The sequence below is a fragment of the Camelus bactrianus genome, chromosome 2 (genome assembly GCF_048773025.1).
Source record: "Camelus bactrianus isolate YW-2024 breed Bactrian camel chromosome 2, ASM4877302v1, whole genome shotgun sequence".
In the NCBI taxonomy this organism is placed as follows: Eukaryota; Metazoa; Chordata; class Mammalia; order Artiodactyla; family Camelidae; genus Camelus; species Camelus bactrianus.
The window spans coordinates 81,724,072-81,851,499 of NC_133540.1; the positions used below are offsets into that span (position 1 = coordinate 81,724,072).

Sequence of the window (127,428 nt, forward strand, 5' to 3'; positions counted from 1 at the left end):
GCTATGAAAATAGTTGCCAGTGCATGGCAAATTCAAGTTTTGCTCTTTGGAAATTTCTGAATTTTTTTTTCTATTATTTTCTATCTGTAGTTGGTTGAATCCACAGATGTGGAATCTGTCAATACAGAGGGCCAACTATACTTAGAAATAGTTTTAACAAAATTATCCTATGAAGTAATTTTTAATGAAATGGAGTTAATTCAAATCATGTCTTCTGAGGATAAAAATGAACAGCAATAAACAAAAAAAAGTGGAAGAAAACAAATGTGACCTTGATGTTTCCTTGAAAAGTCCATAATCTCCACATCTGTTCCTTTTATCCTCTGATGATGTTAATCTTCTGTTTATTTTGCTATTGTAATTCTAAACACATGTAGTTTTCTCAGAGACAACCCTCTCAGAGTTGACCTATGCCTGTTCTTTCTTACCTCACAAAAAGAAAAAAAAAAAAGTGTGTGTGTGTGTGTGTGTTGGTGGTTTAAAATCGAGATGGGACTTCCTCTTTAAACAGTTGCCTTTTCCTCTTACACAAGGAAGATCTCATTTTGTTTGAGACTGGATAAAGTTAAACAAACCATATACCAACCAGAGGGTATGATGGCTAAGAAGCCCCCGAAACCAGCTCCTCGCAGGATCTTCCAAGAAAGATCAAAGATTACTGCTCTACCCTTGTACTTTGAAGGTTTTTTATTAGTCAAGCGGTCAGAATACCAGGTAAGTCCATAGATGACAATGTTGAACTAGAAGCTTCTGTCTTAATATAAAATTTATTTCATAGTGATATGATGTTACTAGGGCCTTCTTGTTTCTGCTGGGATTAAACCCTCTTCCTTGAGGGCAGAAACAGGTTTTCAGTTTTCATAATTTAAATACAATGTATGGCTTAAACACATTTGTGTATATATGTGTGTATTATGTATAATAATATAAGGTTCTAATGTTAAGCCACTAATGTAAAAAATCCTAAATTTCCAAGGAATTTATTTAAATATCACAAGAATTTAGCTTGTAAGATAAAATCTTTCCTATATATTTTTCTCTGCAGTTTACTACTGTGCTTCCACGATGACATGTACCATTAAGATAAAATACTATGATTGAAATTAAACCTTCTGCTACTATTGTCAGTTGATTAAAGTTTACATATGATGATCAGATTATTTTTTATGATAAACTTGAAAAAAATTATAGAAGTGATAAAATTGATACTGTTTAACATTATGTATAGTTATATGTTCTAAGACTGTTCAAGACAGTGATTTTAAAAGATAATACTTTGATTGCTCTATGCATAGTATATACACTAAACTACATAAGTATATTCACTAAGGAAACTCACAAGGCATTTTGTATTTTATAAACGTAAAAATGAAAACTTATACTTAGTTAAAAATCAGTGCTTTTGAAATACTAACTGTGGATAATTTGAAATTAATTGGAGAAACATGAAAGTGTTACTAAAGAAAAAAGAAATCATAAACTTAGGCCAAATTTTGTAAAATTTTAATATTAATTGAAACTAGAAAAATTTAAGTGTTTTGAGGAATGCCATAAGAAATGTTTAATAATGACAAAAACATTTTCTGAGGATTAATTAATGCTTAGAAAAAATTATGTAGGTAAAAATATCTATAATAACATATTCATATTTCTTGCATATATAATCAGATCATTTACTATTGGAGAGTAAAGACATGGTAATTTGTACTGTTATGTGTGTTAAACATAAAAATATATAACATAGTAATATTTGTCAGTTACACTGGAGTATTTTTTGATTGATCCTATGTGCTTTTTAAAATGAGTTCAATCTTGTTACCATGGGTTAGCTACATTATTACATTTTGCCAGGAAAGGGGAGTAGGGAGAAAGAAATTTCTAAATTATAATTTAAATTTGATTATTCATTGAATTTCTTCCCCAAAGTATTTACAATAACTGTTTCTGATACTGGGCTCCTCTTAGTGTTTAAAAAAGGCATTCCACTGGTACGGTTAGCAGAAAAAACAAAATTTCAGAGTGTCAATAAAATATGTCTTTACCTGATGGCTTGGCCATTTACAGACTGTGATCTTATACAAGTTACTCAATCTTCTTGAGGCACAATTTCCTCAACTGTAAAATGAAGAGAATATGACTTACCTCCAATGTATAATGCCTGGGATACAGTAGATGTTTAATGAATTTCTTCATTTAAGGAGTGTTATAATGTGCCTCTTGTGCACCAAGCATCACACTCAGTTCTGTAAAATATGAGTAAAACTCAAAGATCCTACCTTCATGAGGCTTGGCTTAGTAAGGAGTAATGACTCACCTGAATGCTACTCTAACTTTTCTTAGAAAGTATGCTTTGAAATGGAAGGAATAAACAATAGGTGTAAATATTTCTCATGAAATTAACTTGTGTTTCCACTTGAATTCATAGCAAAGTATCTTTTACTTATATGTCAGGGAAAAGAACAAGAGAACAACAGTAATGTCTACTAACAGGGTGGTTTCAAGGATTGAAGGGATAATATATGTAAAACACCCAGTTCACACTAAAGATTAGATTCATTCTCCTTCCATTTTATTATTTATTACATTTTTTATTATAATAAAATCAGTTTATAATGTATTAATTTCTGGTGTATAGCATAGTGATTTAGTTATACATATATATTCCTTTTCATATTCTTTTTCATTATAGCCTATTATAAGAAATTGAATATAGTTCCCTGTGCTATACAGTAGGACCTTGTTGTTTATCTATTTTATATATAGTAGTATCTGCAAATTCTGAACTCCTAATTTATTCCTCCATCCCTCTATTTCTATCACATTCTTATTAACATACAAAAATCAGTTTTGAATCCACAAGTAACACAGCTCAAAGGAGAGCTACAGTGATGAGTAGAGTGCTTGAAAGTAGAAGTGATGAGAAAAAGTGAAGGAAAATAGTGGGCCAGGGAATCTTTGAAATGGAGGTGAGCCGACGGTATAAAGAAGGTCACCTTTCCAGCTTATGGGCTAGAAGAAGCTGGGAGGCTCTGCAGAATTGTTCGGTGAGTTCTCTGCTGAAGGAATTCAGGACATTTAAGCTAGAAAAAATAAAACTGGGGAATAATCTGTTCTACAGGAAGATTACACGGTGAGAGGTATTTCTTAGCTGTTTTTGCGCACTTTTAAGAACTAAGGAGCTTTGCCCCCAGGAAAAAGAGCTAACATACACCATTTTACATGCAGAGCCAAAAAGTCCATGGATTCCAGGTCAAGAACTCATTAAAAGTACACAATCTTCATGGAAAAGATAATGTGCAAAGATTTACTTAAACCACAACACTAGAATTCTAGATTGATTGGGAAGGTTTATTCAATAATAAAAGCTATTAAATTCCACACTGGGATACCAATGGCATCACAGTTCTTCCAAATGGAGAAAATTCTCATTTTTTGTGGAACTATTTGAAAAGAAGAGAGTTTGGGCAACATCTCATAGTTTCTTCAATCTGTGATGTGCTAACATTAAAAACATTGTGTGTAATAAGTCCTCTTATTAGTCTGGACACAGAATACAGTCATCACAATAACACCAAAAGAACATTTCTCTGACTAGTCTTCTAATTGCCACTAATTCTATTTGAAACATTTCAGGGCTATTTCTATTGTGCTCTCAAACATAGTTCTCTATGCTAGTAATCTCCAATTTTTTAAAATAAGACACTCCTTTCAAGAAAACATTTTTGAGCACAGACCTCTAATACAAGAATATTAATTTATTTAGAAATTATATGTGAGTTTTTTATACTAATCCTCCAAACAAATTATTAACTATATGCAAAAAAGGAATTAAAAAGATGAAATAAATGAAATATAATGAGACATTCTAAAAGTTTCTTCCCCAATGGGATCACCTTGTATGCCTCTGGGGTTTATGTGCTCCACTTTGGAGACCACTATACAACATTCGTCCTTAAGCAAAGGCACTTTACTCACAAGAAAAAGAATGGGAGCTTTTTACTGGGGCAAGGAGACAGAAGTATCAGTCTTACTGCAGAACTTGGGCAATTCCTTCAAATCTTTTAATATGTTTCCTGTTTTGTAAAATGGATACACTTTTGAGTAACTGAAGGGGTTGCTGTAGTGATCAAATGGACTACATAAAAAGGGGTATATTTTCTTGAGGTGTTGACGTATGGAAGATACCATGCTAAGCTCTTAATGTCCTGTCACTCTGATCTCACAGTAACTCTTCCAGGTAGAAATTATTTTATACACTTCACAGATGAGTGAGTTGTTGCTCACAGAATTTATGTTCAAGATTTCTCATCATTAAAGAGTCTAGCTTGGATTTTATTGCAAAGACTTTGACATCATGCTGCCTTTCAAACTAAAGTCTAATTTCATTTTGATGGTCGGTTTCCAAACGTTAGGAATGTCTAGTCACTAGATTCTTTATCACATTGAGCTCAACAGTGAGCTCAGCAGACTTTGAAAAATTCTTGTTTAATTGAAGAAAAATGAGATTATGACCTTAAAGTCAAAATACAAAGTCATCTAATGATTACAAAGCTAGTGATAAATCCAAAAGTCCCGTTTCAGTGTTTTTCTTACTTCAGCAACTGAACACAAATGACTGCTTAAAAGTAAGAAACTTTATGTTAAATGTATTTCATTCAAAAATGTGTCCTTCAAAGTTAATTTTTAAAATATTTATGTATCTCTGTAGATATAAATATATACCTAGATGTTGATCATTGAGTTTGATATTTATAGATGACTCAGATTATACTGGTTTTCAGGAGCACTTATCAGAAACTAAATCAAGACTGTGACTGGCAGGTCTCTGCACACTGAACGTAAGTTTGATCTATTGTTAGGTTTGTGGCTGTGGTTGGCGTTCACAGGGCCTACTGATATTTTTAATCTTACTTTACTTCCACGCTGCCTTTTTCTCAGCTTAATGCCTTTCTTCTTGCTTCTTTCCCAATCTAATAAACCCTCCTTATTCTTTTCTATGAATCTATATATTTGTTTACCATAAAACTCCTTTTTGCCTCATTAATTCTACCCAATTCATAGAATTCTCTCATGACTGAACACCTCTATAATTTATCTCAAGAGTACAGATGCACGTCTGCATGTACACACAGAGGGAATGCAATAAACCTTGACTGCTATTAGTGATTTTAGTTTTTCTGTCTTATGGCAAGTTAATACTAGTGAGGCTATTTAAGAAGATGAACAGAGTGGTAGACTTTAACTGTAGAGCTTTCTCTTGCTTTCTTTTCCTTCAAGAATCATAGACTCTCAGGTTTGGACTTGATCTTGGATGTCATACTTCAGTAAAACCACAAAACCTGTGATTAAGTTCTCTAACCAATATGCCTACATTCCAATCTCCTTCCCACTCTCTCTCATCCCATCCTAGTTCCAAAATACAGTGTAGCCTTGACTTCCTCCTTGCATTCAGAGACTTACCTCTAGAGCAGGATGTGAAAGCCTGAAAGAGAGAGTCATGTTTTTTAAAAAGCTCCAAGATAAATTTGAATTATTTTATTATTTAATCTCAAGTCATTCTGAGAAAGTTCATGTATTTTTCAGAGTGACTAGACACTTTCATGGTTTTTCCAGAACACCTGCTTGTTCTGTAAACAAACAGTATAGGTTAACAACTTTTCAAGCCAACTTTCTCAATGCAGTTTTCAATATATTAAGACAATAATGAAAGGGTGATTTTATATAGAAGTGACAATGGATTTCACTATTCTGGTTTACAAAATATCTTCTCCTTCTTGTACATAATCTCACTGAAAGAGATCTGCTTTAGAGATTTTTAGATGCCACCATTGTCACATACACATACAAATCACCATGTGGAAAGAGTACTATTATATGGATAATAAAAAATGTGAAGCATCTGTCAATAATGTGAGTGATGAGGCCATGCTTTCCCCACCCTCCACTGGTCAACATTTATGGAACCCTTGCTATGTCACTGGTCCTATGTACTTTCCATACATGACTATTCAATTCAATCTTCAACAGCAACTCTATGAGGCAATAGCAGGAGGCTGGTTTCCCTACTTCTATTCTTGGTCCTTTAACATTGAACTTATTCTTACAATTCAGTGGCTTTTAATATATTCATAAAGTTGTGCAGCCATCACCACTATCTGGTTCTAGATCATTTCCATCATTCTAAAAAGAAACTCTATTAGCAGTTACACACATGTCCCCTGCCCTATACATTTTTATACCCATTTGTTGGGATTTTTCCTCTCCCTAGTTTGAAAGCAGGTGAAAATCAAGACATAGGAATCACACAAATGAAGATCAATTCATTACTTTTATTATTAATAAAATCTATCAATATATGGTTTAGATTTAAGGCCAAAACTGTGCTAATACTTTACCTCAGATTTAGGTAGCATTGAGTCACTTAGGTAGTACTTTGAATCACTGACTCAGTTTAAGAGCCACAGCCTGCCTCTCTTGGAGGTCCTTTGCCACATGGCAGGGAACAGAGCAGAATGCCCACTCTGTCCTGGTAGGCTGAATAGGACAGGAAGGGATTGATCTGAGCATACTGCCTTCTAAACTCACACATTTCTCAGCCCTACTCTCTGTGGAGGAGATAATTCCCTCGAGGAGTACTGTGTGGAATAAAGTGGGGTGAAAGAAAGCAGCGGAGAAACCAGGAAAAGGGCTATTTTAATGCTGTTAACACTATGCATTCCATATGAAAATAAAAGGGAAAAAAGACTTCTGATGGGGTTGAAATTAAGGTTTGTTCTCTTGCCTTATTAAACTGCTTGACTCCGAGAGGTGTCAGGTATATATTGGCATCTGGATTTCAGACAAGAGGAAGAAACTCTGCCCAGTTTTATAATTGCTTCTTTGGGGACCATCTATGTCCAATCCTTTAATCCTATGCCCTTTTAAATTGTCCTTTTCTTCGGTAATCTGTAATTGGTTCAGGAGGCATCAGCAGGTTCATTACATTACATTATCGCCAGCTCTCTGTTGGGAGGTAGGATGAAGTGGAACGACCACAGGGCTTGGACAGGGAAACCTTACCCCAAGTTCCAACTCTGTCCCTGAGGTAGATTGCTGCAGGACTACTATCAATTTGTTCAAGGCTTGCTGTATGCACTTGGAAATGTGACTTTTCTGCTCTTTCCATAAAGAAGTTGTGTCTATTGTTCTGCCCCTTGAATTTGGACTGGGTCATGCTTTGGCAAATGTGACAAAAGCAGAGGATTATACAGTGCTTGCACAGTGGGTTTTGCCCTGTTTTGCTCCTTGGCATCCTTCTGCCAGCACGTGAACAAGTCTAGGTCAGCTGACTGGAAGGTGAAACCACACGGAGTACGACTCCAGTTGTCTCACTGGGGTGTTTTCCATCAATTCTCTGATTCTCTGGACATCAACTGGGTATTCAACAATTCAGTTCAATTTTGATACTAACTACCTACCCAAATTTAGGGCAGACCCCACAGCTTAGTTAAGAGCTGAGTCCACAAGACTGCCCACTACTTCAGTCACTAGTCACAAGTCCCAGACCTCCTGTGCTTCTGACTGACTGGCGATAAATCAGGGGTTCCCATGACTCCCTCGTAAGATTTGATAATTTACTAGAATGGTTCACAGAACTCAGGAAGACACTTTGCTTACATCTACTGGTAAGGGGTACAATTGAACAGCCAGATGAAGAGGGCAAGGTCTGGAAGGGTCCCGAGCCCAGGTGTTTCTGTCTCTGTGGAGATGGGCTACACCACCCTTTTGGCATGTGGAAGCTCATCAAATCTTGCTGTTCAAGGTTTTTATAAAGCTTAATCTTCAGGCCCACTCCCTCCTTCTTCCTGAAGGTTGATGGGTGGGGCTGACAGTTCCAACCCTTTAATCATTTGTTCTTTTGGTGACCAGACCTATCCTGAAGCTATTTAGGGATCCCATCCTAAGTTACATCATTAGTATAAATTCAAGTATGATGTAACGGGGCTCATTGTGAATAATAAAGACACTCCTATCACTTAGAAAATTCTAAGTGTTTTAGGATCTCTATGCCAGGAACTTGGGGACTAAGACTAAATATACTTTTTATTATACTACACACACTCACTCTCCATTCCCAGCTGAAACCCCAGTCAAGTGAGTGAGGGCACCCTAGACCATTCAGCCACAGCCAAATATACCCAGATCCAGAGAATCATCAGCCAGCCACAGAATGATGAGAAATAGGTAATATTTGCTGTTTTACTCCACATGCTTTAGGGTGGCTTGTTACACCACAAAAACTAACTAATATAGCACCTTATCCACCATGAAAACAAAAGAAGGAAATAGTTCTATTAAGAACATGAGAAAGATGCTTGCTATAATTCAGAGTGAATTTAATCTTGGGCTTCATGAGAGCCAAGGAAAATAAAAGTAAGACGGGTTATAGAATTCCCATTATTTGAGAAAATAAATATATAAATTCTGAAGAGGTGACAAATATTTTGCTGGTCAAAAGAAGGATAAATGATATGACAGTATTAAAAAAACACAAAATATCATAATATATAAGTGTCTTCATATTTATAAGCAAAAGAAAAACATTTCTTATGATTTTCTTACATTAATCGTCAATGTAAGTCAAGACAATCCAACATGTTACGAAAATTCAGCTTATTAAACTCTAAAGGAAGGAATGATCAACATTTCTATGAAACTGACTGGAGGTTTTTAAAACATACTTTTGCAAAGAGCTGAGTATGATGGTAAGTCTTTATATGTGGAAGAATTTTCTTGTATTCTTAAAATCCGCTTACCCTTCTTTTGTAATACAGCCAATCTTCATAGAATGTAAGTTCTTATCTAGGTAGCCTTTCACTTGAGTGAGTGTCTGACTGGGTAATTTAAATATTTTAAACTTAAAAAATTGTATTTCTATAGAACTCATAATAATGTGAATGTATTAATAATGAAATGTTCACCACATGAATGAAATTTGAACTTCAAAGTTCAGTTTTGATTGTTATTTTTATCATTATCAATTGCTCATATTTCTTTGACCTATATAAATATATATTCTGTTTATTAAACCTAAACTATGAACCATGTACTGTGCTAAGTGATTTATGTGTATTTCACTCAGTCCTTTCAACTGTCTTGGAAGGAAGATACTAAATGCTTGTCTTAACCTGGCCCCTTATACAGGCCCCTCTTACAGGTGCAAGGTTCCACTGAAACTGCATAAAAAGTCAAGCATCTTAATGAGGAAAGTTTTGGAAAATGATCTACTTAAACACAGATCAAATTACAACCCCACATCACACCTCATACTAAAATACATTTGTGAAGGATTTAACCAAGAATTAAATGTTACATTAAGCCATAAAAAGTGGGTGATTTATCTTATAGTAAAAAGGAAACTTATACCACACAGCAATTAAGAAAGTTACAAAGGGAAGTATCAAGAGGAAAATAGTTGAATATACACTAAGGAAATAATGCTTATAATTTCTTTCCTGCAGGAGTATAAACATTATTGGACAGAGTTGAGAGGAACTACACTTTTCTTTTATACCGACAAAAAAAGTACAATAGTAAGTAGACATGTTCAGCTGATTTAATTTTTTCCCTATACACAACTTGTCGTATAGTTTATTATTCACTGTCTTCCAAGAGTAAAGATGTTCCAGTATACCAACTTAAGTAAGAAATTTGCCTCCCTCCCCCCAAAAGATTTTTTTAAAACTTTCAAAAATGTACAATGGGTAGATTTTTTTTTTTAAATTTGTATCTGTGAGGGATATCAATTCCAAGACCCATGGTAAAATCTCCTGGGTAACTCAGAAGAAGGCATTAATTCATGTTTTTAATTTTGCATTCTTCCCTTGCTGATCCTGTTAATAAAAACTTAGTTGAAAAGTGAAAACTTTAGCAGGACATCTGGATTCATATTGCCTAATACCAGGTGATAGCTTTAATTTTCCCTACTTTTAATCTTGCTGTAGCATGCAGTTATAATCTGAAGGGAACTAGATGATCCCCAAAGCTTATAACATACAATATGTCACAATTTAATTTTTCTAGAAAGATACAAACATACCCCATGAAACGACTTCTAAGAGCTCAAGCATGAGTGTAACAATAAAGAGATTGAGATAATTTATTTGTATTAATTTTAAAAAATTGATTTATATCTCAATTTGTCCAAAAAAATTGAAAACTATGTATTTCTTTTTTCTTTTGTACAAATAAAATGTAGCATTTTAGTAGCAAATGCATGCCTAGCTTGGAATGCTATGCTTTTAAGAGATTTTATGATTCAGTAACCTGTTGAAATATAAACACTTTAGACCATGGATGCAGTAGCCCACACATCTTAGGACATCTTTATTACTTGATCAGATCTAATGAAAGATACAGCAAAAGAGCCTGTATGATGTGTTCACCTGCAGGCATTTCAGCACCATTATTGGTAAACTAACCAGAAGTCATTTACGAAAACAAACAGAAAACAAAGTTAAAATGGTCATCTTTCATCAGAGTTCTGGATAGACAAGATTTATATAAAGGTGGTTTCAAATACCATAAGAAATTTTAACAAAATTAATTTCTTTGTTGTGCCTTCCAGCTTCCCACTGATGTCAGCGAAAATATAAAAGACCTTAGTCTAAACCTTGTAAAATACACACATGTGAGAGAGTTAATGGTAATTATTCACCCAGTACATGGCAAGAGGAGGTGCAGCTTAGTGACTGAGAGCCTGGTCTTTAGGCAGACTGTGAGTTCCATGTTGTTCAAGATGTTCCAGTATAGGCTGGATGACTGCATGAAGGGATACCCTGGGGGAGATTCAAGCAACAGAAGGCAGCTAGATTAGACAGATGACCTTTAAGGCTCTTTCAGCACTACAATTAAAAACACAAAGATATGACTTCCTTTCTTCTAATCAACAGATCAGCTTATGGCACCCTATCTAACTCCTCCACTTCTTCCTTTGTTGCTTCCTCCTTTATCTTAGAAAAATTCACTTAGCTTAACCTAGACAATTTATCAGAAAAAGATTCTTGTGTAATTTAAAATTTTGTCCCCTTTCCCTTATATCTCTCTTTCCATTTTTAATTGCTTTTTGTTATTGAAGAAATATTTTTAAAGAAAAAAATATTTAAAGGCAGGGAGAGTATTAAAAAAAAAGAAATAGGTCAACTCAAACTTACCCTCAGCCTCACCAATATAGGAATTGCTCTGGAAACAAAATTATTTACTTATTTTTTATGCCTTACCTTATTCAGAAAATAAAAGAATCATATTCACAAGAATAGAGTAAATAGGTTATATTGGGCATAATAGAGAGTAAAATGAAAGGAGATAAAAAGAAGTCAAGAAAGAGGCTGATTTAGCAAAAAATTACACCATAAAAACCCTACTACATTTACTAGAGATGGTCCTAATCTTTCTATACTACAGAGCAAGTCTGACCAGTTGCATACAGACCAATTCATATAGGCCAATTGCTCAAAAGAAATATTTTTATTATACTGGAATAATATAGGAATTTCTTAATAGGATCCTCATAACCCATGGCATATGGTAAACGATGAACAATGACTTTCTGAAAAAATGTATGAATATATACACATATATACATATTATTATATGTATATTATAATATTATTATAAATATTACTGATATAAAGAATGTATAGTATACAGTTTAAAAAATAAAATACACAATATTCTTTACTGTAATTTCCATGCAGGCAATTAATTCTTACAGAATACTTCTGCTGATTTTTCTAAACCTGTATCTGTAGCCAACTATGACTGCAATTCATCATGATTTGATAAATGGAGTTGTTTTCCAATCTGCTGTTTCCCTACTAACATTATTGTATTGTCATTAAACATATTTGACATGAAGTTTGGCCAATGGTTTTGTTTACATTAATGAAAGTAAAGCAACAATTATGTATGTCAGAATGTCACCTATTTGTAATGATATGAGCAACTTCTTCGCTAAATGAGATAATTTTTGAATTATGGAAGAATATTTTATCATTTTTATGTTCTGTTTACAATTAAAAAGCTTCAGACACAACAAACTTTAAAATTTCATCTGCATTATTAATATTTTCCTCTTTACTTCCTAGAGTCCAGACCGCAGGCCAGCAAAATGTAGCCCTTGGGCCAAATTTAGCCTGCCGCCTGATTTTATACAGTCTGTGAGCTCAGAATGTTTTTCTTTTACATTTTTAAAGTGTTGTTAAAGAAAAAAAGGAACAAGAATTTGCAACAAGACTGCATGTGGTCCTCAAAGCCTAACACATTTACTGTTTAGCCTTTGCAGAAAAGTTTGCTGGCCCCTTGGACACTTAACAAAACAATAAATCAAGCCCTAATTTGTAATTTGTAAGATTTGTCATTTTCCATGGTGTAAATACTCCCACCATGGCCAATTTCAACCTATCAATGTTACCTCACTGAACATGGGGTTGGAAAGACAGGTACAGAAGCACAGTATTCTAGTGTATAATATTTTCACAGAAATGAAGACATAAATAAACACAAGAGCTTAGAGAGTGCTATGCAGTAATATAACCAGAAAATGATGTTTTGAATTCTAATTACCTGTTGTTAATATAATTTATTTACTTGTATGTTTATTTAATTTAATTTTTAATAATGGCCATGTTTAACAAGCATCTTTCAAAACTGCTGAAAATTTAACAATTGGCTTTTGCAAACCTGTATGAGCTAATCAAACCCACCACCGCAAAATACATTTCCAAATGCCCTCTGGATTGGGAAGGGGTGTGATGCCCAGCTGCAAACCAGGGTATCACACCAGGTACAAGTAACTTGAAAGGAAGATATTACCAATTGTCCTTCCTGCTAGAACTAACGTATGTTACCCATGAAATAATTGAGATTTCCCTGTATCTTTGCAGTATGTTGACAAGTTAGACATAATAGACCTCACATGCCTTGCTGACCAGAATTCAACTGAAAAGAATTGTGCAAAATTCACCCTTGTTTTGCCAAAAGAGGAAGTGCACTTGAAGGTGAGTGAGAAGCAGAAATTAGTCTGAAACAAGTTCCGGTTATAAATAGCATTCACCTTTTCTAAACCTGGTGGCTGAGGTAAAGAGGAATTATAAGAGGAGCAGCCAAGGCTTATACTTTGTTAATATTTCCTGCCTTTGCCAAGAACTATAGTTTCCTAAACAGAGATTTGAAAAAGCATGTTCACTTGTTTAGTAGACAAGCACTTTGAAACCATATACTGCTGTCCTCTGAGAAAGTCAGAGATCCCACCTGGTGTTTTTAGAAAGTTGTTCTTGAATTGGCACTCAGGGACTTGGCATTCACTGAGTTCCCAGATGATTCTGAGACCTATCCAACATGATATATGTGTGGAACCATTGAATCAGACAAATTCACATTTCAACAAATTGAGAGACATTCTGCAAGGCAATTGGCCTAAGCTCTTCAAAAATACCAGTGTAACGAAAGCCAAAGAAAGACTGGACACCTGTTCCTATTTATGGAGATTATGGAGTCATGACAGCTAAATGCAGTGTGTGATCCTGGATTGGATACTGGATCAGAAAACAGAACAAAAGCTATAGAGAGCATTTCAAGACAATTAGAAAATTTGAATGAGAACTGCATATTAGGTGTACACAATTTGTGATATATGAAATAAATCTCATAAAACTCTAATCTCCAAATAGGCAGAGATCTGTTTGTTAAACTCACTGCTATATACTCAGCACCTACATAGAAAAAAAAATTTTTTTTGAATTGGCATTGAAAGTGAGCCATTTAAAGTCAACCCACAACTACAACAGAAAGAGAATAACTTGCCATTAAATAGGGTATAGTTGGAGTTGACCTTGAAAGCATTGGTCATTAAGCTTTCATCTACCAGGAATCTACTAAGGCCCCACTCCTAACCTGGGCCTCAGAATCTGCATTTTAGTCAAGCTCTCTAGATGATTCTGATGTGCTGGTTTAGAGCACAAGATTGGGGTCAGAGACCTAAGTTTGCGTGACTATTTTATTTGTTAGTGTATAATCATAGGCAACCTACTTAATCTCTTTATTGCCTTGGATTCTTCCCTCTGAAGTCTTAACTGAGATGTAACCCTCTGACTGAGGCCTACATGGACCACTTCATAAAAACTGCAATTCTTTTCCCCTCCCATGAGCCCGAATGGCATTCCTAATCTCTCTTAACCCTGCTCTATATTTTAATTTCTTTTATTTCCATCTGACACCGTAACATGTACTCACGGTTATGTTTATAATTTATTGTTCCTTGCTAGACTCTAACCCCTATGAGAATTAGGATTTTTGTTTTGTTCTCTAGTGTAAACCAGTACATGGAATAGTGACCAGCACATAAAGGCACTCAATAAGTATCTGTTAAATGAACACTGTAAAAATTCTTTTTAAAAAGTAACTTTTGTGTAGTTGCCATGAAGATTGAATCAGTTAATACGTATGAAATACTTAGAACAGTAGCTGCCACTTATAAGCACTTAATAAATGTTGGTTGTATTAGTAGTATTTAGAGCTATGAATTGAAAGCTTCTAAGGTAACTTACTAACTAATAAGGTAATTGGAAGTAACTGTATTGGTCCTACCTGGTTGCCCCAAACTTAAAGCCAGTCAGGGTTAAATACCAGTGGGGGAGTAACTATGAATTGAAATACTGCAGAAATAAGTGTGCTAACATTTAAATCTTTTTGAGTTAAGTAAATTTGTACAATAAGCAAATACACTAAAGCTATGTACTTCTGTCTTCTGATAAAAGAAAACAGTATTGAAATATTTCACAACAAATACACATTAATAATTCAAAGCCAAAAGGAAAATGAATTGTTTCTTCCTTTTAACTGATTTTAAGTGGTTTAAAAATACAACTGTTTTCTTAAAGCAATGTGCTTCAATAGAAGAACATGCATTTTGTCAATCTTGCTGGGTTTTGATGGCTTACGTATTTTGAGTTTTATAAAACAATCATATGAAATTCTGAAGTTATTTGAAGTCAATAAATGTATTAATGCTAACAGTCATTCATGACTTTTCTTTTCTTTTTTGTTTTTGTTTTTGTCTTCATCTTTAGACAGAGAACACAGAAAGTGGGGAAGAATGGAGAGGTTTCATTCTCACAGTAACAGAAGTAAGAAGGACATTATTTTTGATTAATTCACTTATTCAACAAATACTGACTGAGTAACTACTATGAACCATCCAGAGTGAAAGGGACTGAAGTTATAGTAATTGAAAAGGACAGATATAAACCCTTACACTTACTCATGAAATTTATATTTTTATTGGGTGAGTGGAAAGAGGAAAGAAAATAAACAAGAGAACAAACAAGATAGTTTAAAATTGTGATAACTGTTATGAAGAAAATCAACAGGAGAATGATTCTAGCTAGTAAATCACAGGTGGTCAGGGAGACCTTTTGATCTTATCCCTTTGACACAGTGGTCCTTTGTATATTATGATATTTGTAGCTTACATAGCATCTGCTAAAATACTTCCCAGTTCCTTTCTTATTCATATAATATATATGTATAAAATGCTAACTGAGATAGATTTTATGAATTACATAGACAATATAACAGGGAGAGACCATCAAAATGAAAAGTCATCTTTCAACATTTGTTTAGCGAGTCTTAAGAGAAAGGGATGCTTATCTGTTCAACTCTGTGGCATCTTATCTGAGACAAATAGTAAGATCTACTGCTTAGAGTTAACTGTTGGCAAAATAATTACCATTATTTTAAATAAAGCCACAGTAGCAACTGTCTAAGAAAGATGAGGTACTTTGATAACCAGCTCCCCAAAGAGCAACGTATTTTCTAATACTCTTAGGGGATATGAAAGCGTCCTATGTTTGTTAGGGTCAGTTAAATACAGACTTTATCCAAAGCTAGTTTCTAAGCAAAGCCTTTGCAGTCACAATAAAATAAGCACTGCACTTTACCAAGATGTTGGATGCTGGTCCTTTGTCTTAGACAAAAGCCAGTAAAAGTTGGAAGTTCAACTACCATGTAGGAAAGTCATAGGAAGCTAGAAGAGTGGACCAGTTAGGTATGTGAAAGATATATTGATTTGCGGGGAGAGAGAAACTCTTTGGGGAACTGTATTTCCTCCCTCTGTTGTGGAAAGGCATTGGTGTGTGGCCTCGCACTTCTTATACTGGGGTACAAGTATAGGTGTCAAGGAGTACACTAAAACCACTGGAAAAAACATGGGGTGCCTCTTCCTGGAACACTAATTATGCTTGACATTTTGGCCCCAAAATTTTGTTTTTAGTTTTTTTCCTTGAGGTAAGGTTAAAAGCACTATTTTTTTAAGTTAAAATGTACATAGGCATATTAAAGAATTAAAATAAAATTCACATGAATTTTCAAAAGATGACAAGTTACCTCAAATATTGTGCTCTATAAATGTTGTTTTTACTATGTTCCCAGGTCACTCTGTTATATACATTCATACCATGCTGTTGTTAGGAGAACTTTAGTAGAAGTCTGAGAAACACAGACTATAGTTGAAAGTGCAGAGAGGTTGCTTTTGAATTAATTAAATTGGAGTTTGAGTCCTGGTTCCACAACTTTCTAGCTATCTGACCCTGGACTAGTTATTTAATCTTTCTGAGTCTGTCATTTTCCTTTGTAAAGTAGGGATAACAATACCTATCTTGTAGCATTGCTGTGAGGATTTGCAATAGCTCAAAGCTTGGGACATAATAAGCAATTAATAAGGAATAGCAGTTTCACTAGTTTTTCCTCAGTCTATTATTTTTTCTGCATTAGTATAAAAGGGAATAGTCTTATTGATTATTAGTAGCTTAATTATCCAGAAGAATCTTCTCTAAATATTTTTGATTATGTACCCTTATTAATAAGTTTTTATTTCAAATTTCATATATATATTTGTATATATACACATATATGTTTAAAATATAATCAAAAATAGGAATTAACAACATTATATATAAATGGAAAATGAAGTTCTAGTATTTTCATCCCACACTCCAAAGGACTTTCTTACACACCCCCTGGAAGGCATGGACCCCACTCTAGAGATCAAGATGACAATCAGACATGGCTGGCTCAAAATATAGGCTAGGTATTGCCACATAAAGAAAAAATTCTACTATTCAGATTATAACTTCAAAGAGTACATAGCTGGTCATAATGAGGTCTCAATGAGAGGTATGAAAACCTAGGAGACTAAATCCAAGCACACTCTAGAAAAGACTTTCTAAAAAACCTAATGTGTGAGTGAAAATTCAAAATAGAAACACAAACATACCAAAATATAGACCATCTGTTGCTGACTCTCAGTCATCTAATAACTGGTTCCATCTCAACCCCATGTTGCCATATGGTTGGTGGAGCTCGTTCCAGGTTACCTGTGGGACAACTTGCAGGTGCGCTAGCACTTCCCTGACAGTGAGATCTTGTGAGCTCAGAGTGAAAAATGAGAGGTTTGTTGTTACTTGAATCAGCTTATGGTGCCAGGTGGGCATACTTTGCTTTGGGCCCAAAAGGAGAATTTCTTGGAAGATCAGGTATCCTGTGCAGGTTCTAATTGGTTAAGAAGCAACTTAATTCTAAGACACTAAGATTTTCTATTCATGATCCTATCCACCTATTTCTGTCAAGTAACTGAAGCTCCTTAGGACTAGAACAGGCTCATCGTTGCTAAAATCAGTTAGTTATTCTGCTGTCTTTCTTGTTTGCCTACTGCTTTAATTGGTTTCAGCTGTCAGTTCCCCTACATGTGTCACTCCTTCCTGGGCAAGTAATTAGACTGCATGAAGTCCTAGAGAGAGAAAAGAAAAGGAGGACTGAGACAGAACAGTTACCGTGTTCATCCCTGGAAAAAGAGAAGGAGCCAATTGAAGATTATGTGGATGTACTGAACCCTATGCCAGCGTAAGTGCACCACAAACTCCAGTTTACTTATTAGATTACTAAAATTATTTTCTAATTATCAAAGAGAGCTAGTCATTGGACTCATTAAAGCAAGGACAATAAGCTGCCTTGTGGACACACAGTGTATCTCTGCGTACATGCTATATTTCCTCTTCTAAGTCATATCAACAAAATGCAGATTTGAACCAAGCCTCTTACCACAAAGGAAATCCCCTTCCCCCCACACCTTTAGACTAAATAGATATTTTTTTCCAAAGAACAAACCTAAATAAAAACTTCTGTGCAGAAGGAAGGAAAAGGATGTTTTTTTCACCATGCAACTCTATGATTGACTGATTTTCTAACAGGAAATTATACAGAAGACTTAACATACCTGAAAGTTTTATTCAATTGATCAGTGAGTAGTTTTGAGCTTGTACTTTGAGGAAGTCACTGTGTCAAGTGTGTAAGGTGTTGGGAAAGAAGAGGCACAGAACATGCTGAAGTCAGTAACATCCTACATTTGTCTTTTAACCCTTATATTGCTGAAAAGTGTGGCTAAGAGTGTGAACCCTGGAATCTTGGTCTTCTTGTCAGTGAAACTTGTCCTGGTATCATTTTTGACATCAGGTTCTGATGCGTATTCTACCTGTACCACACTCACTGAAAACTGCCAATCATCTCTCTTAGCTGAAACTTGTGACAGCTGATGGACTGATAGGTTAAAATTCACACAGACTGCTTCTTTTTCTTTTTACTCAATAAGACAAACAATACATGTTTATTACAGTTAAATAAAAAGAAGATTAAAATCAGCCTTTGTCTCACCAGAGATATTCTCTTTCAACATCCTTGGTGTATTGCATATCCTGCCAAATTTTTTTTTCTGTTGAAAAAACAGGCTTTTCATTGACCACAATATTTACTATAGAAATAAGTTGAAAAAAATGAGAAGCACTTTAACAGTTTTACACATTAAAAATGCCACCAATGCCATTAGAAAGTCATATTATACCAAAAGGGGTGAATTCAGACATACCCTCAAATATAAATTATTTAAGACAGAGACCATACAAGAAGCATGTCTAGAGATTTTTTGTATTTCTGAAAAGAAACCACCAATAAATATTATTTATCCAAGAGCTTATTATAGACTGAGTCTGGGGATATATTGTTAATCCTTATCTTAGATTTTCAAGTGGTAATGGTAAATATATACTTTTCAGGTGATAACTTTTCAGGTCTTTCTTGTTTAAAGAGAAAGAGGCTTTGGAGGGATGAGGGAAAGAGGGCCTTAAGTATAAGCATACTCACTGTGGCACAGGCTTGTAATAATAGTAATTATATCACTGTCATTGTAATAATAAAGCTGGGAAATTTAAGAAAATTTAATAACTGCAGCTCTTAGAGTTATTTCAGTACCATTTTTTTCAGGTAATGATCTTCAGCAGTTAAAAAAAATCTGTTTTTTATCTCACCTCTGTAGATGTTTTTATGCAGTGTCCCGGAAGGAAGCAACTGAGATGCTTGAGAAGAATCCTTCCTTGGGAAATATGATCCTGAGGCCTGGTAGTGACAGTAGAAACTATTCCATCACCATCCGGCAGGAGATAGAGTACGTTTAATTAAAAAAAAAAAAAGCATGGATATTAAAAGCATGGTATCACTTTAGAAAGCAAAGTCACACAAGTCATATCAGCACCTGTTCTGTGTTTTGTTGGGGCTAAAAATGTGAATATAAGAATGAGGAGGGAATGTTATACAAACAGTGCTAAAGACAGGGTTAATATTTGTAGTAGGGAAGAAGAAAAATGAGCAAATTACTTTGGTTCTGGATATAGTTCTGTTGTTCATTCACTCATTTCAACAAATGTTTATTGAGCCAAGTAATATTTGAGGTAGATGTACATGAGCAAACAAAGTAATATCCCTGGTGTATAGTGTCTACATTCTTTAAAAAAATTTTTTTTGTTTGTTTGGGGAGGGGGATATTAATTTTTTATTATTTATTTATTTATTTATTCATTCATTCATTCATTCATTCATTCATTTATTCATTTATTTAATGGAAGTACTGGGAATCAGACCCAGGACCTTGTGCATGCTAAGCATGTACTCTACCATTGAGTTATACCTTCCCCCAAGAGTCTACATTTTTGTAGGGAGACATAGACCATAAAAAAATACATAACTAAAAATATGGATATGATAATAAGTTTTATGGAAGTAAAATAAAGCAGGATGGGAGAGAGGAGAACTCTCAGAGGTGATACAGAGAGAAAGTGTTTCTGGTTGCTGTTGTTGTTTTAATACAGGGTGGTCAAGGAAGGCCTACTTTATTAACCTACACTTAAGCAGAGACCTCAAGGAAGTTAGAGAATATAGCGTGTAAATATTTAGGATAAGAGCATTCCAGGCAAGAATCATAGATGCCTAGAGGTAGGAGAAGGCTTGGATTGTTCAAAAACAAGAAGATGCAGTGGACTGAGCAAGGAGAAAGAGGTAGATGAGATTCCAGAGGTGATGTAGGGGCTGATGGCTCTAAGCCATTCAGCTTATTGTGGAGAAAAGGGTTATGCTCTGAAGGACATGAGAGGCCCCTGGACTGTGATGAATAAAGAAGTGACATACTCTGACTTAACCATAAAAAGAATCACTTAGGAGTCTTTTGTCAAAGTTAAGAATTCCTTTCTAGTGAAATGGTTTACCTTTGATAAAGTCAGTAACATTTACATGCAAAAGTTGATTTTTCTGTATAGTAAGGGTCATTGTATTTTTTAAAGTCCATGCCAGCTCTCAGAGTCTATAAAAACTTGCATTTCAGTAGGGACTCTGCCTTACTTAACATTTTTACAACTGATAATATAATTAAAATATAGAGTTTTTGTCCTAAATGGAAATATTCAGTACATGATTATTTTTCATAAAAGAGCTTAAACAGAAGTTTGATTCTTGAATTTGCTATTCTTTCTTTCTTTCTTTCTGGGGATAATATTCTGGGGTTTTTTTTTATGGGTTTTTTTTGGCCATATCTATCAATGAATCTCTCTACTGATCCATATGTAAATATCAATAATTCTAAACATATTAAATATGAAGAAACTGACAAGTGAATAAAGACAGTAAAAAGAAAATAATCATTACAGGGCAAAATTAAAATTATGGCATATGGCTGCAATGCTAGTATAAGCCACAGCCCAATAAGCTTCATTCACTTGCCAACTACTTCATATAAACTAAGACTTGTCTTTATACACTAGCCATGTGCACTGAATAGATGGCAAGAATGTTAGATGGTAAATCAAATCCTGGTTCTGTGTATGAAGTAAGAGTATCTATGGGTGTGTGTGTGTGTATTTTTCCACAGTGAATATCTATGTCAACTATCTTGTGGTTTCATTATTTTCTGTTTATTATAGACTAATATTTGCTATATTGGATTTTCAACTAATACGGTAGAATATCATGGATTACTCACTTTTAACTTGAATTTTAATTTAACTGGCTATCTTGAAACAAATCCAAAAGAAATAAAAGTTATGACTGCCATTAAATATCAGTGAGCTTAGAAGAACTGGGAGAAAAGTGAATTTTTCTTTTTAGTATAGCCTGGTCAAGGAGCTTGTCTTTTTTCAGGGTTTAGGATACTGAATATCACTTAAAATATAAAATGCTTTTAACTGCTTACTTCCACCTTTAAAAATAAAAGTATGTAAAACTGAGTTAGAATTTATCTTGCAGATTTTTAAAAAGAAATCTAACTGCTTGAAAGTTAAATTAGATACACAAAAAAGTGATTAACTTTTTTCCTTCATACTGTTCTTTTCTTGGTTGGATTGAGCGATCTATTTGCATGTGAACTCTGTGCTTATTGTTCTGCATGAAACGAACAAATTCATGAGATCTAACAGCTCTTTTAAGACTAAATATACAGTCTTTATATATTTCCTGCACAATAGCAGCAAGATCTATTTTAACGTGTTCTAAATTAGTCCAACTTATGATTTGCATTTTCCGTACAAGTGAGCTATGATAAATAACCTTTTTTGCTGCAAATGTGAGTTGTGACCAAATGCAATGAGTGTCTATATTTAGAATATGAATTTAACATCATAGTTTTATTTGTATTGTGTTTAAGTTATATTTAATCTCATAAGAGTCTGGCAAAGGAGTTCATATCAAAGTTACATAATTCTAATTTTAGAAAACACATTTCCAGTTTAAATTCATAGAAATTCATGCTTTTGTACAGCTGATGGTCACAAAAATGCATAACACTTCATAAAACTGACCATTCCCCCCACCAAAAGTTTTTATTTAGGAAGCAATGAGTGACAGAATGGTCAAACTAGAGCATTCTAACACTGGAATATGTGCTTATTTAGGCTTGGGGGAATAATTTATACCTGAAAGTGGCTGAGAAAAATTTTAACTGGTTTTGCACAAATATTCCTTATGAGCCAGATATATCTATGATGTTACAGATTGTTATATATGTTCTTTAATGCCTCAACATAGGTCTTTTAGAATGCCTGAATTTAATATCCTCTATTTAACAGGTCACTTAATTTTGAAGAATAGGAATTGTAGAGAGCAGAGGAAATTAAGCTTGTTAGACTGTAGCACTTAATGTAAAGACTTTGGCAGAAATCTAGACTATCAGTGCTACCCACAAAACCAAGTCATTCTTTTCCAGGTTGTAGGAGAAATGTTCAGCCATGCAAGTTTAGACCAGTGTGTCTGGTAAAACACTAGCTGAAAAGGACAAGTTGGTTTACAAAGCAGTACTTGAAAGTAAAGTTATCTCCATCTGTTAACAAGTCAACTGTGGGAGGGAAGATCACAGTTTTCAGGAAGAGGCAAAAGTCATTCAATGTCAAATTATCAGGTAGCTCCTCTCATGATGCAAAATGTCATCCAACTTTACCCAGCCCAGTGGTGCATGAATTCATAAGACATAAAGCTATTCTTACAACAAACTTCATAATGTGGTTTTGCTTTCTTAAAATTGTTATGAGTACAGTGTAAGCTAGAAGAACAAACACTGTGGAAAGCCATTAGCCAAGAAAGCAATAGAAAATACTGACCCCAAATTCATTCCTCTGCAAAAATTGGGGTCAGAAGCTAAGAACAGTATTTATAACCACATTTAAGGCCACAGTTTTTTTTAAAAAGATAAGTTACTTCTTTTTTGAGGTCATAGTCAGGAAACCTCAATATAACAAATGTTATCAATCTAAGTTTTTATTCCCCTCTTCATTCCTTTGGAAAAACAAAATATGAAAGCAAAACACAGGTTTTTACAGAGAGTCAAAATTTAAGTGACTTCAATGGAATTTTTTTCTACCTTACTTTCTGCCTCAGAACTTAGTCCTGTTAATCAAAGTTCCAAGAGAGCCTGTTAACTTTTGCTGCTTTTCCTCCCACAGCTTTACCATGAATGATGATGATGATATGATGGCTGCTACTAACAACTCATTGTCCACACTTATGGGGTACATTTGTGTGCACTCTGTTGAGTGCCTGACAAACATTTCTTTCAGACACAATTAAAAACTAAAACAGTATTTTCCATGTTTTACAAGTGAAGAGGCTGAGGTTTACAGAAGCTACTAAGATAAAAACAATACATTTGAAAACTATTAAAAAGTAGTTATAAATTACTGAGGGTCTATATATGACAGACATTTTACTAAGGACTTTTCAAACATTAATTCACAATAGCCCTGTGAGAAAGGCTTTACCATCTCCATTTTATAGATGAAGACATGAATGCTCAGAGAGTTCAAATAACAGAATTAGAATTTGAACCTAGATCTTTCTGGTTATAGAGGCCATACCTTTCAAGCTTTCTATCAGTCTTCCAAGGAAAAATAATCACTTATTTCATAGAAGTATAAGAATTCTAATTGGAATTGGTGAGAATTTTCAAAGGTAACTGTATGATTATAAAGCTCTTTTCACATAGGGATAAAGATAAGCCAGAGCCAATCAACCCAGAAGAGGGTACTTGTAAGATCTCTTATGTCCCAAAGTTTCCTTCACCAGTCTGTGACTGATTCCTGAAGGCTTACAATTAAGGGGTACCTTTTTTCTCTTTTTTTTTTTTTTTTTAAAGAAAGGAAGAGAGTTGGTTAGGTTTTATCCTATGTTTTGAGAGTGAAGCTCTAGAATAAGAAAGCCATTGGAAAAAATTATTAGCTGTTTTCCAACATGCTGTCCTACTAAGAGATTTGGATATTACATTAGATAAGAGAGTCCTTAAACAGAATTGTAGTTCTGTCCTAGAGGAATGTAATCTGGAAATGGCAAGAGTGATGAAAAAGAACACGGGAAGCCCTGTAGACAAACTTTACCTCACAGACAATTTTGCTTAGGCAGCTTCTGTAAATTGGACAGATGTTGAATTAGTTTGTTTTTCAAGCAAATAAAAGCGTAATAAATGCCGTTAATTTTTCAACATTAGAAAGTCTTGGTCCTGATACTGTTGCTGTATGAATCAAGGAAATTTAAGGCAAACATACCAACTGCTCTCAGTATAAATTAGTTCTAGCAAATAGCACTGTGAGATGGGTTCCCAATATTCTGAAAGTTCAATTTCATAAATATTTATTGTGTGCCCAATGCTGGAGTACAAAAGTGAATAGAATATATTTTGTTCTAAAGCAGTTATAGTCAATAAAGTACTATGCATTTAGGATGGTAATACTTTAGAGTGCCATGTGACTACAGAAGAGGAATACATTAGGATTCATTTACTGTACTTACATTCTCACCTGTGTGTTCATTTAGTACCTAACACCTACCATTTTCCATATCTCTAAAGCATCCCTGAAGTTAGAAGATATCCAGGGTGGTATATGGCTAGCAGGAAGAACAGCCATTGAGGGCATTCTGATGGGAATATTGATGAGGTGAAGAAGAAAGTAATTTGCTTTCAGAATTTCTTTCTACTTCCCTTTTAATATAGAGAATATATATTTGATTTTTATATACCTACTTAGGATTTTATATTGTCTACTTTGTAAATTACTAGCATTTAAAAAATAGTTTCTGCCTGAAAGATTTTAGTTCTTGGTTTCTTTTTTCATCTGTTATTCTTCTCATTCATCTACTCAGTGACCCAGGTTTCCTATATCCCTAGTGTATAACCCTATAAAAAGAGACATAGGAAAAAAGTAAATAGTAAAACAAACAAAAAACGTGTGTGTGTGTGTGTGTTTGTGTGTGTGTTTTGCCAAACTGAAATCATGGGAGTATAGTTTTACTATACAGGTGATATTTTATAATCACTTTAGTTTGATTCACCCAATAGTATACTCAAATGGAGATGAACCTTTTTTTTTTCTTTTCATTTTAGCCTTCCAAGAATCAAGCACTACAAAGTGATGAGTGTAGGACAAAACTACACTATTGAATTGGAAAAACCTGTAAGTAGCTATTTCCTTATTGTTGATTAATTTTCTCCTGCTTCCTCCCAAAACTATCTTATAGAATACAAAGTAAGGTGGAAACGCATATTCCTTACCTAAGAAAATAGTGTTGGCAAAAACAGCCACGTTAGGAGGCCCCGAAGGTGGCAGACATACAGGGTGAGAAATGAGATGCGACAGCAGGTGAATGAGGCAGAGTAGAAGATAATTTGCTAACAATTCTTTCCACTTCTCTGAAAATCTTCATCAAACAGTTGCCTCAGAGAGAGAAAAATATTTCTGTTAAGTATCTGTTTTACATCCTCCAAGTAGAAGTAATATTTCAATGTGTTTATCTCTAATGGGAAAAAATCTTTGAATGCCTAGTCCTCTAATACAGCAGTTGTATTATGTATCACACTATGCAGTTGTTCAGAAATTCCCCTCTTAATAGTGACAAAATAGTGAAGAAAGAATTTCTTCCTCATCTTCAACCCCTTTCCTATCCCAACCAACTTATCATAGGGCTAATGATAAAATATCATAACCACTGCATACTGTTAGGCACAGAGCTAAATACTTTACACCATCTAATTTAATTTTTATCATTACCCTGAGGTAACACCTATTACACAGGTGGAAAAACTGGTATTTACAGTGGTCTGTATTCTAGGGAAAGGGAATATAGCTCTGTGATCTTAGGCTGCAGTGGTGGGAAGATAGGGCCAGGGAAGTGACACCATTTAAATGGAAGCAATGGATCTTGAAGATATTCATGGTATCTTCTCTAAAACTGAGCTCCTAGTGCCTCTGCCTCCCCAGGCCCACTGTGTTGGTCAGAGAAAGGGAGTGTAGTGTTGAATTTCTTATGTTCTGACTATAACCCTCAGAGTGCAGTGTGACCTTTGCCAAGAGCCAGACAGCTGCTACTTCATATACCCCACTTAGGTCTCTGCCATGTTTCCTAGAGCTTTTTAGTTCTCATGTCCATGCCTGAATGGGCTTTTCCATAAATTCTAATGAAGGAAACAGAATTAGAATGCAGAAGGATAATCCAAATAACCAAGTGACTGGAAGCAATGGTCAGGGAAGACTGTCTCTGCAGCTGGTGAACTGGGGCTCATTCATCTGTCATTAGCCCAACAGCCCCCAGTGTAAGGAAAGCTAACACCCTGGATTGCTCTTTTACCTTTCATACTCCCCAACCGGGTTGTCATTTTGTGAATTCTTTTTTCTCTTCAAGTTTACCAGGGATATTCAAGTTTAACCTGATTTTCCTTGCATAAAAATATTGGTTTACAGAGCAGCAAGACAATTCAGTTACTCCTAGCCAAGTAAATTATCCTGTTACAATGAGATATTAAAATGCTAAGTTTGCTGGCTTTAAAGGATTCTTCTGTTTCAAGCAGAAGAAACCAATTATGGCTAACTGAAGCAAAAAAAAAAAAAAGGACTTATTTTAGGAACACAGGAAGCACAAAGAATGACTGAAAGGCTTGAAAGCCTTCAGACACTAGGAAGTATTTACTGATACTAAGTATCATCTGATTAGGAGTCTGCTATCCTTTCTTGGTTCTCTATCAAGTTCAAATTTCTTGAAGGGTTTTTTTTTGTTTGTTTGTTTTTTGTTTTTTTGGCCTAACTTGAGTCACATTCTCATGTAATAACAGGAAAATAGCAGGGTATCTAATTATTGTCCATCAAAATGTATCCAATGCGAAAGGTGTAATTTCTCAACAGGGAATTAGATACGGCTATAAAGGAGAAATAAAATGCATGGGTAGGCAAAACCTTGGCCATTCAGTAACCCACTGAAGTGAGGAACTGACACAATTTTCTGGAGATCAGGAAATACACAGTAATCTCCATTAACTTTCAGTTTAGTTTTCTCTTACTCTGTCTTTACACAGGTGACACCGAGTCTTCTCTCACTCTCTTTATACAGGTAACACTCCCAAATCTTTTCAGTGTCATTGATTATTTTGTGAAGGAGACTCGAGGAAATTTACGACCATTTATATATTCAACTGATGAAACCCCTGGTATGTTCTTCATTTCACTGCTGTATTAAGAAAAGCAAAAGAAAACAAAACAAAATCGTATATGATTTGTAATACTAACCAGGTAGAACTATAGTTCAGATTTTAAATTTATCCATTTGGAAATCATTTTATCACTGATCTGTGAAATAAGGGAGTACCAATAAATTCTGATGGATAGAACATGGGCCCATTCTAGAGAAAAAACCCTGAGGCACGTTTATCAAACAAGTTCAGAGATAAGAAAACCACATTCATATAGAGTCATAGAAACCAAACAGGGAATTTAAAGGTATGGCCTGCCAGCAATGTCAGATGCTCTAGACAGATGAAAATGGATGAGGATTTCAGGGGAGACAATAGGAACTGGCCATTAGGCAACAGATGACTTGAGAGGTCTTATTTCACTGTAAAGGCAGAAGGCAGAGGGCAAGATAACAAGGTGAGGAACTACAACTAAAAGACTGTAGAGTTAGGATTGGCTACAAAATTTGTGGGGCCTCTTGTTCATAAATTAAGAATTTCAAAATAGTGGTAGTGAACCATTAAGCCAAGCATGGGACCCAGTGCAACTGCACAGTTCATATGACTATGAAACTGGCCCTGTTTGTAGTCCAGCTTTTGGCAAAGCAGGGCAGGCTGGATGTGACAGTTTCTCTCCATCCTTTGAAACAATCCCTGGTACACATGGTCACTTGACAAACTGTAAGTAGGAGAGAAAAAATACCTCCAGCTTGTTTGTTTTCAGTTATCAAAACAAGTCTCTGTTCCTACAAATTATGAGGGAAAACAACTTGTTTTGGCTACCTGCAGCACGGCATATCTGAAAAGTCTAATTCAAAGAACAGCAAGTTTAAAAGTCCAAGTTTTAAAACATGGCTATGAATCTCGTGATGACAAATAATTTTAAAAGACTCAGAGTCTGAAGGAACTTTAGAAAATTATCCAGTATATTGTCTCAGTTTGTATAGGAATCACCTGCATACTCAGTACAGAAAACATCTTTAAAATGTGACCATTCAGCTTGTTTGCAAATTCCTAATGATAGCTGCCTCACTGATTTTTGAGGCAGCATAATTCACTGTTAGTCAGCTTTCATATTAGAGAATTCTTCCTTACCATTGAGTCAGAAACATTCTTCCTTTATCTTATAAATAGTAATCCAATTTCTGGCTTTGAAACAACATGGGGTTTTAAAAAGCCCATCAAATATTTAAAAACAGCCACCATGTCCCCTCTTAGTCTCTCTCTTTGTCGTCTATAATTATTAGTGCCTTCAGCTTCTCCCTCTCATCGTTGAACTTCTCTGTCTTAAAATATAACCACAAAGGATGAACATGTTATTATAGATATTTCAGCACAATACATTACCTGGGCTTTATGCAGGAAAATACCACTTAATAGAAATCTCTGGGAATGTCCTATTAATATAAGCTTTTCTTTTCTTTTCCCTCAGAGACGAGAGGATTTCTTGTAACATCTCTCAAATGACTTTTTAAAAATGGGCGTGGGGAATCCAATATAATTTGGCTTCTCCATGGATGATAGTATACATTATCTAATGCTGTGTAACAAATCACCCCTAAAACATGGTGGTTAAATCAACCACCATTTTATTTGCTTACGATTCTGCACATCAGCAATTTGAATTGGATTCAGTTGTATAGTTCTTTTGCTAGTCTCACTTGGTATCACTTACAGGACTATAACCAGTTGGTGGCTTGACGAGCTGGATGGTCCAAGTTGGCCTCATTCACACATCTAGTGCTGCTGGTCAGCTAGGGCTGGCTGATCCACCTTCATGTGCTCTCTAATCCTCTGAAGTTAGCCCAAGCTCTTTCACGTTAAGGAGAGAAGGGTTGGTGCACATCCTTGGGCTACAAATTCTTAGTGTTGAGAATAAAGTATGGCCTTCTTGGAACTTTTAGTAAAGGAGAAACTGAATTGAATAAATAATTCCAAGTGTGATTTGTCTTATGTACAGGGGCTATTTTTTCTTTCTTTAAAAATTTTATTTAGTTTGCATACAATAAAATTTACTTTTTGGTGCATAGTTCTTTGAGTTTTGACAACCATCACCACAATCACGACATAGAAAGTTGTCACCTTAAAAACGCTGTAATGTTCTTTCTTTTCAGTCAACCCTCTTACATATAATCCCTGGCAACCACTGATCTATTTTCCACTCCTATAGTTTAGCATTTTCCAGAATGTCATATAAATGGAATTACAGTATGGAGTCTTTTGACATTGATTTCTTTCACTCATAATGTCTAGATTCACACAAGTGTTGTGCGTATTATATAGCTCACTTTTTTTTAAAAAATTACTGAATAGTAGTATTTCACTGTAGGGAGGTACCAGTTTGTTTATCCATTTACCAACTTAAACATATTAGGGTTGTTTCCAGTTTGGGGCAATTATTAAGTTATATGGACATTCATATACAGACCTTTGTGTGAATTTAAGTCTTCACCTCATTTTGGTAAAATATCTAGGAATGAGATTGCTGAGTCATATAATAAGTGTATATGTAACTTTATAAGAAACTGTCAAACTTCTCACAAGTGGTCCTACCTTTTTGCATGTCTACCATCAATGTCTGAGAATTTCTGTTGCATCCTTGCCAGCACTTTATATTGTCATTAAAGTTATTTTAGTAAGTGTATAGTGGTATCTCTAGTTTTAAAATGCATTTCCCTAATGATTAATGATGTTGAGTATCTTTTTATGGGCTATTTGCCATTCATATATCTAATTTGGCAAAATATAGGGTTAAATATTTTGCCCATATTTTTAATTGAGTTGTTTTCTTATGGTGGAGTTTTGACAGTTCTGTTCATATTCTGAATACAAGTCCTTTGTCAGATGCAAGATATAAAAATGTTTTTTTTTTTCCAATGGCATCTTTTGCAAAGCATAAATTTTAAATTTTGATGAAGTACAAATTGTCAATTTTTGCTTCTATGGATTGAACTTTTGGTGTTGTATCTGAGGACTCTCCCTAACAAGAGATCACAAAGATTTTTTTTACCTATGTTTTCTTCTAGAAGTGTTACAGTTTTCTATTTTACATTTAGGTCTATGATCCACTTGGAATATGTTTAAGGTAAGAGGGATGAGTCAAAATTCATTTTATTTGTATTTACATATGTAATTGTTTTAGCACCATTTATTTAAAAAGATCATCCTTTCTTCATTAAATAGCCTGTGCACCTTTGTAAAAAATCAGTTGAGTATATTTTTGTGTATCAATTTCCACGGATGTATGTTCCCACCCTTTTGCCAATAGCACACTATCTTGATTACTGGAGCTTTACAGTAATTCTTGAAATCAAGAGGTGTAAGTCCAACTTTGTTCTTTTCAAAATTTTTTGGATCAATCTAGTTTCTTTGCCTTTTAGTATAAGTTTTAGAATTATATCAATGTTATCACAGAAAAATATTCTTGGGTTTTGATTTGGATTTTGTTGAATCTATAAATCAACTCAGAAAAACTTGAGAATACTGAGTGTTCCAACTGAGAAAGACATATATCCCTCCATTTATTTAGGTTGTCTTTGATTTCTTTTATAGTGCTTTTTCAGTACACAGATCCCACACACGTTTTGTTAAATACCTATGTATTTAATTTTTGAGTGCTATTGTTAAAATAGTAGTTTTTGAAAGTTTGAATTCCAACTGTGCAATGGTAATATACAGAAATATAACTTTTGTATGTTGATCTTGTATTCCAATATTTTGCTGATATCACTTATTCATTTAAAAACTTTTTTTGGGTAGATTCCTTGGAATTTTCTATATAGAAACCCTGTTATCTGTGAATACAAGTAGTTTCAGTTCACATAATCCAACCTGGATACCTTTTAATTATTTTTCTTGTATTATTGCACTGGTTGGGATGTCTAGAACAATGATGAAATGTTAAGGGTGGACTTTCTTGCATTGCTCCCAGTTTTAAAGGAATAACATTCTGTCTTTCACTAAGTATGACATTGGCTGTAGTTTATTATTTTTAATGCCCTTTATCAGACTGAAAAAGTTCCCTTAATTCCTGGTTTGCTGAGAGGTGTTTTATTTTTTTTTTTAATGATGAAAGGATACTGAATTATGTCCAATTATTTTTCTGCACCTATTGAGATGATCATTTTTCCTTTTACTTAATATGGTGGATCAACTGATAGATTTTCCATTTTTGAACCAGCCTTGTGTGTATACCCACTTGATCATATGTATTATCTGTTTAAAATAATTATTTTGTCTAGTTTTGGTATTAATGTTATGCTGGAATCAAAAAAATGAGCTGAAAAGTATTGTTTTCTTTTATAGTCTGAAAATGTGTGTAGAATTGGTATTATTTCTTCCTTAAATACTTGGTGGAATTCACTATATGGGCTGGAAGATTACTTTGGTGGAAGGTTTTAAACTATGAATTCAATTTCTTTAATTGAATTTAGATGCAGGTAAATTCAGGTTATATTATTTTTTTCTTGAGAGAATTTTGGTAGTCTTTCAAGGAGTTGGTTCATTTTAGCCTTAATCTTTGAATTAATCTTCTGACCCAGGGTCTGGCACAGAGTGGATGATGTTGGTATAATAAATTGGTGAATCCCCAAGCATAGTATTGGAGGAGGAAGCAACATTCTCTGCTTCCTAGAGGAAAAATGTCACTCCCAGAAACACAAAAGGACCATCGCAAGTAACTATTCACCTACTACATTCTTGGCATTATGTGAAGTCCCAGGATTACATCATCTCATTTTATTGCTCCCAACAATCTTACAAGGAAGATACTATTATTTCTATTTTATGATCAAAAAAAGCAACACTTCAGTTTTCACACAAAGCTAGTAAATGAAGCTGAAACCCAAACCCATGTTTATTTTTGAACTTTTTAAAAAAAACCTTCTCAGTGGTTCTGCATCTCCAGTGATAGATATTCATATTCTCTCTCCCCTCACTTCATCCTTTCCTGTGTCTGTGGGTTAAGAGTCTGGGCCTGACTTAGTTGGGTCTTTCGCAAATTTGCAATCAAGGTGTTGGCTAGGCTGGGTTGTCACCTGAGACTTCAGCAAGAAGGATCTACTCACTCAGGTTGTTTGGAGAATTCACTTCCTTGCAGTTCTAGGATTCATAGCAGCTGGCTTCTTCAAAGATAGCAATGAAGTAGGTGGAGGTGGGCGTGAAGGAAGGAGGGACTACTAAGTAAATCTACTGGTAAGGAGGAGTCTTACATAATGTAACATAACCATGGTACTGACATCCCATCACTTTTGCATATTCTGTCAGTTACATGATTCTCATTTCCTGGTATTCATGCATTGTGTAAACCCTGTATCTTGAAGGTAGACTGACCTGTAACATGTTTCTAACCAATAGTGACTTGCAACCATATAGGTCCCTTTACTTCCGCCTCCTTGTTACAGCTGTCACATGTACTACATCTATATAACATTGAAAATTCCACCAAATGATCTAATTTTTGCTTTCAATTGCTATAAATGTATTAAAGAATTTGAGAAAAATAGTTTATTATTACCTAGATATCTCCTATTCCTGTTCTCTTTTTCCTGTGGAATCATTTCTCTTCAACTTGAAGAACTTCTGAATCCAACCAGTGGATCTTTTTTTTCAGATATTTTTTTCACTTTGAAAATTTCTGCTTGGTTTTTATAATCTTCTTTTCTTTGTTAAGAATATCTATCCTTCCATTTGTTTCAAGAGTGCTTATCACCACCTCATGGAGCATAGCTCTTTAACATCTTTGATAATTTCAACATCATGGTTATTTTAGTGTTGGCATCTGTTGTCTTTTCCCTTGAGAACTGGTCACATTTTTCTGACTCTGTCTACCAAGTAATGTGAATTGTAATCTTGGGTATTTTATTTTGAATACTATGTCATGGGCCTCTGGATCCTATTAAAACCCTCTGGGGCTCTTTTCTTTTTTTCTTTTTTTTTTAAGCAGGCAACCATCCTGACTAGATTGAACCAGTTCTGCCTTACTGTTTCTGTGGGAAGTGTTCCAGTTTCAAAGCCTTTGGTATTTTGCTTTGGGGCTGCCTCACACATGTATATCTCAGGAATTAGCCTGGGACTTTGACAGTGATTTATTTCTTAGTTTATTGTCAAAGTCTTCGCTATTACTATTTTCTGGTGGCTGAACTGATTTTTTGCTTTGTGATCAGGAACAAATTACTCAACCTTTTTGCATTTTAGATTCCCTTATTATATGGATTAGGGAATGATAGATGAACAGACAGAACTAGAAGGGAACATGAAGAGAGACTTCAAATAATCACACTATCTTCTGTAGAGTAATATATTTTCTTTCAAAAGCAGAAAGATGATGGAAAAGTAAACTGGAAGAGTAAATGAGAGTGGAAATAGGACTAAGAAATACTACAAAAAGGTCAAAACTGGTCTTGACAAATAGTGCTGAAATTTTAAGGAAACTTTGGGGGAAGCCTATAACTGTTTCAGGAGTGTGGACTCACAGCTGATTAGCTGAAAAGGGGCACAGTGGGAATGCCAGAGCCCTTATCTTTAATTTCGGAGTTGTAGAGCACCTAAAGGTTAATATCTGGAGACTTAAGAGAAAGTGAAGGTGTTTCCAATAAAATACTACCAAAGAAAGATTTTCTTTGAGCCTTGTTAAACCCATGTCAGCAATCAGCTTTCTCTTTGACACCAGAAGCAAGAGCACTGATGGAACCAATAGTCAAAGATATTTCCTCAATTTATTTTTCCCAACTTCAGAAATTATCAGTATAAACTAAAAGCAATGTCAAAATACGGTAGGATAGATAAATAACATTAAATTAGCTAGGAAGAAAAAAATGCTAGAGAAAAACTTATGAGGAAACAAGTTACAGGTCTAGGATAAAATACAAATTAAAAAGGCATCTGAATATTCAGTATTTAGTTACCTAACATTTATTAAACACACCAGCAATGCTTCATATACAAGCAGGAAAATCAACTGATGTTGAAAAGAATGAACTGTCCTGCTCTTCAATACTGGTTCTTTATTAAAATCAAGCTTTTCTACCCACAATTATCAGGCCAAGAATCCACCACAGAAGACAGAAGAGAGAGGTTGAAGAAAAATCTACATATTGCATGAAATAAAATGGAAAAACTACTTTCATGTATCTTGGTAATTTCTTATTTTCAGAAGGAAGATCATACTTTTAAAGAAAGCTATCTCTATCTTCCTGATTCTGACTACCAAGTTACTTACCTGGACATCAGAATTAAACACTGCAGCATACAATTTCATTATCATATCAGAATGAAAACAATTCACTAGGAAATCATAGTATATGGCTGGGAGGGTAACTTACAGATAATGCATTCCCATGCAATTATATAAGTTGAAAGCATGTGGTCCTTTCTAAATAGAGCTTTTATTTCCCTAGGATCCAATTAAATATATTTCCCTTTCCATAATCTCCACAGCAGATTCTCTAGTTCTAAATTCTAGCAATTCCAATGAAGCTTCAATAGATTTTGTTAAAATCTAATTTGACCAATTTATCAAACAGAAGTCTTTTTAATTATCTAGCTAAAAACCAGAGATATGAAATGTACTATAAGTCCTTTTCCAATGGAAATTTTCTACATTACATTTTTTTTGTTACTGGAAATAAGTGAAGTTTATCCATTTTTATGTTTCTCTTAAGTTGTCTTTTTGCTGGCTCAAACTTAACCCATACCTCCTTTTGTAAAAATACATTAACTTACAAGGATGGTAAAAGGCTATATATATCACCCATTTCACAAGTAAAACACAGTATGAGACTGATTATAATCACTCAGAATTCCTTAAAAATACTAATTCTTCAGTCCCACACTATATCCACTGAATCAAAACCTCAGGGACATTTCTTCATAATTTTTTTTCTTGAAAAGAGTTCTAAATTGATTTTGATGGTCTTTCAAATTGGGAATCACTTGTGCAATCAACCAAGAATCAAAAGATATAGCTATAGTCTACTCCTAGTTCTAATTATTTGGATGTTTGGTTCCTCATCTGAAAAAATGAAGACGTTAGAATATACTCCTAAGGTCTACTTATTTCCAACATCTTATAAAGATGTGTCTTTATAAGAGGAGAGAAGGACACACACACAGAGGAAAGACCATGTGAGACAGAGGGAGAAGACAACCATCAACAAAGCCAATGAGAAAGGCCTCAGAAGAAATCAGCTCTACTGACACATTGATCTTAGACTTACAGCTTCTGGAACTGTAAGAAATAAATTTCTGTTGTTTAAGCCACTAAGTCTATGCTATTTGTTATGGCAGTCCTAGCAAACAAATTCAATGAGTTATCTGGGATACCTGAATATATGCAGAATCCTAAGATGCCCTCAGACTTCCTGAATTAATTCTGGGGGCTGGTCCAGAAATCTGCTCTTTTAAAACACACCACAATAAAGTTTGTGAAATACTTCTTTAAAATCTACTGTAATACTAGTGTGTTAACTGATGTGTAGATTACAAAAGATCTATTCTCTTATTCCCAACGGCCTCACAATTAAGTTAGTCCAAATACAGATAAGCAACAAGAGACTTAAGAGTGCCAATTTGTTACCATCTCTAAATGTTAAAGGTGAATTCCTGCAATCTAAAAGAAATGCAGTTCTTAACACAGAACGTTTGGAAAAAAAAAAAAAAAAGGACTCCTAAAGATGGTGAGGCAATGTGGTTGATTGAAATAAAGTAAAAAGAAATGGACAAGGGAGACAGAGATCAAAGCCCAGGGCCTGTCCAAGGTGGAGAATCTAATAGAAGACCACCAACACATTTAGCTGGGAGAAACAACAGGAAAAGAGCCACAAAAACTGGAGAAACTGAAATTGGCAGACCATAAAATGGCCCTCACAATTTAAATAAAAGATGTTAGAAAATATCTGCAGAATATAGGGAACTATAAAAAGTCATCTAGCAGTTTTAAAAGAGAGAACCAAACAGAACTACTAAATATAGAACTACTGAAAAATATAACCAAAATTATAGAAGAAAGGGTAATAAACATAGAAGGCAGAGTAAGTCTACAATGCTTGATGAGAATCATCATAGAAGAGAATGGGTGAAGAGGCATAGCTGAAGGAGTAATAGACCTGAGACTTTCTCAGAACTAACAAAAGGTACAAATCTAGATTCAAAGAGTTGAACAAACCCTAAACAGGATTAATAAAAGAAATCCATACCCAGACACATAATAACTACACTGCATAAAATGAAAGCAGATAAATATATTTTTAAAAAGATGCAGTATTTAGTTGACAGCTGACTCAACAGCCACAGGGGAAGGTCATAAGAGAGTAAAAAATATCTCCAATATGTTGAAAGATAATAAAAGTCGGATTAGAATTTTACCATTGAGCAAAAATATCTCAGTGGAATGGGAGCGAAATTAAGGTATTTTCAGACAAAGAAATCATGAGCAAGTATACCACCAGTGGACTCTCACAAAATAAAATTCTAAAGGAAGTATTTCAGATAGAAAGAAATTCATTCCAGATGGTAAGCCTGACGCACAAAGGAGAATAAAGAGTAAAGAAACTGATATATGTGTGAGTAAAGAAGTGATATGTGTGTGTGCATAAATACAAACACTGACTATATAAACAAAATAAAGAAGTCTTAGAGAATTAAAAGACACTAAGGTATTTGACAACAAAATTAAAATACCTAAGAGAAATAAAATACATGATCAGAGTATGCAGGCTGGCAAAGAGAGTTGTTGCAGTCATTACGACTGTGTAACAAGTAACCCCAATACTTAGTTGCACAAACAATCCATACTCACAGGTTCTGTGGGGCAGGAACTTGGCAGGGCACAGCAGGGAGTGCTTGTCTCTGCTCCCTGAGGTCTAAGGTCTGGAATGGTCTGAGAGCTTGCTTACTCACATGTGTGACACTTGATAGTGACTGCAGTTGGGAGCCTCAGTTTCTCTCTTGGGGCTAAGTTAAGGCTTCCTCACAGCATGATGTCTGGGTTCCAGGGCTGAGCTTTCCATGAGGGAGAGCGAGCGAGCAAGAGCGAGAGAGCCAGCCAAGCAGAAGCCACACAGCCTGTTCTGGTTTAACCTCAGAAGTCATACAGAGTCACACATACTGCTTTCTGTTATATTAGTTGAGGCAGTCATAAATCCTTGTTTGAGTTCAAGGTATGTGAAAACATTTTGTCTCTAGATGGTGGTTGTAGGGTAACAAGCTTCCAAAAGAGCATGTCAGATTGCAAATATTGCTGTGGCCATCTTTGGAAATTATAATCTTTCAAAACGTAAAAATGATTAGCTTTAGTCTGACTTAGTCTGAACACACATGTTGTAATACACGGTAATCACCAAAAGATAAAAGCCACTAAACCAGTAAAGAAAAAAAATGTGTATAGCTCAGGAAAACAGAAACCATATCATTTATATTAAGAAAGAATTTAACATAAGGAATTGCTTAAACAGGTTGTGAGAGAACTGAAAATGCTGGCAAGGGTCCCAACTATTAAAGGAAAAAGGGTAGGATTATTAGAATCTGGAAGCCTAAAAGAGATCCTGCAGAGTGCCAGAGAAAAGGTAGAGCCTGGGAACCAGCCACAACTACTAGGAGAAAAGCCACTGCTGAGGTGATGCTGACAATCAGGAAGCAAATGGCAATGGTCAGTCTCTTCTCCCTCTCTCCAGCTTTCCAGTCTCCTTCTAGTGTCTTCTATTTGTGGAACCTAAGGGAAGCTAGATGGCGAAAGAGGTTAGTTTTCAAAGTTCCAGAATACAGAATTGAGTTAATAATTGGCATAAATGGAATAAAAAAAATGAAGTACAAATTTTAAAAGGTAAGAAAATAGAGAACAAGAATCATAGAACAGGCTAGACAACAAACCTCCATAAAATAAAATGGCAGAAATAAATCCTAGTAATTACATGAAATGTAAATGGTTTTAGTGTTCCAGTTAAAAGGCTAAGAATATCAAATTGGATTTAAAAAACCCTAAAATCAAAATTCTATGCTACAAATGAAGAAACACTCTCCTGAAAAACTCAAGAGTTAAAGAGGAACCACCCCTAATGGAAATGGAAAATATTTTAACTCAATATTATTATGTATCAAAATTTGTGGAATATGGCTACAACAGTAATTAGAATATAATGTAATTATACTACAGTAATATAGACATATTTATAACTTTTAAATGGTTATGTTGGAAGACAAGCTGAAAATGAATGAGGTAAGTATCCATCTCAAGTTAGAAACAAAAACAGTAAAAAAACTCCAAACAAAATAGAAAAAATAATATTGATAAAAGCAGAAATTAATGAAACAGAAAACAAACGTACAATAGAGGATTAAGAAAACCAAAATTCAGATCTTAGAAAAGACTAACACTGTCCCTATTTGAAGATTATGTAGAATATCCGAAACAATTTACAAATAACTTACAAGAATCATTAGAGGTAAGTTTTCCAGATACAGAAGCAATACAAAGATACCAATTACATTTTACACATAATCAAAAATTAGGAAATAAAGTGGGCTGAGTAATCTGGATTAACATTCTCACTTGAGAATATTTAGAAAAACTGCACAGAATATATTTGAAAAAGTGCTGGATGGCATCAGAAAGCTAAACTAATGAATAATTATTAGGCTAATATCTGGGAGAAAAATAGAAATTCATAAAGAAAATGAATTTTTCATTTGTGACCACTTGTACCCTGGAGCTTTTTTTGCAGATTTGTAAGAGGCCACAGAGAAGCTAAGCAGAGCTAAGGGACTAGATTCAAAGGTGGAGTGCAGTACCAGTCACGGGGTCAGGGCTCTGACTCTGGTAACCCCAACTCACACTTACCAAGTCTGAAGGGTTTTTGGAGTAAGGGTTAACAGGAAGTAAGGGCACTAGTTCAATCAGCTCAGCTCTGAGTCACATAGATGACTCAGAAAATTTCAGTCTCTGTAAGTGGGTCAAAATGATCCTGAATTACTAGTGCCCAAGTGCCTGGTAGAGCATATGAAAAAACTCTGTGGAAATGAAAATATCATGTTGGGCATCAAATTACAGTTGATCCCTGAACAACATGGGAATTAGGCCATCACTCTTCTGCACAGCTTAAAATCTGTATATGACTTTACAATTGGTCCTCGTATCCAAGGTTCCACATTCATGGATCATGTAATACTGTAGGATGTATTTAGTGAAAAAAATCCGCATATAAGCAAATCCATGCAGTTCAAACTTGTGTTGTTCAAGGGTCAACTATATTTCTATAATCAAGTTTTCAAATATAGTATTGGCATTTAATTAAAGATAACCACACATAACCACACACACAAGGATACAAGATAATGAGAATCAGCAGAAACCAAAATATAGAAAGAGACCCACAGGAGAGTTTCAGATATGGGAATTATTAAATACAGACTATAAAATAATAACACTTTTCATGTTCAGATAGATAAAAAATAAAATTTCAGCAGGACAACTAGAAACTGCAAAATGACAGATTTGCATATTTGAAATTAGAAATTTGAGAACTGAAAATACAAAGGGCTAAAAATAACCAAGACACTCTTACAAAACAGTAAATTGGGAGGACTTATTCTGCCAGATATCAAAAACAATGTATCAGCTATAGTGATGAAGACAGAATACTAGCATAGGGACAGAACAACAAGGAGGAACAAAAGTCCAGAAAGAGATGTATACATATACGGATATGACATACGACTTTGGCAGCACTGCAGAAAAATACAGAAAAAGTAAATGGTGGTGAGGCACTTTCTAGCATACATAAAATTTCTTGTGAATTATAAACTTTAAATGTGAAAGTCAAAACTAAAGCTTTAGAAGACAGCAAAGGAGAGTATATTCATGACTTTGTGGTTCGAGAGAATAACTTTTAACAATTTGCAAAAAACTCTAACCTTAAAACAAAAAATTGATACTTCTCAGTACTCAACCATTAGCAAATTCTTTTTATCAAAGAACATCATAAAGAGAGGGAAAGGCAAGTCAGAGTGGAAGAAAACATTTGCAACTATACAGCCAAGTAAGAACAGAATGTATAAAGATCTTTTATGAATCAATGAGGAAAAAAACCTCCCAACACAACAGACGAATGGGCAAAAGAACTGAAAAGACACATTGCAAAAAAGAAAGTCAGAGTGGCCAACAAACATATAAGGTGCTTAATTTCAAAGTAATGAGGGAAATGCAGAGTAAAACTTTAATGAGATATAACTGCACATCTACCAGATTGGCAAAATTTAAAAAAAAGGTCTGTTTACACCAGTGTTGAGCAAAGTGGAAAAACAGGACATCTCTACTGCTCAGGAAGAACTTTTGTTAGTATCGAATATAATTTAAGATGTGAATACCCTATGGCCAAGCACTTCCATTCCTAGGCATAAACTTTAGTTGTACTAGGAGATACATACAATGTTCCTTGTAGAACTGTGATTGCCCCAAACAAAAAACATCCCAAGTTGTCCACAGTCAATAGGCTGAATAAATAAATAGTGGTATATTAATGCAAAGGTAAATTATACATCAATGAAGATGAAGGAAGCATGGTTATAAGCAAACATGGATAAATACCATGCTGAAGGAAAGAAGCAGTCACCAAAGAGTACAGTATGATTCTATTTATATTAAGTTAAAAAACCATCAAAAGTAAACTGTAATGTTTAGGTATATACATAGGTGGTAACGCTATAAATAAAAACAAAGACACAGTTATCACTAAAGGGACAATGCTAGTTGCCAGAGGGTACATGTGGGGAAGCTGACTGTGACTGGGAAGGACTACCAAGGGAGTTTCTGGGCTGTTGTCAGTGTTCTATTGATTTGAGAGTTGTTTAAGTAGTTACTTTAAAATTATTTCTTAAGCTGTGTATTCATATTTTATGTACTCTCTTGAAAATATATATCTTAATTAAATAAATAAAGCTAAGACATGGCAAGAGAAAAATGAACAAATTACCTACTGAATACTTACTGTGACCCCCAAGACGGCAATTTCCTGGTTAAATTTTAAATTTGTTAAAAGTAAAATAGTTAAACCCATATCTAGTGATTGTATACTAAATGGTTATATATTCACAATCACAGTGAATTTTTGGTAATATTCATTACAGTTGAAAGGATTATTAGGTTAAGAGATTGTTTTCCCCTCAAGATCACAAGAAAACAAATTTTCTGTCTTCATTTTTCCAATTATAAGATAGTGGACTCTAAACATTCTTGACTTATTTTATGCCTTGCCATTGGCTCCACCAGGGAGTGCTATAATAGCCAAAAAATAAAAATAAAGATACATATCTACCAAAAAAAAAAAAAAGATACATATCTATTTCCAAGTTCTACCTTTGGGACAATTTAGAGGAACTTATAGATGAGCAACATAATGCTTTGAATTCTAAAAAAAGAATGGACTTCAGAAATCCCCAATCAACAGTGTAGGATTTACCAGATTTTCTAGGTTTTACAAGGTCACCACCATTCCCTTCAACTGTTTTAACAGAATTTCCAGGAGCCAAAAGCACTTCAAAGTAATGTCCCTCCATATCCAGTGAATGTTGTATCTCCATGATTGCAAACCTTGAAAACTAGGAAACACTAAGGCAACACTACTCATAAAATGAAGAGTAAAACTGGAATCTCTGGAGTCAGCTATGGAACAGGATTTACAAAGATACTGTCAAATTACTTAATCATTTTTAATAAGTAAAAAATCACTCAGTTGTACAGTCTAATCACTAATTTTTGCACCTGATATTTCAATCACCAACAGTGATCTCATGGTACAGAAATAAAACAGATAATGAAAAAAACTGTCATTAAATTCACACTGGCTTTCCAGCTGAGTAGAATTAAACAGAAGAGATTAATGGCAATAACCATTACCTACAGGAAAAAAAAAGACAAAATGGTTTCAAGTTTAATCATAAAATGAACTCAATCCTTGTTAATTTTGTTTGAATCTGCTAAAGTACTGATCTCTATAAATAAGAACTGATAGCATGGTGCTAAATTTAATTCTGAAGAGATGTGGAGATTTAGACCAAATATAAACAAGTGATTAGATCACAACTGAGAATTAGTGAATACTACTGGGAAAATACCAGTTCCTGTCATAGAGCACAAAACAAGTGAAAGTGGGAAACTGGCTTCTTAGAGACGTTCCAAGCCATAGAGCTTTGACATTCCTGGATTCAACTGTAAGCATACTAATTTTAAACATTATACTTGTAATATAAATGATGGGAGAGGGTAGGATATGGTGAATCAAAATTAAACTGCTTATTTCAAAGGTAGCCATTTCCTTTAAACTCATCATGTCCACTTATCCTCACCTCCAATGCACAGATCATCCTTTAATCATACAAATTCACCCTCCACTCCCAAATATATTTTCCCAGTTGGATGATACTTTTACAAAAGAATGAAACAATAGAGCTGGCTGACTTAAGTAATTTAAACTACTTGTAAGTAGAAAAAAATGGAGGTTAAGTACAGAGTATGAAAAGACACCAAACTGGAGTAATACTGACCTGAATCTAGTTTTTAATTTATCAAAGTACCTATTTATGGTCTGAACGGGAGAGCAGAAGGAAAGTAGCTAGAGAGAAATAACTTATTCTGTGTAAAATAATGCAAATTGCTTAAGAATGCATAATAGCCTAGGAAATGATAGAAGTATTTGCTGTTTTCACCGAATTCAGTGTTTACATCATTTTAATGAAACTATTTCTATGAACATTCGCAATAGTTCTTATCAGAAACAGAAAGTTTCTATCAGTAAAGACCTAAAAATGTAAATTTTTATCTTTGTCAATTCCTTTTCTGGGAATGTGGAATTAAATAATATATTTCCCTTTAAAATAAAACATTAAATTGTTTTTTTCTGTCCATTAGGTTGTTGGAAGAAAAAAAAAATCAAGACTCAACTAGTGATAATTTTTTAATTTCTACTTTTCATCTATTTCTAAGGACACTCTCTCTACAAAAACTTTTAGTCTTATATACTCTGACAATCAGGTTTAGAGTTTCAAATAAATAAAATAGCCACATTAGAAGGCATACTGAAGAATCAAATAACTAGCCATATTTATCTGTTCACATTCACGGATTCTATAAGAAGGACATCAGAGTCCATATAATATTGTTAACATTTATCCAGTTTAACACCTATCACTGGACACGCTCATAACTCACAACACTGATGCTATTAACAAAGATCCTGCTTTTGAGGGGACAGTGATAAAACAAACTCTGGTTAAACTAGCAGAGGTAATAGGACAGTAAACTGTACAATTTTAAATGTCTTTTCTTCAACCACTGTTATCATCCTTCCTCTTCCTACTGGTGTTAAATCCAAAATCTAGTCATGAGAGGTGCATAAAGCCAAATGCTATTTGTATAGAAAAATGGGCCTCAAATACTAAACAAAAAGAAATTCGTAAAATAGGATTAAACTTTTTGGATAGCTGCACTTGTCACTTTCAACTTCTTGATTTTTTTATCTCTTCTGGCCTTGGATATGCATTTTTCCTTCTTTTCATCCAGAGAGGTTAATACACAAATTTTTTGTAAGCATTAAAAAATGGCATTCCAGTTCAAAGTTGCTTGTGATCGCATCACATCCACACATGAAGCACTACACAAGTATATACTATGCTTCAAAATGCTTTATAAATCTTCAGTGTAGTTTTCCACTGATGTAAATTAAGGCTTCATCAAACAGAAATCCATAGCATTACGAGCTGATCTTTTTAGCTCCTGAATTGAATGCATTCCTTTCCAAAATCAAGTAGTCCTAGAGTAAATTTAAGACAAGTTCTGTCAGTCAGTGTCATGACTAAAGTAGTATCTTACTGGAGGTCCAGGTAAATCTTCATCTCCATCAGTATCTGGAGCAAATGACACAGTAAGATCCACGTATTTCTTTTCAGTAGAAGGTTTCACAAGTTTATGCATTCTAAGAAAAAAAGGCAAGGACAAATAATTTGGTAAATTCTGTAAAATGAAAGAGTGATTTGCTGATCAATGTTACCCAAAGAATCGGGGCTTGTTTAAATTTATTTTTAAATCTAGTAATTCACCTGCTTTCATATAACTGTCTTCTTTACTAAAAGCTCTAAAACCAAGACACTCATTTACCTAACAGTTAATCAATTTTTACCATTGATGGTATTGATAAAGAATACAGACCATTTATTAAAAGAAAAAAACCACCCTCAAAGAAACCCAAAAGGTAAGCAGTGTTTTAAAAAAACAAAAAACAAAAAACAACAACTCTTCTTTAAACTCCCTGTAAAGTTTGGAGGGTTACCAGACATCTGGTCCTGTCCAAAATATCCATACGGTTCATAAGATGTTTGGTACACCCCAAAAGTTCCTTGATATTTGCAGGACCATTTGGTCCTGTCTAAAACATTGTAAGACATCTGGGCCACACTAAAAAGTCCTTGACGTTTGGGATTGTCTATAACTACTTGGCAGGGATCCAATTTCAAGGAATTTTTGGTGTGGACCAAAATATTTTATGGATGTTTTGAACAGAACCAAATGTCCTGCAAGGAGTCTGGAAGCATAAATTCTTTTCAAGCATTTCTACCTAGGGAGTAAAAATCAAGCCAGATTTACTTCAAGTGCAAGCTACAAAAATCACCATAAAAGATATTCTTAAGTTTTTCCTTTCCTTCATATCCCATGTATATCCTGCTTACTAAAAAAAACTTCACTTTTGCTATTGTCACTGATATTATCATAAACCAAGTCATCATCTATATACCCCTCAGATTATTGCATTAGCTTTTAGCCAGCTCCCTCCAGTCTCTTTCCTACCTCCAATATATTCTGCTGCCAGAATTTTCTTAAAATGCAAATCTGACATTATTCTCCTGCCTAACAATGTTATCTATCATATATCATGTATCTATCTCATGCTAGGCTCTGAACTATGTACTGTATTTAGTCCTCAATAACAGGTATTTTCATTTTACAAAGATATTTTGCCCCATCTACAAATTTTCATTCTTCCCACAATTCATTCTTACCATCTCATCCTTAAGTCATTCCAGATAACTTTATTTCCCAAATAGATTATGTACACTCTTTATTAGCTGCATAATTTTGAACAAACTATTGCTTTTGCCTGATGTAATCCTTTTTCAAAGATAGCTCAAATGAAATTTACCCTAAGCTGAAGTTTGATACACTAGTGCCCATAGTGTTCTGTAAAAAACTTTATTATAATAATTATTCAGTTACATTTTAATTACTAACATGTCACTTTTCTTTAGTAGACTATAAACTCCTTGAGGGCAAGGGCTATTTGATAAAATGCAGATGAAAAAATATTCACAGAAGTAACATTTATGGGATACTTCTTACTTGCTGTAACACTGCTAGCCCTCACTATTATTTTAATGCTCAATAGCCTTGGGCACAATCATCCCTATATGTGGACACAAAACTAAGTTTGAAAAGTTCAGTAAGCTATTTAATGTGACAAAACAATTAAGGAGCTACACAAGGATGGGAACCCAGGTCTTTCTGAAGTCAAGTTTGTCTAGCCACTTACAGGTACTCAGTAAGTATTTGCTAAATGCATAATGTAATAAAATGAGAAGTATCATTCTCAAAACATATCATGCTGGAGGTTTCAAATATTGGCCAACTCTATAAAGCTTTTTTGTGAATTATCTGCAGTAAAATTTAAATTCCATTAATCAATACACTTCAGGACCACACATTCCACTCTCATCTAGGTAGTAAACAATAAATACTACTATCAGTTTATCCAAAAGATACTTAGGGATCTAAATGAAAAACAAGAAGGCAAATTAATGTCATAAATAATATAATAGTAATTTTATTTAAAAATAGATAATTAAACCCAGATTATAATAATTAAAATGTTATTAACCTTATTAATAATCAGTTAAACTGACAAGCATGTTGAGACACTCATCATGCAGAGGGTCATTTATTTGTGACAAATATTTTTATATGCTAATTTCATGTAAAAAGTTTTAGAATTTCTTATTAAGGTGTAATTGACATAACATTATATTAGTTTCAGGTGTGCAAGGTGATGATTTGATATTTGTATATACTGCAAAATGAACAACAAATATTTACTCATGCCTATTATGTGCCAGGCATTGGTCTAGGTGCTTGAGACACATCAATGTCCAGATCAAATATAGATTCCTGCCCTTGTGAATGAAGCTTAAGTTCTAGTGGGGGGGAGACAGATAGTAAGTAATATAATAGCAATAAGACAGTGATAAATGCTATGAAAGAGAGAAAAAGTAGAGCAGAGAAAAGGGCTAGATTAGGTATGCTAGGCTAATATTAAGTAGGGTTCAGAGAGGCCTCTTCAGGAAGTCCAGAGACCAGAGATGAAAGTTAGATGGCCATCTCAGAAAGAGTTGCAAACAGAAGGAACAACTAGAGCAAAAGTCTCATGCTGAAGACTGGAATGTTCAAGGGAAAGAAATAGAATCTTGTAGACAAGGGGACAGAAGTATGAAAGGAACTTAGAGAGGTAAGTGGGAACCAGATCACTTAGGGGCTTGCAGACCACTGCACAGACTGGCTGTTTTTGTTCCCTCTCTTCTTTTGGGTCTCTGCTCAAATGCCAGCTTATCTGGTGAAAATATGACAGGCAGAGGGAATACCTGACTACTCAATATACTGTACCAACTTAACACCTCCTATTCTGCTTTATTTCTCCATAGCACTTACCACCATCTGACATACATATCTAATGGTTGTGCAAACTCTTCAGGGAGGGCAGGAACTTTGCTTTGCTCATTGCTGTATCCCTAATGCTTACAAAAGCACCTGGCATATAGCAGCCATTCTTAAAAAAAAACCTGAATAAATGAATGAAAATAATAATTTGGCATTTTTAAAAATACTTCAGCCTCATAAGCCTAGTCTTTGTGTGTGTTTCCATATAAGAGGTGGATTTACTTTTACTTGGTCTATTGACCAAATCAGGTTTCTAAGCCTATTAGCTTAAAAGCTGACTCTGAACTACAATAAATTCACAAGAGCACTGTAATGCTATAAATCTCGCTTGATAGGTAGTCTGTGGAGCTTGGTAGATTCATGTCTTTACTACTGCCATTAGGTAGGAGTAAATCACATATTGTATCTGAACTTCATTAACCTCTATATTTAATTCTCTAGTGTACATTCAGCTTATGTTTCAGTTCTTGAGAATCTCTTGCATATAATGTTCGACACTTACGTTAACTTCAATCTTTTTGCATGGCCAGGCATTACAGGAACATAGAGCATTTTGACTCCCTGTACCACCATCGTTGGCTCAATTCCGTACTTCTCCTAAAAGTGCATACCCAAAAGAGAAATGATCAAAGCCTCATCCAAATATAAAATGCTGGGTGACAATGTTTTACAACCAGCAGAAAGAGAGCAAACAAACTCCTGCTATATAATATTTATAAAAACTGTTAATGAAATTATGCATAAAAACTAACAGACTCAAAGCAACTATAATGAATAATTGTCTCACTTTGACTGCGTTTATGAAATCCAAGAGGGTGAAATCTTCTTTGCCATGTATAGTCCATCTGTCCCAAATTGTAAATGATATTCCATTTCTGTTATAGAAAAATATTCAGAACAAAAACATTTATATTTTCTTCCCTTTAGTAATAACATAAAACCCCAGAAGTCCATTATTTGTGATTTAGTTAGACACTAATGTGGGAGAAAAAAGAAAAATATAACTTTAAAAATATTCCATTATCTTATTTCCCCATCACACCATACAGGTAACCACTTTTATCAGTACCCTGTTGATCCTCCCAGTGTCTCATTATAAAGTATGCCTTAGCAAGAGAGTTCTGTCTCTCTCTCTTAAAATAGCTGCATGGGTTTCACTGTGTGGATGTTCCAGTCTCCTATTAATGAACACCTGGATTGTTCCAATCTTTGGCAGTGATAAATAATGCCAGAATAAATATCCTGTACATAAATAATTTGAGCTGAGTGTAAATGTATCTGTAAATTTGAAATATAGTGCTATATTTGCTTTATTATGGGTTATATTATTTTATACACTCACCAGTGATGTATGAGAGTGCTTTCTTACATTCTTGCCAAGATAGCAGTTTTCAAATTTCTGATTGTTACCAATTTAAAAAGTGAAAAATGGAAGTCCAGGGGAATTGTTTTGCTTTGTCATATAGCTTTTGGAATTAGATTTTTAATCTCATTACCCATTAGTCAGACACTGGAGTGTCTTTTAATTCATCTGATGTAGATAGACATAGACGAAACCATAAGAAAGTACAATGCTAAACAGTATGACAGATTAAGTGTGAGAGTTCTATGGCAGTTTAGTCAGCAATGCTTCAAGTCACATGCAAAAGAATGAAACTGGACTTTTACACCATGCACAAAAATTACCTCAAAATGGATTAAAGACTTGAATGTAAGATCTGAAACCATAAAACTTACGGAAGAAAACTTAGGTGGTAAGCTCCCTGACACTAGTCTTGGTGATTCATTTTTTGGATTTCACATCAAAAGTAAAAAACAACAACAACAACAACAAAAAACAAGTGACACTACATCAAACTGAAAATCTTCTGCACAGCAAAGAAAACATCAACAAAATGAAAAGGCAACCTACCAACTGGGAGAAAATATTTGCAAATCATATCTCTGATAAGGGGTTAATATCCAAAATAAATATAAAGAACTCATACAACACAATAGTAAAAAGAACAAAAAACAAAAAACAATCCGATAACAAAATGGGCAAAGGATCAGAACAGACGTTTTTCCAAAGACATATGGATGGCATGTGAAAACATGTTCCATATCAAGTATGCGAAAAGATGCTCAATATCACTAATCATCAGAGGAATACAAATCAATGGCCACAATGAGATAACACCTCGCACCTGTTAGGGTGGCTATCATCAAAAAACAAAAGATAACAAGTGTTGGCAAGGATGTGAAGAAACTGGAACCTTTGTACATTCTTGGTGGGAATATAAAATGATACAGCAACTATGCAAAGCAATATGTTAACTTCCTTAAAAACTTAAAAATAGAACTACCATATGATCTAGCAATTCTACTCCTAGGTACTTATATAAAGAAAATGAAAAAATTAACTTGAAAAGATCTGTATCTCCATGTTCACTGCAGCATTATTTACAATGGCTAACATACGGAAACAATCTGTGTCCACAGGTGGATAAATGGATAAAGAAAATGTGGTATTATATCAATGGAGTATTATTCAGCCATAAGAATGAAATCCTGCTATTTACAACAACGTGGATGGACTTTGAGGACATTATGCTAAGTAAAATATGTCATACAGAGAAAGACAGATACTTTATGATCTCATGTACACGTGGAATCAAAGAGAAACAAACAAAACACCCAACCAACTGACCAAACAAAAACTAAAAAACCCTCAAGCTCATAGATAAAGAGAACACTGAAAGTGCCAGAAACGGGGTAGGCGTGTGGGCACAGTAAGTGAAGAGAATCAAAAGGTACAAGCTTCCAGTTGTAAAATGAGTAAGTCATGCGCATGTAATGCACAGCATAGTGACTATACTTAATAATATGTATTGCATATTTGAGAGTTGCTTAGAGAGTAAATCTTAAAAGTTCTCTTCAGAAGAAAAAAAAATTCTGCAACTATGTGTAACAATGGATGGTGACTGGACTTACTGTGGTGATCATTTCCCAACATATACAGGTGTTGAATCGTTATATTGTACACTTGAAACTAATTTAACGTTGAATGTCAATTATACTTCAGTTAAAAAAAAAGAGAAGAGAGAAATGCTACATGAAGAGGTAGCATTGTCCTGAAGTACTGGAAAGTGTTATATATACAGAAGAAAAGGAGAGATGAAACTATTACTTTTCTCTTTTAAAATGTAAAAAAAAGGTATGTCATTCTCATTATGCAAAAGCAAAAGACCTTCATACATACCTGATTTCAGTTTTTCTTACTTCAGATGTCTCTGTAAACACTATAATTGGAATGGCTAAGTTAAGGAAACAATTTTTGTAAGCTTCAAAAGGGTAGTCACCAGCTACTTTGATCATTTCCAGTGCAACCTAGGTAAAACAAGGTGATCTGATTATATAAACAGCCCAACACTATTCATGAATTTAACTGCATCTATAGAATTTTCTTGAATTCTTTTCAAGCATTTCTGTGTGAAGAATAAAAGCAAAATCAACTATACTTCAATAAAAAAATTAAAATTAAAAAAAGGAATAAAAGCAGCTTTTGGACTAGAGTAATATAAATTTCTTTTAAGTCTCTCCACTTAGCCTATTTCACACTTTCAAACTTTCAACCTGTTCTGCACATGTTAAACAAAGTTATCAAAAAAATTAATTAGACCATGTAATCTTCCTACTTTGAAAGCAAACAGCAGAGCTCAAGAAATATAGCAGTCCAAAATCATTTAATAGGAAAAATAATTACATAGCTTTTAAGAATAACACCATGGTACAGTAAAATAACTAGGGCTATTCTAAAGATTCTAAATCATTAAGAAAAAACTAAATTGAAAGAAATCCAAATCACTAACAGGAATTACATTTATTTTAAGGCAAAGAACTAAAATCCAATATAATCAAATAGCAAAGATTATGGTAGTTCATTTTATTCAAGAAAAACAAGAGCACTTGGTTTGTATGGAAGATACAAAGATGATGAAGATGATCACTGTCTGTAAGAAAAATTATATTCTATCTTGACAGAGCTTGTTTTTTTATGTTAAAATGTTTGTATTATCTTAAAAGCTCAAAGTACAGATTACTGTATTTTCAGAAATACCTTACAAATTTAAATTATAAGATCAATATGTATTCTGCCTTCTCTAAGATCTGAGTGACTGGTTGCGAGTGATATAATGGGGAAGAAAGGAAAGAAATGATGAAAAAGAAGCATTTTCAAAGAATAATAATCTCACCAAGCCAGAAACTGCAGCAGTGGATGTTGCTATAGCAGGTATAATTCTACCTGCTATGCGCTTTGTTTTGAAACGGTCAGCTGGTTCAATGCTATACATTTTGGCACGAAGATTTGATGCAGCTGTGATGAAATCTATGTGTCCATTACGATCATCATCTTTTTCAAATGAAAGCACTGCCATCTGAAGGTCATCTGACGGTAACAACCAGAAAAACAAAGTTTCCTAGTAAGTGGTAAGGGCTTTACTAGGTAAAAAGCAATGTGGGTTCACTACTGTTAAAGAGTCCTTTTTGTTTAGGTTTTTAAATGACTGAACAACAAAAAAATTCAAGGAACTGAAGTTTTTGAAGGACATGAAAATGATGGCTTTAACACCACTAAATTAGAGAAGTTTCTATATTAAAAAAACTTTCTAAAAAATGGAAAAATAAGAAAGCCATGTATAACTGCTATTAAGCGGTTTACAATAAAAAAAAGTCAACATTGGGTACTGTTCAAAACTTGATTCCATAAATACTACTCTGAAACACTCTGATAACTAAGAACAGGGTCAGCTGATCAAATAAAAATGAGTATCTTTTTGACACATTTCTAGATTAGTGGTTCCCCGTATCATTCTGCGGATAGGTGTAGTTTGATATGTGATGAAATGAAAAAGTAAGATATGACAGCAAGTTTTTTCTAGAATTATAATTATTAAATTAGGATAACAATCTTTTATTTGCAAAATAAACAGTTGGCTAATCTATTTTTTTGTCCCCTGAATTTTACTGGTCTTTGCATAAAATCCCCAAAGTTTGGAAACTGCTGATTTATGTAGTTAAAAGATGATGAGCAGGTCTAAAAACATGAAATAATATAGAGCTAAAATAATGTTTTTAAGGAATTAAAAGTTCAGTTTCCCTATATTTAAGACTATTTAGCAACGATGTACATAGGTCAGTTTATATTTCCTGAGTGCAATTTTGGAGACTAAGAAGCCAAGAAGAAATGTCTATGGTTTTTTATCCTAAAGTGACTGGGACCCAGGGTTAATGTCTACAAAGACTCCATTTTTCTTCATTATGCTAGCCAAAAGTTAAGAAGGAATCACACAGTAGAATTTCAAAGACTAAAACAATCAGAACAACAACAAAGCAAACTTACATTTCAGGCTTTGAGGGTAGGGCAAATGGTAGAGAAAATGATGAATTTAGTCACGGTTAAAGATGAAGAGTGACTTTCATAGGAATATGAAATAAGTAATAGTATTATTGTTATTATTATTTAATCCCACAACTTTTTGAGTATAGAGGTTAGCGAAAATAAAAATCTCTCCAGTTCAAAACATTTTCAATAAAGATTTTCCCTTACTTGCGGTAGCTTCATTAGATGAAATAGCCTTTTCTAGTTGGAAAACAGCATTCCTCTCATCTTCACTGCTAATAGGAACATGGTCTGGTTTCCTTGCAGTTTCATCTGTTTGAACAACCTTTTAATATATGTATATATATATTCGTTAATGTCATCACATCCTACACCTAAGTTTGATTATCCTATTTGTTTTATCAAATAAGTAACAAAGAGAAACATTCTATCCAGTTTAATCAGATTATTAATCATTATGGACTAATGTATTTTATACCTTCCACTGGTAAGTAATGCTACATTATTTATATATCTGTTTTATAATCTATCTCCTCACACTGACGTATAAACTCTAAGAACAGATATCTTTCTCTTGATCACTGAGAGAACCTAAAAATATCTAAAATAAACTTGTTCACAGTGAGTGTTAAAAATACTTACTGAATAGCTTCCAAGATCTGAGTTCATACAATTCTGTTAAAATTTCACACTAAAATAAGTTAATGTTAATCAACAGTTTGTGATTCTGACAAATCAACATCAAAACAAATTACATAGCTCTAGCTAGTGCAGAGCTCTTTTCTGTCTCCAAGGAAATTGAAGAAATCCATAAAATACATAATATGGGCATCTTTTAAATATTTATTGATTGCGGACAAGAAGTTCTTTTCCAAAGAATGTCTTCCTTCATATAGCTGCATGCTTAGGACAGCACATACAAGTAATTTATCTTTAAGAAATTACTTATCAGATATTTCATGAGGGCAGTGAAGTCAATATTCTCAAGCCAAGAAACTTTCAAGTCATATTTTTACATATTAAATATTATTATAAGTATTTGAGAAATATTAAGGAGCCAAGGAAGCAGTAATATATATTTGCCAGAACGTGCAGATTATATTTTTGGCTGTGGCATCTCCTAACTAGAAGTGCCAGACCCTAAAGCTTCGGTGGGAGGTGCTCCAGGGAGCTGTGAAAAAGCACATTAATTCATGTTAAAATTGTAGCTAAACTGCTCAGGATAATTTACTACCCCTAAACTTTAATACAGAAAGAAGCAATTCAAGCTAGAAAACATACTGAAGGGCATTAAGAACAGTGAAGTTATTGATGCCTTTTTCCTTGGCTTCTGTCTAGCAGTTTTGCCCATTAGAAACATGGGCTAGGAATTTTCTTTATATAGGAATTTTGTTTTTCCTTTCTGTACTTTTATTCTTGATAAGCTAGAAGTCATGAACACTTCATTCAGTAAACCTATTTTCCTGTACAAAATAAACTGCCTGTAAGTTTTCCTCTTCCCTAAAATAAAAATGCTGAGTGGAAGAGTGCATACATACACCACTTCTTACTTGAATTTTGCAGGGAGGCAGTCATTACTCCACATTTTCCAGTATAGTTAAAGGGTAAGGGGAACAGAAGGTTGTTTATGTGGATGATTTCTTTTAGAGTGCACACAAAAAAGCACATAATGAACATGTGAAAAAGGAAAATATTAGTATTTTCAAACTTTCCTATTTACCCTGCTTAAATTTCATGTTCCATCTTTATTAATATTCCCTATCTCTTTCCGCATCCAATATTTTTGCCTGACAAAATCCCAACTCTTGTTATAACCCAACTTTTCAGCTATTTTACAGTAGCACCCAAGTAGATAACTGCTTTTTCTCCAGCCACATTTAGTGGAATATATTAAGTGGAATTAACACTAAGTGGATCCTCAATACTTTGAAATCCTACTTGAAATATCTTGAAATCCTACTACATCTTCTAATTTCCCACTTTTCCCACTCCCCTGGGCAATCATTATTTTTTTTTTCAAAATTCTTCTATCTTCTCCCTGTCACTTGAAGCTATTAAGCTTATTTCTTTTTTTAACTTAGAAAATAACAATCTTTTTTCTCTTACACTCAAACCAATCCCTTACAAATCCTGTCAGCGTTACTAAAAAATATACACAGAATCCAACCCTCAACACAACTTCCCTGTTACCCACTACTTAATTCAAACCATTATCTCTTGCCTATAACCTCCTAATACCTTTTTCTACTTCCTCTCTCATGTGTTATATAATCATTCTCAACACAATTTGCCAGGGTCACCCTTTTAAATATAAGTCAGATTGTGTCCTCTGTTTAAAATGCTCCACTGGCTTATCTCATAATAGAACACATAGTACTTATCATAACCCAAACTACCTCTCCAACCTCACTGTTTATCAATCTTCTTTTGCATATTCTCCTCCAGAAAAATCCTGGCTCTCAGTCTTTCAAGGCCTTTCTCTGAACTTGTTCCTGCTGTCTGCACTCTCTCTCACCAGATAATAGCATGGCTCACTCCCTCACTTCCTTCAGGCTTCTGCTCAAATGTTACCATATCAGAGAAGCTTTCCCTTTGTTATCTCATAAAAAAATGATACCAGCTCCATCATCCTTTATTTGTTCTCCCTGTTTTAATTCTTATTAGCACTTATGCCCATAATGAAGTATCAAATAATTATTGGCATTTTTAATAGTCCATCTCTGGTCCATTAGAATATAACTCACACAAGAACAAGAATTTTGTTTTGTTCATTACAGGGTTATCCAGGTTTGGAATGAGATTCGATACAAGTAGAAGTTCAATAACTACTTGCTAAATGAATGAATTTGTTTGTACACATACCTTGTTGGAAGGTTTGAATTCCTGAATTTTTACTTCAGAAAGAATATTCAACAAGGCATCTGCTGATAAGTCCTGTTTTTAAAACAGTAATTTTATCAACACATTTAAAAAATTCTGAATTCTAAATCTAAAAACATCCTAAAAAAAAAGTCCTTTATCATTGTAAAATATTTGAATAATGTATCATCTGACTGTTTAGATCACATCTATTTGTGACATTTACCTTTATTTCTTTAGAAATATCATCCATAAAGGCTGGAAGGTGGGGGTGGTATGCATAAAAAAAGTTTTTATTAGTCAACAAACCTGAAATCTTAGTTCTTTCTTTACATTTTAAAATAGGTAGTTTTAGGATTGGCTGTGAGTATTATATAGAATGCCTTGAGATCAGGTACTATCTCTTAATCGTTTTACAAAGTTCCCTGTACAAAGCTATACTCAATATACACTGACACAGTAAATAAAATAAGTAAGTACACGGAATTCATACCTCTGGAATCAGGAAAACATTTAAATGGTTCAAGATAAACTTGGATAAATTTAAGGCTATATACATATTCATTGTTAAAAAAATAACTGCTTAGAAAAAACTGAGACATACCTGCTTTTGAAATCACCTACAATTCATATCACAAAATTACCACTCTTCAGAAAAAGAATATTCGACTGAATGGCACCATTTTTTACCAGACATTATGGTATATTTCACTGTGTGGTAACTCAAAAAGGATTAATTTACAACAGGCATTTTTATCTAGATCCAAAATAGCCAGTGTTAGTTATGGATGTAGTTCATATTTTTCCGTTCTGCCTACTTACAAGTATAGCAATATATTTAGCTCTATTATGCACTTGAGAAGAAAAATTCACTAATGCAGACCTGCCTCTTAAATAAAACTGTATTAGCTCATTTATTTATTAGTCAATGAAGATGATATCTAAGAAAATAGGTATAAATGATAAAAGTTAAGAAATGTCAATATGGGATAGCATTTTCAAATCTCCTGAAAAGCATGTAAGTTAATATCACAAAATAAGCCAAACAAATGTTTACAAAGACACTCTCTAAGGTATATTTAAAAATTGTTATAAAATAGGTCACTTTGGGTTTTCAGAGTAATTGCAATAACTGAAGTTAATAGATTGTAAATATTTTAAAAAATAAACTAAGACTGCTTTTATAAATATTTGTTTTCATACTTAAATTTAGAAAGCAAAATCTGACTTTCTTCTGCTTAGCAATGCTGCAATGAGAGTTTAGCTTTTGCTATATTAGAATAGGCAGAACTATCACAAAATAAAACATTTATATCAAAGAATGATTCTTATAATATACAAACACATTTTGATGATGCAATTAAACAAATTCATCTGATTCTAACCTTTTCTATCACTTGTTAGGGCTCGAAGAGTATCTTACCTCTTCTGTAAATGGAATGCAATAGACTGTAGCATATAATTTTGCAGCATTCAGAAGGAAACTGAAGTGCCTTTTGAAATTAAAGAATAAAAACGTGAATGCACAGTTTCAAAGAAGATGTTTAATTCATCAGAAACTAAAGCCTTTAAAATGCTTAAGTAATCAGACTTTTTGTTACAGGATTTTTTTTTTAAGTTAGGCAATGAAATTCTGGTCTAGACCAAGGAATTGCAGAAATTATAAAAGAGGAAACATCAGATGTTTAGCCTCATAAGAACTAATATTCAGGTAGTGATCAAGACTACTTTGGGGACGGGAGTGGCTATAAGTAGAAAAATTAAGGTAGTGAAAGAAAATTCATTTTAATTCATAAGAAAATATTACAGATTTGGTTTTAAAGAGTGTATAATAAGTTCAAACTAAGAAACCAGTTTGTTTAAAAGCAAAAAACGTAAGTTTTACAGGATTCAGGATAAGGTGCCTAGAATAAGCACCAGATGAAAAAACTAAGTACAGTTATTTGTTGAAAAGGAGGTTAACAAGCTAAGTGTTATTTAAAATACATACAGATAATAGTGTGTATTGTGTGTACAATGTATATCTCACATAGATAGACAGGATATACAGATATTTATTCAAAGATCAACTCCTTTGAAAATTAATTTGAGATTATTTAGGGAGTTATTCAATAGTAACAATTTTCCCCCAGTTAACTGAAGTTTCTTATATACTTCTTACATATTTAATGAAAATAGGAAAACATTTGTTTTCATTTTACTTTTTTATGAATAATGTCAAAGAGATAACACTTTGGGTTCACTTTAAAAAAGATAAAATAACAAGGTTATTTACCATGTAAATAAATAGATACACTTATGGGTGGAGAGAAGAACTGTGGCAGGCTTTGCTGGCCAAAGTGATATGCTAACTTAGATTAAAAGAGATGTAATAATTTTATATTAAAGAGCCTGAGGTTTTCACTCTGCAGTGTAAACCTATACAGTTAAGAAGTTTACAATAAAAGATGTATGTAAAACCGGATATATATACTTACAAAGATTCATTTAGATCAAATTTTAATGGAGACGGGGGCCTCTTTGGTGATTGCCAAAACAAACCTAACAAAAGATACAAATATTATTTTCAGTGTCAGGAGCCAGTAATAAATTGTGTTAAATTTTCTTCTCAATATTTTATTATACTTACTGCCATCTTTCAGTCGTGTGTCCAGAGGGAAACAATGAAGAAGCTGAAGAGCCTATAGAAAAAATTGAATTAAAAAAAATCACTATTTAATATTAACTGGGGTTAAAAAAAAATCAACGTACATAAAGAGATACACAGTGAAGTATTCCAGTCACCCTTGTTCTCCATCTGTCCATTTTCCTTTCACTGTCCCCATCCCTTGGAATAACCTCTTTTGTTAGTTTTTATCAACATTTACAGGGTTTTTTTGCATTTATAGCAAACATGAATGTAGATTATTTTATTCCTTTTTACACAATAGTGGCATATTTTACAAATCATTTCAAAGAGCTAATCCTTAAAACAAAAATAAAACCAGTAAAAATATATAATATTTTTATTTTGCAAAGATATGTTTGAGATTTGCTTGAAAATCATTTGTGGGAGGGTCTACTGGGTGTGATCATAGATGAAACAAGACTGCCTACGAGATGGTAATTGTTAAACCTGGTGACAAGTATATGAGGATTACATGGAGTTCATTACATGCTTTCTTAACAATTCTGTGGTTGAATTTTTTCATAATAAAAAAAGTTAAAAAAAAAACCTATAGAAGATAAGGAAGAAGAATTCTTTAGACTTTGAACATGAGGTCACTAACAGTCATGGTAAGAATAATTTCAATAGTTGTGGGGAAAGAAGACATATTTATTGGATGAAGACTTGATAACAGTGAGTATAGAAGTATAGACTTTTCCAAGAAGCAGAGAAAAGAAGGAAGTGAAAAGCAGGGATAAGTATAATCCAAAGACTTAAAAAAAATTTTTTTTTCTTGCAAGGGGAGGTAATTGGATTCACTTATTTAAATGGAAGTACTGGGGACTGAACCCAGGACCTTGTACATGCTAAGCACACGTTCTACCACTGAGCTATACCCTCCCCACTTAAAAGACTTTTTGAAAAAAATGAACTTATTTTGTATTCCAACAGGTAAAAGCCCAAAAAGAGGGAGAAACTAAAGAGGGTGCAGGACACATTCTCAGAACTACAACTGGAGTAAGAATAACAGCTAAAATTTAACTGAGCATTTATTTATGGGCCAGGTTCTATTCTAAATAGTTTGTATGTATAACTCATTTGATTCTGCAGAATTTTACTATTTTACTAAAACCCATTCTGTTTACAGAAAGACAAGGATCAGTTAAATGCAAAACTGACAAATACAGAAAGATAAGGATCAGTTAAATGCAAAACTGACAAACTAATGGGTGAAGTTTAAATGCATTCTTTAATCAGCAACATTAATTAAAAGAGAAATTAGTTGTGTGCCTGTCACTTGTTCTCAGTTAACTTACTATTTATTTCTGAAAAGCTTCCTGAAAGAAAGAGTAGACATTTCAGGTCAGTGAAATTAATTTCATAGTAATTAAATGAAAAAGTTTAGACTTTTTCTTATTGTTTTATAATGTATACTTGCCTTGTGGTTAAAATATTTTTCAAACTTTAATCTTGCTAATTCTACACACTGGGACCAATTTCGAGGTCTTCTGCTGAGTAACTTAATAACTTGAAAACAGCCTTCTAAACTGTGTCCAGATTGTATCTTCTAGAATGAGAGAAAAACCAAAACAAAACAAATACATGTCCAATTAATCATATAAACACACACACACATTCCCAGGAAGAGTTAGCCAAAGTCTCAAGTGTCAGCGCATGTGTCTCGTGATTTAATTTTTTTACCTTAAGAAACTTGTCCCTATCTTTCTCTCTACCCTTTTTTTTTTTTGGAGGGGGAATGGGAAAAGACAACATGTGAAATTTTAACTCTAAGTTTCGTGTCTCACAAGTTATCCTCATGTCTTGCTAGCTATAAGTTATTAGTACATTATAAGTACTTAATATAAGAAGTGCTATGAGCAATATTTCATACTAAAAAGTTACCCTTTTTTAGTGTAGGACAGGAAAATATGAAAATAGCTTTGAAGTTGCCCTCACCATGAAAGTAATAAATTGGAGACTACTGTCCACTCATGAAATTCTCACTAGAACTTGGTTTTCCCAAAGATCTTAATAATCTGTTTTATTATTTGTAGCTGTCTGATCATTATTACCACATCCTTATTAGGTTGAACCATATGAATTGCTGTTCTGTGAGTCTAACATAGTCAAATATTGGCAATTCCACATAGTTCAACCAAACTAAAAAAAAGAAGGGTCATTTGTGACCTGCTCATTAATTTCAAGATTCCTCATACACTTACTATATACAATAATAATGTTATACTCTCTGTTTAAGGAAGTAAAATAAACTATAGGCAACTTGAAAATAAGATTACCCTGACATAAAATGTTGAGTTTATATTAAAATGTATTGATTTTTACCTGTAAGACTTCTTCTGCAGATTGATAGGTTTGCCAAAATTTGTTAAATAATGAAGGCTTGTAGGAAAAGGAACTTTCAAACTATAAAGGAAAAGAGGAAAAAAAATTACAAATAGAAGTCTGTTTAGAAGTTGGAAATATTGTCTTTTCTACTTCAAAGAAAAATTTCTTTAAAAAAACTTTATTACCTTATCTCTTGCCCACTGTATAGTGTGTTCGATAGCAGCAGGAAAGGATTTTAGGGTACAAAATGGTATTTCCTCTTCTGAGGGATCCCGCTAATTTATAAAATATGACAATAATAAAGAGAAGCAATGACAATTTTTTAAGGATTGAACTTACTTAAGTGTTTTAAGACTATGAAAAAATAAAATTCAAAAATAAAATAAATCCAACATTTTTTTAATATTCTATCTCCTAGGCATTAAGAGGAAAAGCTGATTCTTCTGACATTTAACCCACTTGTTATAGCAATGAATTCTATTAACACTTATTATCTGTGTACTCCTTTGGTACCATGTAGTACTCATAACAAACTACCATATATAATTAAGTTTTTTTTTCCTCCAAGAATCAAGGTGACATTTAAAAATTTACAACACTCCTTACTTTGAAAAGTAATTCAAGAATTCCCAATTAGATGCTCAGCATACCGTAAGTTTCTCTCTCCATGGAGAAAAAATATTTCGAAGCAGGAATCATATGTTCTTGATGCTTGGTACAGTTTCTTGCACAAAGTGCGTATTAAATAAATGGCAAATGTCTGTATTATGCCATGTGAAAAATTATCATTGAAGAATCTATATTCTATTAAAGGGTACATTTAGTCTTATTGGTTTACCCAATCTAAAACAACTCACTTTGTCTCTACATAAGAGATTTGTATTTTAGTTTGTCGATCTATAAATATCATGAAATACTTTAGAAACCAAAGAGGAAAGCCAGAAGAGTATTCAATTCTGACTTTCCTGAGTATGAAGTCTGAGAATATAAATACAAGAGGTTTAGGAAAGATGTGGTAGAATGAGAGAATCAAGGGAACTTTTAGAATTTTATAACATACTCTACTTTGAAAATCTTTCAGTATGGCCCCAGCATATCATGATTTTCTCCACCTAATTTCCTTCAAATTAAACTGATCAATTTTGTCTACTATAATGTTTTTGCTATATAAATTTCTGATTTCATGACAGTAAAGGAGAAAACATATTTTACAAAAATTTTAAAAATATACTAAAACAAACATGGCCATTAAATAAAGGGACACATGCTTATAAAATAATATTCTTCTCTTAATTTTACAACTTGGGTTGACTTTTTTTAAATCCTAAGGCCTACGATTATTTCCTAGACCAGTGGTTTTCAACTCTGGCAATATCGCAAAATCACTTGTGGAGGTTAAAAAAAGCTATATCTACATTATTTATATAAAATATATGTATATAAATGGCTTGGTCCCTCCTATAGAGAAACTGAGTCTTCAGTAAGATTTTGAGTGGGTCACCAGTTCAAAAGTTGTTAGAAAACTAATCAAGTAGCTCTGAGAAATAAACAGTAAACATAAGAATAAGATTCCAGAAAGACCAGAAACAAAATTCTGATGATTAATATAAGTAAGTTCAGCTACACTACAAAGAGTGTCCATGCACATATGCAGACATCATTGGCAGATCAAAAACAAAAGGGATTAAAGACACTAAACCAAATTTCCTGACTGATGAATTGGATAAACCATGAAACATAAAAATTATGAGATATAAAGAAGAGACATCTACTAATTTAAAAAACTGGTTCACTTACATGACTATTATAGGATTCAGTTAAATGAGGTACAATAACTTCAGTGTGTCCCTTAGTGCCCATTGTTCCAGAATCTAAGAGGGGCCGTAGATTTGCTAAGCAACGGCTATTTGAAAAGAAAATAGATTACAAACATAAAAGTGAGCAACAACAATGTAAGCAGAGGACATCTTATCATTCTCTACTGATCATTTCACAGGTTGATCACTTCTTGAATGTAATATTTTAGGAAACAGATACATTACCACCAAACAATCTATTATTTCCACCCCCCTCCTCCCAAATTCTGTTGGTCAACCTAGCAATTTTAGTCTCTACCTTCTATTACTACTCCAACCAAATTTTGAGTTTCAACTTTTTTTCCTCTCAGTTAACTCTTAATTAATGTGTTACCCTTTCTTCTCTTGCTTTCTATTTCTTCTTTGGTTATTTTTTGACTATAAGCTCTATCTCACTGTATCTTTTCAATGTTTTCTCTATCCCAAACCTTCTTTCTCAATACTTAAAATATCTATATTCTACACACTTCAATTTCTTAAAGTTTCTTTTTGCCTTCCTCTGCCCAAGCTTACAAATTTTCTACTGCATTCTCAACTGGTAAATTTTCCTGTTAATAAATCTGCTCTAGTACTCTAGCATTAAAGGTCATATAAAGAAATAAGAAAGATTATGTAAAGTGTATATATGATAGTCATTTATTTATCTACTTATTTAACAAATATTTACTGAATGACATCCTGTGTTGGGCACTTGAGGATACAGTGATGGGAAAATAAACAATCCCTGAATAAATGATATAATGAGGGAACAAACTTAAGCCTGTTTGAATAAAGACAGTCAGGCTGAAATTGAAAGAATGAGGGAAAAAAAGCTAAAAGAGGTGAAGAGCAAGTAGGCAGACTTGGGGTCAGGAGTTTTAAAATAAGAAAAATAAAATTTCCTGAGACTGAAGGAGAGTATGTGCAAGTACTTGAGGTGAAAAATTAATGGATGCCCCCTGTAAGAACTGAAAGAAAAGAATGTGTAGAAAGAATAAGGGGAGCCAGGGAGATACAGTAAATTTTAAGCTCGAGTGGTGGACAGGTAGCAGATACTCTATGAAAACCATTTAGGCCATGATAAAGATTTTAAATTTTATTCTAGGTGTAATGAGAAACCATCAAATGGTTTGGGTTCGAGGAGAACTATAATAAAAACATAAAGAATTATCAGAAAATTCAGTTAACTTTTCAATAAACAGGTATGGGAGATGAAGTGAAACAAGAGAGAGACAATTTCTACGAACCTGAATTTCAAGAACATACCTGTCTACATATCTCCTGGCTTCCACATTATCTAATGCTGTAATAATTATATCTTGCTTAGTATAGAACTCATCATTGTAAATCGCCTCAGTGGCTGGACATACTTTGTTCAAGTGTGCATCTATTTTTAACTGAGGATTTATTTTCAGGGTTGTATCAGCAGCAGTATAGCTTTTAGGTTTCTAAACAAATAATATTTAAAAACAGAAGAAATGAATATTAAACAGGATAAATATAGGCCATGATTGAACTTAACACATTTTATGCTTGAAGAGTAATGTAATGAGACCACTTTTCATTTTTAGTTTGTGGAAATTACATTCATTGTGGTCATGCTACATTTAATAATCCACATTAGCTTGAGTAATTCACACATTATTAATAAAACCTAAACAACCCCTTTTATAGCTAAGTGCTTTAGAATTCTTAAAATATTAGTTAAAGTCTAATTAAAAGTACATTTTTCCTTAGTAGTGAGGTTTGAATTGGATGTGTGCCTAGATAAAAAATAAGAACACATTCAGTAAAATATTAGAAATCCAAGCTCTACAGAAGATGAACTCTCAGAGGTATGGTAATTTAATACTTTGGTACTAAAATCTCTTCAAAATTTTACCATTTTTAGATGGAAATATTTTAAAAATTATTATTATATATTTTAGTTTTAAAAAGAGTACTCTTTCTTTTCTTAAAGATTTAGTGATCATTATTAAACCAATGGTGTCATTTCAAGCAGTATCAAAGTTCATTTGAGAGTACTGGCTCTGACAGTAAATATCTATAGACCATTCTGTTTAAATTCATGCATCTAGTTTAATGGTATCTGTCTCTTCTCATACTGTTAGGCTGATGTGTTTTTACTTCTCAGTGCTATTAGCATACATACAAATTGTAAACTTCGTTAGACGTTAAAACAAACAGGCCTTAATAGTTCTTCTGTACGTAAAATGCATAAAGTTCAGTGAATTAATCTTGTGACATAAATTAGCTTCATGAGAGACCCTGTTACTTAGTTCGTTATATTTGAATTGGTAAGACTGTTAGGTTAACTATGTCACTATATAACTACATAAAAGTATGCTTTAATTACTTTCTGTTCATGACACTTCTAAGTTTAGTTTACTAAGATTATTAATGTTATAGAATAAAATGAAAAACATTTCCAAAGTAAACGCAAATTTGCTTGACTGACTAAACTGTTTTTCCTGACTTAAATATTTTGATCTCTATATAAAAGAGTAAAACAAATATTACTTTATAATAAAAAGGGATGTTAAATAATTAAAAAAGATCAAAAGAGCAAAATGTTCTAACTGCTAACCTTTACTTGTTTTGTAATAAAGATGGAAAATAAGAGTGTCGAATTTGTCATCCATAAACACTTCGTATTAGGGAAACTGTTTCTATATCATTAGATGTTTCTAAGATTAAATACATAGACAAATCCTGATTATAAAATGAAAAAACATGCCCATTATTGCCCATGATTCACAACTCAGATTTTAATATGCAAAAGTAATATTTATATAAAAATTATATATTTTCCCTATTGTCATTCCCACTATTTGATAATTTGAGAGATTCTAATAAAATAAAGAACACTTTATGCTTGTTCAAGCACCATTTTCTATTTATAAAAAGGAAATTCCCTTTTTTTTTGTATAATATAATAGATGATTTAAATTTGAAACAGTGTAACAACACACCTGTATGTGATGAGGACGAAACAGGAACTGTCTATTCAAGTTGGATTTTTCTATCAAGTCAGGATCTGTTACTGTAACCTAATACAAGAAAAAAAAAAAAAGATGAAAGTACTTAAGAAATAAATTTAAATCTACTTTGCTTTTCTGTGAATGACTAAAACAACTCCCACAAGTTATTCTAAATTATTTTGCCTGGTAAAAGTTATAAGAAAACAAATAATCCAAAACTGGTTACAAATACTACTCTTTTTATACTTACATTTAATGATAATTAATGTTTAGCATAGGAACATGTTAAACAAATCATTTGAAACCAAACTGCAATTCATGTTCAAAACTTTTTCTAACTATCATAACAAAACTGAGGCTAAACATCACTATCATTTTGGAAACATGCTAACAGAATAGCCATAGAAGACAGCTCTTCTTTCTGTACATATTTATTCTCAATTTTAACCAATTTCCATGTTTCTATTTGAAAGAAACTCTTGCGAAAGCAAAGGTCTACAAACTACAGTGTAGGCAGGCTTCTGGTTTTTGTAAATAAATATTACTGGAACACCTGTGATGCCATTTGTTTAAGTATTGTTTATGACTGTTTTCAAGCTACAATGGCAGAGCTGACTAGTTGTGACAAACTTAACAGTATTTAGGCTTACAACAGCTGCAGTCTGGTCCTTTTGAAAAAGTTTGCAGACCCCCATTCTAAAGGATGCAAGATAAAAGTAAACAGATGCAAGATAATCTAAAAAGTATTCACAATGCATTTGCCACTTAAGCTAGTATTTGTGATTTCACTAGGAGCAGTATTTCTCAGTGTGTTCTAGTTGTTAGATGTTGATGTTCAGAGACACATTCACTTTTTTTTTAAGCTGGCATTTCGTGTGTGTGTGTGTGTGTGTGTGTGTGTCACGTTCACTTTTTTTAACCTGGCATTTCCCTCGTTGTGTGTGTGTGTGTGTCACATTCACTTTTTTTTAAGCTGGCATTTCCCTGGTGTGTCTGTGTGTGTGTATTTGTTTTCAATAGTTCTATGTAATTATGTTTAGAGGGTGTCTCTTAAAAGGGGAAAAAAAGCACAGAAAATGTGTTTTAACAGAAAGCTTAATTAGTATCTAATTATTGTGATAACTGATAAAAGGCTTTTCTTCCACCTCCCTCCACCCCACTTTTTGTCCACTCCCATTTTTTTTTTTTTTCTGTCTTCTACTGGATTGGTCAAGTTTTCTTGGTTTTAATCCTCCCTCAACCTCCTGCCAACCCCTCACTGAACTGGTTTGGAAGTTAAACCTCTACTTTTATGTGGTCATTCTCAAAACTTTAACAAGTACATGATCTAAAATTAAAAATCTTTATCTTCCTCCTGAACAATTAAGAGAATATTTGAACTTTCCCTTCTATTTTCCATGATATCAAACAACACTTAATTTTTAACTATCTCACCCCCAAATTGGTCAACATTTTAATTAAAGGTTTTAAAAATCAACACTTATTTAAATTTAAGAATGTTGACAAATGCCTCTACTTACCCTGCTTCACACACTGCCCATGTTATTAATCCACAGTTCTTTCAATGACAACAAGTAAGTGGTAATCTTTCATCATTTTACTTGTCAGTTATCTTTATTTCTCTTGAAAGATAATTTAGCTAGGTATAGAAATCTAGGTTGATAATCCCTTGCACTATGAAGAAATATGCTTCTTTATCTTCAGGTGTGCATTTATTGATGATGAGAAGTCTGTTAGTAATCTCTCTTTTTATCTTTGCCTTTGCCTTTGATTTGTTTGGTATTAGTTTACCTTTTCAATTTGAACAACTTGTCTCTTCAACTCTGGAAACTTGTTATTATCCTTGGAATATATTACTTCTTTTCTATTATTTTTATTTTCTCTGGAAATTCTACTACACTTAAGTTGGACCATGCAAATGCATCTTCTTTCATTAAAAAAAGAATCTTTGTACATTACATTCTGGGTATTTTTATTTATCTTCTGTTCGTCAATTCTCACTTCAGCTGTATTTTAATTTTAGGTTCACTGACTACATAGAAATTCTTCCTTGGCTTGTTGTTAAAATTTCAGTGCATTTCCCCTCCTCATGTTTCTATTCTTTTTTCTATACCTTTGTTCATTTTAACTTTAAACTTTATTTGTTCTATTATCCATAGTATTCCTATCATCTGTACGCTCTTAGAGAGTTAATTCTTCAATTTTCATCGGCTGGTTCTTTGAGGTGGTACCTTTTTATTAGTAGACTGTCATTTTTCATTGTGAATTGTCTTGAATGGATATTGATTTCTCTGCATAGTCCTGTGTACTCTCGGTGTGCAAGTATCACCATGATGCAGTTTTGCATTTGTTTAAATCAGAGCTCTAAAGGTTTTTTCAGTGGTCCTAAATTTGTTACACTCATTTCTCTGCTTAAAGTTTTCATATGATATAATTATATGGACCCCATGCATCAGTGTGGCACATGCTCTTGGTTACAATTTCTCACAAATGACTTCCCTTTTTAGCTAATGTTTTGGATATATATTCAAGCTAGAAACACTTGTGAGTTACTACAACTTTTGGCTCAGGAATTAACTTACCTCTTGGATCCTGGAACCTAGGGATTTCTCTTTCCTCCACTCTAATTAGTTGGCTACATATGTGAACACTTTAAAAAAGAATAATTTATATAGCAAGACCATGTATTTGTAGTAGGATTAGAGATCTGTCCACATTAACTCACCTTGTTTTGTTACCTGAAATAAGTAGGTTTGTCTACTATGGTTCTTTTTCTGACCTCTATTTGCTGATATGCATTATAAATTTCTAAGTAATAAAGTATTTAGATGATACCCAAACTTGTGTAACCAACAGGTTTTTCTTTTAGAAATACCTTTTAAAACTCCCAGAACTAATAGTGGCTTGTGACACAATTTAGGAAATGTTGAGTAGGAATAATATAATGTAGGACATCTGCCTATAACTGTGATACCAACAAATACCCTTTTTGAGTGGAATACTAAGCCAAGTGTAAAAAACTATAAAATGTGAACTATTACATAAATTTTAGTAATTTAATTACTATTAGTCACTATAATAAATCTATGAAATCACTACTGTAGTTTACATCTTAAAGGCAAACAGCATCAATAAAACATTTTTATTTAAATATACGATGTGGCTTCCTAATTAGCTCACATTTATTGTCTTAAGAATTTAAACTATACTCATATTATTCACTCTTCTTTTGATTATCACCAATTGAAACAATATCTGAGTTCTCTGCTACCATCTAATGTTAGTTTCTCCCATCTTAAACATTTACTTAGTAATGAATAAGTAGTATCTAATAGAAATAACAACAATATTATTGTGTTTATACTTACAAAGCCCTCTCATCACATTTGATCTTCATAATTACATTATAAGAGAAGCAGTAGAGACATCAGTTTTACAGTACTAGAGAAAGAAACTGAGGAGCAGAAAATTCAAGTAATTTGACACAAGGTCACAGAGTCAGTATCTTCCAATTTCTAGCTTAATGCTCTAGCCTCAAACATCAATACTTTAGATCCATGCAGTCAAATATGGTTGAGAAGCCACAGAAATCTAAACTTATAACTCTCAAGGATTTAGAGCTTACCATTCCCTTCTCTTTGCCTGTGCCAACACCAAGCAATGCAAAATTTTTTAACATTTCACAGCCTATGGCTCCACATCCTACCTATGGAGAAGAAAAATAAAGTGTATCAGATTAAATAAAATGAAAACTTCTACTTACAGAATAGCAATTTCATCTTAATTTTCTTCAAATGTTAAGTTGTAATAAATGCATACTTAAAAAATAATTTAAACATTTATGACTAATTTTACTTTAAAATATTTAATGATTTATGATGCCATTTTAAGTGTTATAGAAGGAAAAGCATAATACAATTCCTTTAAACAGAAGACATTCTAATATACTAAACAAATGCCAAAGATTGATCTCATTTTTTATATAAGTTGGAAACAAACAGAACAAAACAGCGCAACACTTTAATGGAAAAGATTATTTATTTATAAACAATTTTCTAAACTTATTTGGTGAATATAACTATTCTAATACTTTTAAGTAAAAACTAATGGATTCTATATGTATGTAAAAGCTCAGCGATAACTGATTTTCAAAATATTATTTTAAAAATGAATATTAAAAATCAGCAGTAGTTTAAGGATTGATTATAATTTAAAAAGTAAGTGTCAAGAAAAGAAGTTTTATGCTATTGGGGAGAGCTTCCCTGTCAATGCACTAAGACATTCAAGAAAGACAGATCCATCTATATATTCCTTTATTTGGTAACAAAAAATAAACCCCTCCATTCACAATTTTTAATATATTTCTAGAAAATCATTTAATGTTCAAAACTATTATACTCATTTTTTACTTTTACATGTATTCTTTTTTGCTTTTTTGGGGGTAATTAGGTTTTTAAAAAAAAATTTTTTTTAATGGAAGTAGTGGGTATTGAACCTAGGACCTTGTGCATGTTAAGCATGTGCTCTACCACTGAGCTGTACCCCCTTCCCCCAACCCCCATATTAATTCTTTAGATGATGGGTTGGCAAAATTTTTCTGTAAAGGGCTAGACAGTAAATGTTTTTGGTTCTGTAGGCCATATGGTATTTGTCACAACTACTCGACCCCACCATTATAGTACAAAAGAAGCCACAGACAATATATAAATAAATGGGCCTGGCTGTGTTGCAGTGAAACTTTATTTATAAAAACAGGCAGCAGGATGGATTTGGTCTCCAAGCCACAGTCTGCAAACTCCTGTTTTAAATATTTTCTGAATGTATACTCTGTTAGTTAGAAACTGTACTAAAATTTCCTTTAATAAATTAATTTGATATACAATAGCAGTTTGTACCATTTATTCTCATCATTATTCCTACTTACTAAAAAGATATTCAAATTCTGTAGCTTCCGACACAAAGTGTCTCCAATGCAGGCTCGTAATGCATCGTATCTATCTCCTCTGTAGAAAACAACACATACCAAGAAAATAGAAAGGCATAAAAAAAAATTAGTTTCATTAATGTTAGTACCAATTTAATATTGTACTTAGAATACTCCAAACCAAAGGATAAATTATCTTATTTGAAAGAGAAAAGACTGTTTTCTTTTTTCCATTTGACTTAACAACCTAAGTCCAAATGGCTTAAGTGAAAGTGACCTTAGTTTATCTAGAAAAAACTTTTTAAGGCAGGGATTTTTAATAAAGGTTTGTAGATAAGTCTATAGATGGGCTTTGGAGTTGTTAACTCACTTAAACTGAAGGCAGAACTATGGGTTATGTGTATTTTGGGGAGAATGAATCCATAAGCTTTCATCAGATTCTCAAAGAGATTTGTGACCCAAAAAGGTGAAGAATGATTGATATAAATAAATAAAAGCTTCAAGTAGCAACTGTTTTCATCTAAAATCAGAATGGTGTTTTGAAAGCAAACCATTCTTATCAAATACAACTTAAAAGTTTTATACTCATTTATAAAGTGGCAAAGATACTGCATTATTATGACACTTGACCTCCAAGTAGAGAAGAAATGACTGCAGAGGTGAGCTAGAAGAAAAGATATCTAAAATAAATGCATATTTGAACAAAAACTTTTAATCTGGTTGCCTCTTATAAACATACAACTAAGAAAAAAGCAACAAAAATGTCAGTATTACCGTGGGAGAAATTCTTCACGCTCAGGTTTGCCTAGGGATTCGACAATATCTGCTGCTTCAATATATAACTTAAAGTAGAAGATAAAAACACAACTTATTATGTAGAAAACTTAAATTGCTACAAAAAGTAATTCTCTTCTGTAGTTATTTAATACTCATTAAAGAAAACAATAAAAAAAGTCAATTCAGAGTAAAGTAATAGACTAAAACACAGAACTGTTTTTTATACAATATACATTCCTTATATTCTTTCATTGAAACATTAAATCTGGAGGAACTGTAAAAAGATACAATTTGGTTCATGTCACTTAGCCATCTTAAAGATGATACATTCTAATTTTAACAAATGAAAGGAAATTTCACCTCCAAATCTGTTTCTTATAACTACTTAAAAACTCTGGAAGGTTTGTTCAATGTCACCTACATTTGAGTAAATAATTGATTACGTTTGATAAGAAAATACTTAGTCTCTATTTACTATATGTCATTTATAATTATATATATTTTATACTACAGAGGAAACGGTCTAGGAAGCCATAATTTCAGCATTTACAAAAATATCAAACAGAATTAGTTCAAGTTAATGAGAAAAAACTGTTGAGTCTCATTCTCATTTTCATTTTAAGTAACTTATATGGCTAAATCTGAACATGAGAATAAATGGTTATTTATTTGACAACACAGAATCTGTATTAATAACCTAATTCATATTTGCAATGCTGTTAATAGTTATATCTAAAACCAGACTTTTGTACTCTGTTAAAATAAACCAAATGATTCTGCAGCAAAATAGCATTATTAAATCTATAATAAATTTAATTATAAATTTCATAAATTTTAATTATTAAAATTAACTTTTTAAAACACAAAAAACAAGATAGTGTCCTTTGATAAATGCTGCCAATTATTCCTTCTGTTAATAGAAGTAAGGGTTTTTCCCCTACATAGTTGCCAAACTTTTACCATTCCTATGCTTTCTACCTTTATAAGTTTATACCTAGAAACTAGGGAATGTGAAGATTTATGATGCCAAAAGATTACACAGAACAGTTCAAGAGTCCTGAAAGCTCATGACTGCTACATAGTAGCAGAACTAAATCTAAGGATAGAAAATTCATTTTTCCTCTCATAAATACATCCTCGAATGCAACTCTAGGTTATACCCGACAGCCTCAACAAATGATCCTGCCAGTTTTAATTGTAGAATTAAGTTTCGGTGGCATATCACATCTAACTCATGCATCAAAAAATATTTTAAGGTTGTCTTTCATAACATATTAATACTGTAAGTCATAACAGATATTCATTATATTGGTAGATAATTCAACTTTAAGTATAAAAAAATATAAAAACAGAGCACTAACCCATTGGCACAAAGGAGAAAACTTTCCTGTCACAGCTTTCAATACTTCTTGGCTGGCAACACCTCCTACTGCTGCAGCAAGTGGGGGTAAAAAGCCTCGGGCAGTCCAAGAGAGCCAACGCACAATGTCAGTATTTACTTCCGGCTGAAACACAAGCCAGGAAAGACAATAATCTTTAGAGTATCCACATGGTATTGAGTTAATGTGAGAATAATTATAGCTTAACTTTTAAAAAAGGTATTCAATTTCCCTACTAAATAGTTTTTAAGTCCTAAAAGAGTCCCAGTCTCATAATAAAAGATCCAACTGCATGTTAGTTACCCTAAGCAGTATTTTTCTTTACCAGTACCTCCCCTATTTTCACTTTTTGACTCCTTGTTGTTATACTAGGGCACAATTTATAATTAATTGGATTATCTACCATTTATAGTTCTTGTTAAAAAACAGTTCTGTGACATCAGTCAATATTTACAAACAACTAGAATTTTTAAAAACATGTTTTAATATAGAAAAACCTTTAACCTAGGTAAATAAAAATAAAATGAGCCATAAAAAGTGATAAGGAAGCAATCATTCGTGCTTGAAGTGATAAATAAAAAGTAAAACTGTAAAAATGAGTTAATACATTGTTAGAAAAGGCAGTTTAGGAAAAAAGAGAGTAATGGCAGTTTTACATACTAATCTAATCTAAGAGCCAATCATCACAAAGTTTTCATTAGCATACTTAAAACCTGAAATGATGTTTCTCAAAGTAAAATTTATTAGTATTTTTAAGGAAACAATAGAGAACTGAATTTTGTAGTTATTACTTTAGCACAATTTCTTATTTGGGACAAAGATCTCTTCATGAGCTATGGTTTCTCTTTCTCTGCCTATACTTTTGATATCAGTAACTATAATCTCAATCTAGGATCCAAGTAGGGCTCAATTAATCTGAAATCCTATGTAAAATAATAGTACTTGTGCATGTAGGGAGGAAGAACGAAGGCTTTTATTACATAATCAAAGATCTATGATACAGAAAGAGGTTAATATCTACTCACTAGCCTACCCACTCCATTTCAATTTTTCTATATCTCATTATTTTACAACTATTTAGCACTAAATGCACCTTGGATTACAATTTCATAAACTGTGCCATTTTTGAAGGCAGAGATATTGCTGGTAGTGATAATATTAAAAACAATGACAAGAATGCTAATAGAAGCAGGTAATTTGAACATTTACTCTGAGTTGTATATTAAGTCCAAATGTAATCTTCAAAATAATCCTCAGAAATATAATTTCTATCATACAAATTAGAAAGCTAAAACTTTGAAAGATTAAGTAATTTATTTAAAATTTTACTGCTAATAAGTGGGGAAGCCAGAATCTGAACACAGAAAGTCCAACTCCCCAGCTCTATTCTTACCATTAGGTACACCATCTCTCAAGATTCTATATTTTTTTAATAAACAAAATCCAAGTCCGGGAATTTTTCATTATCCTGGGATAATGACTATGGCTTAAACCTGAACTTCCTCACACAGTCTCCAAAACTGATACATATCCACAAAAAGAGAAATAAACCAGTGGCAGGGCTTCAGCATTACTAAGAAACAGAATATTATGAACTTCAAATTACTTATAAATAAAAAAACAAACACCAAACCCCAAATGAACTATTTCTGGACTTCATATTGCTGTAAGCCTACACAGAGAACAGGAAGCATGTAAACACAGAAAAGACAATGAAAAGCCTAACGTGACAAAGCAGTCAGAATCATCCTGAGAAAACAGAAGGTCCCACATGAAGTGCAAAAATACTGAACATGTATGAAATCCGGCAGATCTCAACAATGGCTATGGTGAAAGGACTGCTCTGGGAGATAATGATGTAAACAGAAAGGGGGAGATATTCTTTGACAGGGAAGACTGAAAAAGGAAGTAAGAGAGGAAGTTAAGTAGGATTTGGCAGAAATCAAAAAGATCAATAAGATATACCAACACCTATGCACCAAAAATATTAAAAAAATTTTTTTTAAATCATTTATTAAAGACACTCCTTTTTCAGTATCCTGAGAGAAGAGGAAGAGGGGATCTAGAAGTAGAAGTCTGAACAAGCACCCAAAACCCTTATCCCATCCAAAAAAATTTGCAGAAAAAAATCAGTTTACCAAGCAAAGGTGATGTAAGGAGACAAAAAATTAGAATCAAAACATTTCAGCTACTGAAAATTTCTCCCCCAAACTAATCACAAGGTAGAGTAAACCTGATTGAGTGAATTATATATGCTTATAATTATAACTAACACTTCTGTTTTATAACAAACACTTGAAGATTTGGGAAAATAAACACAAAAAACCCCACCTTGAATCAGAAATTTAATAACCAAGAACCAAAATGATCCAATCCACCTCCCCTAAAGGGGATGAAGTAAGTAAAAGAAATACAAATCTATGAATCAAAATGGGCTCTTGGTGTACCTGGAACAACTGACTGATCAGCCCTGAGTTATATTCTGGTAAAACTATTAGACTTCACAGATGAAAAAATATACAGAAGAAAAAAAATATAAAAGGACTCAAGGCAAAAAAGATCAGATTACTTAAGAGTCAGATAAGTAAACTGGCATCATACTTCCCAACAATAAGATACAAAAAAGTATCAAGGAAGAAAGTAAAAGCCTTGAACTTTACTTTCATCCAAGCTGCCTTTCAAGCATAAAGGCTACAGAAACAATTTCAAATGTGTAAGAACTCAGGGAATACTGTTAATTCTGAGCTCTTTCTGAGTAATACAGCAGAGACCAAACCTGACTGCAAAATTTACTATAAAGCTCCAGTGATCAATACAGGACGGTACCAACAAAAGGACAGAAACAACCAATAGAAGATACTACTGAGTACAGAAAGAGCCCTACACATACAATAACTTTCTGACAAAGATGCCAAAAAAACTGAAAAAAAGAAAGAATTCTCTTTTCAATAAATGGACTAGAATTACTGGATAGTCATATACACAAAAATTAACCTTGAACTATATTTGGCAAGGTAGAAAAAAATGAATTCATAAAAGTACAAAACTGTAAACAATGAGTTCAAAATATATAGTCATGTACATGATCTATACTTTGCATGGTATATAAAAATGAATTTGCAAAACTATAAACCTTCTAGAATAAAACACAGGGGAATAACTTTGTGATTTGGGGTTAAAAAAGGTACAAATCACAAAAAAGAAAAACTGATAAACTAACTTTATCAAAATTAAAAACTTCTGCTCTTCAAAAGATGCTGCAATAAAATGAAGACAACCACAGACTGGAAGAGAATATTTGTAAAAGATGTGTCCAATAAAGGACTAATTTCCAGAATGTATTAAGAACTTTCTCAATAAGAAGAAAACAAACAATCTAATTAAAAAATAGGCCATGATCTGAAAAACTAAAGCAGAATGAAATCAAGTAACTTGTCTACTGTCACAGAGTCAGTAAGTATAGCAAAACTGGAATTTGAAGGATAAGAAAATATCAATATTTATATGTTACACAATTTTTGATGGCTATCATTTTGAACATTCACCTTCTCTTCCAAGGTTTCACTTATAGATGTTGCTAGTTTCAACAACTCTTCTGAATCTTGTTGGCATCTAGGATTCAAAACAAAGCACCCAATATCAATGTTCTCAATTGCTATAAATAGTAAGTCATATAAATAACTAAAATTTAAGAAATGTTAAAAAAAACTGGAATTTTGCCAACATGTAGCATAAAGTGCTTACTGACTTGAAGGTAACTTGGTTTATAAACACATTACTTCAAAATCATGCTCACTTAAGGACAGTATATAAATAAGATTTAAATATTCAAGGGAAAAATCTTTTGCAATAAAACTTCTGACGTAATAAGCTAGGTGGTAAAAAACTAGATAGTAGATTCATAATTCAATAATTTGCAGATTTTAAAAAGTTATAGCTTTTGAAGACTTCAAAGTGGGAAAATTCTTATTTAGTATAATTTCATTTTTATAATTTGACCCCTCCACTCTGACCAGAAAAAAACCCAGGTTTTCAGAAGTGCTTATAGTTTGGTGTATTTAATGGTACTGCACTTATATTGGGCTTAGTTACTTAAAATTAATCTATAATTTCTGAAATACTGTTTTTACAATAAGGAAAAAAAGTTGAACAAAGAACATTACCCAATATTTGGCTTGCGATTATAGTTCTCCTGAAACTGGTCCAAGGCAAGCATGGCTGAGTGAATCTCTAAAGATGCCTATTTAGAACATTAAAAAATTGGTCAATATTTACTGAGTGTGTAACGTGTACCAGGCACTGACTGTGTTAATGTTTTTAAAACATTATTTTATTCATTACAAAAATGAATTAGCTTATAACTATTATTATCCTTACTTAACAGATGAGGAAGCTGAGGCTTAGGGAAGTTAAATGACTTGACTTCAAGGTCAGAAAGCTGTATTTAAGCAACAGATCCAAGTTTCATTCCCAGGTGGTATGACTAGTTTTTATTAGGTTATTCATATGAAACTTAAGAGTAATATCAACTGAACAACAGCAACAAATATTTATACAAGATCACTGAATCTCTTTTCCTTATCAACATATACAAATTTGGAAACTGTAAATATAATTTGTTATCACAAATACATTGACTGCTATAAAATTATATCCAGTGATTTGAAAAAATAGAGTGTTTCCCAAGTTTTTTTTGGGTGGGGAGCAATATGTATTATATAAAACTCTACATGGTTCAGAAAATCTTCTAGTAAGATCACCTTTGAATGAATTATTAAAATCATCTTTTAACTATCAAAACTGGCCTATCATTATAATAGTTAAATTTTTTCCTATTTTTCTAACATTTTCCATTATATAAATTCCCATTTTTAATTCTTGGGAGTCAACTCTAGACATATGAATACAATCTTTATTAAAAAAAAAAATTAACAGTCTGACAGAAAGGTACATACATGGTTGCTCGGTTTCAACTTTATAATCTTTTACCAATCTCCATCTCCCACTTTGTTGCCTCTCTCAAACCTACAAAGTGTTTATTTACCTCAGGTTTGCTGAAATCCACAATAAGGTACTTTGGATGTTTTATCTGCCTCTCTAATGGTTCCTAAGAGAGAAAAATAAACAACAAAAAAACCCATTATAACTCCGGAGCAAGCAAGTGATTACTTGACAAACTATACAGAACACTAAACGCAATGGCTCTCTCCCAAAGATCAGAAATAAGTTAGGTTGAGCTAATGCATTTTAGCTAAAATATAAAATAGCTACTATTCCCTGGTTACCCCTTGTCTTATTATCACACTTATTTATTTTTTTAATGTTAAATACAATTAGACAACCTGCTCCACATAGTAAATTTAGGAAGAATTGTTGGAAACATTAGTACACTTGAAAAAATACTATTTTAATGAAAGAGCTACCACATATTTCTGATAGCAAGTTATTAAGACTTTTTATGCCTGACAGGACTTGAACAAACAACCAGTTAAAATTCTCTGTGTGGAGCAAAGAACACACGAAAGCCAAAAAAACCCAACCAGTCAACCAACCTCCCCCCAGGCCCACAAAAGACAACCCAACCTGAAATTTACTTGAGGCATAAACAGAAGCATAATTAAAAACTGTGGACAATGGCAAGAGGAAGTAATGCAGGGGCAGATTTGAGTAGCTGTAGCATTTTAATCTGTTGTTTTGTTCTAACTTTGTCTTAAACAAAACCTTGTAGAGGACTTTAGTTAATTGTTCTGGAAAACAACAGGCAGTCAAGTTAAAACCTTGACAACTTGCAAGAAAAAAACAGAGATGAATCAGACAGCTTATTCTGAGAAGTGGCCTAAGGATTTAGAAGTAGGAGGCAGTAGGAGACTCCTCAGTTCCTTGATACTAGTAGCCTCGAAATTCTCTCTATACAGATACTTATATTTCCTTTCAATGCCTGTTTATAGGAATTATCTCACATTTCCAATATACACACTGTTTCTTGAAGCTCAAAAAATTAAATCAAAAAACCTGAATTAATAAGTATGATAAATAAAAGAAATATTCCTTTTACTTTAAAAATGTGAATAGCTGAAGAATAAAACAAAACACACTGAATCAATGCTTGTTAGTTATGCCTTTTGTCTTAGGAAGTAATTTTAAGAAGTATGATCAACCTTTTCATGATTCACAAAGCTGCAGTTTCTTTGAGGTAACTTATATACCTCAATTTTATGTGTTACTATTGTAAATTTTTTTGTTGATATCAGTTTATTTCCATAGATTGATACAATTTTCCTCAAAGTGGGTACAAATAGAAAATCAGTATCTGTTCAACCTTTGAATTATTGTTTGGTTAACTAAGTAATTATTTTATTTGCTGTCATTCTTCTGTAAAGAAGTATTTATTAAGCAGAAAAAAATACTTACAAAGCAAAATGTTTTAGGAGTCTTAACTTGAACAGCTATGCCTCCGTGTAAATAAGGTTCCAGTTTTGTAGTATCACCAATGCTAAAAGAAAATGGTGATAACACTAAAAGAAGAAAAAAAAGAAAACCATTACATACTAAGCATTTACATTTGAAGGCTTATCATCATAAAATGCCAATTTTCTCTAATTTACAAAATTAAGAAAGTCTCAGTATAAATCTTTTTGTAGGGAGGTGGGTGGGAGGAAGTGTGGGAAGAGAAATTATTTTTCCAATATGAATATAAGGACTTAGCAAAAATAGCCAAGAAAACTTGGAAGGATAAAAAAAGAATGATAAGAGGTTATCGTCAGATATTAAAATATTTTATGAAGCCTCAATAATCAATATATTTATATTATATATATTTAATAATTAATCTACAGTGATACTAGCTCCTGAATAGACAGGCACACAAACAAAACAGATTAGAGAATTCAGAAACAGATCCCCGAGGGACAAAATTAAGGTGGCAACTCAAACCAATAAAGAAAAGAAGATTATTCAACAAATCTTGCGGGAAAAAAAGCCACCTAGGAAAGTATTCCAAATGGATAAAAGTTTTAATGTCCAAAAACATGTAAAAAATTTTATTAGATAAAAGTATAGGAGAAAAACTTTTTTAAAACTTTGCAATAGAGAAAGGCTTTTTCTAATTATGACTTAAAATAAAAGCCATAAAAGAAAAAATTGAAAAATTTGACATTATATACACACAATAAAAACTATAACAAGCAAAGTCAAATGCCAAACTAGAAAAAATATTTGTGACTCATATTAAAAAAAAAAAGCAACTCAGTAAATATGCCCTGTATATTAGGAGTCCCGGCGAATGATTAAGAAAATGATCAAAAACTCAACAAGAAAATGGGTAAAGGATGATTTACTTTAAAAGAAAAAATAGCTCTAAAACTTAAGATGAGATACTTAATTTTATCCGTAATATGTAAAATGTAATTATACTATATTATTTTCGGGGAAGGGATAGCTCAAGTGATATACTATATCAATTTCAATAATGCCTGAAATACTATGAGCCATAAGGGGAAAAAATAAAGACTGTTATGCAATTACTGATGTAAAAACACCCATCTAGATGATTCATTTAATGAAAAGTCAAAGGGTAGCTCTATGAGTAATATGCTACTTTGCATATAAAACTGCATAAGGAAACCCTGGAAGGACACAAAAACTAAGAACACTGGATAGGTAGTAACAAGTGGGATCTACAGATGGGCAGAAAAGTTTTCACTATGAACATTTGCCTTCTACTGTTTGAACTATCTGACTTTTCAAGAAATTAAATTAAATAAACAAGCCTTATGTATTAAGGAGACAGAACAGGTCAGCAGAGTAAACAACAATCTTAGGCTGCCACACCTCTGGAGTGGGAGGAGGTCTGAAATAGTACTCATTTTTAACTCTATTTAAACATTTATATGTTTATGTTTATCTAGAATAAGCATATTGTAGGTATTTTAAAATGTTTTTCAAGTAACAGAAAATTACTTTAGAGCAGTAAGTATAAATTAATAAATGTTAAGAAAAAAGTAAGTTTCATAAACACCTATTCTATTTAAACATCCTCTCTTTGCCCAAAGAATTTTTGGTACAAAATGTGAGTTTTTAAAATTTTCATTTCTTGACATCCAGTGGCTCCTCCTTTCATATATATAGCCTTAAGACTCGGATCCAGTACCACAATCCATCATTACGTGGACCCCAAAACAACAAAGGATAATCCTAAACAATTAGTTTAGTCAATTTTTGGAAAAACCAATACAAATTATTTAATATCAATGATATGAACCTGTGTTTTATATATTTATAGTCTGGGAAATAAAATCCAAAAGTTTTATTATCAAAAATTCTTAAATATAGACCAAAGTATTGCTATAAATTTGTAACAGAAACTGACTTTTTTCTCTCCTAAGGATTCACTTTGTAGTCATTAAAAGAAAAAAAAAGTAATCCATTTACTAGTCTATACATTAATCACATAATTATACTTTCAAAAGCCCTAGAGACAAAACTGAATCACTCTCAGCTGAACAGGTGTAAACATGCTGTCTCTGAGTTACAAGACATCTACTAATGTTTTTAATTCTTTTAAACATGGCTTGGAAGAAAACCACAAACTATGCAGACTAACAGTGCTACAAATTAATTATCTTCAACTTCAAATGGGCCCTAAATGAAGCCTGATAATCTATTTTTTAAAATGTTTACTCTCTTCGAATCTCTGGCCACGTCACCTTATCTCTCCTTTGGGTCAGGATCTTATCTTAGTTCACTAACAGAACAGATCCCTGCAGCTTCTTGCTAATAAACCAACACATCTGCCTACAGTAACATCCATTCATCACTTTTATCAAAGCCACTGGACAAAAACAGGTATCTTTGCTTGAATACTTCACTGTCACCTCACCCAGCAAGCTCAGACTGGACACATTAATTTCTCTCAGAACCTGCTCCTTTTCTTTCACTCCCTAATGTGTGAATAAGTAAGTTGCCAGAATCTTCGCTCATCTACCATATGAGGTAACAAAGTTTCCTCCTCAATGTCCTAAGACTCTTGCTATCTCAACTCTCACTGCCAGCCCTGTCACATTATATCTTTAAGTTCTTGAATTGTGTCTTGCTTCTTACTGTTTGTCTCTGCACAGACTATTCTTTCCTTTTCATTACCTTCCTAAGACAATGCAATCTTCAAATTTTAATCAAGATACCCTGTCTCTACAGTTGTTATACCAAAACTGAGTAGGCTTCCTTGCTAAGTTTAAAGTTCCTATAATATCTCTTCTCTTTATACCATCATCACTGCTTAATGTTAACATCCCCTTACTTAGATTTAATGTCTTGAGGCCAGGGAATTGGATCATGTCTATCTGAGTTGATTGTGTATTCTCAACACTAAGAACAGAGCCTGAACTATAAATGTGCTGAATAATGAATAAGTATAAATGAATTAATAAAACACAGAAACTTACCAGTTATTTGTCGTGTAGATCCATTTAAGCCTGTCATTCCATTAATTTCTCGAAATGTTAGGAACTGTCCTGTTTCAAGTTTGTGCGGATGATTTTCAAGGCAAGTAACAACGCCAGGATTAGCCTAAAAATAAGAGTAATCTACTAAAAAACAAGTCCACGTATTTCTTTTTTGTACAAATTCCAATTTCACACAAAAACGAACCCATGTTATCATAAAATTCTCAAAACAACCAAAATTCCAAGCCATTCTTCTATAGTAATAGCAAGATTTTAAAAACCTATCACAACTTGAAATGCAGCGGATCCAAAGTGAGATGTGCCATGAGTATAAAAGGGTCCACTAGATTTTGAAGACTTAGTATGATAAAAGGGATGGGAAATATCTCATTAATGCTTTTTCATATTGATTGCATGTTGAGATAATAACATTTTGGATATACTGGGTTAAATAAAATGTATTATTAAACTTAAAAAAAACTGTCACAAAACGGACGGGAAATATCTCAATGCTTTTTCATATTGATTGCATGTTGAGATAACAACATTTTGGATATACTGGGTTAAATAAAATGTATTATTAAAAAAAAAAACTTTCACAAAATAGGGACCCACTTATTTTATTAGGAATGTTAAAAATATAATTTCTATGTTTGGGGGAAACAGATTCCACAAAGGAGTTCAAATGTTTCATAGATTCAAAGATTATTGTGACTTATAAAAAAAGTCAAAGTGACTGAATATTAAGTTCTAAAGTCATTTATGAAAGACTTGATGTACATAAAAGATTAGTTCAACTCTGAAGATCAAAGAAATGTAAGAATGAAGGATGGAGATTTAAAGCCAGGAAAGTGGTAGTTTAAAGCTTGTCCAATACTTTAAAGCCAAAGAAATATTATGTAGCCCAGTTTATCAGGATAAAAATAGGAAGAAAAATATAAAGAATAAGAAATATACTTATCTCACCTAAAAGGAAGGATGAGATAGGTCAAACACCTGGAAATTTACTAACTGCATATAATCCAACACATTGCTTGAATAAGGTGATAATTTAATCTATATAAAACCTAATGGAATTATCATTCTCTTTCACAATTGTGTAGATACTAAAAATTCTCTTGCTGCTTAATGATCTGAGAAATATAATTATGATCACAAACATGCAGATAAAATTAATGTAATGTGGGTTTACTAATATCTCAAGAATAATATTCATAAGGAGAAATAATCTGCAGGTAAGTTAAATGGGAACGTTTATGATGTTTTCTAATTCTTTGTGGATAACCTCCACATTTCCTGCACTATTCAATAAAAGAAAATATCAGTGAAATACAAGATCCCTTGGAGCTTACTCCAACTGTATGATATTCACAGGGACAAACTAACAATAACTAGAGAAGGTAAAACGCTGAACAATAAATCATTCTGTAAGCAGAAAGACACACAGAATAATTTTTCAATGAATTTTTCTTAAAAAGGGGTGAGAAAGGCAACATTACATTAGGTTTAAAAATAAACCATAAAGATAGAAGCACAAATACTATTAGGTCAAAGTATATTATCATTTCCTTATATTTGTCTTCTTTTGACCTTTAACATAAATTGATTATAAAGAATGTATATAAAGTTAATGACTTAGGCTAAAAAGAAAAAGTAGTAAAAATAGATCATAATAATTTCTCTAATTCTTTTAGGGAATAAAAAAATTAAACTAGCATGATATTAACTGAACATGGTTAAATGTGCTAAATGTCTCAGAACTGTTCACTTTAAAGTGGTTAATTTTAAGTTATGTGAATTTTACCTCAAAAGTAAAACAAAAGCAGAAAAAAAAAGAAAAAGAGAGAACATGGTTAGAAAATTCAGACCTTCTGATTTGAAGGTTAATGTTTTAGAAATGTAACAAATTTGAAAAGCTCTCGTCTATGATGTGTCCATCTTCCTGGAGTCAAAGTGTTGGGCCAAGTGACTTATGACATACCTAGTACATCTATGATCTGACACAATAAACTGTGGTAAATACTGAATTCATGTCCCATAGGGGCATGACATAGAACAAAATTAAAATTAAAATCAACGACATAAGCAACTGTTGGTCTATCAATTATTAAATAATGTTAGAAGGAATCCAGAAACACTTTTAATATTCCAACTTTATTTTAAACAAATAAAAAATATTGCATATTAAATATTTTGCTAATACCACCTTTTAAAAAAGTTTCACATCAACTTAAAAAATCAATCATATACATATACAATAATATACATATATAGTCATACTTGCGTTATATCTGAAATAAAAATTTCTTTCGGTTCTTCTCCTGTTGTATCTAAAACTTCAAATTCATCACCGAAATCACAAAACAACCGTGACCAAATTCCACGTGTATCTGCACTGATGAACTGTGAAATGATAAAAACAATTTTAAGCTTATATATTATATAATATATAAGAAAAAAAAGCTCAACTATCTTAGGCTCTTTTATGACAATTTTATTTATAATTAACCATATTCTTTGGGGTATAAAATGATCACAAATAGGATAAATTATTTGTTTGTAAACTGGTTTCGGGATCAAGGATTTTGGTATTTGGGACTGGATATCTAGCGTTACAAAATTAGAAGCAACATCAGCACATCATCATCATACAATCTGTAATTTTTCAATAACAACTTCTGCCTTGCCCTAAAAATGAAGCACAGTTTATAAGAAACAAGGTATCTTTGTTTGATGGTCTAGCAGTGAATTCTTACTTTTCATTTTAGAAAAGAATGGAATGTCCATTCACCAAAAGCAGTAGAGTTAATGGAAAATAAAACAGAGCTAAAAGCTGAGCATGTGGTCAACAGAAAAGGGACTGAGAAACTGACAGTAAACAATGAAGTCATGAAAAGTAAAAATCAGATTCTTAAACACAATCTTATAAAATATTTTACCGAAAGCCATTTTTATAACACATACTCACCAGTCTAAGAAAATGTAAAGAAATTGTTTTTGTGCTAAGTTATTTTTAAAGATAGTGAAAATAAAGAAAAACTCTTAATCTGTAATACATATGGTCCCATACCAAGTGATATTTTTCTAGCAAAAACTAAAGTCTATTCATATTTGGGTATAAGAATGTAACCAGTGATATATACCACCTATTACATGAAGTAGTGAAATGGCTAATGGAAGATTACCTCCTAATTGATCATGCAATGCCTTTACTATCAAAATAGGCACCTACAGAATTTTTTATTAGACATAAAACTGAGCAGAAATTTAGAAGCTTTTTTTTTAAGTTTAAAAGCTGCAAACTCAAGGACAATTTCTTTCCTTGCAAAACAACTTTAAAGTATGAATATATATATATATATATCGATCACATAAACAAAGATTTTAGTTTATTACCTAGTGTAATTATCTTGTAAAACTTTTGTTTCCTGTTATAAATTTACTGACTACTTTGTGTCTTGTTCGTCTGCTTAATTTAAATTGTGAACCAGAGCACAAATGTTCTACAAAATATAAATATACTATGTAAATACCACAATCCAAAATTTTTAGCACAACTATTTTATACAGTAAGATCATGGCTTAGTGCCTATCTCAAAGGAACAAACAGCATTTTCCTTTTCCAAAGGAAGAAATGGCCCCACAAAGGAGGTGGAGTTAGTAATATGTATTTAACTGCAGGGCATGATTTATGATTTTTCCCATCTAAACCTCTTCCCAGTCTTCCCAATGTCATCAATACTCACCTAACTACTCTGGGCAAAAATCTAGGAGTCATTCTTGATCACACTTTCCTTCACAGCTCTCATTCATCTATTCTCAATTCTGTTAGTCTTCCTCAAATTCCTCAGTTCAATGACTTCTCACAATCTCTATTCCCAACTCTTTTGAATAAGGCACCACCAGCACCTCTCACTTGGGCTACTTACTGCATTAGCTCCTAACTGGTCTAGTCACCTCTGCTCTTACAATTTCAACAGTTTTCCTTCTTTTTGGTTTCATGATCCATGATTCATGTTCTTAAAAATTATTAATGACCCAAAGAGCTTTTGTTTATGTGGGTTATACCTACTGATATTTACTGTGTTAGAAATTAAAACTGAGAAATACTTAAAACACAAGAATATACACACACCTTCCATTAGTTATCAGAGCAATAACGTCACCACACATCATATAGACTCTGGAAACTCCACTGTACCCCATAAGAGAATCAGAGTGAAAAAAAGCAAATAACATTTCAGTAATATTATAAAAACAGTTCTTCAACTTTGCAGACCCCATCAAAGTCTCAGAGACCCTCAGTGTCCTTATAACACACTCTGAAAACTACTGATCTAGTCTATTCTCCATACAGCATGGCCAGAGTGATCATTTAAAAATATAAATCAGACTGAAACTCAAAGGCTTAAAACTCAGATATCCTCAAAGATCTGTAAGATACAGCCCTCTAACTACTTCTCTGAACTCAGTCTTCTGGTATCCTTTCTCCTATTACTCTCTCCCATCTACCCAAACTCCATTCTGGTCAAACACACTATGTGAATTTTTGCACTTACAAATCTTTACAGTTGTTGTTCCCTATGTTTTGAATGTTCTTCCCCAGATCTTTACATAGCCGGATCTTTCTCATTATTCAAGGCTCTATTCAAATGTCATCTCTTCAGAGAGAACTTCCTTGACCTCAATCTAAGAGAATCAGCACCGGCCCCTCCCAACATCATTTAGACATTCTACCTAGCTTTTTTTTCCATAAGACTTGAAACTGTGTATTTATTTGCCGGTTTATTATATATCTTCCCTACTAGAAGGAATTTTCATGAATAGGAAAATCTGTATGTCCTATTCATGAATGTATTCCTAGTGCCCAGAACTGTATCTTGTACATAGTAGACATATGCTTAATTATTTGTTAAAAGAAACAATGAACTTCTTGAAAACCACCATCATACCATATTTAAAGTGAGATGATGAGTTCAATATTTATCATTCTTTACACTGCTAATCTTAATTCCTCCTTAGTTTTGGCAATTTGCCTATAAACCAAATTTAGATCCTCATTTTAAAAATAGGAAATGATTATGATACCAAAATTAAAAAGAAAAATAATGTGACTGTCCTTATATAAAAAGAATTCCTCATAAAACTCACTGAAAAGCTACAAATTCTAATAGTGAAAGTGATTTTTCCTCTGGTAAACTTTGTCATTAAGTTAACACTATTACCTTAATTGGAGGGCACCGAGAACGGCAAAAGTCATTAATCTTCTTCTGCAATGGAAGTTTGATCTCAGTCAAAACTACACACTGTTGAGAAGAATACAAGAAATTAAATATTAGAAAATAAACAATTATTTTGGTGATGTACAACTTCTAAATCAGAAGCATTTCACATAGTTTTCACTATGCTAAAAATGCACTGTTTTCCTTGCAAAAAATTACTCTATTATATTCTATTTTAAGGTTAATACCTTCAGAGGTACAGAATAGCAAAAGTAAAAGTAACATACACAGCCATCTCTAGGTATCCATAGGGGACTGGTTCCAGAATCTCCTGTGGATACCAAAATCTGCAGATACACAAGACCCTTATATAAAATGGCATAGTATACATAGGGGAAAATCTGCCCACATTAAATTCAATTACCATCACAGGCTTCACAGTTAGAAGCAAACCTTAATATTCTATGTGTTATTTATATACCTCAAATGGTTGGAGATTTTATCTGTTACTGCTAGAGAAATACTAACCTAGTCATCAGAATATAAGTTCAGTACTAGCATAAAGGGATAACAATTACATTTTTAAACAGATACATTAGTTGATTTAGCTTTTACTTCAGATTTAACAGATTCACAATATAACAACTTTTGTTTTGATAGTGTCATTACTGAAACCAACAAGCACTATTATTTAACACAGCAAATTATAATTTTCAATGCTTACTTTAATTTTTTATCATCCTATGAGATAAGTGGAGAAGGTTTTATAATCAGATTTTATCATAAGTAACTTAGAATCATAAAGGTCAAATATTTCCCTAGGGTTATTCATATTCATGGCAAAAGCAGGTCGAGTCTTTTAGTCTCCTCCCAGACTCTATCTGCCTGGTTGTTTTCAATAGTGTCTTATTTTCATACTGTATATTTAATCCCTTCTTTTAAGATTTAGTCAGTTTGAACATCTATATTTTATAGTCCCTATCCAACAATTCTACTATCTGAAATTCTTGGAGGTTTAATTCTATTGTTTATCACATCCACTGATTCTTGATCATGCTGAACTGATTTCTCCTGTCATATTATTTTGTATTACAAACACAATCTCAGAGGCTTTATATACCGGAATACACTGTGGCCTGGTTGATGGTATATTCCTCTTGATATTTTAGTTTTGTTTCTGTCTGGCATTCCAGGGTAACACCAGCTCAGTACTACTTTTTATGTTAAGTTCTCAGCTTGGGAAATTTTAGACTACAATGGATTGTAAAGTTCACTCCAAACTCGTGTGAGGGAATGGCTATGGTTATAAATTCTGAGAAAAATCGTTGTTTCATCCAAAGCTCAAGAGAAAATGGAAAAGCTTCTTGTTCTGATGGGCAAAGACTGTTTTCATATACCCTTTTCCTAAGGGTGTAGCTTTCTGAAGTTTCAGGGAGCCACAAAGAAGTGATAGGTCTCAATTACATTTTTCTGTCTCATGTAGATGCATTTTGTATCTTATTTCTGTGTGACCATTAATTCCTAAGAAATGTGGTTACTGAGACAGGCAAATCCTATCCCTGAAAGTGACCACAGCCAGCAGTTCACTGTTCTTCTAGTTACTGATTCATTTTTGGTCTCTGAGCACTTCCCTAACATTTTTTTGAGCCCATGTAATCACTGAAAAGGAAGGTTATTAAGCAGGTTCTACTGCAGAAAGTCTACAAAGCATCTTTGTAGCAGGATGGATTTCAAGTTACCCAATCAAAAATGGAAGTCTACACTGATTTTTAAGTAGGTGTGATACTGTGATTATAAATCAGAAGTATATATTTTGGTCTTCAATCAAGGTTCCTGGCATGTAACTCCTAACACTCTTATAATTTCTACATAAGAGATACAAGGGCAACTTGTGTTGTAATATTTCATTTAGTCCTACTTTCTGAAGTACCTCCAGAGTGATAAAGGTGAAATGAATGTCTTTTGTTCATAACAAGCCTTTTCAGCCACACCTCAGTTTATGTTAATAAGGTGAGTTTTGGGAAGCCCCTAAGGATGCGGGCTGGTTGTTACGGGAACCAACCTTACGATCTGAAGGTCAGAACTTCAGCCCCATATCCTAGACCTCTGGGGAAGGGAGAGGGGCTGGAGATTGACTTAATCATTAATGGCCAATGTTTTAATCATTCATGCTTACATAAATGTTTTAATCATTCATGCTTACATAATGAAGCCTCCATAAAAGTTCCTGAATCAGGGGCTGAAGAGAATTTCCAAGTATGTGAATATGTGGTGGTATTGGGAAGGTGGCACCCCCTCTCACATACCTTGTTCTATGCATCTCTTCTATCTGGTTGTTCCTGAGTTACAGCCTTTTACAATAAACTGGTAATCTAGTAAATAAACTGTTTTCCTGAGTCTGTGAGCCACTCTGGCAAATAAATCAGACCTAAGGAGGGGGTTGTGGAAACCTCTGATTTACAGCCAGTCCTCAGAAGCAGGGGGATGGCTGTGTGTGGGTTCTTGGGGGACTGAACCCTTAACTTGTGGGATCCGACACTATCATCTCCAGGCAGAAAGTATCAAAACTAAATTAAACCGTGGGACACCAAGTTAGGGGTTCAGAATGTTGGAGAATTGCTTGGTGTTGGGGGAAAATCCACACACACATAGTCACACAAGTGCCAGAAGTACTGAGATCTTAAAGAAACACGGAAGTGTTTTTTTTCCCTAGACAATGGGTAACATGATAATTTAATCACAAGAAAAATCTGGGTCAACCCAGTCACTTTTAGAACATCCGAGGTACTGAGAACTTTTGTTGTTACCTGATGAAGATTAAATTGTTGATCTACATTTTTCACTCCTCTGTAATTGGGTTACACATTACTCTTTGCCCATGACCTTAGGAAGGGCAGAGTGTACTTTCCTGCTCCTTCACTTTGGGCTTGACAATATGACTTGCTTTGCCCAATGGAATATTACTGGAGGTAACACAAACAGAGGCTGGAAATGAAAGTACTTTGATGGTTACACTTGCCCCTTTGCATTTCTGCTACTGCTAGAAGACCATGTCTTAGGTAGCCTCCTGGTCCCAGAAGAGTGGTACATGGACCAGAACCCAGACTGTGGAGTTCAAGTTCAGCCTAGAACATCTGCACTCCAACTGACATGCAGATGCATGAGAAAGAAACGCATGTTGCTATAAACCACTGAGTCCGGGTAGTTTTTCATGCACAATAATGTGAAAATAGCTGACTGACATAATTACTTTGTCAATAGGCCCCTTCCCTAAAATAGAGGATCTGAAAAGTATTCTAAAAAAAAGTCTCTTAACCTGAAACTTTTTGTTCTGCTCAATAGACTAGGTTTAATTAGTTAATACTATATTAATACTTAATGATTTGCCTTGGAGTCTGTCAATAACATCTAATACAAAATGGAGTACTAACCTGGTATTTACCTAAGAAGGATAGATCTGTGGTTTCATTTAAAGGAATAGAAGATGATGTGACATGAACGTATGGATTTAATTCTGCAACATGTTGAAGTACAGCTTCGGCCCTGAAAAAAAAAACCAAAAAAAAACCACACACACACACATACACACAAAATAATAAAAACCAAAACACCTTTACTGCTCTTTTGTTCAATAAAAATACTCAATCTTTCAAACCTGGACACTCTGATGACATCAGAGGAAGCTGAATATTACACAATTTCACTGTGAATTTTATAAACTGGAGAGGAAAAAAGCTAGGACTTATTTATCTTTATAGAAAACTATATAATCTTGAGATGTAACATACTGCTGTATTCCATAGTAAGTCACAAATCTCAAAGTGTACCCTTATAGGTCAATGCTACTTAAGTCTCTTAAATATTCAGCAATAATAAAGACCTCTTTAATAATCTTAAAGAAATTCAATCCTAGGTAGCAATGCGAATGTATTAAAATTTCGACAAATATAAATAATTAAATGTCTATGGTAGAGTGAATTTATGGTGATGAGCTAAAAACAACTATTACTGATCCATTATTTTAGATACAGAAAATATTCTAAGTAATTGCCACAGTAACAAAAAAAAATCCTATGATAACATATTAAAATATCTTATGGTCACCTGTTTCTCATATTAACAATATCGTCTTCACAGAGAAAGAAGTTGGTTCCTAGGTCCCATGCTTGGCATTTTTCTGTATCATGAATAGTAAGTGCCTTCAAAAAAGAGAAAAATATCTGTTAAAGTCAGGATTAAGACAAGGATTCTCACTATCGCCAACACTATTTATACTGCACTGGAAGTATTTCCTGTGTAATTAGACAATAGAAAGTAATTAAAGGTCTAAGAACTGGAAAGGTTATATAAAGTTAAATCCATTCACAGATGGTATGACTATACACATCGACAAACCCAGAAAAGTTCATGGAAAAATTAAACAGTAAAAGAATGTAAATTTAGAAAAGTATATTGAAGCATGTTCAACCCCGCTCAAGAATGAAATTCCCTTTTTCATTCATCAGAATAGCATAAATCCAAAAGCTTGACGATGTACTGTATTGCTGAGAATGAAGTGAGTCCGGCATTCTCACACATTATTGGTGGGAACATGAAGTGGCTCAAAACTTCAGTGGAAAAATGTGGCAGTTGTTAGCAAAATGACATGTGCGTTTATCTTTTGACACAGAAATCCCACTTTTAAGAATTTATCACAAAGACAAACTGGAAAAAAATTTAAAAATCCTTATGTACAAGAGTATTAGTGCAGCACTATTTGTAATAGCAAAAGACTGGAAATAATTAAAATGTCCACCAATGAGGAACTGGGTACAATTACATATGATACATCCACACAATGTATATCCATGCAGCTATTAAAAAAAAAGACTGAAATATATGTATTTATTACCATGGAGTAATACCAAGGTATGCTGTTAACTGATAAAAACCAAGGTAGAAGTAAGTATGACATTTTAAGAAAGGCAGGTGGGAATAAATATGTACGTACACACACACAAAGATGTGCACATCTATATGTATGTATTTCCTTACATTTAAAAAGCGATTAAGAAAAGAAAGTGATCTAATAAGGGAAGGAGGAAATAGGGTAGAGATGCTAAACTTACCTGAATATACTTTGCTTTATAAATCTGACTTTGAATTACATGTCTCATATAATAGCAAAACTAAATCAAATTAAAAAAGCAATCCCTAAAAATCCAAAGCAAAATGAATAAATGGACCAAAACTATTTGAATTTGCTGTGTAACTACACAAAGTAATTCTTTAACATGACTTAAAAAGCAGTTAATTTGTCTGCCAGCTCCAGATGGGCTATATCCTAAGGACTAAAAAGAAACATCTTATATTGTTTTTAATAATCATATTACTATTAATAATGCTGGAATTGTTATTCTAAAACTATGTCATAGACAAGTAGAATATAATACAGGATAAAGTAAAAAGCAATCAGTTTCATGTCATTAAGACCTAAACCCTTATATAAGAGAAGAAACACAAATATAAAGTCTAAGAAAAAATATCCTATAATCCTAAACTTGAAACTCAGAAATTTCAGTTTTCACTCATGATGAGTGCTCTAGCTCTGTCCACTGATAAGACTTTACAATCAGTGAAAATCAAAAAGACTACTGGAGTAGTGTGAAAAGGACTCAAGAACTTGAAGAAGATCCCCCAAAGCAAAGATGAAGCAATTTGAGTATCAAGAATAATAACAAGTACAATGGCTCAAAAGACATCCAATATGTCTAAATCCATTAGTTTATCATGATGTTATCATGATACAAACAAATCATACAAATTTCACTGGTCACTGTTGAGGGATGATAGGAAACCAGTGATTTTGAAAAGTAGAAAATAAAGGGGGAAAAAAATCAAACATTTCTCCTATCTTTTGTACATGTACAAACAAACTATACTTTAGTGAAACCAAACAAGTATAAATGGAAACTTTTCTTTCTAAAATACTATTCCGGCTAATAAATGAAGAAGAAATGACATAATCAGAATATCACAGCCCCAAGAAAATAATGAATCCAGGCAATGATCATTAATAGGTAGTAATAATCACAAAATGAGAGAAAACAGAATATTATTTCCTCTTAATGGGAGAACCCAATATCACCTGTGAAGCAGTAGAACCAAAAGAATCAAATCTGAATCTGATTCTCTGAATATAACTACCAGTTTACAGGAAATACAAGGATGGAGGTATATGAGATAAATGACCAACTTTCTTTAACAAGTCAATCGCAAGAGAGAAAAAAAATTCAGGAAAGGGAAATCCATTGATTAAAAGAAACCAAGTTCAGTATATGAGCTTTATTTGGATCCCGATTAGAACAAAACAAATTTTAAAAAAATTTTCATAAGACAATTGGGAAAATTTGAACTGTGAGTAGATTCTTGATGACTGTAGTACACAAGTTTCTAAGACAGCCCCAATGATCCCCACTTGCTGGTATTCAAGCCTTTGTGCAATCCCCTCTTCTAGTGACTTACTTTTAATGGCTACAGCATAGGTGATAGAATGCCACTTCTGAGATTAGGTTACAAACAACTGTGATTTGTCTTGCTAGCACATTCCCTTTCTCATCTTCTTGTTCGCTTACTCTGATGAAACAAACCACCATATTGTAAGCTGCTCTATGAAGATGGCCATGAGGCAAGGAACTGAGGGTGACCTCCGACCAACAGCCAGCAAGAAACTGAGGTGGATATGTGAAGTGGCACAACCCCGTCAATCATGTCAATAACTACATAAGCCAGCTGGGGAAGCAGATCCTCTCCTACTCTCAAGATGACTGCAGACTCTGTCAATATCTTGACTAGAGCTTTGAGAGAGACCTTCAAAAAGAGGCATAAGCTAAGTTGTACCTGATTCCTGACCCAAAGAAACTGTTGTTTAAGTTGCTAAGCGCTGTTGTTTAAGTTTCTAAGTTTTGGGGTAGTTTGTTTTGCAGTAATAGATACCTAACTTCTAAGGATAACAATGAAGAAATGCTTACATTTTTAGATGTGAAAATGATAATGTGGTTATGTTTTTAAAAGGTACCTTTATCTTTTAGAGGTATATACTAAAATACTTAATGATATAACAGGATGTCTGAGATTTACATCAAAATAATTTGGCAGTTAGGGGTCAAAGGTGAATGGGAAGGAGATACATGAAACAAATTTGCCCATGAGCAGATAACTGCAGCTGCATGATGGGTACATGGGGTTCCGCTAAAACTATTCTTTTTCTGTATAATTTTGAGATTTTCTATAATAAAAAGTTTTTTTTTTAAAGAGGAAAGTAGAGCATTAAAACAATTTAGCTACTAATGAAGAAGCAATAGTTAGGCCAAAGTGTAAAATAACATTACTATTATTGAAGAGAAAAAAAGAGTTCACAACAGACAATTCTTCTTACCAAGGACATTTACTCACTTACCTTAATCCCTGCAAGAACAAGATTCTTTGCTATTAAGGAAAAAAAAAAAAAAGGAGTAGCTTTAGTATTAGGAATTGTGTTGTACATTAGATACCTTTATGGATCTTGGTCACATCTCTGACTGAATAATTTTAACTTTTTTACTACTTACGAAATATAGGTTCTTTAGAAAATACAAATGAACAAGAAGCAAACAATAAAATTTTCATAATCAAACCACACTGAGATAATCACTCAAAACTCTAGTGTATGTATGCTTCCAGACATGCTGTTATGAATATGTGTGTGTCTATCATAATGAATTAATAGATACAGAGGAAGATCATTAAATAGCTATTAACATCACAAAAATAGAAGCAAGAGTCATTACTGGTTCTTACTGGTGGAAGAATGTAATAGTATAATGAAATAGTCTTGCCAAAAAAAAAAAAATCAAAACTGAATCTGATCAAAATTGTGGATCTAATTTCCTTTATAGAAAATAATACAAGAGAAAGGAGTTAAATTCTTTAAAAATTTGCTTGCTCAAAAGTGTCATATAAAATTATGAATAAAAATACTGCTTACCAATTTCCAAACCAAGACCACCCATACCACTTAAGAAAACGTGGGACTTGGCCATCTTCTGCATTGCTGTATCTCCAAGAACGTACCTCTGTCGACTACATGTAAAATACAATGAAAAAAAAAATTATTTCACCAAAATTATATAACCTTTTAAAATTACTTGCAAACTAATAACCTAGCGACTAGATCCTGCCCACAGACCTGTTTTGGATTAACTGCATAGTGTTTAAAATGTCTGAATTAATAGCCAAATATATGAAATACCTTGAAAAATTAGAAAATCTGGCACCACACACCACATTCCCTCATGGCTACAGACAGAATTGGGTAGCAGTTGCCTTGTTTAGAGGGAGGACTATGTGCTCTAGACTTGCCCCAGTTCCCATTCTGCTCCTCTCATTTATTACCTCAGCGGCCGCTACAAGCATTTGAGTTTGCAGCCTCCACTTGAAGCCTTTCACTGTGAAAAGGATTTCTCAGGCAAAAATTTGTTCCCTCCTTGGAGTTTAGATGATTTAAAATTAAGCATTTTCAAACATTATTTTAAATATAAAAGCTGTTAAATTATGTAAAGGACCTTGTTAGGTCATCTATTTTAACAGCCACAAGGTAGTATCAGGATGGGAATTTCAAAAAATACACATTAGCAATTTAAAAAAAAGTCAGATACAGTAATTAAGTCAATAGCAAGAGTTTATTTGAAAGAACAGTGATAAACTTGATATTAGACTACTTTTTGAAGATGTGAACTTTCCAATGGATTCTTATGAGAATCATTTGAAAGATGAGCTTAGTATAAATAAATAATTCTAGAACCCCTACGGTTGCAAGTATTTCTTTTGGAACACAAACACATGCACATATACACATGCTGGCTTAATGCATGTTTGTTTAATATCTAGATGCTTATTTAATTTCCATATTTCAACTACTGATACTCAATATACAAGCCTAAAAAGGGGTCTCTTGTCTAGTAAAAAGAAACTTTATAAACACAAGCCATCTTATTTCCTTCCTTATTCCCTATAATATATAATAAAACCTACACTTTTCTTTTTAAATTGGTATTCGCCATTTCTGCTTCAGAGATAAAATTGATTCATTTATTTATGAAATATTTATTGAACATCTACTATGGTATGAACAGTGTATTATATACACTTCCATTCCTTACTTGTGTACCCTTAAACAACATATTTAAGTTTTATCAGTTTTGGAACTTTATATAAATGGGATTATTTCGAATGTCTTCTGTGTCTTGTTTCTTCTGAATGAAACTATACTTACAAGATTATTCTTATCAATGCATATAGCTGTTTATTAATTTACATTTCTGTTGTATTATACTAATCTACTGTGATAATATACCATAATTTAGCTATTCTACAGTTTTGGACAGTTATCAATAATGAGACTTACGAGTATTCTTACATACGTCTCATGGTACACATGAAGTTGTTTCTATAGTGTATATATCTAGGAGAGGAAAGGCAGGGTTAACTATTAGATAACGCCAAGCTGTTTTCCAAAGTAGATGTACTGATTTACTCTCCACCTAGCAGTGTATCAAAGTCCCCATAGTTTCACATCCTTAACATGTGAGAAAAAGTTAACATAGTAGGCCTGATCTTTAGCTTGCTTATGGGGCTAGTCCTTGGCTAGTGCCTGTGAATTTGGCTTTTGAAATGTTTCCTATGCTAATAATTTTCCTCTTCTATTTGTTCCCCTAGTTTCCTGAAATAAAAAATTCCTTAATTTTTATGTTTTCTTTTCTAAAATACACATGTAAAACTTTAACTAATCTTAAACAGCATCTCAAATTCTGATACATAGTACTTTAGATTATTACTTTTCAATTTTAATTATGATTTTTTTAACTTATGGGCTAATCTGAAGTATACTTTAAAATTTCTAATTGTATGAGGAACTTCATAATTATCTTTTGTGTTGACTTCTAGCTTAAATGCATTGTGAACAGACATCACAATCTATATAATTGTACTCTTTAATACTAGTAAAGATTTTGGTCAATTTTACAAATCTTCCACGTATTCTTGAAAAGAATGTGTACTCTACAGTTGTTAGATACAACATTCTTTATATGAGCATTGGATTACACTTAATAATCATGTCAGTGAAATCTAGACCCATTCTGATTTTATTGTTTGCTTCTTCTCTTGATTACTAAAAGCAACATTTAAAAAATGCTCCGCTATGATTCTGTTTGTCTATTCTCCTTACATGTCAGAACCTGAACAGTGCTGACATGTAAGAATGACAGCTAACACTCAGTGTTCATTATGTACCACACATTTTTTGTGTTTTATTTGTATTAACTCACTTAATCTTCACAAAAATTCTATAAGCTCAATTATTATTCCCATTTTTGCAGAAAGGAAAACATAAGCACAGAGAAAATAATTAACTTATGAATAGTGGAGGCAAGATTCAACTCAGCCAGTCTGGCCTTAGCATCCATACCCTTAACCACTATGCTACACTACATGCAGATTAAGAAAGTCAAATCATTCTACAAGGCTTTTACAGGAAGATAAAAAATCAGTTCCCTACCCCTGATTCCTAAACCCTAAGAACAGCCACCTTCAATTCTCTTAGTTATTTCTTCTAATATTTACTGTCTTATTTCTCAATAAGATGTCTGTACATTTATTTCTTGACTTTTCGAGAAATAAATTTGTACCTATTAACTTCCTACTAAGAGAGATGGGATGACTTTTCTGAATATAAATCTGGTCATATCATTTTCCTGCTTTAAAAACTCCAGTGGTTTCCTATTTCCCTTATGATAATCTAGACTCCAGTATTAGTCACAAAGCCATTTATAATCCAGTCTCTCCCTGGCTCTCTAGCCTCATCTTTGGTCACTCTACCATCAAACTCCATGTTCCAAGTGTACTAAAGGTTTTCAGTTCCTCTCCCTCAGCATTTCAAGCCTGAATAACTCCCACTTGTCCACAGGTCTCAAATTATACATTACTTTCACCCATGATGCTTCTCTCAATACCCCTAACCTTTCTCAAGACAGTGCTGCATCATCTTTTATGTGCATCCCTAACACTCAACATTCAATCTACTGTAATACTTACCATAGTGTATTTTCACTATTTGTCTATTTTTCCTAGGAGATTGTAAATTCCTTAAGGCAGGGGCTGCCTTATTTACTACTATATGCCCTATGACTAACAGGGCCTGGCACAACTGGCACATAACAGACACACAAAAACTGGCTAAATTAATGAAAGAAATGAACTGGAACACAGGAACAAGAACAACACTTTTATGCTCCACGAATCAGAGGACTTGAATTCTTTTTACTATATTCACAGTCACAAGAACTACATTAAAAGTATGTTTTTCATCTCAGACTTGTCTTCATGAATTATTTTTAAGATTACTTTGGCAAATAATAAATAGCCATGACATAAATATGGCTATAAATGACAAAGAACATCCAGACAAAACAATAAAATTAAGATTATGAACCAAGGTTTTCCAAAGAATCATATAATCTCAGACAGATTCTCAACAGTTACCTAAATTACCTACCTTTTCAATGTTTGGCCACCAAGGGTAAGGGTACTAAGCACCTACTTTGTGCTAGGCAATGTCAGGTACTCTGCAACTGACACTTAAATCCTATGAGATGGGATTTAAAGAGCTGAGTGTGTAACTTCAAGCCCAGCACTGTTATATTACAGCTGACTGTATTAAGTGGACAGGCAACATTTCAGTGAATGTATCTAGTGAAAAAAGAAATTTCCATAGCTATCTACTTTACTTTTAGAGAGCCCTATTTATCAAAGATTCCTCCTTTTATGAAGGTACAACATCTCCCTGTAGTTTTCACCACTAATCCTAATTTTACCTCCTTGGGGCTATAGGGAACTCGCCTAATCCCTCTTCGATGTGACAGCCCTCCAAACATTTGAAGAGGGTATTTAGGTTCCAGAGTCTTCTTTCTCCAGGCTAAACATCTCCAGTTCCTTAAACAATTCCAAACATGACATTATTTTGAGTCCCCCTGAACACTTTGCTCACTTTCTTCTGGATGTACTTAATTATCTTCATGTATTAATTTAATAAAATCGCTATTTCAAGCCAGGCACTGGCACTGTGTGGTGATTATGACAGCAATAACCTCATATGAGGCACTATAAGGATTAAATTAAGTAAGAGAAAATATATAAAATACTTAGCAGGATGCCTGTGATATGTTATTGGGAGAGATAAATCATCCATTATTAGGTACTACATATGGAAGTACCAGAAACTAAGGGAACCTTTGAAAAGGAAGTGATTATCTCTATCAGTGGAGGTCATGGAAAGCTTCACAAATAAGGTTCATCCAAGTTGAAATCTGAAGACTTAATAGGTGCTAAAAAATGAATCAAAGAAGGAAAAGCATTCTATGCCAGGAAAAAGAAAAGCATGAAAAAGAAAGGCATACACATAGTATATATGTAAGGCTTCCACTTCTGGCCATGGCTAAGTAACAGGGACCAGATTTATCCTTTTCCTATCTTAAACAATTGAAAACTGGACAATATAAATGAAACAGTCTCAGACACTGAACAACAGGCAACTCACCACAGTAATCTCAAAGAAGAAAAACAAATGAGGTGAGCTTTACGATTGCCCTAGCCACTGCCTGGAGCTTCTAGGCTGCAGCGCAGGAAGAGAAACCCAAACAGAGCCTGGTGGTCTCCTGGAATTGAAGAGACAGAGCTGTGAATTCAAGGCAGTTAGAATTTCTGAGCAGAGAGATGCACAGAGAGAACCCCATTATTCCGTAAAGGGTTCTCCTTGAGTTTTCAGCTAAGTAAGATGAGGAAACAACCTTGAGACAGGGAAAGAATCAACTGAAAAGTGGAGGTGAAACAATCACTGTTGTTTAAACTGAGCTAGAAACAGTTCGTGTTCCTCTCCAGCCAAGTGGAAAACCTTGTAATACAGAGGGCACTAGATAGAATACTTAAAAAAATATTACATCAATACTGGGGAAAAATTAGCCCCAGAACTGAGTCTCCTCTGGTCTCACCTAACAAAACTTAGAAGTAAGCCTTGAAAAAATAAAATTATTTTCGAGTAACTTAACTGTGTCCCTGAAAAACTTTAATATTTCAAGGAATTAAAAATTACCCAGCATTTAAAAAGGTAAAATTCATATGTCTGACACACACTGAAAAATTAGATATGCAAAAGAGCAGGAAAATACAACTCATAATGAATATAAAAATAAAAAATGAACATACTCAAAAACGAAAGATGATAGAATGTGTAAAGAAATTAAAATAATTAAAAATACAATTCATATGCTCAAGAAGCAGCAAAACTTCTAGAGATAAAAACTATAAAATCTAAGATGAAAAATAACACTGAATGAAATGAACAGATTCAACATTGCAGAAATGAACCTGAAGACATAACAACAGAAACTTTACAAAATGAAACAGAGAGATGGAAAAAAAATAAAGACTGAGAAAGATAAACAGAACCTTAAGTGAGCTGTGGGACTTCACTTGGTCTAATACATGTGAAATTGGGGTCCCTGAAAGAGAGTGGAGAAAGGGGGAGAGAAAAATATATTTGAAGAACTAAATAGCTAAAAAATTTCCAGGAACACACACTCCAGGAACTCACAAACCACGATGCAAACAAACCAAAGAACAAGACATGTAAAGAAAACTGTACCAAAGCATATCATAATTGTTTAGTACCAGGGATGAAGAGAAAATATTAAAAGCAATCAGAGAAAATAGATCATGCGATTTACAGAGGAAAGTAAGAATGACAACTGACTTTCTCCCAAGAGGCAGTACAAATCAGATGACAGTGGCACAACATTGTTAAAGTACTGGGAAAAAAAACTGTCAACCTAAAGTCTATACTCAATTTCAAAAAAGTAAGACTTCATTAAACACACAAAAGCTGAACAAATTCATTGCTGGCAGAACTTCACTATAAGAACTGTTAAAGTAAATCTTCATACCAGATGGAAATCTTAATTTACAAAAGGAATAGAGAATATCAGAAATGACAAATACATAGATAAATACAAAAGCTTTTTTTCCTTATTTTTAATATCTGTCTTAATTGACTGTTTAAGCCAAAACCAATAATGTATTGTCGGTTTATAACATATGTAGAAGTAAAATGTTAAGACAACAATAACTCAAATTCCAGGATAGAAGAAACAGAAGTATACTGGTATAACTTTCTTACAGCATAAAGGAAGTGATACAGTAAAATTTGGACACACAGTGTAATACATTAAAGATGTACACTATAAATCATTAAGTAATCACTAAAAAATGCAAAATAAGGAAGTACAGTTGACTCTTGAACAACACAGGTTTGAACTGTGTGTGTCCACTTATATGTGGATTTTTTTCCGATAAATATACAGTCAGTCCTCCATATCCATATCTGCAGATACGGAGGGCCGACTGTATTCACTGTACTACATCACTTAATATAAGGGACTTGAGTATCTGTGGATTTTGGTATATATGGAGACTCCAATCCCCCATGGATACTGAAGGATGACTCTATAGTAACATGCCAATAAAGGAGATAAAATATAATTAAAATGCTCTATTATTCAACAAAAAAAAAAAAAGAAAAAAAAAGGAAAACCAGTAACAGATTAGGCAGTTAGAAAACAAATAACAAAACAGTATCAATGTTCCATATTAAATGTAAATGGTGTAAACACTCTTATTAAAAGACAGATTGTCAGACTGAGTAAAAAGAAAAACCCAACTATATTCTATCCACAAGGAACCCAATTTAAATATACAAATCAAAGTAAAAGGGTGGAAAAAGACACCATGCTACCAAATAATCAAGAAAAAACTGGACTATTTTAATATCAGGCAAACAGATTTCTGAGCAAAGAAAATTACTAGGATAGAGGGCCATTTCACAATGATTAAAGCGTCAGTACATCAGGAGAACATAACAATTCTAAATGTTTATGCACTAATACGGAACATCAAACTACATGAAGCAAAAACTGGTAGAACTGAAATAAGAAATGTACAAACATGAAATTATGGATAACAACCCTCTCTCAATAATTGGCATAAAGAATAGACAAAAAAATCAGCAATGATACAGAATACCTGAACAACACTATTGATTGATTCAACCTAATTGATATTGATAGGACAATCCAATACATAACAGAATACACATTCTTTTCAAATGCACACAGATCAATGACCAAGATAGATCATATTCTGCACCCCAAAACTAAGAACAAATTTAAGTCACACCAAGTATGTCCACTAATAGCAGTGGAATTAAATCAGAGATTAACAATAGAAAGATCTCTGAAAAAAAATCCCTCAACATTGGGAAACCAAATAAGATGCTTCTAAATAATGCATGGGTCAAAGAAATCAAAAGAAAATTAAGTTTTCTGAACTGAATAAAAATGAAGACATATCTGTCGGACACATATTAAAGCAGTGTTTAAAGGAAAATTTTTAACATGAAATGGATACATTAATAAAGAAGAAAGGTTTCAAAAATCAATGATTTGAACTTCTACCTCAGGAATTTAGGAAAAAGAGCAAAGTAAACTCAAAATAAGTAGAAGGAAAAACCCTCAAAAGAGAAGAATAGAAGTCACTGAAATACAAAAAAATTTTTTAATCAAACTAAAAGCTGGACATCATATATGAATCTCAAAATCATTATGCTAAGTGAAAGAAGCGAGACTCACCAAAGGTGTACATACTGTATGATTCCGTTTATAAGAATTCTAGAAAATAAAAACTATTCTACAGTACAAAAAGCAGATCAGCAGTAGCCTGGGGAAATCATAGATGGAGAGAAAAGAGAGGAAGGGATTACAAAGCGGCACAAAAAAAATGTTTAGTTGTGATGGATATGTTATCTAAATTGTGGTGATGATTTCATCAGTCTACACATGTTAAAACACATCAAATTTTACACTTTAAATACTTCAGTAGTTTACTTTATATTAACTTATATTTTAATAAACTGTGGGAAAATATGTATTTATGTTGAGAGATACTACTTCATGGGCTTTTCAACTCCTAGATGTCTCTCTAGATATACCTAGTAGGCAATGTCCTGAATGCTTTTTATCTGGGCCCTTTCTCAAGAGTATATTTGCAACATGTAACTTTGAGGTATGGGGTGAGTTTCTCTCCAAGACAAAGAGTATGCTTGCTTACTATTTTGGGTGGATCCCCCAAATTCAGTGTTCCTCAGCTGTATGTATAAAGCATCCATCTGGGCCCATGGCATCACCCTAATGGGACTTGGGAACAAGGGGAACCAACACCATGCTGATGCCCATCTTATTTGCTGAATCACAAGTAATGGAATCCTTTGCCTCTGACCAAGATGTTTCACATCTTCTGTTAGCATCCATTAAACAGTAATAGGCTAGTTTTTAAGCTTGTAATTAGGTAAAATCAAATCCTAGACCCTGACAATATTTACATAAAATTCGACAAGGGTAAAGGGTAGGATGTTGGAAGGCAAAGTGGTGAGAAGTTGACATGGAGGCTAAAAAGAAAGATAAGGCCCTAACTCATCATAAATAATTAGGAATGACTGTCTCATAGGTACTATTCTTCATGATTAATTTGCAATTTGTATATATTTTCTCATTAAATATTTGTTGAATAAATGAATGTATAAAAAAGTATGAATGAAAGAAATTACTAGACTTAAAAGGTTAAGTAACTTAAGATCATACACTCATAAATGGTGAAGAATGATTCAAATTCAGATCTAATACCAAAGTTCATACTCTCAGGCACTGTTATGCTGTATCCAAAAAAGGACTAAAATGTGTATTATACAGTTTGGCCTCACCAATGCAGATGATGGGGAAACAATTCAGGATTTTAAACTGAAAAGCCATAGACTCTGAGATAAATGTCAAAAATACCACTTTAAATAACTTATGAAAGATGAATTAGAGACAAAAACAGTTCTAAAGAGATCATATAAGAGAGTATCATAATAGTTCAACTGTGAGATGCCAAATGCAGGGAGAGAAAAATGGAAGAACTGGAATTAAGAGTTATCTAAAAAGAACTGAAAGGATTTAAAAAAATTAACTGAATTTGGAGGATGACAAATAGGGAAAAATCTAAGATGACACCAAGGTTTCTAGTTTGGTTACTGAGTCGGTGTGGCATCAATTAAACTTGGGAATGGGAAGAGGAAACGAAAAGGGATCCAATGGTGTTAAGTACTACTTAATGCTGAGAACTATTTTATATTAACAGTTTTTTCATAAAACCTTTAAGACTAAGATACTATTCTTAAGATATAAGATATTATTCTCATTTACACAAGAGAAATACAAGCAGCAGAAAGATTAAGTAACCAGTTTCAGTTCATATAAATGTCAGAATTGAATGTGAACATTCTCCTCTATCTCCAGAGACCATGTTCATTCTACTGTACCAAACTGTTTCTATAAAACATAGACATCTGCTGAACACCTGCCTGGTTTATATTTAAAGCACCTTGCATGCATTTAAAAACAAAGGTCTTGAGCTTGGAAGGAGAAAGCTGAAGAAAGAGACTCAAGTATCATTAGCACGCAGAGATAGTTAAAATCATGGAAATGGATGATCTGAACTGAAAGAAAAATCCTGAAGTTAGAACCTGGCATTTATTGTGCAGGCAAAGCAAGACCTAAGAAAAGCCTGAGAAGGAAGAGTCAGAGGAGCAGAAGCAAATCCCAAAAGACTGTTATCTCTAGTGGAAAGGGTTTCTTCTACTATTCCATTAAAATAAACACAGTTTCGATACTACTTTGGTTGTATTAACCCAGAAACTTAAGAATGTCCTGATTCTGCTTTGATATTCACCCCTTCTTCATACAGTGATCTCTTCACAGGAATCTGTATATGTAAGGAACATTAATTAAAAGGAGATAGCAAAATATCATTTTATTATTATTTGAATTAGTCTTAATTACTTTCAGTGGAAAGTTCTTTGGTAAAAGTGGAGCTAGAAAACCAAGGTTGGAGTCCTATATTGGGACTCCATTTCTTCAGATAAATCTTGTGATAAGCAGGCTTGGGAATATCTTCAGAAGGAAAGAAATGGGCAGATCTACAGAACTGGCTCAAGTCTAACTCACTCAACAATTTGCCAGCAATAAAAATAAATAGATAGGTGCTTAGAATGCTGTTCAGAGTGGTCCCCCCGGCGAAAAAAAAAAAAAAACAAAACCAAAAACCTTTAGATTCTGAAAGTAATTTCAGATTTAGTTGATTAGTAACTACGAGGTGATTTAAGATTGAGTAATAAGAAAAAAGTGAGATAGATTTAGAAAGAAACTGTTAAGGTAGGCATTAAAACTGCTCTAAAAATATTTCCTACCTAAATATATATACAAATATCAGAAACTTAGTAAAAATTCAAGATTTCTAGATTTAGAGAGTTTTAGTTTTACAGGAAGGCCTAACTGTCTACAAATAATTATAGGCTGAGACTCAGTTATTAGTATCTGGGGAAAACCTGTATACCTAGTAAACATTAACCAAATTTTAATTTTAGTTATCTAGGAAGAAATAAACAATATTTAAAGTATTGACCTTACAAATATCAACATATAAGATGCCAAAAAGTTACATATTTTCTTTAACTTTTAGGTAAAAATGAATTTATGTGTATCTGGTCTGTTAAAAGATGTTCATTTGCTCAAAATGCCCCAATTCCAGAGAAAAAATAAATTTTCGGTTTGTCTATCCTTCCATCTGACAAAATTTTCCAGATGTAAGACTGTTACACTGTAGCAGCCTCATTTCAGACTCCAGCAGATGCTGCACCTTGTCCTCATACTGGTTTTGTTTTAGGATGAAATGTGTAAGTACTCTCTCAATATCAGTATCTCCTAACGTTAGTACCATATGCACCTTTTCCAGACTTCTCTGTCATATCTCTTGATTCTTTCAGTTTTGGATCCCGCCCACCCACTGAACTGTCAACAATCTTAGGTTCCAGACCACAAGTCCAGCTGAACCCTCTGTCTTATTCTAGTCATTTAATAATCATTTAATGAGACTCTTAAGAATTAGACACTTTGCCACGTTCCTTGGCTTGGAGAAACTTACAGTCCAACAGAGGTGACATACATGTTAAAAAAAATACTATGAGTATATTTCCCTGTGCTATACAGTGTAGTCTATTCTACAATTTTGAAATCCCAGTCTATCCCTTCCCACCCTCCACCCCCCTGGTAACCACAAGTCTGTATTCTCTGTCTGTGAGTCTATTTCTGTCCTTTATTTACGCTTTGTTTTTGTTTGTTTGTTTGTTTTTGTTTTTGTTTTTTAGATTCCACATATGAGCGATCTCATATGGTATTTTTCTTTTTCTTTCTGGCTTACTTAGAATGGCATTCTCCAGGAGCATCCATGTTGCTGCAAATGGCATTATGTTGTCAGTTTTTATGGCTGAGTAGTATTCCATTGTATAAATATACCACCTCTTCTTTATCCAGTCACCTGTTGATGGACATTTAGGCTGTTTCCATGTTTTGGCTATTGTAAATAGTGCTGCTATGAACGTTGGGGTGCAGGTGTCATCCTGAAGTAGATTTCCTTCTGGATACAAGCCCAGGAGTGGGATTCCTGGGTCATATGGTAAGTCTATTCCTAGTCTTTTGAGGAATCTCCACACTGTTTTCCATAGTGGCTGCACCAAACTGCATTCCCACCAGCAGTGTAGGAGGGTTCCCCTTTCTCCACAGCCTCTCCAGCATTTGTCATTTGTGGATTTTTGAATGACGGCCATTCTGACTGGTGTGAGGTGATACCTCATTGTAGTTTTGATTTGCATTTCTCTGATAATTAGTGATATGGAGCATTTTTTCATGTGCTTTTTGATCATTTGTATGTCTTCCTTGGAGAATTGCTTGTTTAGGTCTTCTGCCCATTTTTGGATTGGGTTGTTTATTTTTTTCTTATTGAGTCATATGAGCTGCTTATATATTCTGGAGATCAAGCCTTTGTCGGTTTCACTTGCAAAAATTTTCTCCCATTCCGTAGGTTTTCTTCTTGTTTTATTTCTGGTTTCCTTTGCTGTGCAGAAGCTTGTAAGTTTCATTAGGTCCCATTTGTTTATTCTTGCTTTTATTTCTTCTAGGAGAAAATTTTTTAAATGTTTGTCAGATAATGTTTTGCCTATGTTTTCCTCTAGGAGGTTATTGTATCTTGTCTTATGTTTAAGTCTTTAATCCATTTTGAGTTGATTTTTGTATATGGTGTAAGGGAGTGTTCTAGCTTCATTGTTTTACATGCTGCTGTCCAGTTTTCCCAACACCATTTGCTGAAGAGACTGTCTTTATTCCATTGTATATTCTTGCCTCCTTTGTCAAAGATGAGTTGACCAAAAGTTTGTGGGTTCATTTCTGGGCTCTCTATTCTGTTCCATTGGTCTATATGTCTGTTTTGGTACCAATACCATGCTGTCTTGATGACTGTAGCTCTATAGTATTGTCTGAAGTCTGGGAGAGAATTATTCCTCCAGCCTCTTTCTTTCTCTTCAGTAATGCTTTGGCAATTCTAGGTCTTTGATGGTTCCATATGAATTTTATTATGATTTGTTCTAGTTCTGTGAAATATGTCCTGGGTAATTGGATAGGGATTGCATTAAATCTGTAGATTGCCTTGGGCAGTGTGACCATTTTAACAATATTGATTCTTCCAATCCAAGAGCATGGAATATCTTTCCATTTTTTAAAGTCTTCTTTAATTTCCTTCATCAATGGTTTATAGTTTTCTGTGTATAATTCTTTCACCTCCTTGGTTAGATTTATTCCCAGATATTTTATTACTTTGGGTGCTATTTTAAAGGGGATTGTTTCTTTACTTTCTTCTTCTGTTGATTTATTATTAGTGTAAAGAAATGCAACTGATTTTTGAACGTTAATTTTGTAACGTGCTACCTTGCTGAATTCTTCAATCAGCTCTAGTAGCTTTTGTGTGGACCTTTTAGGGTTTTCTATATATAGTAACATGTCATCAGCATATAATGACACTTTTACCTCTTCTTTTCCAATTTGGATCCCTTTTATTTCTTTCTCTTATACACAATATACACAAAATGTTATGATAACTCACAGAGAAAAAAATGTGACAATGAGTGTGTATATGTCCATGAATAACTGAAAAATTGTGCTGAACACTGGAATTTGACACAACATTGTAAAATGATTATAAATCAATAAAAAATGTTAAAAAAATACTATGAGACAATATGATGAGTACTTTATTAGCAACAGGAATAATTTGCTTTAGGACTGAACAGGAAAGATTAGAAGTAACTCAGGTAAGATATCAGAATAGACATCTGAGTGATTCTTAAAAGGTCAGTAGAAGGTGCTTTTGAAACACAAGAGGGCACTCTAAGAAAAAGACAATTGAGGTGTAAAAGTAAAAACTACATTTGGTAAGGAAGTAGTCTATTACGGTCAGTGCATTCAGAGGAAAAAGTAGGTTTAGACTAACAAATAGTGTTGGGAAAATTGGATTTCTAAAAGCAAAAGATGAAAAGATGAAATCAGACCTTTATCTTACATTATACACAAAATCAACTCAAAATGCATTAAGGACTTAGATGTAAGACCTGAAACCATAAAACTCCTAGAAGAAAACATAGGGGAAAAGCTTTTTAACATTGGGCGTGGCAAAGATTTCCTGGATATGACACCAAAAGCACAACAATATAAGCAAAAATAAACAAGTGAGACTACTTCAAACTAAAGTTTCTGCACAGCAAAGAAACAATCAACAAAATGAAAAGGCAAACTACAAAGTGGGAGAAAATATTTTCAAACCATGTATCTGAAAAGGGTGTTAATCTCCAAATTACGTAAGAAACTACAATTCGAGAGCAATCTCTCTCCTTCCCCCATCCCAATAACCTGATTAAAAAATGGGCAAGGACTAGAAGAGATATTTCTCCAAAGACAACACACGAATGGCCAGGAGGAATATGAAAAGGTGCTCAACACCACTAATTGTCAGGGAAATGCAAGACCATGATGCATCGCTTCACACCTGAAAGGATGGCCATTATAAAACAAAACCCCAGACAATAACAAGTGTTGGTAAGGATGGATAAATTGGAATCCTTGTGCACTGTTGGTGGGAATATAAAATGGTCCGGCTGCAATGGAAAACAGTATGGAGGTTCCTTAAAAAATAAAAAATAGAACTACCTTATGATCAAGCAATACATGATCATATATGAACTGCTATATATGATGCCTAAATTGCTATATTCTATAACTTTCAGTTAAGCAAACTGACTGTAAGCGAACTATAAGCCAACTTATGTAGCACTGCCAATGGAAAGTTTAATCTCTGATTTACTGAAAATTATGTTCATTAATCAGCCATTATAGGTTTCTCGAGGACTGTAACAAATAATGAAAAAAAATTATCCAAAGCTATCTCAATGAGCTGTCATTTACTATCCCAAGAATCAGATCAGAAGGACATTAAGAACATCATAATTATAGATTAAGGTGACTTTTGAAGTATAATTATAGTCAGAAGACCATATGGTAAAATAATTTTCACATAAGCAAAATCAAGTTAGTCTTTATCTCTTTTTCCAAGGATACAGCACAAAACAGGACTTGAAATCAACATACCAGGTAATATATATTAGCTCCTTCTAAAGTGCTCAAAATTGACTCTACATCCCACATAAAAAAATATAAAAAGAAATTCAAGTACATAATAAATCTATTGTTCCAAATTCTACCTACATAAAATCTATTTTTTCATGATTATATACAGAGGAAATCTAAAAAGTTTTAAATTGAGATTATACTGTCTTCCATGCAAACATCTCACAGTATTTTAAAAATTTACTAGGAATGATAGCAATGTATGTGTTTTTAACTTCTCTTTAATTTTGGAAAAAGTATTTTCATTTCATGAAAAACATGTTAAAAAAGTCCCACTAAATTCAAATCACAGCTCTTCAATCACAAAATACTTCTCTACTGTCTATATAGTGCAAACATGCAATGTTGTTAGAGATTACACTAAAGTAAACATATTCTCTAGATGTTACTGTATAACTAAAGTGAAATGAATTGTTGTTCATGAGACTCCTGCACTATGAAGAACATAAATATATACTCCTGTCCAGAAACAAGAGGTATATTTTATAGTGGATAGCAAAATCATTCTTAGCCATATCATCTCAATCCAAAGCAATCAAAATTTAAATATTATTCAAGCTTCCACCCTACAGTTTAAAAAAAAATTGCAGAAACCCTAATTTTTAACTTAAGAGGAAATCAGGATATGTTTTTAAAATTCTGATAGGCCTAATGGTGTCTTTAAATAAACTACTCCTTTACTTGAAAACAATGAATGAGGAAAGTAAGTTCAGTTTCCCTATGGTTCTTACCTGTATAATGCATCATCAATCTCCACAGATTCTGTTGGCATGATGGGCAAATTTGTATTCCCACTGAAAAAAGAAAACACAGCTTATAAGTGCAAGTATGGTTATTCAATATTCACATTCTCCAATGTAAAATTCAATTATACATAGGATCAGATTCATCAGGTACTAAAAGAGGTTTTATAAACCATATATATATTTTAGTATCTACCACTTTAGATTTTTTTTAAAAAGTAGGTTGAAATTAAATTCACTAACTGCCCACACTGTGTGTATTATAAAATTAGAACCCATGGTTGTTTCATTCTCAGGTTTTATCACTGCTACAAATATTCTGACGGAGATTTATTTTAATAATTTTGTTTGTGTTCCATAAACCTTCCTTAATATACATACTCTCCCTAGGTAATTTCATTCAGTCCATGGAATTTACCATACACTGATGATATCTAAGCTTATTTCTACATGTTTGATCTCTCCTCTGACCTCAGATTTTGCACATCTGCCAGAGCAATATCTCTATTCTGATGTCTAACTGGTATCACAAACATAACATGCCTCAAACAGAATTTAATTCCCCTTATTTAGTCTCTTCTTCCTCAGTCTTTCCCAACTCACTTGCGACCACCAAGTAAATGGTACCACCATTTATTCACTTGCTCAGGCCAGTAATACAGGGATCTTCTTAACCTGTTCCCTTATTTCCTCCATCTGTGAGTCTGGTTAGTTCTACCTTCAAAAGGGATCTCAAATCTGATTACTTGTCACTATTTCAATCAGTACAGTCTCAGACCAAACCATCATATCTCATCTGAACTACTTCAAGGGCTTAACTCTTCTATTTCTATTGCCCTTCCCCTTCAGTTGACTTTCCATCTAACAACCTAAATCTTTTAGAAACTAGTGAGACATTACTCCCTGACTTAGAACTATCCTTCAGCAAGTTTCCTTTACACTTAGAACAAAATTAAAACACCTTCTATACTTAAAAGGGTCTTTATGTCTGTCTCCCAATTACTTCTCCAACCTCAACTCCCACAACCCTTCCTCTTGCTCATTATCTTCAGTCACACTGGCCTACTACTGTTCCTTAAAAAGTCAAGCTTGTTATCACTTTACAGTTTTTATACTTACTATTCCCTTTGCTTGGAATGTTCTTCCCTCAGATCTCTGAATAGCTGGCTCTTATCATTTAAATATTAAAATATTAAAATGTTGCTTCACAAATATTACACAGACCATTTCTGATCACCCTACTGAAACTGAGCAGAACTCTGTGGGGCCTTCCCTGGGACAGATTCCTGCTCCCTGTTCATTTGCAAGAAAGTTTTAGCCTCCTAGGCATCTCCCTATTTCCAAAAAGCAAATTTAATCAGAGAAGTGAGAAAATGCAGCAACAAAAGAAAAGTAGTCAAGTAAGACAAAATAATAATAGTTTAGCCATATAACAAAGTCAAGGACGTTGAGTCCCTCTTCAAGGTCTATAGATAACATTCCGAGTCATATCCTCCAGTTGTTTCACAGATACTAAAATCCCCACCAGGTGGAAGACGTTAACTGCATGCAGACCAGTGGCAGGTAGATCCTAGATCAGCTGGAACCAGAAAGCTGATAATGAAGATTCCAAAAACATTACGCTGTTATCAACCAATCAGAGAACTGAGCACTGAGCTGATCACACACCCAACAATGCACCCCCTCAGACTATCTTTAAAAACCCTTCCCTGAAAACCAGTGAGGAGTTTGGGACTTTTGAGCATGAGCTGCCCATTCTCTTTGCTTAGTCCTGCAATAAACTCTGTACTTTCCTTCACATAACTCAGCACCAGCAGATTGGCTTTGCTGTGCATCAGGTAAGCAGATCCACACTTGGTTTGTTAACACAATGAAATCATTCCCCTTCTTCTTAGGTGGCTCCCTAACCTGCTGTATTTTCTTCAAATCACTTATCATTAACTATTTACCATTTGCCTTTCCCTATAGAATGCATGATCTGTTAGGAATTCACTACTTTATTCCAAATACCTAAAACGGTACCTGGCATTTAATAACAAGAGCAAACACCGTGCCACACGTTATTTTAAGTGCTTTAATGTATTAACTCAGTTAATCCTTTCAACAACTCTATGAGACAGCCCAATTACTATCTTCATTGAACAGAGGAAAAAACCTGAGACTGACAGAGAATTTAACACAAATAACCTTCCCATGGCCACACAGCAGGTAAATGGCAGGGCCATCAATCTAATCAGTTTGGCTCTTGACAACTATGCTATACTGTCTATCGCCTCTCACAGGAGGCATAAAGAAAGCACCCCCCCCAAAAACTCTTAAATTAATTTTTTAAATTAAAAAAAGTTAAGCATACTAATGTGACAGATATACTTAGAGTGGTATTATCAGTTCATCCTAATTTTTTTTAACAGCATGGCATACACACAAAAATGATACTAGGTAAACACAGGAAAAGAGATGGTTCTGGGAAAGAGGGAACCAGCCTGGGACCTCAGCCACAGTGACAGCTAAGATCAGTATCATTTTGGCGAAAGTGTAATCCATTCTAGGTTTTGGGAAGCTATAATTATCAATTACAAGACTCTAAAAACAATGTAATAGCACAAAATTCAGTTCTGGAATCCAATTTTCTAGGCCTGGTATATATCTTATATAGACAAAGGATTTGAAAATATATAATCAAGATGCTATTATTTCTCTTACTAAACATTGGCTGGCATTATCAAATGGTACCAGCTCCTAGCTAAATAAATGGATAACTACGAGAACTATTTCTGATTGCAATCAAGAAAGCAAACCAGAAGATAGCTGTGTTTAAGAGATCATCTATCTGAACACACACATACATAATATATTCTGGCATTGTAACAAATGTGAAAATAAACAAAAATTCATATTACACAGTATTCCTATCCCTACTACACCTTCACTGTCTTCCTTGCAGGAAGGGCAACAGTCTAGTGAGTAAAACTCTTAAGCAAAAATGAGAAACGCTATATTCTAACCCGTTCTGTCACTTAATGATACAACCAACTGGCACTTACTTTTCAGAAAGTTCTATTTCCTGCAATGTTTCAAAAATAGTTTTTATAATAAGGTCTATACAGCAATAAAAATGCTCTAAAAAGGGGGAGATTTTGTTTGCATTACGTAATATATCCAAGTAAATTTGGCAGTGTTGGCAGTGGCAGGCAATACCATCGTACCAAAAGCATCCCTTCAGTCTGAAGCTGGCGAAAAAGCTACAGGTTTGTGACCACTCACATTAGCTCAAAATCACATATCCTTCACTTCCATCTTAGGCGTACTGTATTCTGGTAGTGAGCGGAATGTAACTATCCGTTTTATTAATTATGAAATGATTGAAGCAGGAAATACAGGAACGCTTCCCCCCTATTTTTGCAGAAGTGGAAAAGACATAAAGAACCTCAATACCAATTGGGAAATAATGGGTAACTCCTGTTTTTTTCCTAGATTTTTTTTTTTAAGTGTAGTCAGCAGAAGCCTCAGGATGCCCTGACTACCACTGATTCATTATTAACAAGTTCCCTCTGGTAATAGTTTTCAAAGGAGGATCCCAGTGGAGGATCGCGCACAGTGGAGCGCCTAGCTTTCACTTACCGAAAGGAAGGAAGAAGGTGTTTGGCACCAGGGCTGGAAAGCTCAGTCCAAGCGACCCGGGCCACAACTCTCCGCGGGAGCCCCTCCCTCCCCCCACGTCCGGCGACTGGGAGGAAGGAGGATGGCCGACCCCACTGGTACTGAGAAAGCGCCAAAAGGGGCGAAAAGTGGACCTTCTCCTCAGCTGACCGGGGAGCAGTAGAGGCCGGAGCCCACGACGCCACACCTACCCCGCGCGCTCCCCTCGCCGCCCGGCGCCGGCTCCGCCCGGCCCCGAGGCCTCTCGCGCGCTCCCTGCCTAAACAGGGGAACAAGCAGAAAGCCGGCGCCGGGGTCCTGCCCGCCACGCCTTGCTTCTTCGCGCCCACACTCATCCTCTCACCTGCCGGCTCCCCAAGAGGAGCAGGACGCCTCTTGTCCCTGAGGTGCGGCCACTGCCTGGGGTCCCTCCATCGTCTCCTGAGACGCAGCCGCCGCTGGCTACCGGGAGGTAGGGAAGGGGGCGGGACCGCGAGGTCAAGGGGCGGTGACGTCACCGGAGGGGGCGGGTCTGGGAGCGCGCTGCTGAGCCCGGCCTTCCCGTCAAGCCCAGGGGCGTCCTGGCTTCCGGTTTGGGTGTGGCCGTTGGGCCGGCTTTGCTGCAGGTGGCCGCCGTGAGCGGCAGCGCTGCGGCGGGGGTCTGGTACCTGTAAACGGAACCAAGCGCTGAAGGTACCCAGAGGATTCCAGTGGCCAGCGAAGTGATGGGTTTGCGTATCAAAATCTTTAAGAGTTGTATAGGAAGGGGAAAAAACCCTTTCATTTTATAAATTAAAAAATAGCGAAGGCTATTAATAAGTTAACTTCCGATTTCTAGTCTGGGATTTTATTTTAAGACGTTATACGTTTAACAAATAATTTCGGACTTCTAATACTTATCACGGATTTTATAGAATCATGTGATTTTTAGAGTTGTTAATGACATTATGTCATCTAGGTTGCCCTCTTCAGTTTATGTGTGAGGGGCAGGAACTTTGGGTCAGTGTAAGTGACTTTTGTCGGATTAAGTACTAGAACATGTGTCTAAGAACTTCTCATCTGATGCTCTTTCCATTGACTCCTCTTTCACCGTTCTTACGAAACAGTAAGAATGTGTACCTCTCCATTCTCCTTTCAAAACTGCACATCTCCAAATATCTGGAAATTTCATGCTGCTCACAGATGTCATCCTTCAGGTTTCTCGATCAAGTTGTGTACCTTTTCCACAAAATCTTGAGAATGAACTGGTCTATGTCCCATTCTTTCAAGATTCTGCTCTGGCACTAGATTCATCTGCTGCCTGTTCTCTTTATTCTAAAGCTAATAGATATAAATATCTTTCATCCACCCCACAAATTATGACATATTTCTATGGCCCTCCCTCTAATTTCTTTTCCCTATTTCTTTCCTTCCTAAACATTTATTGAATGCCTAATAAACATTAGGACCTAATGACTAGACAATAATCAGGTGATAGAAATACAGTGATCCCTGATTTCATCAATCTCATTGTGGGAAGCCAAAAAAGGTGGGAAATAAATGAAAAAATAACATCAGATAGTAAATATGATGAAGAAAATTTGAAACCGATAAGGAGATGGAAAGAGACTTGGGGAGGAGGAGGGAGAAAATTTTGGATAAAGTAGTCAAAGATGGACTCTTTGAAGAAGTGACAATTTGAGCTAAAATCTAAATGATGCGAGTCCTGTGAATATCTTATCAGAAGAGCAGTCTACTCAGAGGGAAAAGCAAGTGTATACTTACAATTTTTCTTTTGTAGGATTTGTCACCTTTTAGTATATATTTCTACCTTTAAGAGAGACTGGGCTTTTCCCAGAGAAAGAGATTCAAAATGTGAGGAGGAATTTGATGTGCGAAAGAACTCCATTGCTGGCTTTGAAAAGGGAAGGGACCACATGGAAAGGAATGGAAATGTCCTCTAGGAGCTGAGAGTGGCCTCCAGCTACCAGCCAGTATGAGAAGGGAACCTTGGCCTACAGCTGCAAGGAACTAAATTTGGTCAACACATGTATGAACTTGGAAGACCCCAAGTTCCAGAACAGAGCGAGTAAGCTAATACCTTGATTTCAACCTTGGGAGGCCCTGGGCAGAGAACCCAGCTATAATGGGTCCCCAGTTCTGACCTGAGAACTGTGAGATAATAAATTTGTATTTTTTAAGCCACTGTGTTTATGGTAATTTGGTATACAGCAATGGAAAATGAACATACCAAGTTTCATCTAACACCCACATTTCTTCACAGGTTTGAAGTAGCATTTTGATAGACTTAAAAGAAAGCGAGACTGTATGTAAAGGGATCTATGTTAGGCTGGACTGCAACATGGACCCAGGGTGCTGTTTTCTTGGAATCTACAGAGTTAAAATTGGTGGGAAATGTGTCTACAAACTCCTTTCTGAAGTTCTACAAGTAGAGGCTGTTTCTCTGTGTCATTATAACTTAGATCATTTAGCCAAGAATGGGATATTTCAATTTCAATGAAAGGATTTCAAAGAGCAAGTTCTTTTTGACAGTTTATTATTTTAGAGATAGGGTTTTTCTGTGAGGAAAAATTCAGCACTTACACGAAGTGTGGCTTCTTGGTGACAATTTACAGCAGATTATTGGGCGAAATACTATTTTCTGTTACCTTTACAGCTGGCTTTATCTGTGTTTATTATTTATACCTGATGAATGGCAAAGCAGATTTTTACTTTTTCAGTTCAAACTCATTTTTCCTTCCTTACAGATTTCAGGAAAATTTTTCTAACAATAGAGAGCTCCCTTTTTTGTTGTTGTTGCTTTGATATAGTGTTAAAAAAATATGGTGGCTTGATTTCTGTGGTTTCTTGATGCACTCTCCTCTATTATGATCTGTCAAAGAGCCACTGTCTCTTTCCTTCATTTCTGTTGTCCCTGTGCTGCATGTGTTTTTATATGTATGTATATATGAATGCAGTTACATTCTCAAGGCATAGCACAATAATTTTATTTTAAAATCTTTATTTTGGATACTTTTAGATCTACAGAAAATTTCAAAGGTAAAACAATTTCTGTATATACTTCACTCAGCTTCCTCTAATGATAACATCTTACAAAATCATGGTACATTTGTCAAAACTAAGAAATTAACATTGGTACAGTACTATTAACTAGCTATATATTTTATTGCATTTCACCAGTTTTTCACTAATGTCCTTTTTTCTGTATGGATCCAGAAAATCCAGGATACCACAATACATTTAGAATTGCCCCGTCTTGATCATTATGTAAGTGTAAATTATAATGAATATCTTCCTGAAACTTTATGTGCAAATTGGATTTCTGTAAATTAGTTTACATCATAAATTATAAAGATAATCAAAATCAACTATGTTGTGTTTCATAATTACAGAGGCTATTTACATGCATCTTCAACTTCATATTCCTAAGTAATTGACTATTAGCACAGAAAGGATACTTAGCAGTCATCTAAATATACAACCCCATTGTTTTACAGAGGATGATTCAAAGAGATAAAGAGGTTAAATGTATTGGATAAATTCATATCCTTGCAGGTGCAGAGCCACGACTAGAACTTTGCTGAGTATTTTTCTAGTATATTATGCCCAGAGCCAGACAATTGGAACACCTGTTTCATATCATAAATAACGGGAAGTACTGACCCTGAGGCCAGGCCTTCAAACATGGTTGGAAAGCAGTCAACCTTCTGAGTTTTGAAGAATGCTTCTTTGTCCAAAGGTGTTGCAGTAACATTTGAACTGGCTTGAAGAGGGCTGTTTAGAAGAACCCAGAGGGAATTCCTTATAACGGAAATAAACTATTTCAAAATGTGAATAATTACACCCCTAAATCGACTATGAATTAGAATATGTGTATATCACATTTTCCTAAAATGTTTTGAAAAATTGCCAATGGAGCAATAAAAAGACAAATCATCATAGATTAAAGATTGAAATATAGTTTCCCAAGACACTTTATTGTTTAACTTAACCGCTTATGCAACAGTGACTAGAGGTAAAATATAATAAATCACGCTCCTAAGTTAACCTTCTGATATTTGATAGAAAACAGATGACAAACCTGAAAATCCCTAAGCAGGGCTTCATGTTTGTGTGGCTTTCTTGGCAATATTCTGTAAATGATCAGAATCTGCCCAAATTGAGTGATAAAGGCAACTCAGCTTGTTTATGAAAGAGGACGTTCAAAGCCCCATTCCAGAGATCCAAATTCAGCCACAGTCACTAGTCACCCTAGAGGCAGTTGCTTCCTCAACTATACTGTTGCATTTCACATCTTTTTTCTTGACTGAAACAATGTTCAGATCATCTCCCTTCTCATCTTTGGCTTGTTTTCTCATCTTTAGTTTGATAGCTAGAACCTCTAGCCTGGAGAGCATCAAACTTAAGCACACATCAGAATCTCGTGGTTTGCCTGTTAAAGCAGATTGTTGGACCCCACACTAGCATTTCTCCTTCAGTACGCTTAGGTAAGGGCCGAGAATTTGCATTTCTAGTAAGTTCCATGTTAATGTGTGTGCTGCTAGCCCTAGGACCATATTTTGCACTGCTCTAACTCACTTCCTCTAACTTACACTTTGGGTTACTTCTAAACCCCTTTTCAATATGGCTTTCCTTACTGAGTTCTGGGCTGCACTGATGTTGCATTAATCTTTTGTTTCTGTTTCCTTAGTTTATTTGCAGTCCCATTCCTCCTGGCTTTGATGTCATTTTATACTCTGCATCCTGGCTTTAGACATGCCATATATTTACCATGTCAAGGGTCACATGTTGGTTAACTCAGAGCAAGCATTAGTAATTTCCGCTACAGAAAATGTTTGTGGTTGGTTTTCCTCACAAAGATAACTGGAATATATGTGGACAGAGGGAGGTAGGTGTGGAGATAGAGAACAAGTTGGTGTGAAATTCTTTCATGTAAATATTCAAGGCACCATAAAATCTGAAGGAAGCAGTGATGGAGGATACAATCCTGTTGAAAATGTGGTTAAGGTTATTGTATACTGGATGCTTGATATCAACGTTTCTACACAAATATAGATAGCCCTATTATCTTATATAAAAGCACAGTCATAATGCTCCAGGGTGGCTGAAGTTGAAGACTTTAGCTACAGCTAAGAAAAACTAAGAAGCTGGGTAACAGATAACTCTATTCCTATAATCAACTATCAGCAGGTAGGAGAAAGAGACTGGCTTTACAACCAACCAGCAGAAGTCTAAGATAGCCTGAAGACCTATACTTAGGTCAGCTAGCTTCTGAATCCTAACACTAGGTCATTGATTTCCTTTTCAATGGTGTAGTGCCTAGAGGCACAGCTATTTGCAACATCTTTGCCAGTGATGGCATCCTAGGGAGACTTCCATCTCTTACAAATAGTTTTTGGTCTATACACAGTTTTGTGGGGACATACTCGACAACACTAGTCTCACTGAAGGTGGTGTTGAAGGAGCCATCTCTCACAATGCTCTTATCACTGGGCTTTTGATGGGAGGCTGATTTTTATATTCCAGGCAGTAGAGCTCCCAGCAGGTATTTCTAATCTGGACAATAACCTCACCAATGTGGTTAAGGATGCTTTAATGCAGAGTGGTAGACAGAGGAAGCAAAGGTTATCATCTCTAATAAGGTAGGAAGAGAGGTATCTGTTTTTAATAATTAGTGAAATGACAATTTTAGGATGCCAAAAGATAAACACTACTCAAAAGAGTTTTCCTACAGATTCTTTATTATCAATTAAAGATAATATTAAGTAATAATAATAACAATAGATTAAATTACTTGCATGAATTCTCATGAGATTTCATGCTTATTTCCAAATCTTGGACAATTCAGGATGAAAGGGATAGGCAAGAAGTAGAAACAGATTCACTACCACCAAGTTTCATGGATAGATATGGTGATTGCTTCAAGGTGGGAGATGCTGGCATCACTTTTAATAATTCTACTGGACAAAAATGATGGTCACTGATGACATCTAATTCCAACCTCTTTAGTCATTCAAATTGCTGAAAGGCAATTTGGCAGACACCATACCTTTTCTTTCTTGTTAAGAGTTCTCCCTTCTTTCTTGCCAACAGAGTATCAATTTTGTTCAGATACAGGGCTGTCATGAGCTTCATGGAAATCTAGATTTCTCCCAAATCCTAGATACTGAGTTATGAGTGATCTAAAATAGTCATGATTCCAATCTCCACGGAGTGGACTGGCTTAGGCATTGGCGTGTTAGACAATTCAGGAATATAAGTGAGGGGCAGGATAACAAGATGAGTTACTGTAGAAGATTCTCCTTGTTTTTTGTTTTGTTTTGTCTTTAAGATTCTCCCTGTTAATAAGAACAGACACAGCAAGGAAATATTCCCTTTTGTGTCTCTGGACTTGTTCTATGAGGAGATGACTCTTGCAGCTGTTTGTTACATGTTTTTCCTGACAGTAGTGGACAAGCCTGAGATCAAAAACTGATGTAGTACATATGCCAAAATCCTAAATTCACTGGAACTCTAAATCAACTAACCTTTGGATTGATTGTTATGTGAAATAGTGTCTTTTTTGTTTCAGCCCTTTTCAACTGTGTTTCTCATTTTTCTAGTTTAAAGTGTTCTAATTGATAAAGATATGATTCCTTTCTATTACTTAATAGAAACATTAAGGCAGCAAACTTGCCTATACACACAGAAATATCAAAGAATTTTACAGAGCTTACATATTTCCTTTCTCTTAGCTTATATATGTACATATATACAAAATTATAAATACATAAAATATATATTATACATATATATATTTCCTTGAATTGCAGTGTAGGTGTTTCTGTGTCACTCTTAAGGAACAATGATGATATTATATTAATTCCATCTTTTTCTGAGAAGGAAAAATGTTAAACTGTCAATGTCCCATAGCCTCTCAACCTGAAGCTAGAATTGATCATTCAGAATTAATCTAGAAGAACAAGTTAAGAAATTTGGACTTTGTTTCAGGTGAGATGCAGAGTCATTAAAGGAGTGACATTTTAATTGTATGTCAAAAAAGAGCATTCTGTCTACTTTGTGGAGAATAGATTATAGCAGAACAAGAGGAATTTATGAGAAATTTGTGGCTCCAATCAGGTTGAGAGAGGTAATAATAGATTAGGTTAGATCAATGACAATAGAGACAGGGAAATGGGCAGATTTGGAAAATGTTTTGCAGACTAGATTTACTGATCGATTGAATGTAAGAAAACAGGGAGAGATAAATTAAGAATGAATTCTGGGTTTTGTCTTGAACAAACTGGGTAGATTTTGGTGACATCACTGAGGTGGGAAGAATGCATGAGAAAATGATTTAGGGAAGAAATAGAGTTCATTATAACATAATAAAGATATGTCGAGTAAAATATGCATATAGAGAAATCAAGTAGAAATTTGGATCTATGAATTTGTAGCTCAGAGAAGTCTGAGCTAAATATATAAATTTTGTAATATATACATCTGTGCATATGTGTGCATGTGTGTATAAATGTGTATATACACACATATATACATACCCATGTACAGAGGACTGAGCGGTATCCCCAAGGGGGAGAAGGTAGACAGACAAACCAGGAATCCCTAGATGTGAGCCCATATAATTATTAGGTAGAAGAGAAGGAGAAAAAAATGAAACTGAGCAAGAACTTCTGGTGAGATAGGAGAGAAACCAAGAGCAGATGGTTTCACAGAGCTAAGAGGGGTGTCTCTAGTGGGAAATGAATTGGTATAAGAATTCACCACTGTCCAGTTCCACTCAAGGATTGATGCTGGGCTTTCTCCTTAATTTGTCGAGGAATTACCACACCCTCTTTTCAGGGGAATTAAAAATAATACTAGACTGATGAAAATTGGATTTCCACCCAGAATAGTTACTCAGATGGTTCAGCACTGTTTTAGGATAAAGACTGTTTTCATGAATGGCCAAGGGATATTATGCTGATCTCTGAAAAAGGAAGGACATCACCAGATAGTGATAAGAAAAACAGCAGTGGGGCTTCTCCATGAGGGCAGTGTGATTTACTCACCCAAAGAGGGAGGGATAGCCTTCAGACACCAATTAATCTTCCATGTAGCTTCCTGATGCTTGACAATTTCCCATCCCACCTCCTTGTCATGTGGTTTCTCTCAAGTCAAACCTTCTCTTTCATCTCCTGCCACTCCAGTATTCTCTGAGATATGGCCCAGTCCTCCTTCACCTGAGCTCCTCATAGGTGCTCAGGTTTGAACTGTTTGAATATTGATGAACATTACAGTAAGTCAAGAACAGAAAAAGCATCATTAGTTTTGATAGTAGGTTTGTCTTTGGTGACCTTGACTAGAGTTTCACTGGAATGCTAAGGATAGACTACAAAGTGATAGGTGTTGACGATGAAAAGGGAACTACTATATATAAGTAGATAAACAACAAGGTTCTACTGTCTAGCACAGGGAACTACACTCAATATCTTGTAATAACCTATAATGAAAAAGAATATATATATGTAATAATCATTTTGCTGCACACCAGAAATTAACACATTGTAAATCAACTATACTTAAATAAAATTTTTTTAAAAATTAAAAAAGGGAAGTAAAGAAGAGTTATCAGGTGTGGTCAACTCTTGAGTTTTCTGGGAAGGAGAGTAGAGAAATGGATTGTGGCAGATGAAGCTGAAATGGAATATATAGCTGAGGAAGACTTTTTTAAAATGTGAGATAAAAAGTATTATCATATGCCAGTGGGAAATGATTCAATAGAAAGGGGGAAATTGATGTTGTAGGAGGAAAATGGAATAGCTGAAGAAATGATGTCCTTGAGAGGTGAGAGGGAAAGTTATCCACAACACAAAGGGAGGGATTGGCTTTTAAGAGGAGCAGGGACAAATTTTCCATTGTAATAGGAGCACACAGAGAACAGAATATAGTTTAGGAAGGTTTATTAGTGGGAAGTTGAGAGAGCTCTCTTCTGATAAATCTTTGTCAGTTCCTGCATTCTATTTCTTTGGGGTCTACTTTTTATTGAATTTGATCGTGCTATTCTGATGGTGGTTGTATTTTGCCAAATAGCTGGTTATGGGATTGTTATCTGCAATGGACTTGGGAAGACCTTGTGAACTTAGTCCTGGCAACTACACCAGCTGGGGCAAGCAATTGTTGTAGAGGAGCCAGCTGTAAGTAAAGATGCCGAGTGCAGCCTAGAAAGTAGAATGTGTCCAAGATGTTTAGTGAAAGATAATGGGAAATTCAGGAGATGAACTAGTGATAGAGGAAGCAATGGATGAGATCACAGAAAGTCTCATCCTATCAGGTGGGTAGACCATAGTAATTAGAAATCTATAAAAGCAGGGAACATTAGAGATTTTGACACACAGACCAGTATATAGTTTGCAGCAGAGATTCCTGAAATCAAATAGCATGTCCTCCTTAGTTTAAATTGGTTTAGGAACAGACTTCAGTCCCATTCTAATGGAGAGGAGGCATTAGAATGGAAATAGTAAGGTGGGACCTCATTCTAGCAAGTCTAGCTTTCTGAAGAGATCATTGGGATAGTGAATTTGGCAAGAAAATAAGATTTGAATATTTTTATCAGAACTAGTTTATAAATTTGGAAAGTGAGAAGCGGTAGTAGAAATAATGTAGAGGCTTAGTTCCTATCAGGAGGATTCATGTTTTCTGGGGCCTGATTTTTTACAATTTTGAAGGCTCTCTATAATACATAATTGGGTATAAAAAATATTTTGTTAGAATGAAAAAAGAAATCACATTACATTACAAAAATCTGACAAATACCACAAACATCGCAAAGTCTCCAAAAATAATGTAATAATTTTAAGCATTAATTGTTTGACATAACTCTAAGGTACTTCTCCTCCTAAATTATTTTGGCTACATACTCCCTAATAATGTCTTAATGTAACAATGTTTCATAATCTAATGTTTTATATAGTGATGATTTTTAAAGTTTTCTTTCAATTTCAAAATTTTTTATCAGTAATGACATTCTAACATTCAGTCTGATACAGTGGGATGCATGAAACATATGTCCTTGTTGGCTTTAGTACTGCTATGGTTTTGTGCCCTACAAACACAGAAATTCTGGTATATTGTACATTTCCAGTCAGAAAGAAAAATAATGTAGGAGTTTATAATTGTATATGCTGCCTTGTTGAGTATATTTCTGAGAGGAGAGAATTTCTATTTTAACTAGGATTTGATGAGGACCCAATCCTTTTCTTACAATTTTACATGCTACGTATATTAGTTTTCTACTGCTGCATAATAAATTACGACAAACATAGTGACTGGGAACAACACGCATTTATCTCACAGTTTCTGAATGTGTGGAGTCCAGGCATGAGACTGGATGTTGGGCATGAATTCTGCTCAGGGTGTCAGTGAGCTGTAAGTAGGATGTTGGCCAGGCTGTGTTCTTCTCTGGAGGCTTGACTAAGGAAGAATCCACTTGCAGGCTTATACAGGTTGTTGGCATAATTCATTTCTTTGCATCTGTTATGACTGACGGCTGCAGCTTCTTACTGGGTGTCCTATGGAGGCTACCCTCAGGTTCTAGAGGTGACCCACAATTCCCTGCCATGTACCCTCTGCAAAGGTAGCTCACAACATAGCTGTTTGCTTCTTCAAGGGCAGCAGGAGAATTTCTGGCTCCAATCAGCCAAGATGGAGTCTTACATAATAAAATATAAGTCACGGGAGTGACATCCCATCGCCTTTGCCTTATTATGTAACTTAATCAAAGAATTGGCTTCCCATTATCTTTGCCATAGGAAAAGCATGGTTGGAAGCAAGTCACATGTTCCGTCTTGCTCATAGAGGGGATTATATATGGGTGTGACTTACTGGGAATCACTTCAGGGTATATATGCTAAGAAATGAAAGAGTTCCCATAGACAAGCTTCTGTACATTTTATACTCCGATTTCCCCTCCACTACCCATGTAGTTCTGTGGCCATAAGGCTAGACTCATCTATATCATGATGTGACCTCTGGCCCTGCACTTTCCTGTCACTGTGCCAGGTGAGTCAGTATAGGAGTAACAGTATTTTATCTGGTACTATGCTTAGAAGCTTACTGTCCTGGTTAGCAGTGATTTAACCACGCATAAAAGTGACCAAGAACCACTTAGTATCCCTCTAGATTCAACGTAAATATATCCCTAATTCAAGTTCCCCTTGACCGGATCCCAGAGGTATCCTTGGCCGTTCCAACACTACCTCATCTGAGCGGGGAAGTGTGGCAGAGGGCAAGTAAAAGTGGAAAGAGCTAGTCTTAACTAACTGCAATTATAATATCCTATTTTGTGAGTTTTGTAAAAACATAACCAGTGAAGACTTCTTTTCCCAGGCCTCGGGAGTGGCGTGAATGAGGAGCTTTGAAGTTGAGTTTTCTTAGCTCTGTGAGAAATCCCCTCCAGGTTGCCACGTGTTTAATTATTAACTTATTTGACAACTACTCTCTGGATCTGAAGTGCTAGTTAGAATTTTAAAAATCTATGCAAATTTCTTACCCAATGGACTAATCATAAAAATGGACAAACAAAAAACAGAGAACAAGAATTCTCAAGAAAGTCAGTAATTGGGCCTAAACTATACTATGCCCTCTCTGCATCAGATGAAGATTCCAACCACTAGAGTTTTACAGTGTTCGGATTTAGACTGTGAAAAACAATAAAATCGGTTCCTTTCTCTGAGGGATACACTTTTTGTGCAATTTACTGTGTTCCAAGAACTGATCTGGTCATTATGCTTTGTATTTAAATTGTGTGCTATTTAAACTCTGTGGTCTACATAGTCTTAATTTTATTTTGGTTATGGCAGGTACTGCTGGCTTCTGACCCTCAAAACATTCCCTTAGGCTCTCACAAAAAAGAAAAAAAGAGAGAAAAAAAGAACTTTTATATTTATTCATATATATGTGTATATAGTTATTTATTTATTTTTATTAAAATTTTTTTTTTGTTACCTGGTGAATTAAATGTTCAGGAAAATTGAGTGCTGCTCTCCAGAAGATAAAACATACCCTTAAGGTATTTGGGGTAATCCCTTTATCCTTTGCTAGTGATTAGTTTATGAGTGGTCATGTGCTCCAATTGTAGCCCAGTTTCAGAGGAAGTGCTGAGGAGTCTGGGAAAGAGAGATGCAGGGTGAGAAGCCACCTTTTCCTTCTGCCTTTGAGACTTCTCATTGGTGACAACTAACTTCTAATCACTAAAATAAAGCCTAGTGGAAGCAGAGAAAATGACTCAAAGCTCTGAATTAACCAACTCTGCATGCTTACTTCTGGAATTCCTATAACATAAAAACATGCTACCTCTAGTCTGTCATTTCTATTAATTACAGCAGAAAGCATTCTAACAGAAACAGTGATGCAAAAAATAAAACTCATACAAACATACACATACATATAATATTTATTGTACTTTTCTCTCATTATGAAAGTAATATATGTTCATTTTGGAAATTTGGAATACAGGTATTCACAAAAAAGAAAATGAAAAAAAAAACACTCAGATAACTATATCAACACTTTTTGCATATATTCTACTGTTCCTATGCATGCACTTTATATATTATGTAATTTTAAAAATTAGACTAATTGTTTTAAACCTAATTTTTAAACTTAATAACCATAAGAATTAAATTGAAGATTTAACTCAATTAATCTTAATTAAAGATTAAATTGAACCTTATTTTATTTAGCATCTTATGGACACAAATATAGTAATTAGACAAGTTTAAGGAATTGGTTAAACATTTGAAACTAGGCTAAAAGTAAAATAGATAAAATTCTAAATATATTTTAAATGCTCACAAATATCATTTTATGACTACCAAGTAAGTTCTGAGACCAGGACAGTTAAAAAAATTCCTAATATATTTACACTGATTTAAGCTTCTTGGAAAATAATGTTTGTGGTACCCCAGTAGTTTTGTTTGTTTATTTGTTTTAAGCTATGATATCTGTCTTTTGTAGGCTGAAGTTGAATTTGTGCAATCTTTGTTTAATTCATTGTTGCTTGTCTATGTCATTTATTACTAAGTTGAATTGTAAGAGGAAATCCATTTTTTGACCACTTTTATATGCTAAATAGAGGAGGCAGCCACAATAGAATATTAATTATCTGATATATCCTTTTTTACAAGGAATCCTCATCTTTTATTATGATGGGAAAAGAGCAAATGACTATAATATCAAATATTAAGTGCCCTCTTTTGAGTTGCATATTTTTAACTTAAAATTCACACATATGTTTTGGATTATGAATTTTGGTTTAAATTCATTTCCATGTTATAATTTATGGGTCACAATATTTGTATAATATACCTATTACTGCAAAGATTTTCATTACATATTGAGCCTTGAGA

The 127,428-nt window shown here is 33.8% G+C and overlaps 2 protein-coding genes and 1 long non-coding RNA gene across 11 annotated transcripts; 1 reads left to right on the forward strand and 2 right to left on the reverse strand.

Annotated features, from left to right (window-relative positions):
- Window positions 1–483: 483 nt before the first annotated feature.
- Window positions 484–34,511, forward strand: STAP1 (signal transducing adaptor family member 1). Of its 8 annotated transcripts, none has more exons than XM_074344168.1 (10): window positions 484–714; window positions 9,501–9,572; window positions 12,924–13,037; window positions 15,108–15,164; window positions 17,765–17,937; window positions 19,403–19,531; window positions 25,277–25,346; window positions 27,274–27,370; window positions 30,418–30,476; window positions 34,432–34,511. In XM_074344168.1, exons 1-9 carry the CDS (start codon window positions 595–597, stop codon window positions 30,453–30,455), a joined length of 870 nt encoding a protein of 289 aa, XP_074200269.1. In that variant the 5' UTR covers window positions 484–594; the 3' UTR covers window positions 30,456–30,476; window positions 34,432–34,511. The 8 variants fall into 8 exon arrangements, with proteins under 8 accessions (XP_074200269.1, XP_045360662.1, XP_010965842.1 ...); XM_045504706.2 differs by having other exon boundaries at window positions 30,448–30,476; XM_010967540.3 differs by lacking the exon at window positions 30,418–30,476.
- Window positions 4,784–27,356, reverse strand: LOC141573750 (uncharacterized). Of its 2 annotated transcripts, XR_012499797.1 has the most exons (4): window positions 27,224–27,356; window positions 25,445–25,607; window positions 19,395–19,501; window positions 4,784–10,817 (listed from the first exon to the last, which is right to left on the reverse strand). It is a non-coding gene; the product is annotated as an uncharacterized LOC141573750 (long non-coding RNA). The 2 variants fall into 2 exon arrangements; XR_012499795.1 differs by lacking the exon at window positions 27,224–27,356 and having other exon boundaries at window positions 25,445–26,624.
- A 6,491-nt stretch (window positions 34,512–41,002) lies between the features above and the next one.
- UBA6 (ubiquitin like modifier activating enzyme 6) lies at window positions 41,003–114,540 on the reverse strand. The gene is made up of 33 exons (XM_010967541.3): window positions 114,408–114,540; window positions 110,393–110,455; window positions 94,937–95,031; window positions 94,370–94,398; window positions 91,036–91,130; window positions 90,363–90,474; window positions 86,935–87,015; window positions 83,990–84,112; window positions 81,710–81,833; window positions 78,681–78,784; window positions 77,314–77,376; window positions 76,433–76,509; window positions 75,815–75,881; window positions 72,252–72,395; window positions 70,888–70,955; window positions 70,114–70,192; window positions 68,815–68,895; window positions 65,181–65,258; window positions 63,475–63,656; window positions 62,171–62,276; window positions 60,559–60,648; window positions 60,371–60,451; window positions 59,466–59,594; window positions 58,010–58,061; window positions 57,858–57,921; window positions 56,804–56,873; window positions 55,384–55,455; window positions 52,729–52,846; window positions 51,374–51,567; window positions 50,380–50,507; window positions 47,926–48,013; window positions 47,641–47,735; window positions 41,003–44,352 (listed from the first exon to the last, which is right to left on the reverse strand). Exons 1-33 carry the CDS (start codon window positions 114,476–114,478, stop codon window positions 44,217–44,219), a joined length of 3,159 nt encoding a protein of 1,052 aa, XP_010965843.2. The 5' UTR covers window positions 114,479–114,540; the 3' UTR covers window positions 41,003–44,216.
- Window positions 114,541–127,428: the final 12,888 nt, after the last annotated feature.

Bases quoted from the DNA above. Each gene is read 5' to 3' on its own strand.
- UBA6 (XM_010967541.3), bottom strand. From the start codon at position 114,478: ATGGAGGGACCCCAGGCAGTGGCCGCACCTCAGGGACAAGAGGCGTCC. The intron at 63,657-65,180 runs GTGTGTTGTTAC...TTATTTGTTTAG, and splicing joins TTCGTCCTCATCACATACAG to AAACCTAAAAGCTATACTGC. The intron at 60,649-62,170 runs GTAAGTGAACCA...TTTATAAATTAG, and splicing joins CTGAATCCTATAATAGTCAT to CGGGATCCCTCAGAAGAGGA.
- STAP1 (XM_010967540.3), top strand. From the start codon at position 595: ATGATGGCTAAGAAGCCCCCGAAACCAGCTCCTCGCAGGATCTTCCAA. The intron at 715-9,500 runs GTAAGTCCATAG...TCTTTCCTGCAG, and splicing joins TCAAGCGGTCAGAATACCAG to GAGTATAAACATTATTGGAC. The intron at 19,532-25,276 runs GTACGTTTAATT...TTTTCATTTTAG, and splicing joins ACCATCCGGCAGGAGATAGA to CCTTCCAAGAATCAAGCACT.